Genomic DNA, 144,179 nt, shown 5'->3' with positions numbered 1-144,179 from the left:
ACTTGGTTATAGAAGAAAGCAATGAATGTATTAACAAGAGTTCGAGTGAGAATGATAATACTTGTGATGTGAGAATGGAAGTGTCCAGCAGTACCAAGGATCCGGTAATACATGAGGTTATGCAAGGTTTGTCTAACCTTTACATGAACCTCTATCTAATGATGATCCTCCCAAATTAATAGTAGTTTCAAAAAGAGTTGTTAATCCATCTTTTAGGAAGATACCGCATTTGGGGCTGGAATTATGTGCTTCAAAAAATGTATCCGAATTTCTCGCTTCTAAATATCCACCATATGTGTTGGAGTCTAACACCATGCAGGTTTGTGAAGAGGAGCCGATTGAAGTTCCTTCCACTTATGTTTTGTATACACTTCCGAGTGTAGAAACAACTAAGTGTGGGGGTGACTCTCGTGGGATGAGATTAGCTAACATTCTTGTGAATCTTTTGAAATATATGCAGATTGTTTTGTGGGTGGATCTTCAAATTTTCAGGTTGTTGATATATAAAGAGTCTATTTTGAATGTTACTTTTGAATGTTACTCGTATGCGTCAATCAGGTGAACAATTCAAATTCTTACTTCATTGTCTTTTTCAAGTATTCCTCTTATTCTTTTTGCAATGGTTTGAAACATTGAGGACAATGTTTGATTTAAGTGTGGGGGTAGGTTTCCATAAGACAAAAATTGACGTATACAAAAACTTTAACTTTTAGAGATATTTGAATAATTTAGAATAAACATTAGCCTTTCTAAGTACACGGAATTTTTTCTTGACAATGAGGTATATTTCAGCTGAGTCGGGATTAGATGCCAACTAAATAGCTAGTTTAGTGTTCATCCTCTATCGTTCAGAAGTAGCTACGAGTTCGAGTCTCTATTTTGTAGTTTGTAATTTGTATATAATTTGTAGATTTTGATGCCTTTAGTTAAAATAAATAAATAAATAAATAAATTATAAACTCTGAAATCTAAAAACTTGTGCCTTTAGGATGACACTACCAATATAAGTGGACGAAACCATCTTGGTTGCAGGAGTTGAGGAACTCACTAACTAAAAGGACATAGCTCAAGTGTTATAACATGATAGTTGTTACCATATCTCGGAATGTCACCATATCACTTTCTGTTTTTATTTTTGCAAACTTTTTGTTTCTCTAAGTGATTTGGTGGGTCACTAACATCGAATTGTTATTACTGTTAGGGTGAAATAGAGTGATTGAGTTACTAAAAAAAAAAAAAAAGACCAGACCAATTAGACCAATCAGAGTATATAAAAAATGAAAAAAAAAATGACACTTGGATAGCAATATGTGTGTGTTCTCCCTGTCTCCGTCGCCTAAACAAGCATGGAACGCAGGATCCACGGGAATTACCATATAATCTGCTGAAAAGAAGCATGCGCTTGGTTCCAAAAGATCTAATCATGTTGTCAATTCAAAAAGAAAAGAAAAAGAGAAAAGAAAAAGAGAAAAGAAAGAAAAAATGTGAAAAAAAGAAAAAGATTTTTTTTTTATTATTATTGTTCAATTAATAAATCGACCGTTGGTTCCCTTGTATTTTCCAATCGAGTTGATCTAGAATTGGGATTATCGACCACTGGTTCCCTTGTATATGCCAGCTGAGTTGATATTAGAATTCAGACCAGTCTCTCAATCCATTAGGTTATAGGTTCATCTTGGCGGTGACCTTCAGACAGATATGGGAAACACCGTTCACTTTAGTCAACATTCGCGAACATCTACTTCTATATCCATCTTCTAAATCTATTCATGTGTGATTGTGGTTAGTTAGATTCCGAGTATTTTGGTTTGTTCGACTTTCTGAGTAGAGCTTTGATTACTTATATATGAATTGGATTTGCATCAAGGTACCTCCTGTAATCATTTTGGATTCGTTCATAGATTCTTCACAGGTAGCTGGAATTTGGAGTAAAAGGTTTTGTGAGTATATCTCTCGTAAGCCCTCACGAGACTATAACTCGTCCACTGGGGACACCTAGGGGTTTAAAGGCTTGTTATTCATGCTAAGAGTAACCGTAGCCTCGACGACACGAAGTTGTTATATTTTAGTTTTGTTTTGTTTGCTCGAGGACTAGCAAAGATTAAGTATGGGAAAATTTGATAGGTGTCTAAAACACCTAATTCTAGTATCGGTTTCAAACACTTTTATTAGCTATCTTTCTCGTAAATTTGTATATTAGGGATGAGTTTTGTATTTTGAGGTACAATGGCTTGAAATAAAATATCATAAAGGAGGAAAATACACGGAAATGGACCACATTGGTATACACACCAAAAGCTCGTGACGAAGAATTCACTAATTCGAAGACCACGAGACACTGATGGTGCTGTTCTAGCAGAAGAGAATTCAATTCTCTTAGTAGTCAAGGAGCTGTGAAATTATGGGATCAATCTGAGCTGCTTATCATATATACCTGTTGGGATTATAGACCACAGAATATGTTAGTGGACTTCACCAACTAGGTACAGCCGGTGTAGCTATGAAGAAATGGGATTTAGGTCTCCTTATGGAACCAAATTAACGAGCAGAGAACAAGAGCTACTGCTGTCGTAGTTCCCTGCGATTGTGGCTAGTTCAAGAAGCAAGTCTGCCATCTGTAAATCCATGAATCTTGTGGTTGTTCACTAAGGGTCAAGGTTCCTATCTCAGACAGAGAAGCAAAGAAATGGAGCTGGTGTAATATGATGATTTTGGGTGACATTGTGACTGAAATCAGTGGAAGAAAAGGAGATTTGAAGCTGATGATTAAATGGATTTCTGATGGTTGTAATTGAAGAATCAAAATCTCAAGACGGACAAGGAAGTTGGGCTAGTGTCACTGAAGAAGTTTGGGTTGCATTTGAACTCGAGAGAACAGCTCTAATTCTGCTCTGTCCATACAGCTAGGTTGTGTTGTTGCTGGTGACTGAATGTGAAGATTTTGAGTGATTGAATGGTTTTTGAGTATGGGTTTGAGTTATATTTGTGATTGTTAGGAGATTAAATGGTCATAGAAAACAACAGTACTCTCATATATCCCCACCAGCAGAATGCGCATACAAGGGGTTTGAAGAATCGCCTAAACCAACAACAAGAAATGGGGAAGATGATGATGATATCATTGAGGTCTGTAGCTGATTTTGATTCATTCTGGAGGAGATATGGCTGTAAAACTCAGTAGGGGAACTGACTTTCTAGCCATAATTCTTGGCTGTAAGAAGAGAAGAAGCAAGTGTTGTTGCTTCCATAGAGATTGTGGACTACAAAGAAGATGAAATGGAGTTTGTGCGCATATGGGTTTGAAAAAATTGAACAGATGAGCATTGTTACCATTGTTTTATAGGGTTTGGGGCAGTTTTTGAAGTCAGTGAGGAAATAGCTTGCTTTTCAGGGTGTTGAACTGGATTTGTATGAACATCAGAAGTGGCTCAATTCTGTGGTAATTTGGTTGAGCTCTGGCGGTGAAAGATGCGTGTTGCTGCCATGGTTCGATGGATCTATATGAAGGATACTTGGCAAAGGCTAGGATCAGATATAAAAGGCAACAGAAGCTTACAGGGACAGAAAACTGGGGCACCAATCAGTCTCGGCATTGGATAGAGCTTTGGGCCGTGAAAACAGTTAAGCAAAGGGTGCTATTCAGGTCACTTGTTTACAGGAATAAGAAGCTATAAATGAAGAACCAAAACATCGAAGAAGGATGATCTCATACCCCTGCGACAGCCATTCACAACCAGAGAGGACCTCTGCTCCTCTCCATTCCATCACTATCTGCATAACATACCACCACTGCACTTGCCATCTGCATCCGTTCACCTACATCGACTGCGTACATCCGTCACCACCAGTTCGCAGTTCCATCATCACTTGCATATTACCTTTGCATCTCCACCAGTTCTGCACCACCATCAGTCCACGACATCACCAGCATACAGGCAGCAGGGAGCACAGACAATACAGTCCCAGGAAGCAGCAGTTCGCATACGACACCACCACTCCATTATCAACAGGCCATACCTTCTGCACCACCATCAGTCCACCATCACCTGCAGCTGCTGTTTGGTTTTGTATTCCTGTTTTCTATTTGCTTCTTTGTTGCCATGAACTCCAGTAGATAATTTCACATTGATTAGGGACGATTTCGATGTCCGGAACTTGAATTCAAGTTGATATTTAACTGTCTGTTTCCTTGCAATTATCTTATTATTGTTCATTCTCTACTGTGCCAATATTGCTTATGTGAATTGTTTGTGAATCGTTTAAATTAGATGGTAAGTTCATAATTCTCTAGCTAATTCGAGAACTCTTCGACCCGTAATTGTCTAGATGTTCCGAGTACAAGTAATAATTGACGGTGGGACTTTGTTAAGTATTGGTATGCATTGAATGACACTAGTAGGTAAATCATGCCTTTGGTTTTATCACTAGGAATAGCCTATTTCACGGAACTTAATGCACTTGTTTAAGTCACACCTAGAGAGCGTATTTCTAGGAAACTTGATAAGTAGAATCTGGTAGTCGAGTGCTTCCGTGTCCGGTGAAATTAGGAGATTGCGAGATATTTTAGCGTACTAAATATTCTAGGCTATTAGTAATGGATACTTTGTAGAAACTAGCTATATCAATAAGATTCAAGTTTCGTGGCTTAAAAAGAGTCTTTGATCATTCTCATCCTCATATTTTCATTTGTTTCATTGTCTTGCATTATTCATTCAGAAATTGAATTGACAACTTTAGCTCAACTCTCCCTTGGGACGATCCTGCTTATCCGTATACTACTAGTTAGTTTAAATAGAAGTAGAGAAATATTATTTTTGCGAGTTCGACGCCTCGTCATCCCTCAAATTTTAAAAGAAAAAGGAGGAATGTGAGAAAACCAAGGGTTGTCCCTTCAAATCTTCAGAAATTTTCTGGTGTTCTTGAAGAATTGAAGGTATTAAGAAAGGAAGTGCAGCAAATAAAGGCTTTTGTATTTAGGACTCGTGAAATTCAGAAGGCCCTGGTTCGGCATTAGTCAAGAAGGTTTGTTGATATCAACTCCTATCTTCATGAACCTTATGTCCCAATGGCTGTTGATGACAAGGAGTTCGGGGACGATAAAGAATTTTTCAAAAGTCTTAATGTCTAGGAAATTTCTTATGAGAATTTATTCTTATGTTTTAAGAAGGATAACTAGGGTTTGGAGTAGCAATTATTGTGAGTACACATAGCTATTTCCAACGATTTTCATCTTGCAATGTTTTTAGATTTATTTATTTAAATTCTAAAGTTTATTTGGAAGATGATTTTGCAGTATTAATCTTTATGGTTTTATATATTGCAACTTATTAGGGGATATGTGTGTTTGTGTCTGTGAACTATGATTGTCCCATACGTTATCAAAAGTTAACTCTATCATGTCGGTATGCAAGTATTGATAAAAGATATAATGAACTTTTTACAAACAAAAGTTAAGCCTATTATGTCATTATGCAAATATTGATGGAAGATAGGATGAACTTTTATTTACAAAGATTAAATCTATTATATGTCATTGTGCAAATAGTGATGAAAAATAGAATGAATCTTTGTTTATTTCGCAGTATTGATCTTCCCTGATCCATATCTTTATGTAAATACTGTGCGGCTCCGTAAGTTCTCTTATATGAGCATTTCTGATTAATTTAATCATGGTTTCTTTTGTGGTTAATTTAATTGAGATTTTTGGATACAAATTCATGTTTCATGTGATTTTTTAATGTCCAAAGAAATCCTTCTTTTCTTTTGAAAGTAAGGTCTCTCTTGTTGTTCTTTCGGGAATGACATTTTATGGGGAAGAGTTCTTAATTGAACTTGTGCTTAATTGCCAAATCATTGTGGGGAGTGCGGCTGTGGAATATTATATGGGTTATCTTGTATCTTTATAAACTCCTTGATGAATGCATTTAGTTTCGGATATATGATTGGATCTAAAAAGTTCATATGTGCTTTTCTTTAGGTCATGAAGTATCTCTATGGAAATTTCATTAGGATCCCACTAATTTTCGTACTTTTGCCAATTTTATTGACAAAAAGGGGGACACTTAATGTGTAGTTCACACTACAAATACATATGGTTTTCGGATCATTATGTGGGGAGTGGTTTTCATCTCAGATGAAGTATTGACTAAGGGGGAGTGATATATATCACCATAGTATTGTTTTCGAGGTTATGATATAATTGAACTTTGATGTTGTGTAATAATATTATGACATTGTATAACAATGATTGAGAGTTATTGTTTTCTCATTGTTATAGCTACGGATCTTCAACAACGATGATGCTGAGTTGAACACATTCAGAATTATTGGAGTACTTGGAAGTGACGGAGATTTCGAGTAATGTTGAAGAACCAAGGAGATCAAGCATTTGGATGAGAAGCTACAAAGTTTATTTATTTTGTATTACATATGTATTGATAGTTTTGTCAATAAATTGACAAAGGGGGAGATTTTTAGAGCATTGCTCGAATGAACTCGCAAGCATTGATATCTCAAGCTTGTTTGTCAAGTTTAGTTGCCAAAACTATAAGTCTTGATTTCTAATATACTTATAACTAAGTCTCGGATTAGGATAGCAGGTGTAGTTGAGATTTAGACTCCACGACGTTCATCGAACGAATACAAAGAACTACTCAAGGGAACTTGTGGAACTTCATCAACAAAAGGTATGTGGAGACTTGAACTTGTCTATCACTCAAAAGTCTATCTACTCTATCCCCTATTTGAGACAAAATTGGTATTGCTATATAAACTTCAATTATAAACATTTGTTATTTCGAGCAGAGTTTATCTCGCTTATCTATTTCTCGAAATATGTGTTTGTAAGCTTTCGCTTTATCCAAGTTCATCTTTACTCGTGACGAAAGTCATGTTGATTATTTCAATAACTTGAAAATCGCTTTGATGCTAATAGTTTGTGAATAACAACTATTTTAACATCCTCTAAGAAAGTTTCAATGATTGAAATGAGAGTTTAGAACAAGTAACCATATTTGGATATAAACATAGTGTGTTCTCACATTTGTGTAAAAGTCCAAAACCGGGAACGTAAAGTATGCGTACCCGTACGCGTACCGACAGTTGTTGGAAATCCGGGTAAGTATGCACACCCGTACGCATACTGACGGAAGTTTCACGTCCGTGAATTTCTGCTGGAGTTTGGAAGTTAAAAACAAACTCAATTCGGCTACTTAAGTATGCGTACCCGTTTGCATACTTAAGCAGGTTACTTTCTAAAATCGGTTTGTTCATGAACTAAAACTTTTATTTAGTAAGGAATGCAATCTTTGCAAACCGTGGCTATATTAATGTTCATGAATTGATTCGAGTGAATTAAAATCAATTTTTCTTCAATTGTGTCTTGTATACATCTATGAGATCTTGATGAACGTCGTTTACTCAACAAAATAATAAAATATTTCCCACTAATTAAATAATAATATAGTGGTAGTAAGGATCGTTCCCACAAAGAGTAATGCAATTGATATGTTATCTAAATCAGCGAAAATATAAAAGAAGGATAAAAAGGATAATAAGATAAAGATGATGAAGAAATCCTTCGTCGTTACTAACCGTTAGCTCAACGTTGTACCCATTTATCTCTTGTTAGAATCAATTGTCGCCAACCGTAGAATAGCAGGTACGCTTAGCTATCCTCAAAATTCCTTGTATCACCAGATACGGAAGCGGACGACTACCAGATTCTATTCAACTGAGCCGCCCTGAGGTACGCTTACAAGGTGTAACTCAACCGAATGTTTTAGGATTTGTGAATTTAGGTTTGATCCCAGCAGTTAAACTCGGTACGCTCGGTCCACTTACTGGTGTTGTCTTTACTCGCAATTGCTCCACAAAATCCCTCTGCAAGGTCTTGCGATTTATACTTGTGTAGGAGATAAGCGACAATTACGGATTGCCCAAATCTCTACTAGCATTAGAATGATTAATAGACTAATCTAGTTGCGCACCCAAATCAATCTAAGAATCAATTATAAACCTTTGATATAGTAAAAACAATCCATAATGATTAACTTTAAAACTTGAAACAAACTTGTAAATAATTGAGCTTCATAATTAGAACTTTGAATTCATCCTTAAAAATATAGAAAAGAGATAGTTCTCCCCCCTAAGAGGGAGAAAAACAGTGAGTACAAGGTATCTCAAACTGTATCTAAGCTTCCCTATGTATAAGGTTTTGTGACCTCTTCTTGAAAAAAACTAGGAAACCTAGCTAAGATGCACCTCCTTAAGAATTGTGTCCCGTGAATCACACACCCCGTCGAAATAGTTTGCCAAACTCTAGCCAAATTCACACGTCCAAGGCTTGGCCGGAAAAAGAATTGAGAGAAACAAATGGGCTTGCGTCAAAACTGGAGAAAACCAGCCCGTTATCAACATTAGACTATCAGTCCCGTGGAACTGACAAGGTATTTCTTATGCTTCCCAAATTTCTCTCTGGAATTCGCGGATATACAGGTCGCCATGAATTAATTTTTTCAGTTCTTCTGAGTTCAATAAAACCTCAGCCAAACTCTCTTTTTCAAACTCCGTTCACAGCTCCAACTTCATCTCGATCTTCAACCAACAACCATGAGCATCATCATCTCCTTTACTGCCATAATAAAACCATGACAACAACTGTTATCCTATCTTCCTTGTTGATTTATCTGAGCATGTTCTTCTTCTCGACTCCATTGCAGACCCTTAACTATCTATTTCTCCTCCGTCTGCCGCAACCAAACAGGCTTCGTAGTTGCTGCCATCAATCTGTCGTCCAGTTTCATCATCACTACCATTGGCAGAGAGGCATCCTCAGTATAATCTTTATGACCTACTCGAAGTTCTTCCATGCTTCACCATTGAACAACACCAACTGCCACAGCAACAACCTCCATTTCATCATCGATGCCATCGTGCAATGCAGCAAAACCCGAACCAAATACCGATTATGAACAACTCAAGCTCCATCAACACCACATACCCATTAATCTTCTCTGTCCATTTCACCGATCACCATATCACTGCCATGCTCGATCAACAATAACAACAACTCAACTTCTCTGCAGCTCAGCTCCATCCTCCCGGCTTCATTACGGACATCTCTGCCCATCAAGAACAGCTTCCTTCATCGTCGAGAAACAACAGCAGCAGCTGAACTCTCCCGTGCCTTGTCATCAGTGACCGATCAGCCACCATCACTGCCATCTTCATCGTTACTGTCAATGGTAGTGGATTCTCTTCATTCCCCTGACATTCAACAGCAACCCTTGATAATCTACCCTCCAGTTCCATTACAGAAACGATCACTACTGCCAGTTTTGTAAACCACAGAAACATTCGCTTCAACCCCCTTCACTTCCATCATCTTCTATGACTCATTATCATCCCTCACTACCATGAATATCATCATGCAGTCGCCGTCAGTCAACAATGAACATCATTCTCCTTTCCTCCACCGTTTCTGGAATTCCTTGCCAACACCATCGATCTCATCATACTACCGTAATGGCAGCATCTTGTCCATCGTCATTGTTTTGTAAGCTCAAGTTCGTCTCACAGATTCGAACTCCATTACCTATAAATTTCTTCCACCAGCACACATATGCGCTACCCTTGATGTGGAAGAAAATGTATGTGAACCATATAGCCCATTAAGCCCATGTTGCAGACAACCGACTCGATACCTCCAACCCATTAAGTTCATTGGCAGTTGTTGAAAATTATGAACTGATGAAATTTCATAGTTCCTTGGCTACTGGTTCCTACAGAATTTCTCTTTAGCTATAGGATGCCCGTAACAGTTTTCATGCAATGACAATTCTATCTCTTTTGTGATCAATTGGACGATTTATTTTTCTTTTCGGGAATAAACTCCAAAATTTCCATAAAATATTAAAAAAAACTAATAATACGATTTCGTAAGAAAACTAGCTAAGAAAGCATAACCAATCGATACTTAGAGAGGTGTTTTTAAACACCTATCAAATTCCCCCACACTTAGACTTTGCTAGTCCTCGAGCAAACAAAACAAAAATAAAATACAACTCCATATCGTCGCGGATACAGTTACTTTTAGCATGAAAAACAGGCCTTTAAACCCCTATGTGTCCCTAGTGGACGAGTTATAGTCTCGTGAGGGTTTACGAGAGATATACCCACAAAACCTTAAACCAAAAAGAATAACAAATCAATTAGCAATTACCCCCGGCAGCGGCGCCAATTTGATGAGCGTCATTTACTCAACAAAATAATAAGATATTTTCCACTAATTAAATAATAATATAGTGATAGTAAGGATCGTTTCGACGAAGAGTAATGCAATTGATATGTTATCTAAATCAGCGAAAATATAAAAGAAGGATAAAAAGGATAATAAGATAAAGATGATGAAGAAATCCTTCGTCGTTACTAACCGTTAGCTCAACGTTGTACCCATTTATCTCTTGTTAGAATCAATTGTCGCCAACCGTAGAATAGCAGGTACGCTTAGCTATCCTCAAAATTCCTTGTATCACCAGATACGGAAGCGGACGACTACCAGATTCTATTCAACTGAGCCGCCCTGAGGTACGCTTACAAGGTGTAACTCAACCGAATGTTTTAGGATTTGTGAATTTAGGTTTGATCCCAGCAGTTAAACTCGGTACGCTCGGTCCACTTACTGGTGTTGTCTTTACTCGCAATTGCTCCACAAAATCCCTCTGCAAGGTCTTGCGATTTATACTTGTGTAGGAGATAAGCGACAATTACGGATTGCCCAAATCTCTACTAGCATTAGAATGATTAATAGACTAATCTAGTTGCGCACCCAAATCAATCTAAGAATCAATTATAAACCTTTGATATAGTAAAAACAATCCATAATGATTAACTTTAAAACTTGAAACAAACTTGTAAATAATTGAGCTTCATAATTAGAACTTTGAATTCATCCTTAAAAATATAGAAAAGAGATAGTTCTCCCCCCTAAGAGGGAGAAAAACAGTGAGTACAAGGTATCTCAAACTGTATCTAAGCTTCCCTATGTATAAGGTTTTGTGACCTCTTCTTGAAAAAAACTAGGAAACCTAGCTAAGATGCACCTCCTTAAGAATTGTGTCCCGTGAATCACACACCCCGTCGAAATAGTTTGCCAAACTCTAGCCAAATTCACACGTCCAAGGCTTGGCCGGAAAAAGAATTGAGAGAAACAAATGGGCTTGCGTCAAAACTGGAGAAAACCAGCCCGTTATCAACATTAGACTATCAGTCCCGTGGAACTGACAAGGTATTTCTTATGCTTCCCAAATTTCTCTCTGGAATTCGCGGATATACAGGTCGCCATGAATTAATTTTTTCAGTTCTTCTGAGTTCAATAAAACCTCAGCCAAACTCTCTTTTTCAAACTCCGTTCACAGCTCCAACTTCATCTCGATCTTCAACCAACAACCATGAGCATCATCATCTCCTTTACTGCCATAATAAAACCATGACAACAACTGTTATCCTATCTTCCTTGTTGATTTATCTGAGCATGTTCTTCTTCTCGACTCCATTGCAGACCCTTAACTATCTATTTCTCCTCCGTCTGCCGCAACCAAACAGGCTTCGTAGTTGCTGCCATCAATCTGTCGTCCAGTTTCATCATCACTACCATTGGCAGAGAGGCATCCTCAGTATAATCTTTATGACCTACTCGAAGTTCTTCCATGCTTCACCATTGAACAACACCAACTGCCACAGCAACAACCTCCATTTCATCATCGATGCCATCGTGCAATGCAGCAAAACCCGAACCAAATACCGATTATGAACAACTCAAGCTCCATCAACACCACATACCCATTAATCTTCTCTGTCCATTTCACCGATCACCATATCACTGCCATGCTCGATCAACAATAACAACAACTCAACTTCTCTGCAGCTCAGCTCCATCCTCCCGGCTTCATTACGGACATCTCTGCCCATCAAGAACAGCTTCCTTCATCGTCGAGAAACAACAGCAGCAGCTGAACTCTCCCGTGCCTTGTCATCAGTGACCGATCAGCCACCATCACTGCCATCTTCATCGTTACTGTCAATGGTAGTGGATTCTCTTCATTCCCCTGACATTCAACAGCAACCCTTGATAATCTACCCTCCAGTTCCATTACAGAAACGATCACTACTGCCAGTTTTGTAAACCACAGAAACATTCGCTTCAACCCCCTTCACTTCCATCATCTTCTATGACTCATTATCATCCCTCACTACCATGAATATCATCATGCAGTCGCCGTCAGTCAACAATGAACATCATTCTCCTTTCCTCCACCGTTTCTGGAATTCCTTGCCAACACCATCGATCTCATCATACTACCGTAATGGCAGCATCTTGTCCATCGTCATTGTTTTGTAAGCTCAAGTTCGTCTCACAGATTCGAACTCCATTACCTATAAATTTCTTCCACCAGCACACATATGCGCTACCCTTGATGTGGAAGAAAATGTATGTGAACCATATAGCCCATTAAGCCCATGTTGCAGACAACCGACTCGATACCTCCAACCCATTAAGTTCATTGGCAGTTGTTGAAAATTATGAACTGATGAAATTTCATAGTTCCTTGGCTACTGGTTCCTACAGAATTTCTCTTTAGCTATAGGATGCCCGTAACAGTTTTCATGCAATGACAATTCTATCTCTTTTGTGATCAATTGGACGATTTATTTTTCTTTTCGGGAATAAACTCCAAAATTTCCATAAAATATTAAAAAAAACTAATAATACGATTTCGTAAGAAAACTAGCTAAGAAAGCATAACCAATCGATACTTAGAGAGGTGTTTTTAAACACCTATCAAATTCCCCCACACTTAGACTTTGCTAGTCCTCGAGCAAACAAAACAAAAATAAAATACAACTCCATATCGTCGCGGATACAGTTACTTTTAGCATGAAAAACAGGCCTTTAAACCCCTATGTGTCCCTAGTGGACGAGTTATAGTCTCGTGAGGGTTTACGAGAGATATACCCACAAAACCTTAAACCAAAAAGAATAACAAATCAATTAGCAATTACCCCCGGCAGCGGCGCCAATTTGATGAGCGTCATTTACTCAACAAAATAATAAGATATTTTCCACTAATTAAATAATAATATAGTGATAGTAAGGATCGTTTCGACGAAGAGTAATGCAATTGATATGTTATCTAAATCAGCGAAAATATAAAAGAAGGATAAAAAGGATAATAAGATAAAGATGATGAAGAAATCCTTCGTCGTTACTAACCGTTAGCTCAACGTTGTACCCATTTATCTCTTGTTAGAATCAATTGTCGCCAACCGTAGAATAGCAGGTACGCTTAGCTATCCTCAAAATTCCTTGTATCACCAGATACGGAAGCGGACGACTACCAGATTCTATTCAACTGAGCCGCCCTGAGGTACGCTTACAAGGTGTAACTCAACCGAATGTTTTAGGATTTGTGAATTTAGGTTTGATCCCAGCAGTTAAACTCGGTACGCTCGGTCCACTTACTGGTGTTGTCTTTACTCGCAATTGCTCCACAAAATCCCTCTGCAAGGTCTTGCGATTTATACTTGTGTAGGAGATAAGCGACAATTACGGATTGCCCAAATCTCTACTAGCATTAGAATGATTAATAGACTAATCTAGTTGCGCACCCAAATCAATCTAAGAATCAATTATAAACCTTTGATATAGTAAAAACAATCCATAATGATTAACTTTAAAACTTGAAACAAACTTGTAAATAATTGAGCTTCATAATTAGAACTTTGAATTCATCCTTAAAAATATAGAAAAGAGATAGTTCTCCCCCCTAAGAGGGAGAAAAACAGTGAGTACAAGGTATCTCAAACTGTATCTAAGCTTCCCTATGTATAAGGTTTTGTGACCTCTTCTTGAAAAAAACTAGGAAACCTAGCTAAGATGCACCTCCTTAAGAATTGTGTCCCGTGAATCACACACCCCGTCGAAATAGTTTGCCAAACTCTAGCCAAATTCACACGTCCAAGGCTTGGCCGGAAAAAGAATTGAGAGAAACAAATGGGCTTGCGTCAAAACTGGAGAAAACCAGCCCGTTATCAACATTAGACTATCAGTCCCGTGGAACTGACAAGGTATTTCTTATGCTTCCCAAATTTCTCTCTGGAATTCGCGGATATACAGGTCGCCATGAATTAATTTTTTCAGTTCTTCTGAGTTCAATAAAACCTCAGCCAAACTCTCTTTTTCAAACTCCGTTCACAGCTCCAACTTCATCTCGATCTTCAACCAACAACCATGAGCATCATCATCTCCTTTACTGCCATAATAAAACCATGACAACAACTGTTATCCTATCTTCCTTGTTGATTTATCTGAGCATGTTCTTCTTCTCGACTCCATTGCAGACCCTTAACTATCTATTTCTCCTCCGTCTGCCGCAACCAAACAGGCTTCGTAGTTGCTGCCATCAATCTGTCGTCCAGTTTCATCATCACTACCATTGGCAGAGAGGCATCCTCAGTATAATCTTTATGACCTACTCGAAGTTCTTCCATGCTTCACCATTGAACAACACCAACTGCCACAGCAACAACCTCCATTTCATCATCGATGCCATCGTGCAATGCAGCAAAACCCGAACCAAATACCGATTATGAACAACTCAAGCTCCATCAACACCACATACCCATTAATCTTCTCTGTCCATTTCACCGATCACCATATCACTGCCATGCTCGATCAACAATAACAACAACTCAACTTCTCTGCAGCTCAGCTCCATCCTCCCGGCTTCATTACGGACATCTCTGCCCATCAAGAACAGCTTCCTTCATCGTCGAGAAACAACAGCAGCAGCTGAACTCTCCCGTGCCTTGTCATCAGTGACCGATCAGCCACCATCACTGCCATCTTCATCGTTACTGTCAATGGTAGTGGATTCTCTTCATTCCCCTGACATTCAACAGCAACCCTTGATAATCTACCCTCCAGTTCCATTACAGAAACGATCACTACTGCCAGTTTTGTAAACCACAGAAACATTCGCTTCAACCCCCTTCACTTCCATCATCTTCTATGACTCATTATCATCCCTCACTACCATGAATATCATCATGCAGTCGCCGTCAGTCAACAATGAACATCATTCTCCTTTCCTCCACCGTTTCTGGAATTCCTTGCCAACACCATCGATCTCATCATACTACCGTAATGGCAGCATCTTGTCCATCGTCATTGTTTTGTAAGCTCAAGTTCGTCTCACAGATTCGAACTCCATTACCTATAAATTTCTTCCACCAGCACACATATGCGCTACCCTTGATGTGGAAGAAAATGTATGTGAACCATATAGCCCATTAAGCCCATGTTGCAGACAACCGACTCGATACCTCCAACCCATTAAGTTCATTGGCAGTTGTTGAAAATTATGAACTGATGAAATTTCATAGTTCCTTGGCTACTGGTTCCTACAGAATTTCTCTTTAGCTATAGGATGCCCGTAACAGTTTTCATGCAATGACAATTCTATCTCTTTTGTGATCAATTGGACGATTTATTTTTCTTTTCGAGAATAAACTCCAAAATTTCCATAAAATATTAAAAAAAACTAATAATACGATTTCGTAAGAAAACTAGCTAAGAAAGCATAACCAATCGATACTTAGAGAGGTGTTTTTAAACACCTATCAAATTCCCCCACACTTAGACTTTGCTAGTCCTCGAGTAAACAAAACAAAAATAAAATACAACTCCATATCGTCGCGGATATGGTTACTTTTAGCATGAAAAACAGGCCTTTAAACCCCTATGTGTCCCTAGTGGACGAGTTATAGTCTCGTGAGGGTTTACGAGAGATATACCCACAAAACCTTAAACCAAAAAGAATAACAAATCAATTAGCAATTACCCCCGGCAGCGGCGCCAATTTGATGAGCGTCATTTACTCAACAAAATAATAAGATATTTTCCACTAATTAAATAATAATATAGTGATAGTAAGGATCGTTTCGACGAAGAGTAATGCAATTGATATGTTATCTAAATCAGCGAAAATATAAAAGAAGGATAAAAAGGATAATAAGATAAAGATGATGAAGAAATCCTTCTCCGTTACTAACCGCTAACTCAATATTGTACCCGTTTATCTCTTATTAGAATCAATTGTCACCAACCGTAGAATAGCAGGAACGCTTCACTATCTCCAAAATTCCTTGTATCACCGGATACGGAAGCGTTCGACTACCAGATTCTATTTAACTGAGCCGCCCTGAGGTACGCTTACAAAGTGTAAACTCAACCAAATGCTTTAGGGTTTATGAATTTAGGTTTGATCCCAGCAGTTAAACTCGGTACGGTCGGTCCACTTACTGGTGTTGTCTTTACTCTCAATTGCTCCAAAGAATTCCTCCGCAAGGTCTTGCGATTTCTACTTGCGTAGGAGATAAGCGACAATTACGGATCGCCCAAATCTCAACTAGCGTTAGAATGATTAATAGAATAATCTAGTTGCGCACCAAAACCAATCTAAGAATCAATCATAAACCTTCGATGTAGTAAAACAATCCACAATGATTAACTTTAAAACTTGAAACAAACTTGTAAATAATTGAGCTTCACAATTAGAACTTTGAATTCATCCTTAACAATAAAAAGAATATAGAAAAGAGATAGTTCTCCCCCTAAGGGGGAGAAAAACGGTAAGTACAAGATATATCAAATTGTGTCTAAGCTTCCCTGTATATAAGGTTTTGTAACCTCTTCCTGAAGAAAACTAGGAAACCTCGCTAAGATGCACCTCCTTAAGAATTGTGTCACGTGCATCACACACCCCGTTGAAATAGTTTTCCAAACTCTGGTCAAATTGACACGTCCAAGGCTTGGCCGGAAAAGGAATTGAGTGAACCAAATGGGCTTGCGTCAAAACTGGAGAAAACCAGCCCGTTATCAACATTAGCATGTCAGTCCCGTGGAACTGACAAGGCATTTATTATGCTTCCCAAACTTCTCTCAGGAAATCGCGGATACACAGGTCGCCGTGAAATAATTTTTTCAGTTCTTCTGAGTTCAATAAAACCTCAGCCAAACTCTCTTTTTCAAACTCCGTTCACAGCTCCAACTCCATCTCGACCAACAACCACGAGCATCATCATCTCCTTCACTGCCATAATAAAACCATGACAACAACTGTTATCCTATCTTCCTCGTTGATTTAGATGAGCATGTTCTTCTTATCGACTCCATTGCAGACCCTTAACTATCTATTTCTCCTCCGTCTGCCGCAACCAAACAGGCTCCACAGTTGCTTCCATCAATTTGTCGTTCAGTCTCATCATCACTGCCATTGGCAGAGAGGCATCCGCTGTATAATCTTTATGACCTTCTCGAAGTTCTTCCATGCTTCACCGTTGAACAACACCAACTGCCACAACAGCCTCCATTTCATCATCGACGCAATCGTGCAATTCAGCAAAACCCGAACCAAATACCGATTATGAAGAACTCAAGATCCGTCAACACCACATACCCATTAATCTTCTCTGTCCATTTCATCGATCACCATATCACTGCCAATGTGGATCAACAATAGCAACAACCTAACTTCTCTGCAGCTTAGCTCCATCCTCCCGGATTCATCATGATCATCACGGACATCTCTGCTCATCAAGAACAGCTTCCTTCATCGTCGAGAATCAACAGCAGCAGCAGCTGAACTCTCCCGTGCCTTGTCATCAGTGACCGATCAGCCACCATCACTGCCATCTTCATCGTTACTGTCAATGGCAGTAGATTCTCTTCATTCCCCCGACATTCAACAGCAACCCTTGATAATCTACCCTCCAGTTCCATTACAGCAACGATCACTACTGCCAGTTTTGTAAACCACAGAAACATTCGCTTCAACCCCCTTCACTTCCATCATCTTCTCTGACTCATTATCATCCCTCACTACCATGAATATCATCATGCAGTCTCCATCAGTCAACAGTGAACATCATTCTCCTTTCCTCCATCGTTTCCGTAATTCCTTGCCAACACCATTTGTCTCATCATACTATCGTAATGGCAGCATCTTGTCCATCGTCACTGTTTTGTAAGCTCAAGTTCGTCTCACATATTCGAACTCCATTAACTATACATTTCTTTCACCAGCACACATATGCGCTACCCTTGATGTGAATTCCATTAGAGTTTACATTTTCTTCCAGAAAATGTATGTGAACCATATAGCCCATTAAGCCCATGTTGTAGACAACAGACTCGATACCTCCAACACTCATTAAGTTCATTAGCAGTTGTTGAAAATTATGAAATGATGAAATTTCATAGCTCCCTGGCTACTGGTTCCTACATAATTTCTCTTTAGATATAGGATGCCCGTAGTAGTTTTCATGCAATGACAATTCTATCTCTTTTGCGATCAATTGGACGATTTATTGTTCTTTTCGGGAATAAGCTCCAAAATTCCCATAAAATATAAAAGAAAGCTAATAATACGATTTCACAAGAAAACTAGCTAAGAAAGCAGAACCAATCGATACTTAGAGAGGTGTTTTTAAACACCTATCAGATCTAGGCAATTGAACAACTCTCTAACTAGTTTCATTTGAGTCATTTGAACTAGTTATGGTAAAGATGAATAAGGTTGATATGAAAGTGCTCATATGGCTAACCATTGGTTAACTATTGTTGAACAGACTAAGTGTACACGTTTAGGTACGGATACTCAAACCTAAATGAAGTTACATTTCATTTGTGTATAACAAGCTAAGTTCGATCTAACGGTTGAAAGATATTAGCTTGAATCTAATCAGGTTTTCATCTAACGATGTATTGAATGCTTTGTTACCAAGGTAACTTAGATTGCAAACCCTGATTTGAAATATATATATAAAGGAGAACTCTTGTAACTGGAAAGCGTAATCCCAACACCACATATGTGATACTAGTTGTATAAGCTAGAGTCGATTCTCCTTTAACCTTAGGTTTTTCATGAAACCCTGTAGGTGAACGACTTAAAGACTTCATTGGGATTGTGAAGCCAAACCCAACTATTTTCTCTGTAGTTGCTTGATCCGATCTTGCTGTTTTCTATCGTGATTGAGTATAATCGTAAGATTGAATTGAGATTTATATCTCCGATAGATAATATTGAAAAGTAGTCACAAACATATTCGTCTCATCGTTTGTGATTCCATAATATCTTGTTTCTTTAATTGATTAAGATTATTGTGAGGTGATTGATAATACTAGGTTGTTCTTCGGGAATATAAGTCCGGGTTATCAATTGGTTCCTGCTCACCTTGATTTATCAAAAGACGGAATAAAAACTCGTAGGTATAACTGTGGGAGACAGATTTATCTATTCATTGGACTTTTCTGTGTGAGACAGATTTTTTTATCAAGTCTTCGACTTTGGGTCGTAGCAACTCTTAGTTGTGGGTGAGTTCATCTAAGGGAATCAAGTGTGCAGAATCCGGCGTGGTTCAAGAGGCGTAAGGAACCTGAATGTACCTTGATCAGTGTGAGATTGATTAGGGCTCAACTACATTCCAGACCGAAGTTATCTCTGTAGTAGGCTAGTGTCTGTAGCGGTTTAATACAGTGTGGTGTTCAAATCTGTACTAGGTACCGGGGTTTTTCTGCTTTTGCGGTTTTCTCGTTAACAAAACTTCTGGTGTCTGTGTTATTTCTTTTCCTAATTATATTTTTTTATATAATTGAAATATCACAGGTTATGCGTTGAATCGATCAATTGGTAAATCCAACCTTTGGTTGTTGATTGAAATTTATTGATCCTTGAACATTATTGTTTGGTACCGTTCAAGTTATTTCTCTTATATTCAATCAGGCTCGCAAATTCTTATTTGTTTGATTGCGGATTGAATTGATAGATTGAGATATAACTCTTTGATATACTTTTCTCTAACTGTCTAGTTGATTCTCTTGAAAGTATATTGGAGTTAGTCCATACATATTGCTAAGCAAAATATTGAGTGAGGTTGTTAGACCCCCGCTTTTTCATCCACTATCAAAAGAATCAAGGATATCAGTGATACCTTTTATGATGGAGTCTTTCAAAGGTCTGAAGTTATCAAAGAAGGTTGATTTTTATTATTATCCAGAAAACTTCTTATGAGAATTTATTCTTGTGTTTTAAGAAGGATAACTAGGGTTTGGAATAACAAAATATTATGATTATACATAGCTATTGCCAGCGATTTTCATCTTGCAATGTTTTAGATTTATTTATTTAAATTCTAAGTTATTTGGAAGATGATTTTGCAGAATTAATCTATTGGTTTTATATATTGCAAAAATTATTATGGGATATGTGTGTTTACGTCCGTGAACTATGATTGTCCCATATATGTCAAAAGTTAAGTCTATTATGTCTTTATGCAAATATTGATAAAAGATAGAATAAACTTTTGAATATTCCGCCACCCTGATCCACTTCTATGTGAAAATACTGTATGGCTCCGTAAGTTTTCTTATGTTGAGCATTTCGAATTAAATTATTCATTAAGGTTCTCTCGTGATTAATTTATTCGAGTTTTCTGGATACAAGTTCATGTTTCATATGATTTGTTAATGTCCAAAGAAATCCTTCTTTTCTTGTAAAAGTAAGGTCGCTCTTATTATTCTTTCGAGAATGACATTTTATGGGGGAGAGTTCTTAACTAAACTCGTGCTTAATTGCCAAATCTTTGTGGGGAGTGCGGTTGTGGAATATTGTAGGAGTTATCTTGTATCTTTATAAAATCCTTGATGAATACACTAAGTTTCGACTATGTGAAATCATCGAAACAAAATTGATATGTTCTCTTTTAGTTTTCGTACCTTTGCCAATTTATATTGACAAAAAGGAGGAGAATTATTTTTTAGTTCACACTACATACATATGGTTTACGGATCATTATGTAAGAGGGAGTGGTTTTCATTGTGAGATGAAGTACTGACTAAGGGGGAGTGATGCATATCACCATATTATTATTTCCAAAGTTGTGATACAATTGAACTTGGATGTTGTGTAATAATATTATGACACTGTATAACAATAATTGAGAACATCTGTTTTCTTATTGTTATGGATACGGATCTTCAACAACTATGATGCTGAGTTGAACACGTTCAGAATCACTGGAGTACTTGGAGTGACGAAGAATTCAAGGAATGTTAAAGAACCAAGGAAATCATGCATTTGGATGAGAAGCTACAAAGTTTATTTATTTTGTAATCCATATGTATTGATAGTTTTGTCACTAAAATTGACAAAGGGGGAGATTGTTAGAGCACTACTCGGTCGAACTCGCAACCGTTGCTATCTCAAGCTTGTTTGTCAATTTTAGTTGTCAAAACTATAAGTCTTGATTTCTAATTTACTTATAGCTAGGTCTCGGATTAGAATAGAATGTGTAATTGAGATTTAAACTTCACGGAGTTCATCGATTGAAGACGAAGAACTACTAACGGGAGCTTGTGGAACTTCATCAACATAAGGTATGTGGAGACTTGAACTCATCTATCACTCATAAGTCTATTCTATTTTATCTCCTATTGATACAAAGTCGTATAGCTATATAGACTTTACATTATACACATTTGATATTTCGAGCTGAGTTTAACTCGCTTATATCTTTCTCGAAATATGTGTTGGAAAAATTTTTCTTTAACTACGTTCATCATTATTCTTAATGAAAGTCAAAAGATGATCATGTGAAAATTACCTGATAACATCTTACATGATTTGTGTGAGACAGTCATTTGATGTAGACTCGGGATGTTTCGTATTGATCATTCGATCACTTAAAAATTTCTTATAAGCTAATAGTTTGTGTGAGACAACTATTGTCGTCTTCTAAGAATGTTTCAATGATTGAATGGGAGTTTAGAACAATTAACCATTGTCTGGATATAGCACAGTATGCATACCTGTATGCAAACAGTTGTAAGAATGATTCAGGTAAGGGAATCAAGTATGCATACCTTTGTGCAATCGATTTTAACTGTCAAAGTCCGGGAACTAAGTTTGCGTACCCGTTTTAAAACTTATTCACCTGAGTTCGGTCCGGAACGACAGTATGCGCACCCGTTTTCGAACTGTCGGACATGACCAAAGTTCGGAACTTAAGTTTGCGTACCCGTTTGCAAAATTATGAGTTTAAGTTCTAAAATCGGCTAAGTATGATTTCATACTCATGAACCAATACATTTATAAATTAAGGAATGCAATCTTTGCAAACCGTGGCTAAAATGTTCATGAACTGATTCTTTTGAATCAATCTGATTTTGCTTCAATTTTGTCTTGTATACTTCTATGAGAATATAAACAATTGAAAAACTCTATGAGTAACACAATTAGATTCATTTGATTATCATTTGATCTAAAAGTGTTAAGATGAACATCGTTAACACAAAAGTGTTCATGTGGCTAACTTCGGTTAACTGTTATTGAGACAACTCAATATACACGTTTAGGCACGATTACCCGTATATAAATGAAAGTATATTTCATTTGTGCGTAAAAAGCTAAGACCATCTGAAGGTGGAAAGATATTAGCTTGAATCTTAAATTAGGTTTCATCTAACGGTGAATATTAATTGCTTTGTTATAAAGTTATCAAACTCTGATTTGAATACTATATAAGGGAGAACTCTAGCAACTGTGAAACCTAATCCCCACACCTCCTTGTGATGCTAGTTACGACTAGAGTCGATTCTCCTTTAACCTAGGTTTTTCCTAAAACCATTATAGCTTAACGACTTCAAGACTTCATTGGGATTCTGAAACCAGACCCAACTATTTTCTCTGTAGTTGCGTGTTTTGATATTACTTGTTCTATCATATTGAGTATTATCTTCTCTAATATTTGCTCGAATCCAATAGGTAAGATATAAAAAGTAATCACAAAGCTCTTCGTCTTATTCTTTGTGATTCCACAATAACTTGTTCCACCACCATATAGTTAAGTTATTGTGAGGTGATTGATATTTCTGCTGTTCTTCGGGAATATAAGACCGAATTATCAATTGGTTCATGTTCACCTTGATTTATCAAAAGACAGAACAAAAATTTCGTAGGTATTTATGTGGGAGACAAATTTGTTTGTTAAGTCTTCAACTTTGGGTCGTAGAAACTCTTAGTTGTGGATGAGATCAGCTAAGGGAATCAAGTGCGTAGATTTCTGCTGGGATTCAGAGACGTAAGGAACGCGACTGTACGTTCATCAGTGTAAGATTGGTTAGGGCTCAACTTCATTCTAGTCTGAAGTTAACTTGTAGTAGGCTAGAGTCTGTAGCGGCTTAATACACCGTGGTGTTCAAATCTGGACTAAATCCCGGGGGTTTTCTGCATTTGCGGTTTCCTCATTAACAAAACTTCTGGTGTCTGTGTTATTTCTTTTCCGCATTATATTTGTTTATGAAAAGACGAGGGTACCCAAATATACCTCAATCTACAAGTTTTCCACCTATAAGTCCTTTCTCCGAAAGTGATTGTCTATGGACTGAGTCGAGACAATACAACGAATCGGTTCATACTTCGTGTGATCGTCTATGGATACAAGATCGAAACAATACGACAACAAGATACTTGTGTGATTGACTATGGATTCAAGATCGAGACAACACAATAACGAAGTATGATTACTTGATAATAGGTTCGGACTTAACCAAATACTATAGGATTTCTATCAAGTAATTAGGAATTAATGTTTGTGTATTTTACTTCTAATTATAAAAACAATTATAATTGCGGAAATAGAAAAGTAAAAGACACAGCAAGATTTTGTTAACGAGGAAACTGCAAATGTAGAAAAACCCCGGAACCTTGTCCAGAACTAAATACTCTCAGAATTAATCCGCTATGCAAAATCTAAACCAACTTCATATAGTTGAGACCAAGCAACTAAACCTATAGTTCACCTAGTTCCCTCAATATCCCTGCGCCTCCAACTTGCAATAAGTCATGCACTTGGAACAATTCCTTTGGTTCGTATTCCAAATAGTAAAGGAACAACAAATATGTTCGGTAACAACTCTTTTCAATCAACGTGAAATGAGTTTGACAAAAGGCTCTTCCCGTTTACCCAATAAACTCCTTTATCGGATTCTTAGATCAATCTATTCAACAACTACAAAAGTAATTGTTTAGACTATGCAATCAATACTATGAATCACAAAGAAATGTATTGATGCCTATCTACGCAACTAATCAATTCAATCTATTAAAAGATGAACCGATTATAATTGGATCCCCGGTCGATCAAGTTTTGTTCACACCAAATATTATGAACTCAAATAAGAAATCTTCTTTGTCTTCAAATCCTCTTAGATCTTCAATAAACACCTGGACACAAACAACTTGAATCTCTTGTGATCAACTACACACATAACGGAGTCTGTTAATGATGGATTATCACAAGACGTATTTAGATCTACAAACAGTCTAAAGATCCCCGTCGATACTTCGATCTAGTTTGAGTGAATTTTATATCAGAAGATAAGACTCTCAAGCATAAACAAACTATGTGAACTCAAAGTTCAACAACCGTTAGTCAATCAAATCAATCGAAAACTAATAATAAACTGCAGTTATCTAGTTTCCCACCAACGGTACTCCACCAAGGAATTTCCAAAACCGAATATTCTCAAAGATTTGGAATAAAACCACAATAGGTTTTCATAATTCGTGGAAATGCTCTGTCCAAATATTGATCGAAATCTCAGTAGGAAATCTCCAATTAGTAAATGCACATTAGCAATTTTTATTTCTAAAGATATGCATTTAATTGCTGGAAATTAAAAGCATATAAAACTAAAAATCTTAATTAAAAGATTCTTAATTTATTTCGATCCGGGATTCTCCTTTAGTTATTAAGGAATATCTTTGAATAATAATAGATAAGAATTACTGCACATGTTCAAAGTATGTCGATATATTTACTTTGTAAATCCTTTTTCATATTTACAATCTTGGAACCGATTCTCCACACTTCCAAACGAGTTTAGAATTGGTTCATCTGATTTCCAAGAACTATGTGATTGATCAAAAACATCCAATCACCATTCATGGATGGGTTTAACGGTTCTACCAAACACAAAGTTCGGTTCTACCTCCAAGTGGCTACTAGGATCGGTCACAGTAGTTTCCATAAAATGGCTAACTAAGTACCAGGATCAATTACCACTAATGGTACTTACTTGTGATCGGTTGCACAAGTTATAGGATCGGTTACACCAATTACTAAAACTTGTTAACCTACTACAAGGATCAATTACACATCTTGTGATTAGTCCCACCAAGTTCTAGGATCGGTTACCCAATGACTAGGAATAGTCACACCAATTACAAATATCTATCATACCATCTCATGTGATTACTTAAGATTGGTTTCACTAATAAAAGTCATACTGATACATAAGTCAGGCATTGTGAATATTTTTACCAAGATACATAAACAAGTTATGAGCGGTTATACTAAACACACATATTGGTAATCCAAAGATTTGCAATGAATAAAAATACCAATAAGCCTAGCGATTTACCTTTCGATTCACAAAACAAGTTTATGAATTGTACTTCCTTAAATGAATGTAAAACATTGTTTCCTAAGACGAAATATTCACCCATACCCATACATAATCATAATAGCATTCATATGATTATGTCGATGTCTTACATACGAAGTTCAAAAGATAGGTGTTATACTTCGTATTATAATTCCTTAATACTACCTCTAACTAGAGTACAATCATTCTCAGCTTCGCAGTTATGTTTTCAATATAGCCCGACTTGTAAGATACATTAGAAATGAAACAGTTCAAGTCATAATATTACTACCTCAAGAGGAAGGATGATGGCATCGATGTGGCTCTTTACTTCTTCTCATTCTTCAAGTCTTCGAGTAATACTTGTAAGTCCCATATCCTAATAACTTTCTAGCTAACCTATATGAAGTTGACTCTAGTAAATAATCAAGCGACTCTTTAAATGAGTTTTGGTTCACTAAAATATGACAACCAAACTTGACATACCAACGCTTGGTGGGTTCAACCGAGCAATATTCTAACAGTTTATATAATTGAAATATCACAGGTTGTGCGTAGTTCAATCAATTGGTAAATCCAATCTTTGGTTGTTGATTGAAATTGATTGACACTTGAACATTGGTCTTTGGCACCGCTCAAGTTATTTCTCATAATAACCAGGCTAACGGATTTCTGTCTGTTTGATTTGCTGATTACATTGAGAAACAGAGATATAACTCTTGGATATATTTTCCTTGATTGAGTCTGAATATCAAGTTCATTCTCTTTGAATTATATCGGAGTTAGTCCATACAGATTGCCTAACGAAATATTGGGTGTGGTTGTTGTACCCCGCTTTTCACTAGGTTTTGAAGACTTGCTTCTTTCTATGCGGTATTCTTTTCAAATACGATCTACCAGATATCCCAAGCTTCTTTTGAAGTTTCACACATAGTCACATGATGTTGGAGATCTTGGCTTATGGCATGCATAATTGCATTCAACCCATCAGAATTATGTTATGCAACACTAATTTAAGTTTCGCTATATGTAGCTATGTCCTTAGTAACAATATTCTCGCATTCACAAATTGTTGGAGGAACATACCCCTTTACAACAAGTGTCCATGTGTGAAAGTTATGGGCTTGTAAGAAGGAGCACATAGCTATTTTCCACCATAAATAATTAGTGTCATCAAATCCTGGTGGTACATATATTGAACTTGGTTGATACAATTTCATATTCATGTCTATAGGTTCAAATCGCTACAAACACCAACTTATTAGGTCTTTACGGTGTTTGCCAGCTCTGATACTAATTTAAAACGCAAGGGGTACCAAATATGCCACCAACTTTCTCATTTGGGGACCTATATGAACAATCCTTGTACAATTTATATTGTCGATTATGAAACTGTATTTAAGATTGTTTTAACAAGGTAAATCTAGTATATACCCGAACTGTTCACGAATTGAATTCCAATAAGAACAAGTTTTGTAATCCATATTTCAAGATACGAATTCAACAAGAACTAGTCTTGTAGGTTATGTACATTTGAGTTAATACTATATAGGTTTAAACACTTACGACCTGTGATATTTCAATAGTAAAGATAAAATAATATAATGCAGAAAAGAAATAACACAAACACCAGAGATTTTTTGTTAACGAGGAAAACTACAATCTTGTAGAAAAACTCTGAGACCTAGTCCAGATTGAACACACACTGATTATAAGTTGTTACACCAACTACCTACTACCTCTTCAGACTAGATGTAATACCTACTTCATCTGTATTCGCGCACTTGTAGAACTCTTAGCAGAACACCAATTCTCTTTAAGAATTGTTCTCTTAAACCTTCTAGCAGAACACCAAATTCTCTTTAAAATATTCTCTTGAAAATCTTCTACCAAAACACCAATTCTCTTCAGAAGATACTCCTCAACAATTAGATTACGGAACCGTAACCCTAATAGAATCTTCCTTACAAGATCACCTAGAAAAGACTAGGGTTATCTTGCTCTATCAAATATAGGGTTTATGAAAAACACCTAGGAATAGGTTCCGTAACTATCAAAAAAATATAGCTTCTCTGTGCTTTACGATCTCCAAGTAAAGTCTTTTGAAATCTCACTCTTGTTCATGAAGAACAAAGATATGGAAAACAACCTTATACAACCACACACAATTTTTCAAGGGATAGGTTGTGTGGTTACATGAAACCTAGTCTAGTCCGAAACTGACTTTAGTGACTCAATCAAGAATGTGTTTTGTCATCTTAATCGGCAACTAACTTGACATACCAATGCTAGTGGGTTCAACCGAGCATTGCTTCAACACTTTTCTTTAAGAAGGAGAGGGCCAACTTTGTCTTCGACAAGAGTCAGAGCCCAATACTTGATCCATAATGGGAAGGACGCGCGCTTAGCAACTTTGATGACGTACTCGGTGGACTCGTCTTGAACAACTTCTTCCGAAGGAAAGAGAGCCTCAAAGACTTTTATGGAACTACCCAACAACTTCTCCCGCAACTCAGTCATGGGAAGAGATTTTGAAAAAGCTTCATCACCAGTTATGATGAATTTTCCTTTAGTCGAGGAAGGTAGAAGACTCATGCTTATCTGTTTTATCCCCTTCTATCTTGTCTCCCCCGGTGGCATCCTTACCTACGCTTGTTTCCCTTTAGACTTGTATCACTTTTTTCCTTTTGCCTCGCTTTCCTTAGGGATATCTTTCCTCGCTACTTTCTCTTCTTGAGACTTATCCTTGCAATCGAGCAAATATGCTCTCAAATCCTTGTGCGACTGGTTGATATCCCCATAGAGGACCTGCTCGTGATAAAGGTGAGTACCATGTATCGGCAACCTGGTAAGAGAAACAACATCTTACTAAACTAGGGTTGCCTCTCTCACGCAAACAAGCAAGTTTGGACATGAGGCATCGAACGCGCGTAAAGACGAAGAAGGTCGCTTTTTTCTTCGACGATTTCACTATATAATGACTCGTTTATCGCTTTGTCAATCCCCAAATATCGAAGCATGGCGACATGATCTGGATTATAACATATATACTCGATCCAATTCTTCCAACATGGAAGAAGTTTCGCCTGGCGACTGGAATTAAACATTGGGGACATACGGGTTGCAAAGGCGAGAGACGAGGTAATCGTCTATACGGGGTATCTTCTGCCCAGTTTCGAGGAGCGCAGGTCGTAACATACGCGCCTATTACCGGTGATCTTTTCTATATCGTATTCCACATCGTCCGCCGGTTCAGGAAGCGGCCCACTACTAGAGAAGTAGGTTGACTCCGCTTCTTGTTCATCTTTGCTGCTCATGTGGGAGTTTTTTGACATGAGAGAGTGAACGATAATGAGTGCAGTATAAGATGAAGGTGATAAACAGAATTATCGTCTAAATAGAAGAAATTTTGACAGTATCAGAGGGGCGTTTACTTACCTGAGGTTGTAACTGGAGGGAAGTGTAGCGCCCCCTAAGCTAGCAACTGACTAATCCAAGAGATTAACTAAATAAAGAGGCACTAAAAATCTAAATCATCTAGTTAGGAATTAATTTAAAAGTTCTAAACATAGTTTAACCCAAATATAAACCCTCTCTGAAATTAATACAAGAACTTCTCTCAAATGATACATATTTAATAGTGAGTTGGTTTAAAATTAGAATATAACACAAAATAAACACAGCGGAAGCTAAACAACACGAAACCAACTCCTCGAAGCTTTCATCGCCACAAACACATCTTGATCTGTCTCTGAAACTGAAAGTGGGAATTGAGTGAGCACATCATCCCGAAGGGTGCCCAGTAGAAATAACAACTAACTTTCGAGTAATCATTAGAATGATTTAAAGAAAATGCAGGCTTTACAGAAAACCGTTAAAACATGGAAAAAAGATAAAGCATATTAAAATAATATAAAGATCTACCAACCAATCTTGCGGCACACATTCACAACAGTAATAATAGTTAAGTGACGTAATCCTTCGGAGTAGCAAGGCATGATTGTTGCGGATTCTTCAATGATCATTAAAGCACCGTGAGGTTTCCGGCCTCGAAGTCATAAACGATATGTACCTTACTAGTACCTCATTCTACGCGCACTCTACATATCAAGTATCCAAAGAAACTAATGGTAATAACATTATGTCCGATAGAAGTGCTTACACAGTGAAGTGCCCAACCAGCCCACGCGTAAATCCAACATCATATATAAGATTCTCAACATCATTCTCTCTAAACACCAAAATATAATATAATAGCCTTTGAAAGTAACTTAAAAGAAACAATAAACATCCATGTATGAGACATGGGTTGCCCGTACAGAAATAGGGAAAATAATATTCAGTGACACGAGTACACACCTAATAGTTTATTAGTGGCAGCAATTTTCACTCCTTTAGCGCATAAATATAGATATAACTTTTGGGCACACATCTCACACCAATCAAAAGGAAACCTTCTCCCTTTATAAGTAAAGATTGTAACCACTTTCCAGTCAATGGAAAGAATCACTTTTTTTGAAAGTAAGTAAATACTCCCAAAACACAGATATTAGTTGTTTCTAAAGATCCAAGTCCATCCCAAAATGTAAAAGAAAACTAGTTTGCATTACACACATATATACATGCATACACGTATCATATATTAATAAAGATATGCATGCATTTCATAAGATATAGATTTGTAAAACAATAATGGATATAAGAGAGTTCGTTATCGATTCCCACCTCTTTTAATGACAAGCCTCGCATACCTTGAGATCTACCATCCATTGGGTTGTCTTTGAATCGATCGTTGTTAATAAAGATTATTGTTAATCACAGAAGCACTGTAAAGATTAGCCAAAAGGCTCATACAAGGCTCATAACATAATCTCATACAATTGTCTAGTTATAAACTAAGTGAACTATATGATGGTTCTAAGTCCATTTATGGTTCTACTTCGTATTATTCTATACCTTTAGTTTATCTAAAACTTTACTAATCCAATTAAATTGGTTATATAGTTCATTAGATATGTCTTAATAATATTTACAACTTTGTAGAAGGAACCAAAAGCTAGTTCGGACCATAAAGGGTCCAAAACATCAAATTAAAAATACGACCGTAAGCCCAAGCCCAACAAACTATCCCCTTAATCTTAGGCCTGGTCCATCTGGGTCAACTAAAGGTCAACAACGGTCAACGGGTAAACTAACAGTCCACATCAAGGAAAGTCCAAAGTCAAGGTCAAGTGGTCAAGGTCAAGTCAAAGACCAACAATTTGGTCACGCGAGTCAACTCAGTGAGTTGAATCTGGTTCAGTCTGAGTTAACTCAGTCAGATGGCTGAGTCAGGTAAAACAGCTTCAGTCAGGCATCTGACTGGACAGAAAGGTTTAAGGCCAAGCCTTTGCACAGGCCAGACTTCTAATGCACAAACAAAACCCAAATGCAAACACACAATCCCTATCAACCTATTTCCCAGGCTTGAATCAAACTCCAACCATTACAATCTATTCTAAGACATAACTTCTTCACATTCAACGTTATCTGCAATTTCATTCTCAGGCGATCACCACCGCTAAGTTCAGCTCCAACACCCAACTAACACACATCAGTAACTGCAATACTAACCCAATTCTATTTCTGCACAATGAACACAAACAGTTCATTCACCAACCTAAATCATTCATCTAATTCTTCTCAGAACAATGTTTCCTCCACATTAACTACAATCACATCCAGCTCCAATACTTCTCACTGAAGTTTCATTCTACATATCAATACAATCTAAACCAACTCTGACTATTCTTACATCTTAATAATATCACGGCCATCGTGTTACATTCGCACAATCATAACGCCACCATCACAATTATAGTCAGATCAATACTACTATCTCAACAACATTGAAGTATAACCCATTTCAGTTCCTCTTCATCCTTAACTAATCTCTCAACTCCACCAGGCACAATTATACTTTACATTCACTAAAACATTACATCTTGTCCAAGAGAACTTCATAATTTATTCACAAACATAAGCTCAGGTTGCTTGCAAATTCACTACAGCTGCAATTTAACACAACCTCGATCTGAAACTTCATTGCAGACGAACTGCTCATTCAATCTTGAATATCCATCATCCCAATTACTATATCTACAACTCAGATTAACTCCTCCACCAACAGTTCTAACTCTAGCTCGTACCAAAGACTCAAACCTTCATCACCACACATACATCACTTCATTACACAGACTAACACCAACACCTGTTCAGCTTGTTCTTCATCCGATCCATCATCTATTTAACTTCCCCCTGTAATTCTAACTAACAAAGAAACCCTAATTACACACAAACCCATAACCTGATTCCAATCTTATTTCTACCAAATCTCATACTCAACACTTGTTCTTATGTTTCATACACACATCACCTGCACTTCTTATAAACCAAATATTCTAAAAAACATCAACACACTTACAATCTGCATAAAGATCACCAACAGCTTCTTCATGTTTTCATCTGCTACTTGAATTTCATCTGCAACTTCCAACACAACTAGCAGCACCAGTTCAGTAGAATCAGTCTTCTTGTCACAAAACTATAATTCCAAACCACTAACAGCAAACCCATCTATACCTAATCCTTCATTGCATAACATCTGTAGCTCAACTACAACCCCCACTATTCTAACTTCAGATGCAACTTGTATTTCATCAACACTCATTCCATGAATTCCTTTGTTTTTCCCCAATTTCAGAACCCCATAGAAAACTCTAATTCTAATTTGACTTCTGCAAAAGTCTAAATCAACAACCCCAAATCAGTCACCAACCCTAGACTTAACAACATCTAATCTTCCACGAATCACCACCAATTAATTCATCTCCATCAGCTGAGATTCTACTTCAACAGCTCAATTCTATAACTCTAATTTATGATTCGATTAACAGAACAACTAATCTATACTTCAATCAAACACAAACACATATATAACCTATCCATTTATATCAAAAGCATAAACAAATTTCTATCAAACACGAAACCCTAATTAAACTTACCATTCTCTGAAATTGCAGAACTAGATCAGCTCCAGTAACATCACCTTCTTCATCTAATCATCTTGGATAACAAGGTATACAAGAATTCTCATACAACTAAACACTCAAATCTCTGAAACTGAGATCGACGGAGAGACGGAGAAGAAGAACAGAAAAGAAGAGGAAAGATGAAAGAAAGAGAAAAAGAAAAGAAAAATGGTTTCTCTTGGATCGGTCCAGGGAGATAAGGCTAACGAAAAATGATTAAGACACCCAGAAAAATGATACGGGCAATCAGGCGGTTGAGTTGATAAAATGACTATTCTGCCCTGCATGATAATCCAATGATAACTTCTTCGTCCGACACTCGATTGACACGCTCGAGCAGTCCATTTTTCCTAACTTTTCAAGATGTATCCGTTTTTACTAGTTAGGATTTCAATTTAGTATCTCATTATGACACGTATCTAGATTGTTTTTAGATTAGTTTCTATTAATAGAAATCTACGTTAACTAATTGAGTTAATATCGGTTAATTCGTCTCTTGACTGGTCTAATAGCGTTGACGAGTTTGAGGGTCATTACAGGAAGTCTAAAAGGTGATGAGACATGTCAGGTAAAGGGGAGTTGAAGGGGCCCATGTTGCAGTTCGTTTCGAGGAAAAAAAATTGTTGTAAACCGACGCGCGTGATTAGGGAGCACATCTTAGGGAGTTAGCTGGAAATGAAGTTGCTCTTGTGGCAATGGGTTGATTATTGAGCAATTTGATAATTTACCCCACTAGTTAAGTGATTAATGTTGACAAATAAAAATTGATAACCCATTGACAATAGGGGTTACATTCATATGGAAGGCCCAAGCCCATGCGACTCTTGGGGACTAAGTTTCTAAAGGGTGCCCATAAGGAAAACGTGTAAAAAATGAAAGCAAGGAGATAATTGAGGATAAAATAATGGGAAAATGGTAGTTTAGAAAATACGAGAATTAAAGGGACATGTATCATAATGAGATACGAAATTGAAATCTGTAAAAGGGAATGAAATAATATTATGCAAAAGATCTTCTGTCTTTTACTCTTCTCAGAAAGGTGCAGTAGTTGATGAGTCTTGGTCAGGTCTCCCATTTACCATTTTACCCCTAAAACAGTCATAAAATTTTAGAATATATTTCCAACTCGTGTATGAGAAATCTTGCTAGCATAACAACTGATATTGGCTAGCATATAATATATACTTTCTAAAAGATAAGCATATCAATTTCGATTCCAGAGATAAATTCAAAAGTATTTCTCATAATATTAGTGGAATCTTAGCTTCGAGTATCAAGAGAATACATTTGAAAAATAATACATTAGTGATAAAATAAGTGTTCAATATTCATACATAAAAATTTTCATTCTTTCAAAATCTTAAAGATATATAAATCAAGTTGGAGATTTCGAGAATACAAGTATAGGATCGTTCCTGAATCTATTAGACATTTGGAAGTTAACTCTTGTCTAAACAAAACTCATGCCAAAGAAAAAACTTTCTTAACGTGAATTCAAGGTCCGGATTCACCATTAGATAGATATTTTAATTTCCTGAAATTTCAAAATTAATCCATGACAAAAGTCATACTAATGTCATGTCGGAACTATGAAAGTATAGTAAATTATACTACACAACTCTAGATAATAAGTAGTAGAAACAACTAATGTGTATCCTTTTTTTGACACTTAGATCATAAAATGACAAAGTCATCTAAACAACTAAATCCATGTAAAACAAACTTCGCTGTGTTATGTTTCAATAAATATGAATTAAAGAACTATATAAAAATTGAACAAGTCAAAGTCAGTAGCTAATAACCTCAATCTGAAGAATGATGTCTTCGTTTATCTTCAATACGTCTTCAACTCTTCGACGAGTAACTTGAGACTGCCTCAATATTTATAATGTCCTAAATCTGACCAAACGAAGTTGGTTTTAGCAAACAATTGAGCGACTAAGTTTTGTAACTAAACTTAAATACCAAACTTGACATATCAATGCTTGGTTGGGCTTAGCCGAGTATTTTTCTAAAATACACGTATATTATATTAAAATTAAAAAAAACCTATAATAAGGGTACCAAAATTTGGTATGAATTAGAGAATTTTATGTTTATAATGTTGAATTTTTCTAGTTCATATAAAATATACAAGATTGGTTATTGATTCACTGATTTGTTTACTACTTGTTTTACTAAACCACAACGAGTCTGTGAACGATTTAGTACCTTTTCTTTGAAATGGGAAAAATCGATGTTCTTTCTTGATTCCATATGAAACTCGGTGATATAGCAACAAATCATCTTGGGTGATATAGCAGCAAATTATTTTTAAAATAATTAAATAAGCATATTGGATTGAATTTCAATTTTTAAAATTTAAGATCATGTTGATTTGATCAGTTTTATCTATAATACAAAACAGAATGGCTTTTTGATCCTTGGACGGTCGGATAACATTTTCAGAGACAAACACGTGATCCGACCATCCCAGTCTCATCTCAGCTAAAGACATCTAGCGGATGTGGTGTTTGTAACCTCCTTCCATTATGGATATATTAATAACCCTCTTAATTAGTTCTTCATCAATTAAATAAATAGATGTACCATAAAAAAAACTAAAAAAACTAAATGTTACAACCATGTTTCAACCGTAGAACAGTAAAAAGAAAAATTTAATAAAATAATAAGGAAAAAAACTCACACACAATTATTCTTTTTAAAAGTACTAAAAAAAATTTCATTATACTCAATGAATAATTTTCATAATCCTGCAAAAAAAAAAAAACCATTGGAGATACAATGTAGAACAATCATTTTCTAGCATCCATAAAAAATGACTCACCGATAATCTACTCTTGCTTCATAGGCCTGATTTTAATTTTAGCAATTGAATAAGCTTATTTTCATCAACCTGTGAAAATAAAATAAAATAAAAAAAATAGAGTTACAATGTAGAACAATCATTTTATAGCATCCATAACAAGTTTATTTTCGAATGAGACATTTAACCAATCAAAAAATGAACCCTGTTTTACTCTATATCATGAGTATCTTTTCATCAAATTATTCCTGGGAACATTTGAGCATTCTTGATCAAGATTATAACAATCCTCTCGTCAGATTTAAATGCCATGAATAGTTTAATCACAAACAAAAAGAAGATAAACTCAAACCAAAAGAAAAGCAAAAGAAAAAAAAATCTTGATCAAGTAATTGAAAAATAAGGTGTACACATATACATGTGTAGAAACTAAATGGTGAAAGGCATCGTCTACAAACATATACACAAGTTATTAGAAACCACCCCTATGATGATAATGGTATATGGAATCAAGTTATTTATTTTACCTTTGGAGCACATCTTCGGATGAAAAAACGCATGTCTTCTGATGGAATCAAATTCTTTTTTTTTTTGATCCACAACACAAACAAAAATAAAAGAAACATTACAGAAAGTTCCATTATAATTGGGGCTAAAATGCATCCCATGCATCGGGTAATTAAGGTTAAAGATTTATTTTGTTATGATATAACCATTTTTAGTGCTAACCCATGCTCAAAAAGGAAACATTAAATGAATGTCGTGCTCAAAAATGAACGTCGTGCCCAAAAAGGAAACGTAACAACTTACCTTTCACTTTTTTTTTTCTTTTTCTTTTGATTAGACCATAAACATATCTCCTCCTCTAAGACCGGAATTAAGGATGACTTTAATTTGTTCACTTACTTTCCTCCTCTATTTACTCTTTCTTACCCATAAATAAGATAAAACCGTCTTATTTTCACCAAGAAAATAAGTTGGGAATGAGTGAATGTGTGTGGTGGAAGAATTACGTTCCTCTATTTATACATGTTCATTGCTTAATTGTAATTAGTGATACATTCAAGTTTTTATCGTTTTCTTTTAATGGGTTACTAGGATATGACCCGTGCCATCACGGCACGGGATTGTTATTGTTCTTGCAAATTGTGACTTTATTCGATGTTTCTATAGTGCTTCAAGATATTCACCCCATGTATTTGGTTCAAGAATCAAGATCATAAACTTATATTATTGAATTTTGTAAGATTGTAAAAATAAGTTAATGATTGGAATATCAAACAAACCCCACCCACAAAAGCATGGGATCAGCAAGAGATTTTGGTACAATCACGCATGTTTTACAAATTAATGTGTGTTATTTTGTATTTTCCTCTTCACGGGCTTTGGTTAGTTTTTGCTACCGGCTTTCACTTATGCATCTTAAATAAATCAACATTTTATAACAAATTCGTCCATATTAGTAAGAGAAGGCGATTTTTAAAAATAATTACAAAAAGAAATTATTGTGTGTTAATTTGTATTCTGCTTGCAAGTTATCCATGAAGTTGAATGATATGGTCATAATCTCTAAAATATTGACATAATCACTAAATCTAACAACTTTTATAAGCCTAAAGCAGGGATGAGAAAAAATACTTGGTATGCATGCAAGAGACATAGGACTGAGCAGTATGTGGTGGTCACCCAGCTCCAGTTTTCTCAGTATATAAAATCCCGGGTTAAAAATAATTTTGGTATTCAGTTTCGTCTGTATTTGTTTAAAATTACCTTAAATGTCGTTGTACGAATCTCCCCAATCTCGTGTAACGGTTCTTTGAAGGTTCTTTAGAGCCTAAAATTCTTGGCAGCCCCATTACCTCCCCATTGTAGTCACTCTATAAGTGTAAAATTCCTTGAAAACTCTAATTGTATAGGTTAATTATCATGCTTTATCCCAGGGATCGATATGTTTGCAGTATTTGTGCAAAGGCTGGGTGACTCTTCAGTCCAACTAATTTCAACAAGAAAACTTTATATTTTAGAGGCATCAACACCGCTTTGATAATGGAAGTCCATGTTCACAGCTTTAAGCATACCACCCTTGGTGCTACATCTACAGTTTCAGCCTTATTTCAAACTTCATTCCCTTCAGACTATTGTCATAGTTGTCATTAACTCATCGTGTTATATTTTTTTTATCGGTAAATTGAAGTCATTATATTTTTATTATCTTTTATAGTATAGTATGAGATGTTATTTTTTCGAATGGTAAGATAAGCCAAGGAGACCAAATACTTCAATGAGTAATTCCTATCCTGTATAGATATTAAAAATAAAATCATGTTAAACATAAAATTCTTGTATAAAAAAAAAAGTAAATCTAATTCTTTCATAAGTTAAACATAAAATAAAATCATGTTATTTTTCTTGGACAATATTAAAAAAATATTTGGATATCGGCACTGGATAAACAACTAATACAATGAGAAAAAAGAAAGTGACAATTTGTTATGTCTTCTTTGTGTTGTCTTATTTTTGAATAGTTTTAATCATACATTAAACCAAGCCTTGTTCCTGGGTATCCTGGTGCACTATCGCTATCCATTGTCTGTCCATTACCAAAATACTCCTCATAAGGTACGGCAACCTGACACCTGCATTCAGAGTCACGACCATATAACAGTTAATGTAAACGGTACCACTTTTTTGGTAATTCAATGGATGCTCAAATATTACAATACCTCATCAAGAGTTCGAGGAACTCGCATATTTTTTTTGTATTTGGATCATTTTCTGCATTTCATGCAATAAAGGCCATTAATATAGACTGCAGGTTGATTTACATATATCACTTTCGTTCATTGAATTTAAAAGAACATACCTTCAAGTACTATCTTTGTTCTGTCGTGTCTCATGTGGATGTAGTTAAACAAATACCTTACAAATATGATTTTTTTGGCTAATAGTTGTAGTAATTTCTAATGGAACTTGCGGGAGATGTGGATTCTTATCACTTATATAGTCCTCCATATTACAGCGGGGCATTGATGTATTTTCCTGATTCACTGTAATTTTTTAATGCTTCCGTTATAAAATTCGATTTTCAATATTTCCTCTTTTTCAAAAGGGAGCATTTAGTTACTTCCCAGCAATTACGGATAATATGTTTTACCGTTTTTGTTAAGTGTTCAATGAGACTATAACAATTACGGATATCGGACGTTAGGTTCCTAATATCCTTTCACCTGTACAAAAAAGTGGGATTGAACTGTACAGTTCAGTGAGACTATATTATAAAGGAATTTTGAATGCATAACATCGACAATCCACTTTTAAGATTAATTCCTAATGGCACCTGTAAGGTTCAATGAGACTATAGCAATCAGATCTCATTTTTAGTCAGGGCTAAAAAATTCATTATTAGGTCTTTCCTTACCCTGGCTTGAGCCAAGGGTTGATAAATACTTTTTCTATGCCCTTGTTTCTTAGCCATTCGAATCAGAACGGAAATGGTAACATGATTTTCTGTTTTTTGAGTTGAATCACCTAATTTGTACAATGAGCATTCTTACAATTTTCGCATCTCAAGCTCTCGTTCTCATGCTCAAATGGATGTTGGTTGTAAGAATGTTGTAGTATCCAAATTTTATATTAAATCACAGACTGTTTTGATATATAACGTCTGTACCTTCCATTAAGCCAATTTCATGGACTAAAACTTCCATTCTCCATAGTAAATCGTAACCTGGATCTTCCAACGAACCAATTTCATAGACTAAAACTCCCCAAGTCATTGTGAAAGTTAGAAATGTACATTGCAACAATCCACTTTTAAGATTAATTCCTAGTGGCACCTGTAAGGTTCAATGAGACTATAGCAATCAGATCTCATTTTTAGTCAGGGCTAAAAAATTCATTATTAGGTCTTTCCTAACCCTGGCTTGAGCCAAGGGTTGATAAATACTTTTTCTATGCCCTTGTTTCTTAGCCATTCGAATCAGAACGGAAATGGTAACATGATTTTCCGTTTTTTGAGTTGAATCACCTAATTTGTACAATGAGCATTCTTACAATTTTCGCATCTCAAGCTCTCGTTCTCATGCTCAAATGGATGTTGGTTGTAAGAATGCTGTAGTGTCCAAATTTTATCTTAAATCACAGACTGTTTTGATATATAACGTTTGTACCTTCTATTAAGCCAATTTAAAACTTCCATTCTCCATAGTAAATCGTAACCTGGATCTTCCAACGAACCAATTTCATAGACTAAAACTCCCCAAGTCATTGTGAAAGTTAGAAATGTACATTGCAACCGGCATCCCATTTAGCACCAACTATTCAGAAATTATCTTCCTGTTTGTCAAACAACAAAAATGGAGCTGTCGAATTCCCTCAATTGGATGGCAGGGTTATTTGACGGGGTGGGGGTGGGGCTACATGTGATTTCCCCTTCCGCCATATCAGGAAACTGCTTGAAGCTCTTGTGGGTGCTTCTTGGAACAGTTTTGGAGGGGCTACATGTGATTTGGCCCGCCATTAGTGCATTCTGCATGGTTTGGATGAGAGAAAAGGATTAGCAATACATATTTTTCAAATCAAAACAGACTGAACCAAACAAAGTAATACCTGGTGTTTGAGCAAGAGACGTACAACAGTAGGAGTGCTCACCAAACAAAACAATGGTTTGGTACTTTTTAGTTTGCTCAAGATTTGAGAAACGAATGTGAACAAAGGGAAAATTACCATGAGCTTTATATAGGCCCCCTTGGTATCATAAATATCAATAGTTGTAATGGTTGTAGCATAATAGCATTAGTTGTATATCCCAAAAATAAGTCCCAAATAATAACGGTTGTAGAAAGAAAAAATTTAATTTGTTTACATTTTTCATGAAATTCCTAAATCGTAACCGTTCTTTAAATGCCTAAGTTGTATATCCCAAAACATATTGGTTGCTGGATCTGGACCGTCCTTAATGTGTCCAAACTATAGAGATCCGTCGATGGAGAAAAACACCATTATACATCCCAAAACACATTAGATGCTCGATCTAGACCATCCTTTATGTGTCCAAACTATAGAGAGTCGTCGATGTAGGAAAACACCATTGTCCCTTATAATATAGATTATGGGTTAATCATAAAGGAGCATTTGTTCCGTCCATACGGACCTTAGTATCAACAGATCAAACATAATTAGCTGCAGTCTCACAAAAATCATTGCGCAAAATGTGTTTGCTTTCTTTTCGAAAATGCATGATCGCAATGAAAACAAACCTGCAGTATTCATGTTTCGTGTTATGATAGTATGCGGTAATTATTAAGATTATTGTGATACAAAATTATACCTTATCATGTCGTGCCGTTACGACACGGGTTATTTCTAGTAAAGTAATAAACCGACAATGATATTTGTTTAACCTTGGAAAAAACTACTTTAAAATCATATTCACCTCCAAAATATCTCTAAAAAGAAGTGAAAAACTCTTTTGGAAAGCGGTAAATCCCGAACCGGTGGCGGAGCTAGGGGTTGACTAATCGAGAGTCTAACACCCACAAAAAACTTCATAATCATATAAGTATACTTCATTTAATTTTGTAATTAGTAATTTTTCCACCAAATAATATTTAGCTTTAATCCCTTATTTCTATAAAAAAAAATTTATCCCTTCTTTGATAGGGGTTTACGAGTTTTACACTTCTGTTTCTTTCCTTCTCAGTCAAATGGTGTAGTGAGACATCTCCTCTACACAACAGTGGCCGCAACAATAAGCAAATCGAGAGGAACATGGTCACGGATACTCCTAAAATCATCATCCTTAAAAAAACCTAGCACTCCTCACAAAAATCTATGCAGAAAAATCTCAAATTCTAGCCCCCAAATTCATCATTTCCAAATACCTAAATCAAATCTATCATTATCTCAATACAGATTCAGTTCATCTTTTGCCCCTTCTAGCGATAGAGTAATCCAAAAACTTCTAGAGGAGGCGGAGGCGGCGAAACAAAAAGAGAAAGATGAGAAGAGAAAAGCTGGTTTGCTTGATGATAATGATGATGTAGAAGAAGAAGAACATTATATGAGCGTTGGTCCAACGATTGAGAAACTTGAAAAGCAAAATGCTAAAGAGAAAGGACCACTCGGGCAACATGAAGAACCAACTGATTCAGAAAGTGAAGTTGATGAGAGATGGGAACCTGACGCTGTTCAGAAACGATCCGATGAATTTGAAATGAAATGTAACTGTCATGCTGAATTACACACCATCTTTGCTCATTCTAGTAAAATTTGTCTCTTTTCTAGCTACTTAGTCATATGTTATAGGATATTGCCTTAGATGAGGTATATTTAAATTGTTTTCTTATATTAGAGAGTTTGAGAATTGTATCAGTTTAGGATTGTTTTCCTTGTGTTAATTTTTCGGCTTGAGGAGAAGGTGTGAACCAACTCCTCGGTAGAGAGGCATGGCAAGGGGGATGTACTCCACTTGCCTCCCAGCTGAACTTGTTGGCTTCATGGATTACAGTGAAGTATTCATGGGTTACAGTTGAATATTTGTACTCGTTTTGGTTTGTTTTGGAAGAAATCGAATGGTTCTAATACATGAGTTCCTAGTATATTTATGGTGTGGAGAGTATCAGCATGTGAAGTATTTCATTATCAACCATTTATGCCTTTTCTTTTCTTTTTAGAAACCCTTGACGAAGCTAACAACTGGATGCATAAAATTGACCACTTTGAGCAAAAGCATCTCCAACTTCCATTTGAGTATAGGGTTATAGGAGAGCTGATGAACCGTTTGAAAGACGCTACTGGGAATGGGAGGTTTATGATTCTTCAGAAACTGAATAGAGCCATGAGAATGGTACAGTGGAAAGAGACTTATGATCCTAATAATCCTGCAAATTCTGGATTTATTCAGCACGATAAAGGACGAGGCAATGCATATGTTTCTGTAGAGCATTCAGGAGGATTTGAAAAAGAAAGGCAATTGATTAAAGGGTTTGGGGATGACGATGAGGATCAAGATTTCATTGATGATAAGGATGATATATTGATGGAGAAGTTCAATGCCATTGACAACAAGCTTGAAGAGAAGTTAGCGGCATTGGATCATACATTTGGAAAGAAGGGGATGGTTTTGGAGGAGGAGATTAAAGAACTCGCATATGAGAGAAATAGTTTAACTGAGGAGAAAAGAAGGCCACTTTACAAGAAAGTAAGTTTGTATGTCTCTGTATGTATTTCATGTAATGTTACTTTTAAATTCCATTTACAAAATCTGACAATGATTATTAGAATTAGATAAAGAATGCTCTAATATCTTATAGTTAATAGTGGTTAACTCATTTCTGAATTACTTTCGTTGTGCAATCGTTTGTTGCTTTGGCAAGTATTCAGATATTTTCATTTGACCGTAGGATGGAAAAGGATACACCTAGCCTTTCCCTTTCACGTTTCATCCATTTGATTTGATTAGTATGACAGAGTTGCATATGTATACACTAGACATTCAACCATAAGAGTTTTTTTTTTTTTTAAGAATAAGGTTATTCAACCATAAGAGTTAATAAGTTGTTTGAGTCACTTTCCATTTATGGAATTGAAGCTAAACAACGGTGGTAGGTTCTGTGGATTTTTCTTTAGAAGTCAAGAGTCTGCAACGTATCTGTTTCATTTAGATTTAGGGTCGTGGCTATCTTACTTCTACTCATTGGTTGTCTTTTGGAAGTATTTTGGCACTACAGATTTGGTTCATGTTTTGGCTAAAGTTTAAATTGAATGTTATATGCCTTTTTTAATCGATAAAGTATATATGGCGTTTGATGGAAGTCTGCTAAGTTGATATTGTGTCACTGTTGTTACCATAATTATGTTTTTCTTTTTGAAACCTGTAATGGGAACTTTATGCATATAGATTTTGCAGCACTTAATACTGCATTCCCAATTTCTTGATGTCTATCAGTACTTCTTCCCTGCTAATGTTTTTCTATTATATCAGGGTTTTGATACGCGATTAGTTGATATGAACCGAACATGTAAAGTAATGAAGGTACGAAATCTGTATTTTGTCAAATTACTCGCGTTCTGTATTGGTTATTTTGCTGATAATTGTTCTATCGTCATTTGTGTTCTAGGGTAGACAAATTTTCAAGTACACGGCTATGTTAGTTTGCAGGAACTATAATGGAGTCATTGGTTTTGCAAAGGGAAAAGGTCCAGCGGCTCCCATTGTACTTCAAAAGGTATTTAGTTCTCTAGTCTAGTAATACATCTGCTTTATATTCGTTTCCGTACCTAAAGTAGGGTCGATACCATCTGAGATAGGGTTAAACGTTTTCATGGCACGATTACTGCCCTATTACTCTTTCTGCTTAACTTCTAACACAGACACCTGTCACATTATCAGAACACTACTCTCATAAATTGCAGTTGAAAATAGCTGGATAAAGTTCAAGTACTTTTATGAGTTTATCAGGTTATTCACATTAGCAGAACAATGGTGAATCAATTCTAAGCCCACTAGGAAAAGAAACTAACTGATAAAAGATCCTTATCTTTCTTAATGGCTCGATTTATCTTTAGGAGTTGTTTTTCTCCTTAACATTGTCGTATGCATTTTTTATCAGGAGTTGTTTTTCTTTTTAATATTGTTGTATGCATTTTTTAACTCTTTTTTATATCTTCTGGTCATCTCATTATCTCAGTTTCTAACTGCATTTGTGATTCTCAGGCATACGAGAGATGCTTCCAGAATCTTCATTATGTAGAGCGACACGAGGAGCACACGATTACACATGCAATGCAAACCGAGTATAATAAAACAAAGGTTCGCGTACATGCGTATTTCTCCCTTCTACCTCTTTCCTCGCATTTCCTAACTTAGAAGTAACTTGTTTATTCTTCTCTCATTTCCTAAAATGCTGGACTTGGGCTTGTTTTTTTCCTAGATATACCTATGGCCCGCCCCTACCACAACAGGGATTAAAGCTGGCAAAACTGTTGAACTCGTCCTAAATCTAGCCGGTTTCAAAAATGTCAAGTCAAAGGTAAATAACCATCAAACATATGACTTTGTGCGACTTTTAACGCATATTTTTCACAATTTGGTGTTCATCCCTGATGTCCATTGTTTCATGTAAGTTGTGGGATCAAGAAACGCCCATAACACAGTTAAAGAACTTTTTAAAGCTCTAAATGCGGTAAGTGGTAGACTATAACGAAGTTGCAGTAAATGAGTTACATCACTGACAATTCTTTGACAAATTCATTTGCAATCGGTACTATGGAATTTGAATTTTCTGCTAAACTTTCTTTATTCAGATTGAAACTCCCAAAGATGTTCAAGAAAAGTTTGGCCGAGCTGTTGTTGAGTCACATCTTCTATAAGAAGAGGTATTTCTACCATTTTCTTTTTTACTTCCTCAGTGAACTGGAAGACATAATGGAGTCGAAACTAGAAATTTATTGATTTACATAAAGAATTTGCACATTATTTTTGTTGGTCATTGTTTCTCGTTATGTTTTCTGTTGGCATGATGCATACCGTAATAAAGATATGCTTTATAACTGAACTGGTTGCCAGATATATTTTGTCGGTAATGAACGAGATAATATACATACATTGATGAGAAAGTGAAAGGAAGAGCCAGGGAATGTTGAAGTTTTCATTAAATGTAATGATTTTTATTTCTTCTTGGTGAAATATTCTTTGCTGGAAACTGAATTAAAAAGGAAAGGAAAGAAAAAATTTGAGTTAAGCTGTTAGAGCTTTTATTATTTGGGTCCCAATGTTGTGTAGGTTTGGTTTTGGGGTTTGATGTTACAACTCAAGTACTGTTTCTCACCTTCAACTTTAAGGGTTTATTGTTTTGTTCTTTTAAATTTTTTGAATTTGTTTGGAGATAAAGCTTCACATGGTGATGCAGAGCTTGTGTTATTCTATTGTCTTACTTCTAAGAAACCCATTACATGGTGTTTCCTGTCCTTTTTTTTTGTTGTTGTTGATGGAAGGTGTTTGGTAGTATGCTATGTGGAACTGAGCTCCACAAATCAGGGTTAAGCAGAGGGTAAGAAATTAAGTTTCATAATCTACTCCATGAAAAATACTCCGTATTATCTCAATCCATGACAAATATTATCATTTATATAAACTATTTAAATTCTATCACGACCATTAAGGTAATAGTGTGTATGATTTTGTCTCGAGAATTTAAAGAGATGGACTTGATAATACGGACGTGTGCAGAGCGGTAACCGAAAAGTCCCATGCAATGAGTCCATTGGGTTTTAGTAGTTCATTTCTCCAGCTAAGATATCAACATTGCTTTTGGAAAAAGATGGCGTTTTAGTCTAGCTTTTGAGAAATCACTTCAGCTGTTCAAAGCAGTTCCACTTTTGTATGTAGAAGTACTGGAACATGATGTGTATACGACACAACTGAAAAAATGAATTTCGAAACTCACTGGCAATCCCAAACTAAGAGATCAAGTGGGTAACAAAGAAACTTCGCTTTTAAAACTTAATTCTTTGTGGATGCACTGGCACATGGACATTTACAGCAGATATATTGGACGCGTGTACTGTGTTTTTGGACAAGAAATTAGATGTCGTGTACTTGCTTGGTGGGAAGAGTAATATCAGGGGTGACACGTTGTACTTATAGTTTTCGAATCTCAACATACCATGATTTTGAATGATTATTTTAGCATTTATATCTAAATTTTGGTTGGTAATTGCAAGTTCAACTTCGTTGATTTTGCATGTAACTGAAACATCTTATCACATCCATTCCCAAGGGATCTTCATCTGATATGATGTGTCAACCATGCCCTGAATAAAGTAGTAGAATATTGCACTTATGTTCGATTGATCCAAAACTAGGGATGCTTTAGCAGCTGTCTCTTTCTTTCCCTCTCCTTTAAAAATTTTGTTCAGCTTAAGAAGCATGACTCTCTAGAAGGTTGGTAGAATTTTTATCTTTACATGAAAACACTCGTCCACCTAAGCAGATCTTGTTAGCTTGTATGATTACTAGGATATGACCCGTGCCGTAATGACACGGGTTTTGGTTGGGAATGTTTGCTTCACTTGTTCTATTAGTTATATAATTGTAGATGATATTCCTTTGGAGTTCAAAATGGAATAAGACGTCGTTAGTGTGACGATTTCACAATACTATGACTTTGTATCATGTATATTATTTTATATATATCATTAGTTGTTAGTATGATGGACCTGATGGTCGATCTATCATAAATGGAATTGGCAATGAAACCTTTTTCTGCCATTGTTTTTATGTTTCTGAAGTTGTAGAATGTGATAGTCCTATTGTTATACCGCCAAATTATCACTTACCGTTTTTCTATCCATTGCAATCATTCGATGAGGTCCGTGAATGCAGTTCAATTATTTCGATTTACTGTAATTTTTTTAGTATTCCTACTTATAATTAAAGTGAATCTCCAACAATATTATTAATTCGGTTAGAGAGCCAATTCATATACGTTAACCCATAAAACTCAATTACATTCGTGTCTCCTAGTAAAAAAATCCCGTGGTTGCTCATCTTTTCCCGTCATTCGATTTTAGGCTCCATTTGTCATTGCTTGAATAATTCTATCAGTTTTTCCATTCGGGTTTATTAGTGTAACCTTCGAAGAAAATTATTGCAGTATGTTAGATTTATTGGTATTGAACGGCTGTTAAACCTAAAACGTGTTCCAATTATGGTAGCCTTTTTTAAATTCCTATTACGTCGGCGGTAAACCTAGGAGGGAGGTAATGTATTTCCCGGGTATATTTTGGTCCTCTTTTATGCTCTTGGTGTATGGAAATTTTCAATAAACTCTCATTAATCATATATTTTGCAGGAGATACGTGAAAATCTGATTGATACCATCAGATTTCAACCAAAGATTGTGAAGTAACACATGAGAGGGTGCTTTGTGATCATTATATTTTAAAATCCTACATGAAGGATGTGCCAATCAAATCCTCATACGGGTCTCAGTAGGCATAAGCTGGTCAATCAATGGTTCTTCATGTTTTAATGCAGTTTGTTTCATCAAATATAATTCAAAACCAATCACATCCTCTTGGAGTCTTAGGATCTAGGGTGGGAAAGTATGGATCTTAAAAACGGCTTCCCTTCGGATTTCGTGTCATTAAAACTTTCGCTTATTGTCAGAGTCCTAGACAATAATGCTCTATAAATCTAACGCGAAGACTTCTAACGATCCACTCCATAAACAATATACCAAAAACCAAAATGGTTATTTCTCGGAAATGTATTTTTTTCTGACATTTCCCCAAAAAAGAAAACAAAAACATATAATCTTTAATATATGCCTGCACCATATGAAGAGATGTAATTTCAAGGTTCACATAATATATATATAAAAAATATTAATCAGGAGTCCCAATCCATTTGATACCAACATGTGCATGACATAGTCCAAATAAGAGGCTGAAACTCTCTAGCAGAAGTAGCAATACAGTTAAAAAAATATTTAATAATTCTAAGGGCAATAACAATGGAACCAGAGCTTTCTTCGTTAATTATTTTCACTCCATGAAAATCTTCTTGATTTTGGTGGCCAAAGAAGTCAAAGTTAAATTGGACAACATAAAAAAATAAAAGATTAAATGATATGGGTATTAAGAAACCTAATATAAGAGTAAAAATCAATAGAGAACAATCATATTTGAATATCTTTTAACTGCAAACGAAGAAACAAAATCCTGATCACAAAATACAACATTAATGAATAGAAACAAAAAGATATCAAATTGCATATATGACCAAAAAATTTAGGCACGAGGCACCACCATTCTTTATATGCTAAAAATGTACATTTTGATTATGAAATGGATTAAGTTAAAAGGGAATTTAATTTAGAATAAGAGAAATGGAATAAGGGAATTTAATTTAGAATATAATAAGGGAATTGAATTTAATTTAGAACCTTTAAGAGATGTAATTTCAAGGTTCACATAATATAAAAAAAATATTAATCAAGAATCCCAATCCATTTGATACCAACATGTGCATGACATAGTCCAAATAAGAGGCTGAAACTCTCTAGCAGAAGTAGCAATACAGTTAAAAAAATATTTAATAATTCTAAGGTCAATAACAATGGAACCAGAGCTTTCTTCGTTAATTATTTTCACTCCATGAAAATCTTCTTGATTTTGGTGGCCAAAGAAGTCAAAGTTAAAAGGGAATTTAATTTAGAATAAGAGAAATGGAATAAGGGAATTTAATTTAGAATAGAATAAGGGAATTGAATTTAATTTAGAACCTTGAAGAGATGTAATTTCAAGGTTCACATAATATAAAAAAAAATTAATCAGGAATCCCAATCCATTTGATACCAACATGTGCATGATATAGTCCAAATAAGAGGCCGAAACTCTCCAGCAGAAGTAGCAATACAGTTAAAAAAATATTTAACAATTCTAAGGGCAATAACAACGGAAACAGAGCTTTCTTCGTTAATTATTTTCACTCCATGAAAATCTTCTTGATTTTGGTGGCCAAAGAAGTCAAAGTTAAATTGGACAACATAAAAAAATAAAAGATTAAATGATATGGGTATTAAGAAACCTAATATAAAAGTAAAAATGAATATAGAACAATGAATATCTTTTAACTGCAAACGAAGAAACAAAATCCAGATCACAGAATACAACATTAATGAATAGAAACAAAAAGATATCAAATTGCATATATGACCAAAAACTTTATGCATGAGGCACCACCATTCTTTATATGCTAAAAATGTACATTTTGATTATCAAAGGGATTAAGTCAAAAGGGAATTTAATTTAGAATAAGAAAAATGGAGTAAGGGAATTTAATTTAGAATAGAATAAGGGAATTGAATTTAATTTAGAACCTTGAAGAGATGTAATTTCAAGGTTCACATAATATAAAAAAATTATTAATCAGGAATCCCAATCCATTTGACATCAACATGTGCATGACATAGTCCAAATAAGAGGCTGAAACTCTCCAGCAGTAGCAATACAATTAAAAAAATATTTAATAATTCTAAGGGCAATAACAATGGAAACAAATCTTTATTCGTTAATTATTTCCACTCCATGAAAATCTTCTTGATTTTGGTGGCCAAAGAAGTCAAAGTTAAATTGGACAACATAAAAAAACAAAAGATTAAATGATATGGGTATTAAGAAACCTAATATAAGAGTAAAAATGAATAGAGAACAATCATATTTGAATATCTTTTAACTGCAAACGAAGAAACAAAATCCAGATCACAGAATACAACATTAATGGATAGAAACAAAAAGATATCAAATTGCATATATGACCAAAAACTTTGGGCATGAGGCACCACTACAAGAACATGAGTCTATTGCTACACTATTTTGCCACATATCAACAAAGATTGAGGCAATAGGTAGGTTTTAGCCTCACTGCATAACAGGTGTGGCATTAGGTGAGATCTTTTTCCACACCTATAAATAGTCGAGGAAAAAGAATACCTTTTTGCCTCATGTAACTTTTAACTGTAGCAATAAATCTATTTTCTGCCACATCGGTGTGGAAATATGAGCAAAATAGAGTATTTAATAAAAGTTTGACTCCCTTTTGGTGCACCAATATCTATAAATAAATATAAGCGAATATAATGATATTTTTTTTAAAACAAAAAAAATTAAATCGTGTTACTTCACGTGATATCACACGCGCCCATGAACAAAACCAACATTATCTGTGAAGGTCGGATTTCCCTCTGAAAGCCCACAAAGCTCGCCCACACACCCAAAGTTTTTGGATACTCTCAAATAGAACACTTTCAGTTTTTTCTCTCCGAAATGAAAGAAAAAAGAAAATCTCTGTAAACCCTAAAAAATTCTAATCTTCTACTCGAATTATAACTCGTTCTCTCGAAATTTCGAAATCCTTATTATTTCAAGACTTGAAGTCTCTAATTTTCTATCGCAAACACTAAAAGGTATAAACCCTAGTTTTCCATTCCTCACCTTTTTAGTCTATTGCTCCATAGATCATCATAAATTATTCTTGGAATTTTATTTCATAAGTTTTTGTCTACAGATCTACATAGTACTTAGGATTTATTTGGTTTTTCTTGTTCTCGTCACTCTCCAGAAGCTCAAAGCAGGTATATTTTCTCTCCTTCTCTATCTGTAATTTCAATTCCAAAAGGGATTTTCTTTAATTTGGGTTTTTGATATGCTAATTTCTTTTTCTGGGGTTTTTTGGTTTCTGATGATGGAATTTGAGAAAGAGTAAGTTTTCAATCCTTATTATCTTTCCTTTTCTTGTAAGGTTTCTGTAATTTTGGCAAGATTTCTTTTGTGTTTAGTTTTCATATTTGATTGTTAGGGCTATTCAATTTGATTCTTGTTTTATTGATACATATGGTTTTGCATTTGTGATTCGTTTTTCTGATCTATGATTATAGAGGAAACCTTTTTGTTTTATGCAGAATGGAATATCATCAAAATGGGGAGCAAGGCCAGCATCCCAATTCCTTGGCTACTGGTGAAATAATAAATTTTTTGTTTAGTACTGTTATTTTTCTCTCTAAGCAGTTGCTGGACCGTATTGATGAGCCTTTTACTAATGAGGAGAATGCAAGAGTTCAGGAGGATCAGAAACATCACCAAAGTTGCCACCGCACCTTGAAAATTCCATTAATCTCTAACTATGAGCATCGCATAAAATGATTCATGTAAACTAATTCTGTACTGTTCCATTTTTCTTATTCAGCTGATAGAGACAACATCACCTTATTCGATCCTATGGATTCAAACCAGCCAGAGCAACATCTATTTAATCGCTTCGAGAGGAAAGGAAAAAAAATCTACTACCGCATTAGTCACCTACACTTTTGAAGAAAATTCACTTTGTAGATGCTCTATTTCACTGTCTACCTTAGTGGTGTTATTTTGCTAGGTTCTGAAAAAAATATGATTAACCATTTGTTTTGCTTGGTATGTTAGCTATGGTGCATTTTTACTAGTACTCACTCAATAAATCTGCTATCTTAACTCTCATATAGGTTTGGTATTGAAGGGGATGAAGACATGAATGCAAATTTCACTTCTCATGAGCACTCACAGATCTTACTATGATTATACCTTCCCCGCCACCAGAAATTCCTCAACCTGGTTAACTATTTAAACAATTGCATGTTTCATATTAGTCATCCATTGTTTTGAATGTATGACTGACAATTTCTCCCCAACTTACTTCTAGTACCTATGGAAACTGATGGCATGAGAGATGAACATCCTGATCAAAGGCCAGAACCACATACAATCAGCAGGCTGATGAACGTAGAGATGGCGTTCAACAGGTAAAAAGTATTGAGCTTAAGCACTTTAAACCATTCTAATTACTTGTATTATTTATGAAATAATTTTGTAACTGCATATCTAACTCTATAACTGGTAGAAGTGGATGAGGTTAAGCCAGTGATAATAAAGGGGAACACGAGAAGAAAAGAACGATCCAGCTTGCTATGGATTTTGAACCTATCATCAGGGACACTGTTTACCATAGCTGACTTCAGGATGCCTCCAAACTTGTAGGAAGAAAGAAGGTTCTAATATTACGCCACCTTCTATCAAAATCTATGACCGAGAATAAAAGTTAGTGACTCAGCGATCTTTTCATTGTAGCTAAAAATCCCTTTATACTCCATCCTTCTTGCAGAGAGCCAAATATAGCACTAGAATGAAGATAGCATAGCTCGTGGACATCCCTCCTGTGGCGCTTGTAACGGGGTTGAGAGGAAAGTATAGCAAAAAGATCTATTATCTGAAGCCTCTGCTAGACCTATATATGGGAAGCATCCAGATTCGTCCACCTCATGATTCCACTGCTGGTCAGTCATCAGTCATTTGCTTTCCCTAAATGCTCGCAAAGAATATGGAAATAACTGATGTTCTCTTACTCTGCAAGAAGTACTCCAGGGCTTCGACCACCTTATCACCATTTGATGGAAATACAGTGGAACTGGAAAGCTAACTCCACCCATTTGTGTGCTTGTTTCATAGTCAAAACTTACTCTGCGCCTGACATGCGAATTTTATGGATATGAAGCATGTTGAAGATCTGTGGATTGGTGTTAGGACTCGTTCAAAGCAACTATGCACTGAGAAGGAAATGCCCAACCATTCAGCCGTAAGTTAATTCCACCCTTTTCTAATCTTGATTTTTTTTTGCGGGTTGGTGTTAGGATCTTGGTGAAAACATTTATTTGTGCATTGACATGCAAAGCATCTTGAACGGTGTAGAGTATTGTTCCAAGCAACCATCCATTGGGAAGCAAATGCAAATGCCCAACTTAGACAACTTTGAGTTTCCTGTAAATGACCGATTCCGCTTTCATTATACCTGATGATTCTCTACATTTCTTGATGTTGGTTTTTATTTTGATTTTTTCACCAGGTGCGCGCATGGCCTAGTAACAAAGATCTGGAACCGGTTTCCCAAAAAAACTAGTAGTTTTAGTTAGTTTTACAATGCAAGGGCTCTCTAGTTTCCGGTGAGGTTAATATTAAAAGCATGTTATGTAAAATAATTTGTTTCTTTGTGATGATTTCAGTGTACTTTGTAACAAATGTTTTATTTTAATGATATTTAAATTATTTTTGTCAATTTAATTTTTATGTATGGATTTTAAATTTTTCTATTGCATGCTCTGTGCCTCATATAAACTACGCACATAAAATTATAATCAGTCAACGTGTATTTGTTAGGACCAGCAATGGTTTAGCTACAGTAATGGTGTGGCAACAGAATTTTGAAATTGAAAATAAATTAATATTGCACATTGTTGCCTCACCCGTGAAGATTTTTAAAATAAAATTTCAAATAAAATAAAGAAAAAGAAAATTAGAAAATACATTTTTGCCACATGCTTTTGCCTCACTGTTTGATGTGGCAAAAAGGCAAGCTATTGCTACCGTACATTTAAGGTGTGGAAACAAGTTTTTGCTACCCAAGTTGTTGCCACAGGTGTGGCAAAATATTTTTATGTGGCAATAGGATATAGCCACACGAAATATGGGTTAATGCCACATGAATGACGTGTAGCAATACACCAACTTTGTTGTAGTGCACTACCATTCTTTATATGCTAAAAATGTACATTTTGATTATCAAAGGGATTAAGTTAACAGGGAATTTAATTTAGAATAAGAGAAATGGAATAAGGGAATTTAATTTAGAATAGAATAAGGGAATTGAATTTAATTTAGAACCTTGAAGAGATGTAATTTCAAGGTTCACATAATATAAAAAAATATTAATCAGGAATCTCAATCCGTTTGATACCAACATGTGCATGACATAGTCCAAATAAGAGGCTCAAACTCTCCAGCAGAAGTAGCAATACAGTTAAAAAAATATTTAATAATTCTAAGGGCAATAACAGTGGAAACAGAGCTTTCTTCGTTAGTTATTTTCACTCCATGAAAATCTTCTTGATTTTGGTGGCCAAAGAAGTCAAAGTTAAATTGGACAACATAAAAAAATAAAAGATTAAATGATATGGGTATTAAGAAACCTAATATAAGAGTAAAAATGAATAGAGAACAATCATATTTGAATATCTTTTAACTGCAAATGAAGAAACAAAATCCAGATCACAAAATGCAAAATTAATGAATATAAACAAAAAGATATCATATTATGATGTACTTGTTCTTCTTGAAAACCATCATGTAAACGTTTCTATTTGGAATGAAATATTTATGGTTTGATGATCAAAAAAAAAAAAAACACAAAAAGATATCAAATTGCATATATGACCAAAAACTTTAGGCATGAGGCACCACCATTCATTATATGCTAAAAATGTTCATTTTAATTATCAAAGGAGTTAAGTTAAAAGTAGGCCTGTCAATGGATGCTAACGTAACGGAAATAGGCTCTGGCGCTGCCGTTTCCGTTAAAATTTAGCGGATATCCGTTACCGTTCATTTCCGGCGGAAATAAGAAATTCAAAAACGTTACCGTTACGTTTGACTTACCGGATAACGGATATTTTTCCGCTGCCATCCGGTAAGTCACAGGACAGCCACAAAATAGGCTAAAAACACAGAAGTTACAGAACAAGTACACATAACAGCTTTAAAATCCAACAAAACATGTTCTAAATCCATGCCACACCAAAAAAAGACATACAGATGTTCATGCCATTGCCACACAAGAAAACAAGTTCATAATCTTCATGTTTTTTTTGCAAATGCATTCCTCCTCCATCTCCAGATTCTCCTCTGCCAAGTGCCAAATGCATCTGCAAATGCATTTACCTTACTCCTTAGTCCTGAACTTCTGTATTTTGAAAGAAAAATCAAAAGTGTTAGACATTTTAAGCTGGCAATGTCATTTTCAGTGCAATAAGCCAATAAATTGCAAAAAAAAAAGAAAGATTAAGATGTACCTGTAACACAACTATCACTGTCACTGAGAGTGAGATCTGGCATCCAATCACCCAAACAAAGCAAAGCTTCAACAAGATCTGGAGCTAATGAACTCCTGTGAGATGTGAGAACTCTGCCACCAATACTAAACATAGATTCTGATGCTACACTTGTCACTGGAACTGCCAATACATCTCTTGCAATCCTTGAGAGAATTGGGTACTTAGGAGCATTATTCTTCCACCAACTTAAGATATCAAACCTCATTTCTTCAGTGGATGTGCCTTTAGGAAGAACTGGTTCTGCTAAGTATGTCTCCAATTCTGACTTCTCAACCTCAAACATATTGTTTTCCATAATGAAATCATCATAACCAAATTCATATGATGTTGTTGTACCTGCAGAGCTTTCAATTGCAGTTGACTGCATTCCAGTATCAAAGTAATCTGGAGCTGTAGTGTTAGTTTCATAAGCACAGAAAAGAGCATTGAGTTCAAGCTCAAATTTGTTATAGTGACTTTTATAGTGTTCCACACCATATACTCTCTTCATAACAAACTCCACACATTTAGATTTGTACCTAGGATCCAAAACAACTCCAATTCCCATCAAAGTGTTACTTTCTTTCCAGTAGCTATCAAATTTCATCCTCATATTCTTGGCCATGTCTCTGATATACTCATGCTCACTTGATTCCCATAGCTTAATGCATCTATTAACTTCTTGAACCCCATTATAATACAAATTTTCTGTGGGATACTTAATCCCAGCAAATTTGGTTGAAAGGACATCAAACAATTCCAAACATTCACATATGTGTACTCCTTGTTGCCACTCCTTAGAGGTTGGTAGTATCTTGAAGTCATCATCCAAATCAGCTAGCCTAGCAAAAGCTTGTCTAAAAAAAATTGCATCCTTTAGCATCTTAAAGGTGGAGTTCCACCTGGTATCCACATCTAAACCGACAGACTTTGAAACAGGAAGCTTAACTTGGGAAATTGCACATTCAAATCTCTCTTTTCTAGCCTGACTTGACTTGACATATTTTACACACTCTCTAACTGCATCTATAAATGGAGCAGCTACTCTCATTCCCCACCCAACAATTAAGTGCAATATATGATTACAACACCTCATTTGGAACATATTCCCATTAAGAACTAAACAGTCTTTGCAATCAAGCCATTTCTTCAGCTGTTCCATCATAACATTGTTGGAGCTAGCATTGTCAGCAGCTACAGCAAAAAGCTTATTGTCTATGTTCCATTCTAGACACACTGATTTCACTACAGATGCTAGAACCTCTACAGAGTATGGTGATGGCACTAAAGTATATGCTAGTGTTTTCTTAACCAGTTTCCACTCCTCATCTATGTAATGCAGTGTCACACAACAATAACCATCCTTTGTATGCTTACATGACCACATATCTGTTGTTAAACTACATTTAGATGTAATATTCTCAAATTGTTCTTGTAATTGCAGTTTGAACTCAGTTGTTAGTCTCATGATGTCTTCCCTAACTGTATTCCTAGTGTAAAGCTTAGCAGTAGGATTCAAAGACTTAACAAACTCTCTAAAATAAGGATGCTCAACTATAGTGATTGGATAACCATGTTTAGAAATCATTTTGGCAACTAGTGTCCTAGTAATAACAGGATCAAACTTCCAATTTTCTAACTTGGTTTGAGCATTACCTGTTTTGAGAGAAGTAATCTTGCTTTGTCCTTTCTTATTGTCAGGCTTTTCTTTGCAGATTTTGGCATGGTAATGCAAGCGGCTGGTTCCTTGGTTACTGGGAGCAGGTATTCTCTTGTGACAGTGTTTGGATTCATCTATCAGTACCCCAACCTCCTTCCCACCTTTTACTGTCTTCTTTCCAACCTTCCTTTCAAAATCAACCCATACATCAGACCTTACTGAGCGCATTTTTTTCTTCTCTTCAACTATAACTGGGTCTTCATCTACTTCTACATCTTCTTCTTCTTCTTCTCTAGGACGAATTGCAGGTGTAATAGAAGCAGGTGTTGAATTCACTCCAGAAGCTTGAACTTGGTTGGATGCAGCAGCAGGTAAATGTGATGCAACTGAAATAGAGAGATTTTGTGAAGACCCAACATGGTTTGATGCTCCTCTTTCGCTTTGGGACATGATTAATTTCACAAATCTGAAATTGTGAACCCTAATTTCAGAAACCCTAAATTGAAATTGAGTTTTGAAGATTGAAATTAAACTCAAAGGAAATTGAAGAAGAGAACCCTAGTTTCTAATCAGTAATCACACAGAGAAGATGATGATTTCTAAGGCAGAGAAGACAATGCTTGATTCAGCATCCGTAATTTCTCTCTTTTTCTCTCTGAGAACTTCTCTGTTGTGTCGAAACTCGAAGTGAAGAACAGAAGAATGAGATGAGATAAACCAAACAATACATAACGTATAAAAATTTACACGTGCAGTACGCACGTTAGCGGATAACAGAACTAAACCTAACGGAAATAGGCTCTGCCACTACCGTTACGTTAAGAAGGGATTATCCGTTAGCTTATCGGTATCAGATATCTGTTTACCGCTATGTCGGATGGTAGCAGTAACGGCTAACGGATTATCGGTATCGGATAACGGAAAATCGGTATCCATTGACAGGCCTAGTTAAAAGGGAATTTGGTTTAGAATAAGAGAAATGGTTTCACATTAAATGGGAAAAGTAACTCCCAAATAAATGATATTGAGAGGGTGGAGAGGAAACTAAAAAACTTATTAAATATGTGGCACAATCTAAATCATTCTTTGTATGCTAAAAATGTAGATTGAAAATCTTAACTCTAGGGTTCAATCTCAACCCTTCTTTATATGTTAAAAATGTAGATTGAAAAACTTACATCTAAACCGTCCTTTATGTATCTCAAATGTAAATAACCGTCCAAAACACCATTGTCCCTTATAATATAAGATTAGAATATGACAGCACCATTGTCCCTTATAATATAAGACTAGAATATGACGGCACGGGCTTTTGATTGTTATTGTTATATCGTATTCCTTAATATGGCCATAAATTATTACTCGAAGAATGTGGTCGTAAAATTAGTTACCATAGTTTTGAAACTACTGCATAACATGAAACATTTCCAAATGCTTAAAAAAGAAGAAAAAGAAACACTTCCAACTGCATGTTAGTCTTTTTAAGCAAAAAAAAAAAACTGCATGTTAGTAATATGTCGATGGATGATTCAGGACCAAATGACTGTTGTGTTTGGATGGAAATTACGGCGGGGAAAACGACACTATGCGTATGCTCCGATGATGTGTGGCCATTAAGTTTACCCTTTCTAACTACTGCGGTAGTACTGGCTATATTGGTGTGTTTGTGAATTTTAACATGAGGACCCAGTCGACCATGATGCCCTTACCAAGAACTCATTCGAATTTTCCATTCTGGTGAATTCTAATGCTCGTGAATTTTGTACAGTAAACCCGGTTGTCGTTTAATGCAGAAACAAAATTAGCAGACATGTGTTATAGGATCATTCATGTGGAACCAATTGTTAGACAGTGGTCAAATGATCAATACTAAGATCACATTCTCATCAAAGCGTGAGATCTATAGAAAGGTGGTTTATTATTAGATCACAAACATCAAAAGGTTAATGATCTTTAAGTTTTTGCTGTCAAAAGATAATAGATTTTCATCAAATGTGATGTATGGAATGTGATCTAAAGCATGTATTGTTGTAGTGATATACCCCAAATTTCTCCCAAGGAAAATGCACTGAATGACGTCCGGCAACGATTTTCTCTCTCACAGCTTGCAGAATTCCTATCTTTTTATTGTGCATATGGGTTGGCGGACGCCAATCTCTTGGTCTAAATTAGCTGCCATCTTCCATCGAAATTCCTATGTCATTCTCTCGTTCTCCTCTCTTAGTACTGCGACACCCTCCATGTGACATATGTTCTTCCGTTCTTCATGGCGTTCCCATCCGTTCTTTATCAGTTGGGTAATACTTGCATCCCATTCCTGTTTTGTCCTTCCAAGCGGGTGCCTAAATTTAAACTCTGGTAGTAGGATCCTTCTCTTCTCTTGTCCTCATTTCGATGTGTTACTTCGAGACACTTGAATGTATCCGAGTTCATTGCATATTAATTCCGCCCTCATATACCTGCTTCAGCGTGTTTTTTGTTCCTATTGAGATGACTCGCTTCTCGAATTAGCACGTGGCATTGTGTTAAGTGTTTGGTAGCCTGCCAAGAAGACAAAACGAAAGAAAGGTACCAATCTATGTCCTTAATGTTCGTTCCCGTACTTGCTTAATTAGCTAGTGTACTAACAGGCGTCTCAATGGATGCAACTTAACCTCCACTCTGGGTTTTATTATTTCCTAGGATGCCAGACATAAGTGGATATTCACGTTTGGAAGTTTTGATGCAAGACCGGTTATAGTCTTTGGTCTTCAATCAGCAGTGTATTAGAGTTTTTATCGGTACCTTCGAGCGTATGACTTGGAGTGGTGAATTTTTTGTCTTCCTGTAAGGTCAGATTGTAAACTAAATTTGCTTCTGTCATTGATAGAATACTTTGACAACATAATTTTTTTAATGAATTGCTAAAGCTTAATGACACCAAAATCAAAACAAAAGTCTTTGAAGTATAAGGAAGCCATAATAGTTAATCCAATACACAAATTTCGAATCCAACTAAAACAAAAGTAGACGTCCATACAATCCATTTTTGCCACCAAAATCCGCGTTGGTATTTTTTTTGTCCCCGTGATTGATTTGTTTATTGTCATTGTATATGCTAGCCTATCTGGGAACTGGGAACTGTCTCCTGGTTGATGACGATGAAGTCAATGATATCCGTGGAATGAAAAAAAATTCTTCCTGCTTGTCTCCCGTTAAGAGCTCAATCAATAAGCGAATTCTCCATGTAGTCAATGTTGCTTATAGTACATGAGGTGCACATCACTGTACCCTTATTCTGGTCTCGTTGCACATCCTATTCGTCGATGCGACATTCTGCAGAATCATCGCCGCACACTCTACTTTTGGGTCCGACTTTAACGGTGGAAATCCGGGTGGTTTCATGGCATTCAAACACTCAGTTGGACATCCTGTATTTCTTATCGGACCCTTTTCAAAGTTCTCTGCCATTTTATCTGCTGCTAGGTAAGAGTAGTTACGGTCTCTGTACATTTTGAGGATCATCCCATTCATTGCAGCAACGTATTAATTCCTCGAAGACAAAATAGTCCTTTCTGTCTATTAGTTGGTCGTCAACATTCTATTTTTCTCCGTTCCTGGATAGATTTGTGAAATCAAGTCCTTTAAATGGGTGCATCTCTATTCTCTGTATTGCACTTGGCAACTCAACATTATCCTTCGGGTCTGGCCCAACCTGCCAAATAGAAGTTTTTCACGTTAGCATGTTTATTCATCAAATTATGGGATATTATTTTCGTTCATTAAACTGTGAAAGCATGAAATCATGAGTATAACATCATCTATCATTATTGTAGTACGCACATATCTATTTTTTTTATATAAGAAAACGAAGCCAAAACAGCCTCAAGTTTACATACTACTAAAAGTTGTTTCAGATGTTATCGCTATTGGCAACTCAAAAGACTTATCCAAAAAATGAGAGTCCATGGACTCTTGCCAAGGTGGCCACACCCTTGGCAACTGTAAAGTAGAATGTTAAACTATACAAATGTAATAACTTGTGACAATCATATTTGCATAAAACTAAAAATAACATTACAGGTGACAACTGAATCTGCATAAAAATCGGGTAAAGAAGATTTAAGAGCAACAAAAATAAGATGCATGAAAAGTGAACAATCACTTGAAAAGCTTATGCCATTGCTACCAAAACAAAGCACACAAATGCAAATATCATGCTGACTTCCAAAACCTTCCTAACCATTGCATATTAGAGCACCCAAAAAGGAAGAAGAGCCTAACCATATTGCATATCGGTACACAAACTTACAAAATATTAACAACAACAATATTTGATCAAAATTTTACATAAAACTAATAAAAGATCTCCCTGACCTGTAGTTGCAGGTAGTCCTACAATTTAGAAACTTCAAATCAATCCCATATGCTCAGGTGGTGCATACTCCCTTTGCTGCTTAGGAGCATAATTTCCTCTGTCATCTAGAGAAAACGGGATATTTCCGATGTAATGTTCCTTTTATTAAGTCGTCCAAGCATGTACTTATGATTGTAAATCTAGATGGTACACACCAAAGCAAACCTTCAGTTTATATCGTGTGAGATATAGTTTTCGTGATTAGGTAATTTTATCCAACAAAACATTCTTAATGCGATCCAGTATGAGATTAGTTCACATAACTTAAGTCAAATGTCAATATTCAGGATAGACAGAAATATACAGTTGAACCACTTCCACAATTTGTACGGTCTTCCATTTGTTGGTAAACAAATGAAAGATTAAATGACACAAACAAAGACTTAAATCCATTTGTTCGGAATCTTAAACAGAAATATACAGAAAGATCCAATATATTAGTTCAAAGCCATTCCTCTTTCGAAAGCTTTAATTAGTAAACGCCTCAATACACAATCAAATGCAGGGAACTTTCATTAGCTAAACATGCAAGGCAGGGAACAATTACATATACGGAAAACCTTCCTCCATGACAATTATAAAAAGAAAAAAGATGTCTACTACATTAAATGGAAATCTAAGAGATCCCCATTTCATGAATCACCAAACAGTGTAAAATATGAAGAGATTTGCTGTAAAGGTTAATACAACATAATGAAGATCAGTTAAAACCCAATATTAGAAATGGATTTTACTTGGGAAAGATTTAAAAATTATCTCTTATAAAGAATCTTCTAAACATGTTACAGAACCAAAACTAACTAACTCTTCAAATGAAAATAATCAAAACTGATTGACAAAACTAACAGAAACTAAATTACTGATTGAACCCAGTGAGACAGAACAATAAGTCGGGGAAAAACAAAACAATATTCACAATCAACTAAATAAGAATGACTAATACCTGGGATTAACAGAGCTGCACAATAGAATGACAACCGGGATTTGTTTCGATTATGGAAGAGATTAGAGAAAAGGTGTTTCCATTATGATGAATGGAAAAAAAATGGTTTCACAGTGAAGTAGAAGAATAACTCTCCAATAAATGTAGATCATCTCCAATAAATCTCCGCCCAGTTGGAAAAACACATATTACTATATTAGTAACTCAATCTGGACCGTGTTTTATGCATCTAAAATGTAGATTATCGTACATACTAATGGTTCAATCTGGACCGTCTTTTATGTGTCCAAACTGTAGATAACCGTCCATTAGAAAGAAAACACCATTGTCCTTTATACGAGAGATTAACTATTTAAAAACAGACTATCATCCAAGGGTTTCCAACCCGCTAGCTTATTTAACTTTCCCGCAGTGTCGGGCGGGAGAGCATTACCCAGAAAAAAAAAAAAAAAAAAACCTTCAAGACAAGAAAAAAAAGAAAAAAAGAAAAGCAATTTTTAAAACAACTAGACCTAAACTTGTATTGATGGAGTATAAGTCGAACAACTCCGATTATTTTGCTAATCAGGGTTTTAGTTAGTTTGGATAACCAACTAAAACTTGACACATGTTCGTATATAGTGGTGTATGGTTTGCGGTAGCTGTGCAGTTGGAAGTTTACTTTTGTCATTAGTACACTTTAAAATGTTCTACCAAAATTCGGTCTCATTTGTTCACATATTAAAAAATAAAAATAAAGAACTAGCAGCAGCGCATTAAAATGCACCAATTTCCCTACCTGTTTTTGCGATTGTGCTGTGCTCATTAATGAACATCTCTCACCCTCAAAATACAGCAAAAAGAGTTCAACAAACTTCAACTCAGTTTTTATCGATTCTCCATCCTCTAATTTTTGGATTTTCCTCATTTGAAATGTATAAATCTTCCCATGTTACTATTGGTAGGATGGTCAAGAACTAGATTAGGAAATCTACTTAGTTAAGAAAATCAAGTACTTGTGTCCTAAGTTTAGAAGCTTAAGAGGTTTGTCTCTTAGAGCTAAGTTAGAAACCATATACTTGTAGGAAAGTAATCCTTGTTAAGGAATGTGTCCACTCCTATTGATGTGTATAAATAGCCATAGAGAGAACAAGAGAAAACACACCAGAACTAGAAAGAGTTCTCTTCTTCTCTGCTTGAGCTTTGTATATTCCAACCTATACGGTGATCTATAAAATTGCTATTCCTTTCCGAGAATTTGACCTCGTTAAATATTTGTTCTTCTTGTGTGTGTGATTGTGTTCTTGGCGATATTGAGCTACCTCGTAGTAGTGTAAACCTAAACGCTTCTGCAGGCTTTGGCGCAACAATTGGTATCAGAGCAAGGAGATGCTCTTGGATACGGGTACTCGAGTTGCAGTTGAAGTGAAGGTATTTTTTTGAAGATTTCTTGAGGTAATACAAATCTCAAAGGATCTATTTTTATCTATATTTGGTTATTTGTGAACAATGGTTGACGGGGACGAAGATCCGAAAAATCCTTTAGTAGAACATTCGGATTCCACAAATAAAGAAAAAGAAACAAAAGAAGAAATACATCATTCACATAGATCACAACTCAAGGTAGAAAAGTTTACATGAACCAATAACTTTGGTTTATGGAGAACGGACATAATGGATGCTCTTGTTCATCTTGACCTAGAAGAAGCTCTAGAAGGTCAGCCAGTGGAGATGTCTGAAAAGCAGTGGAACAAGATGAATAAATTATGTCTTGCTTCGATACGAGGGTGTTTAGCAACTACAGTAAGAGTTAATTATCAGCACGAGACTTTAGCTAAGGATCTCTGGGAAAAGCTAGAGAAGGAATACCCTGTGAAGAACGTGGCCAATAGGATACATCTTAAAAGGAATTTGTATCGCTATAAAATAAAGAGAGGTGCAACCCTAACCGAGCACCTAGATTCATATAATAAACTTGTTGCTGAGTTGGTTAACTACGATGAGATAATCGACGACGAGGAACAAGCTTTGTGTCTGATAAACTCTCTTCCTAAAAAGTATGAACCCGTGATTAAAGCATTAATGCATGGCAAGGATAAGATAACACACGCTGAGGTCACTACAACATTGCGTAGTAAGGAGTTCAGGAAGATGGACCGTGAAGACCTTGCAAGTGAATTAAATAATGATGTGCTTCTTGCAAGAGGTCGTTCAACAGACAGGAGAAGGAAGACTGGTGGTTATGGTAAAGGTAGAGGACATTCTAAGAGTAGAACGCAACTGCGGAAAGATAAGTGTGCTTGGTGCCGTGACTTTGGTCATTGGGCTAAGGATTGTACCAAGCGTAAGGTGAGAGAAGGAGATAACGGTAATACCGAGGTGAACATTGCTAAAGGTAATGAAGAATCAGAGGATGCTTCTGATTTCTCACTAACTGTGACACCATCAGCTTGTGCTATTACAGATGGTACGTGGGTATTAGATACTGGAGCAACATATCATATATGTCCATATCGGGACTGGTTCTCAAGTTTTGAAGAGCTTGATGGACAAGTACGTATGGGAAACAATCATACCTGCAGGGTGATTGCGATTGGTAATGTTCGTATCAAGATGCATGATGGTATGGTTAGAGAGCTGGAGGAGGTAAGATTTGTACCTGCCATAAAGAAGAATATGATTTCACTCGGAACTTTATAAGCTAAGGGCTATAAGATAGTCGCTGAAAATGGTGTTCTAAAGGTAATATCTGGATCTATGGTAATCATGAAGGGCACACGTCATCATAACTTGTATTACTTGATTGGGAGTACAACAACAGGGGATGTGTCTATTTCTGAACACATCGAGAGAGCAGCTACCGAGAAGACGAAGCAATGGCACATGAGACTTGCACATCCATGTGAGAAGTTGTTGCATAGGTTGATGCAACAAGGATTGTTGAAAGGTGTTATTGCCTGCAAGTTAGCATTTTGTGAACATTGTGTTAAGGGAAAGAAAACAAGAACAAGCTTTGGCACAGCTATCCACAATACTAGTGGAGTTATTGACTATGTTCACTCATATGTTTGGGGTCCTTCCAAGAATGTATCATTGGGAGGGAAACATTGGTTTGTGTCGTTCATTGATGATTATTCTAGGCGCGTATGGGTGTACACCATGAGGCATAAGGATGAAGTCCTAGAAATCTTTGTGAGGTGGGAAAAGGCAACTGAGACTCAAACTGACAGAAAGATCAAAGTACTACGTTCGGAAAATGGTAGAGAGTACAAGAGTGATCCGTTCTTGCAAGTATGTCAGGATGAGGGGATAAAGAGGCACTTCACAGTTAAGAAGACACCGCAACAAAATGGGATAGCTGAACGCATGAATCGTACTTTGCTGGAGAAGGTACGATGTATGTTATCTAATGCTGGATTAGGTAAGGCGTGTTAGGCTGAGGCAGTTACGTATACGTGCTTCCTCATTAATAGGTTGTCATCAGCTGCATTAGAAGGTAAAACTCTTATGGAGAAGTGGTTTGGTAAACCATCTTATGATTATGACTCAATCATATCTTTGGTTGTCCTGTGTGGTATCATGTTAGTGAAAACAAGCTTGATAGCCGTGCCGTAAAAGGAATCTTTGTGGGTATGAAGAGTTGAGTAAAAGGGTTCAAGATTTGGAATCCAGTTGAGAAGAAGATAGTCATGAGTAGAGATGTCACATTTGATGAGATGTCTATGGTAAAGTCTTGGGGTTCTCGGCAGGTAGAGAACAGAAGCACCAGTACTAATGAGCCTTTGCATCAGGTGGAGATTGATGCAACTCCACCAATTCCATTTAAGTATGTATCTGTTCAGAATACATCTGAAGACAGTGGGTCTGCAAGAGAAGTAGCTACTGAAGTTCCAAATGATAGTGACACTATTGAGGAAGAGGAACAAGAGTTAGTAGAAGATACAGAAGCTACGGTCACGGAGACCATAGCAACCAGCAAACCGAGATGATCAACCAGGAAGCCTGGTTGGATGAATGATTACATTGCTTATGCATTACCAGTTGTTGAAGATGGTACTCCTACTTCCTATTTAGAAGTTGTATGCAGTGTAGAGTGTAAAGAATGGGAAGGTGCTATGCAGGACGAGATGGAGTCTCTTTACAAGAATGGCACATGGATTCTTATGAAGCTTCAGAACGGTAAGAAGGCCATAGGGTGCAAGTGGGTATATGCTAAGAAAGAAGGATCTTCAGTGAATCAAGTACGCTACAAGGCAAGGCTAGTTGCAAAAGGTTATGCCCAAAGAGAAGGGATTGACTACAATGAGGTGTTCTCTTTGGTTGTAAAACACTCATCAATCCGTATGTTGTTGGCCTTGGTAGCACAATATGATTTAGACCTAGTTCAGCTAGATGTTAAGACGGCGTTCTTACATGGTGATCTAGAAGAGGAGATCTATATGACTCAGCCGAGTGGGTTCAAGGTTGCTGGAAAAGAAGATTGTGTATGCAAGCTGAAAAATCGTTGTATGGGCTGAAGCAGTCTCCAAGACAGTGGTACAAGCGATTTGATCAGTTTATGATTAGCCAGACATACACAAGAAGTCACTATGACCATTGTGTATACTTCAAGAAGCTACGTGATGGATCTTTCATATATTTTCTCTTGTGTATCGATGATATGCTGATTGCATCGAATAACAAGAAAGAGATCGATAATTTGAAGTGCAAGTTGTCATCTGAGTTTAAGATGAAAGATCTGGGAGAGGCTAAGAAGATTCTTGGTATGGAGATTCAACGTGACATAGAGAAGGGTAAGGTTTGTTTGTCTCAGAAGGCATATTTGAAGAAAGTGTTACAGAAGTTTGGTGTCTACGAAGGAACTAAATCTGTAAGTACTCCTCTTGCAGCTCATTTTAAGTTGAATGCTCGTATGTCTCCCACAACTGAAGAAGAGAGAAAGTATATGGCCCAAGTCCCATATGTTGAGGCTGTCGGTAGCTTGATGTATACGATGGTATGTACAAGGCCGTACATTTCACATGCAGTTAGTATGGTCAGCCATTATATGCATTGTCCTGGTAAGGGACATTGGCATGCTGTGAAATGGATTTTGAGGTATCTTTATGGTACAGTTGATGTTGGCTTGGAGTTTGTGAAGGATAGAAGTAACAATCAGTTGTGTGTTGGGTATGTGGATTCTGACTATGCTGGTGATTTAGACAAGAGACGTTCAACTACAGGGTATGTATTTACCGTAGCAGGGGCACCAGTTAGTTGGAGATCAATCTTGCAGTCTACTGTGGCGCTTTCAACTACGGAGGCAGAGTATATGGCAGTGACTGAGGCATTTAAGGAGGCTATATGGTTACAAGGTTTGCTAGATGACTTAGGAGTTGTGCAAGACCAACCGCCTGTGCATTGTGATAGTCTAAGTGCAATTTATTTGGCTAAGAATCAAGTGCACCATGCTAGAACCAAACATATAGACGTACGATTTCACTTTGTGAGAGAAATTCTTGAAGAAGAAGACATTCTACTTGTGAAGATCGATACCAAAGACAATCCAGCTGATATGTTGACTAAAGTAGTATCTGGGATCAAGTTTTGACATTGTTTGAAATTGATCCACATCCTTCAGTTTGGTGAAAGACCCTTTTGGGGGTAAGGTTCCTAGGAATCTGGTGGAGGTCTTCTAGCAAGGCCATTTGAGAGAAATACGGTCGGGTTTGATTCCTATTGAGGACACGTAGGCAGCCAGTGATGGTTCAATCGACGTTGGAAGATGGAGGTGATTTTATCTATTGATCGTCTCATGCATGAATGCATGATCCGAGGTGGAGAATTGTTGGTAGGATGGTCAAGGACTAGATTAGGAAATCTAGTTGGTTAAGGAAACCAAGTACTTGTGTCCTAAGTATAGAAGCTTAAGAGGTTTGTTTCTTAGAGCTAATTTAAGAAACCATATACTTGTAGGAAAGTAATCCTTGTTAAGGAATGTGTCCACTCCTATTGATGTGTATAAATAGCTATAGAGAGAACTAGAGAAAACACATCAGAACTAGAAAGAGTTCTCTTCTTCTCTGCTTGAGCTTTGTATATTCCAACCTATACGGTGATATATAAAATTGTTATTCCTTCCCGAGGATTCAACCTTGTTAAATACTTGTTCTTCTTATGTCTGTGATTGTGTTCTTGGCGATATTGAGCTACCTCGTAGTAGTGCAAACCTAAACGCTTCCGCAGGCTTTGCACAATAGTTACAAACAAGGTTTTGAGAAATTTCTGTAGATCAAAATTACTGCTAAATATATTCTCCCTTGGATTTTTTTTACAGAAATTCACTTTTGTTCAATGTACTGCTATTTATACAATTCAGTAGCACATGTTTCTTTGCCTAAGATATCATCATATTGCATAATTAAGAAGTTTCAGGTGTATGACACATTACTGAACGAATGAACACATATGGCATCAAAACTCAAAAAGATTTTGTGCACCCAATCTAATATCGTAAAGACACTAAAATCCTTTGGCAGAGATTTCAGTATATATATATATTTAGGATTCTTTTCCTTGTCTATCTTATAATTTTGTGCTACTAGTCCTTCATACTTTTCTTTTTATTGTTAAGAAGTAAGATACTTTGTATACCTTTGTACCACTGTTCGTAATTACTCTTAAATTTAGAACATGAGATTGCATGCAATTGAACGGTCTCGATTAAGCGCCACACACCCAACAAATCAACTAACTACATGCACCATCATACTCATAAACGATTTATATAGTAGTCTTTCATTTGGAGTTTCGGAGAGGGAGAAGAACACAACGTCTGATCATACAAAGAGTCTCTCCATGCATCTAGAGCTTTGTTAGTAGATAGAAGAGATATTGGTAGCGACATGGAAATAAACAACAATAATCTCATCCACAGGGGATAGTGAGAGTGGCTTTTGCTCATTAACAGGTATTTACTACAGCAAATGGGAGTCACCAAACATTCCTAAAACTCCGTCTGTTTCCCTCCCTTCATTTCTTCTCTCCCAACTCTCCCCTCGACACTTGAAAAAACCGGCTTATATAGACTCCGTCTCTGGTAAGTCCCTCACTTACCAAGAGCTTCGATCACTGTCAATTCGCATAGCCAGCACTCTACATTCTTCTTTCGGTATAAAAAAAGGCGATGTTGTTCTTGTGGTTTCTTCAAATTCCATTCATTTTCCTCTACTAATTCTTTCCATAATGTCAATGGGAGCAATTTTTAGCACAGCTAATCCATTATACAGCACACAAGAATTACAATGTCAAATTCAAGATTCGAATCCTGTACTAGTATTTAAAACCCACGAGTTTAAGTCGAAATTTGACGGTATAATTAATATTAAAGAACCGTGTCCTGTTAGTTGAAGAATTCATGTACAACTTGTTAGTAAGCTCATCTAACACACCTAATAAATCATCTACCAATATCAAATTAGATGATGTTGCTGCTTTAATGTACTCTTCGGGAACAACAGGGAAAAGCAAAGCAGTGGTCTGTTCCCATGGGAACTTGGTTTTCATGGGTGGTTTACTAAGAGCAAGTCTTATGGTGGAATCCAAACTATTCCAAGTGTGGAAAAATCATGAAATGTCAAGTCTAGTGGTTAGGGTCTTCCACGGAAAATCCAAGCAAGGTTCCACGGTTTTGTGGAAGGGTTCGTGAAATCCATCTGAACGCCAATAAGAATAGCGTTAAACGCAATTAAGAATTGCGTTTTTTTTATCCGTAGATTTAAAATGAGTTGTTGAAATCTAACGGCTGGAAAAAAAAGCTTCATTCTTAATAGTGTTTTTTTAGCTCCATTCTTAATTACATTTTTTTTTATCCGTAGATTTGAAATGAGTTGTTGAAATCTAACGGCTGAAAAAAAAACTCCATTTTTAATTGCGTTTTTTTAGCTCCACTAAAATTAGCGTTTTTGTTGTTCCACCATTACACTTGTGCTTCCATCCACAATTCTAAATGATGAGGTGGCGTGGAAGATGGATGGATTCCACCATAAAACTTGCTCTAAGACACGTTTGGAATATTGAAGGAGGTGGTGATGACGACGTTTACACGTGTGTTGTACTGTTGTTTCACATGTTTGTGGGGGTACTAGCAGCTAGATCAACAGCTGTGCTTGTTACAAAGTATTCCGTCGAGGAGATGCTCAGCGGTATTGAGAGGTATAACGTAACGAGGCTTCCGGTGGCTCCACCAATGGTGGTTCAGTTTCAACACAAGATGAATAAGTATAACTTGAAATCTCTTAAAAGAGGTGATCTGTTCAGGGACACCCTTAGGGAACGACATTGAAAGATTTTGCAAGATCTATCCCCAGATAAACCTAACTCAGGTACTTGCTATTTAGTTTTCCTTCACCGGCCCATACTGAGCATTAAACTCTAAAGTCATTCTAGTACGTATTCTACTACAACTTGTCAAAGATGTGCAGCATATTATTAATTGTGAGATTATCCCCCAACATATTATATATGTTGCGATCATATGAGTGGATGTAGCAGTAATACAGTAGGTACTTTAACGTTCAAACCGTAACTATACAACTCAAAATGAAATGATGCGATCGATTTGGATTGATATGCAACAGTGTTACGGGTTAACCGAAACAAATGGACCCATCACTCTCTGCGATGGCAGGAGCAGGACCACTACTAAAGCATCATCATCATCAGTTGGAAGGCTTATTCCATCTATGGAAGCTAAGACCATCCACGTCAAGACTGGTAAACCCTTGCCACCTTTCAGCTCCGGAGAACTTTGTGTCAGAGGTGTCCCTGTAACCCAAGGTAATCCCAAGTTCCCAACTACTTCTTTAACCTTTAGATTACCTTGGAATGTATAGTGCAACCTACATGAGTTCTGGCAATTTTTAGGTTACTTTAAAAATGCTGAGGCAACATTATTGGCAATAGACAAAGATGGATGGTTACATACTGGAGATTTATGTTTCGTAGACAAGTTTGGTTTCGTCCATATTGTTGATAGAATTAAAGAACTCATTAAGTACAAAGCCTATCAAGTAATATCTTCTGTCATTTTCCCTTGTATATATATTTTTAAGATTTGTATTTTATTTGGCTAGTCTTAAGATGCTCAATTTTGAATATGGTTTAATCGTATTTCTCTTTTTGTGCGTGCTGTACAGGTTGCACCGGCAGAACTTGAGGAAATCCTATCGGGTCACCCTGAGATTACTGATGCAGCTGTGATATCGTAAGTAGTTAAACAGTTGCTTCCCCATTTTCTTCTTGCACATATTTTTGATATTCTAAATAGCTTCCTTCTGAAAATGTGTAAAAATACTTTTATTTGGTTGGAAACTGGGTAATTTAATATTATATGTTTTTTTTTGTTTTTTGATCGGTCAAAAGGAAAAAATTCATTGAAAGAGAGGTATTTAAAGGGGTACCTCAACCCAATAAATACCACCGACCCAAAAAAAAAGAGATCGAATTTGGAAACAATCACTCAAAGAAGAGAACAAAAAAACAAAGAGCCAAAAGGATTTACCAAGCAAACCATACATCAAACGTCTCGTGTCCAAATCAAAACGGCCGATGGAAATACGAATCCCATAAAACTATCACCATGTTAGCCGTTAAACCCAACATGCTAGTGTTTGATTCCGCCCAAAAGTAAGCTTGGATCTTAATATCTCGAATTATACTTCCCAAGTTTCTCCCTTTGTGATTGAAAGTTCTAGAATTCCTTTCTTTCCAAATGCACCACCATATTGCAACCGGTAAGTTGTTCCATATACGATCAATTCTTTCATCCCCCGATCATGACTCCAAATTTTTATAGTCGTGGAAATATTACGATCGTAATTCCAATTAAAATTGCATCCTTCGACAAAATAGTCCCAAATTCTCTTTATTCCACAACAATCATAGAAGCAATTTTGTCGAACAATATCAAATGTGAATAAATCAACATACGTTTGAGCTAATTTAATAATTACAGGTACCCCGATGAAGAAGCAGGAGAAATCCCAATGGCATATGTGGTGAGAAATAAGAAGAGTAAAATTGTGGAGCGTATATCTAGGTCCCCTTCCGGCAAGATTTTAAGGAAGAACCTCGAAGCACTCGCCAAAATTTCTCCAAAGCTGTGAAGATTTAAGATTCATCACAATAACTAACTAGAAATTTCGTGATTTTTTCATACGGATTCTCTCTATTTATTTATTTTTTTTGGGTGTTTTCGGCGATACATATAACTGTTTTGCTTCAAATGAAAATCAGAACAAAAATTTCAGAAGGAACAAGACTACCAACAAAAACAAAAGATTGGCTTCCTAATGAGAAGCAAGTGATCTATATTCCTTGCCATTTAAGAAGGTTAAGAAGTGAAAGGAAAAGGAAGAAAAGAACCAAAAGCAGGACCATGGTCTTGATCTGAACTACTGCAGCTAGAAAGCTGTTTTTTAATATAATCATAGCATATTCATCAGTGGACATACTACTTTTTTCCCAGTAATAATTTGCAGAATGCAGTCATGGAGTCGGTGACGTAAAATTACTAACTGCAATATTGCATGAACCCAAACCATAGTTGGCTCAAATTTAAATCATAAGTCTATACATTTAAAATCGATTCTGTGTTTGCTCAATATCTAAGACCAAGTAAAGTTTAATCGACATCTTTTAAGTTACTATTCCTGACAAATCTTATGCTTTTGCTGGGATTCACAACACAAGGAAAAACGAAGAAAGCTTTCCCCAATCTACATTTGCATTGCAGGTTCAAAAAGGTAACAACAAAATAAAGAATCAAGCAGCATTATCCTTGAGAACAAAAATTATATATTCTTAACTTTTTAGAAAGAAAGAATTATATTGAAAATTTGAAAGAGATTATCTATTCCTGTATTTAGGTTAAACAAGGTTGTACAAATGGGATTCCGATGACTAGATTCTCTGGATGAGTACATCATACATGGTCTTATCAGAATTCATACCTGCATCCAATTACTGAAGACTCCCCACTAGCCTTGCTTGAAGCTCCAGAATCAGAGTACTAGACATTTTGACAGATTCCTGCTTCCTACGAATAAAGTTTTTGTGCTACTCATGATCCATCCCTTTGTTCATTCTTCCATGAGTTTTTGGCGGCTTCAGCTTCTGCAGTAATTTCCGATTTTGGTTTGGAGAAGAAAGGATCCCACTCATGAGCTCCTACTTCGTGCTGTCCCTCCTCTAATAATTCATATTTCCAACTGTTCTCCTCTATAAAATCATCGTTTGTGCGTCCTGCAATGATATCCCTCCTCAAGTTTGTAACTTTGTCAACTATTGCCTGAACTGCTACATCAAAGGCATCTTTGAAGGTTTCCAACCTAGACCGGGGATCTGCATAGATCAGACCCGGTATAAGGTTAATAACCTCCTCCCTCATTGTCTTAACATCCTCCGCGGAAAATTGAAGAAGCCTTTGCTCTATACTAATGTTATTACGAACATCATCCTCAGGAATGAAAACCGAATACTTAGAGAAATTCCTCGGAAGATGCCATGTGTATTGTGTATAAGCTGAACCAGGGTGGAAAAACACAGGTATACAACCTGCCAACATTGAATCAAAAGCGGATCTCCGAGTATATGAATCACCCTGAGGCTGCAGGCAAAATATGGAACTCTGGAACATCTGCATTATACTGCTCGGAGAGTGACACTTACTCTCCCCAAAATCACATTCGAGCAACTTTCCAAGCTTGGATTTCCTACATTGATCAATAAGTTGTCCTCTGATTGATTTTGGGTTATCAGGCCGTGGAGCTCCAGCAAACGAGAAGAGAATCGGACGCTCCAACTTCCTCATCCGATCTTGCCAAGTGAACACTTCAGCATCCTTTGCAGGGTGGAAGTAAGTAGGATAAGGTATAGCAAAATCATTTGCATTCCACGGACTTGATTCTACAACAAACATTGACATGTTTTTTGCAGCAGGAAGAAACAAAAGCTTGTTACCCCAATCTGATTCAGATTCACTTAATCTCCTGAAATCCCACGTTATCCTTCCAGCAACTAAAAAATGGTCCTTTCCCCCCATAACATTCCACTCAGGTCTTTTTGTAAGCCAATCAACCAAAGCCAGAGATGCTGCATCCCTGGTCGAAATATTATGACCCCACAGATATCTAGAGATATCCAACCCTGCATAAAAGGGAACGAATACTGCAGCAGCAATAGAAGAATCTTTTGTTAAGCACTCATATTGCTTCATCCGGTTACTAAAGATGACATCAACTGCAAACTGATTTGTCGCATACCACCCAGTATTAGAAAAGACACCTTCGATATTCTCTATTGGAGGACCAAGGCCTGCATTACTAGTAAATTTACACATATTGGTCCAAAGACTTAAACTCTTACATTCTTTCAGCATATCTTCATTGAATTGAGGAGGAAGGTCATGAACATAGATATATCTTCCACCACATGGATCACTCTTATTCTCAATGGTTTTCAGAGCCGGTGTAAATAAATACTCAACTGGCTTGATGATCTCTTTCTTTGGTTCTATATGAATAGGATAGTGTCTTGGTGGTTGTTGTTGATTTATAGGTTGGTGTTGTGGTTGTTGAGGTTCTACATCTAATGACTTTTCAACAACATTTCCATTATTAAGAACACTAAAATGAAAGTAAAATAAAATGAACCAAAAGGCAGCACACAAGGATGCTAATGCACAGATTCTTGTTTGTTGATTCTTCCCGACCAATTTCTCCATCTGATCGGCCGGATTAGTTGGCAATGAACGACGTCTCATCAGATATCACAGAAACCCAATGTAAAGTAATAATATGATCAAACTCTAACTAAGCTAAAGTACTGGCATTACAAAATTAACTTTAAAAAAACCCTTAAACTGATACCCTAACCCCTAATTCTCTGAATTCAGAGGCAATGAAACAGAGATATATCAACCAATAACTTAATTCAATACATAAAATGAATAAGCGAACTCCAGATTGATCTGAAAGAGAAATTGCAAATCTAATCAGTTTGGGATCACTTACAAATAATAGCTCGGATCTACACTCAGAAATGATCCAAGAAGAATCGATGGAATAAGATGAATTGGAAGATGTTGCAAAGGAAAAGGTAATAAGAAACCCTAATTGGAAAATTTCTAGGGTTTCCTCCTAAAATTTATTTAATGTGTGTCTGTGTTCATCGGAACCAATGAGGCTCTAGATGGGTGATGTCGTGATGATGAGTGTGTGTCTACGAAATGGAAAATAACAACCTGGCGCATCTTAGAGTCGGCCGCGCATGCCAGAAATTTTTCTCTCTCTCTTTCCAACTGTCGGTGGTCGGTGATTTTTAAGCCACGTAGGACGAATTCTGCTTTCTTGCTGTTGGATCTTCTGAGAGTAGGACGCCATCTTAGCACGTGGCAATCATGTATTGGGAAGGAAGTTAGAAGCCTGGAGTCTCGAGGAGTTTAAAAAGAAGTAGAAGTTGACGTTTAGTCCAAAAATTATTGGGATTGGGACGTTTTAGTCCTCTCATCTCAGGCCTAGTATTCTCTAGTCCAAAAAAAGTTCTATCTCAAACAATTTAATCCAAATATGGACGAGTTAGTCCAAAATTGTGACCGATCCCGATTTTCATGTATTTCCAATATCCTGTAACTACCCTTGAGACGATTCCATAAATAAAACGAGGATTTGAAATCGAAAATTTCAGATCTCAAACATGAGTTCAAAACAGGGAGCCGGACAGAGAAGAAATTCGTATGCGATTTAACAGTTTCAGAGAGAAATTTGGTTGTGATTCAACTTCATGTTGCTGGTAAAGTGTAGTTACGGGATTATTTTTGATCTCAGATTTGAATTCATGTCAGATTTCAGAGATAGATCGATCCAGAATTCAACTTCAGTTTCATTGATTTAACAGTTTCAGACAGATTCATAGAGGTTAGGTTAGATTTCATCGTTTCTGATATTTAACGAAATTCAAATTCAGGTTAGTTCTGTTTTTGCTTCATCGTTGAATCTTTTTTCTGATATTTAATTTTTTTTTTTGATTTTATCAGTTGATGATATGAATTCAATCTGTTATATCTTATTGTTTATATGTTATTGATTTGATTTTTGGTGTATTTTAGCTTTTGATTTTCGTTAAATGATTTTGATTACTGTTTTTTGGTGTTATGATGCATGATATGAAATCGAACTGATATTAAATCATATGCTTTTGGTTTATTCAATTATGTGTTCTAGTAAGATTCTGAAGCTTATATCTTCGATTAATCGATGGAGTAGTTTTGATTTGAAGTTTACTGTTATTTGATTTTTGCCTTCGATTAAATGTGTACTTTCCTGTACACTCTTCAAGTTTTAGGTTATGCGAATCTGAAAATGTTATTATATCTTTTGTTATATGTAGGTGTATCAAATATGTCTGAGAAGTTTGTTCATGCTGTTTTGAATCATGGTGAACATTCTTCTGCGTTTCGTGTTAATATTTTTATCACCGTTGATGAATTGAAGCATTTTGCATGTAAGCAGTGGAGGTTTTTTTCCCCTTTGAGTATACGTTTTTCCTATATGGATACTAATCAAGTAGTTTTATACAAGGTGATATACAACTTCAAAGTTTAGTTGCTCTTGTTATTCAGATGAACAATGAAGATTTCTATTTGAATGTTGATGTGATTCCGAAGCATACTGGTTGTAGCACTAGTTCAAGGTCTTTTTCTCGTTCTAATTCTGGTTGTAGCAGTAGTTCTGGCGCTAGTACTTCAAACTCTTGTGTAATTGAAAGTCCTAAGCTTGTAAGGGTGGTCGATCATGAAGCGGACAAGGCCAAGCCTCTCATTATCGATGAATGGCTTTATGTTTTTGACAATATTGGTAGAGAATTTGTGGGTGGTGTTAAAGCTGTAAGGATTGTTGTTGATCAGTACAAGATGTGTACTGATTATAAGATTCTTATTCTTAAAAACGACAAGACTCGTTTTACTGCGAAGTGCGAAGAAGATGGTTATGGTTGGAGGATTCACTTTGGGCCTGTGAATGGTGACATTTCTCGGTTTGTGCTGAAAGATTCTAACGTTATTCACAGGTTAGTGGTGTTCACTTGGTTTTTTGATCCATGTTATTGATTTTTAGGTTTTAATATGTAGACTTGTTTTAGGTGTATATTGTGGTGCACATTACTTGTTGTAGGCTTTTTGGGTGGCACTTGTGGTGTAAATTTCATATTCTTGCTTGGTCTGTGCTTTCTTTTTGCATGTGTGTTGTTGTTTTTGAGATTTTTATTAAGTGTACAATGTGGTGCACATTACTTATTCCAGATTTTTTTTTTTAGTTGTGTTGTTGGTTTGAGGTTGAAGAGTCCTATGGTGACAACCAAGTTAGTTAAGCATTTGATCGCTAATAGTATACAGGGTGATCCCATTTTAAAACCCAAACATATCATGTCACTACTTAAGAAGACTTATGGGTCCAATATTAAGTATCACCATGCCCGTAGAGGGAAAGAAGCTGTATTTGAAGATCAATATGGTGACGACGAGAAGTCGTATAGCGATTTAAATTGGTATGTGAAAGCCATTGAGCAAACTAGTCCTGATAGCTTTGTGAAACTTGAAGTTGATGAAGAAACTGGAAGATTTAAGCGGATTTTCATCTGTTTCGGTGCTTGCAAGCATAGCTATAAGTATCTCAGGCCCATGATTTACTTGGACGCTACTTTCCTCATTGGTAGATTCAGGGGTACTTTGATGGCTGCAACATGTGTCAATGGAAATGATGGTTTTTACCCATATGCCTTTGCCATTGTTTTATCTGAAAACAAAGACAATTAGTTTTGGTTTCTGGATAATCTTAAAAAAGTGGTCGATGATCGTCCGATTGATTTCTTTAGTGATCGTCACGAAGGACTTCTGCAGGGCATTCCAAGAGCATTTCCTGGTTCATATCACAGCTATTGCTTTTACCACATCAAGTGCAATCTCCCTATTGTAAAAGGTGATGCGAATTACAATGCCGTTATTGACTTGTTTTACAAAGCTGCTTACTCTTACACAACATCGAACTTTGAAGAAGCTTTGCGGGGCATGCATGCAATTGGTTGTGGACATGTTGCTAATTATCTCAGGACCATTCCGAAGGAGAAATGGGCAAATGCATTTTTCCCTGTATGCAGATATGCTTCTCGCTCTTCATCTATTGCCGAGTCATTGAATAACTGGATTCTTGAGTTCAAAAAGCTGCCTGCTTTTGATCTTCTCGATGCGATACAGTAAGTTTTATGTTTAGTGTTTCATTCATTTATTTTTTATTGTCGCACACATGGATTTGCTTGATGTGTATATACTTGTACACATGTTATATCTGTGATTGTGTATATTGTTGTACACATGTTTTATCTGTATTTATTCTATATCATGTTTTGATTTTATGTTTTGTGTTTTTATTATCTTAGTTTGAAGGTTATGCAGATGAATTCTAAGATAAGGGTAGAAGGTCTTGAAAATTTTAATACTAGGCTCACTCCCGTATACGAGGATTTACTAAACGAGAACATCAACATTGGTCGTACTTGGACTGTTGTTGAGTCTATGGAAAGATTGTATGAAGTCAGGTCTCCCCGCACTCATTCTGTAGATCTGTTGGAGAGAACTTGTACGTGTCACAGGTGGCAAGTAAATGGTTTTCCCTGTGCACATGCTTGTGCTGCCATTCAATCTACCAGGGAAGACATCTATTCATTTGTGGAGCCATACTTCAACTACTGAATGGTACAACTGGACATACCAAGAGATCATCTTTCCAATCCCCAATTATGACAAGCCGCAGTCTTATGATCCTAGTGATAGGATTATTGTTCCTATTACTGTGCCTCCACCCGGTAGACGAATAAAACAGCGTTTCAAGAAGGCTTGGGAGAAGCAAAAGAGGCCTATGATTTACACAAAGTGCTTCACTCTTGGTCACCACAATAGAGCTACCTGTCCCATGCCTTGATGCTTTTTATTATGTTTGATTTGTTTGAAAGAATCTATGTTTTTTGGTTTTTACTTTTGGTAATGTCTTTTCATTTTTCTATTCATGGATAATTAGTGTCAAGATCTGTGTACCATTATGTACACCTTTCTGTGCACTTCACTTTTCTTACCTGTCTTTTTACATGTGTAGCATTATGTACACTTTGTTGTACAATGGATGCTACTAGTTTATTTTGTTTAGTAATATTCTATCTTTTCGGTTCTAATGCCAGTAATTAGTTTTTATGTTTTCCGTTTAATGATTGATACTAGGTTATTACTTTTTCTATTTTATGTTTCTGTTAGTACATGTGTACCATTATGTACACCTTCCTGTACCATTGCCTGTCAGAAACTGTGCACAATCATGAGCAACTAAATATTTCCTAACCTGTAATACATACTTTAGTACTGACACAAGTCTATTTTCAAAACATCAATAACGAAACTAATAAAAAACATTAATTCAAGGTCTTTATAAAGTGATAAGTCTTAAACAGAAAGTTGAAAACCTAAATTTGTCTGAAGATTAAAAATGTTTAGAAGAAATTCAGAAAGTGATCTTGAATGAAAATTAAAAACTCTTCTTCCTCTTCAATGGTTGCTTTCCTGTAGTCTTGCGCCACTGATTATGCTCCTCGTCCTTCGCTATATACCACACCTTTTCATCCCATCCGACTTTTATCAACATCTTGGCCACCAATTTTGATCTCATTTGCTGACAAATGTCTTCGGCCTTTTGCTGACCTTTTTCCATACCTTTTGTTGTCTTCATACTTCGTTTCATAAAGTAACAAGTATATATTAGACAGTCCGGGTTGATTCCTTGTGAAGGGAATTTCATGATGTTTAATTCGTGCTCTTCTATAGGTGGGTGACCCTTCAATGATCTCTTCTTATTGAGTGCCACTTGTACCACATCTGCTAGTTTCTTTGCATCGTCTTTATATGACTGCTAATTTTCTGAGTGTAACGAGTTACACCATTTCCATTCCTTAGCTTAGAAATCAAAATTCAAAAGCGACCAGTGCAATCCCATCCTCGTTTGATCTGTAGAGTGATTGATAGGGATTAAAAGAACTTCCAGATTCTTAGGCATGCCCCGTATGAAATCAACCACAAACTTTTGCACCTCACTGGTGAAATTATACTTGACATAGTACTGCAATTAATAATTTTTTAGAAGACAAAATTAATTAGGCTCACCTTAATCAGAAAACTAACAAGCATGTACACTACTACAGAAAACTAACAAATCAAACATTGTAGGCCTGAAAACAGACCGTATATCCATGTATGATATACAGGTGTACACCTATGTACACACCTATATAAATCTAACAATCAAGAATTAGCAGACCATGTGTCAATCATAGATGTATATTGGTGTACATCTATGTACATAGCTAAATAAATCTAACAATTAACACTTAACAGACCATGTGTCAATCATATATGCATATCGGTGTATATCAATGTACACAGCTAAAGAAATCTAAAAACAATAGAACACGCCATATAAATTAGGTGTACAACTATGTACACAATATTAAAGTAACTATATATGACATTTCTTATTTGTTTTGAGAAACTTACACATGCAGTAGGACTCATAATTTCACAGTTCAGGTACTTTTTGTCATCTGGATGACGAATGCTATCTCTGACAAGTGCTCTTCTACGTCGATGGATGTATAACTGGAGTACCTCTTGGTCCATATATTTGTTGAACATCAGTTCACGAAGTACTCTTCCAACAATCAAAATATCTTCCTTGACTGTTGGATCATCCAGTCTTGTTAGTTGCCAAGCTACAGAGTTGCGGAAACATAAAGGAAATGTTAACATGGTGTACAAAGTTGTGCAAATAATTTTTTTTATAAGATTCAATCATGGTGTTTTTTGAACTTACACCATGCTTGCATAGTCGAAGAATTTTTGTACCATTTTTTTGTCCTGTCCTGGTTGCATAGCATGGTATAGTGGTGATAGAAGAACATCTGGCAATGGATTGTGAGGAAGATATACATCTCCCTTTCTCTTTATTGGGGAAGGATAGCCTGGTTCTTGTCCCTCTTTGATCCCCTTGCCTTTTGGATATGCTTTTATCACAACTCGTTTGGTTTTACCCTCGGCAGCGAATTCAGGATCTAGATTTCTTTTTGCATTTCTCTTTTGTGGTGTCTTGGATAACTTTCCAGCGGCTTGTGTCTTCAACATCTCTGCTTCCTTCATCCTCCCTGCTCTTGTCCTCACTGGAGTCGTCTTCTCTTCTTCTACCTCTTGGCTGCTAAAAAATTCACTAGGATTTTGTTTAATGAACTGCACTGCTTCTTCAATGATCCTTTCTCGTACATCTTCATTGGATAATGATTTTTGCGACGATTCTTCTTTTGGATCTTCTTGGCTCAATAATGCAAAGCTTGGACAATCGTGGAGGATCAGGGTTGCCATCTTTTCCTTCACTTCAGATGGTGTCGTTCTGTAACAACCTTTTTCAAGCTTTACGAATACAGTTTCATACAAGTTATCTAGAAGGTCCTCAATTGATGTATAAGTATCATTCTGTGATTCTTCTCCTTGTGTGAGTAAAAGGACTTCTTTAGGATCCAATTGACATATGGCTTCGGCTGCAATTATAGTAGCTTCATCAATTTCAGTTGTTCGAGTGACATCCATCACATTATGGTCATCAAGGTTCACTTGGTCTTGTTTATCTTCATTGATTACACTTGTCTTTGGCATAAAAGTACTGAAAAATGAAATTTTTATGAGAATTTTCAATGGTGTACAGAGTTTTACACCAATGTACAGGTATGTACACAAATTCAGAAGAAGTCATAAAGGTGTAAATCCTTGTACACACATACTGAAAAAAATAAATAAATATATATATATATAAGCTGAGATCATTTTCTTTATACCTTTGCTTGTTAGCAGCTTCACACCCAGCTACTTTGTCAATTTCATCAGTTTGAGCAGTATCCTGGTCATTAAGGTTCATATGCTCTTCTTGACCTTCAGGGATTTCAACTTCCTTTGGCAGAAGAGTGCTGAAAAAAATGCAATTTTTTTAGAAAATGAGAAATCACTAAGGCGTACATCTTGATACACACACAGAAGAAATCACTAAGGTGTACATATTGGTACACATATATAGAAAATGAGAAGAAATGCGAGTTATATACCTCGGCTTGTTACCAGTTTCAGACTCAACTCCTTGGCTTGTTCCATCCTTGACATCCTCTTCTTCATTTGCCTCATTGGTCTTTGGTGAAGGAGTGCTAAAAAGATTCAAGTTTTGAGAAAAGGTATTAGATTTCACACACTGGTGTACGACTATGTACACACATAAAAAAAGAAATGACTTGCAAATTTAAAAAAAGTGATGTTGTACCTTTGCTTTTCAGGAGTTTCAGACGGAACTTCATTCCTTTCAGATTCAATTCCATGCTCGTCATCACCACCTTTGCTACCCTCTTTGTCATTGTCATGATCATGCATATCACCACCCTTAATACCCTCCTTGTCATTGTCATCACCATCATCATCATCAGTATGATCATGCATATCACCATCTTCATTTTTCTCCTCCTTGTCATTGTCATCACCATCATCATCATCTTCCTTGTGCTCCTCCTCAACCTTGTCATCCTCCTCATCCTCATCCTCCTCCTCCTCATCCTCCTCAATCTCATCATCTTCCTTGTGCTCCTCCCCATCATCCTCATCATCCTCCTCCTCCTCATCCTCAATCTCCTCAGTTTCAAGCCGTATTTCCTTTGCACATTTAAAGATTTCATTCCAAAGTGTAATTACGGAAATCATTAGCTTCTCTTTCTGTCAAGATCATTAGACCAACTTCATTAACTTTTAGTCTTTTCTCTTCAATGAAACTAAGAAGCCTTTCTTGCCTATCCAGAACTTTAGTAAGCTCCTTATCCAACTCCATATCTAAAATGCGCAGCGTTTCCTTCACGACATCTATGTTATTTTCTTGTTTCTGCCTCCGGTACCCATCCAAAAGCAATCGCTCTTCATCAGTATAAGCCTCCACCCATCCTGGTTGCATCTGAAAACATGCCAAAGTATCAACATTTATCACAGGTGTACAATTTTTTACACATGTCGTAAGAGTGTACATTGTTGTACACAAGACAAATTTCTTAAAATATATCAACAATGTACAATCCTGTACACCTCATTAAAGGTGTATATCAATGTACATATACTATTCTAAGAAATTTTTTTGAGATACCTTTTTCATGGCATCATTCAGGTCTTTCTCGATTGTATTACTGACGTCGCTGATGATCCACCTAAGAAGCCTTGGCACACCTTCCTCATTGCTTGGCTTCATGATTTTGTTGTGTTCAGCAAACCAATGCTGCATTAACAAATAGGTGAATAGTTGGAAATGTAAGAGAAAGGAACAAACACAACAAACATAATTATTTAAAATGGTGAATGGATATATCAGGTGTACAACTGTGAACTCACCAACAGATAAATCACACAACCATTAACTTTAAGTGGTGAATCCTGATGTTTTTTAATGCTCGCCATGAGATACTCATGTATATGAACTGGCTAGCAAGTTCTCTTCATCCTATCCAAAGACTCAAAAAAGTGTGCAAACTGGTTCTTGCTAATCATACTTCCGTTTCCCTGGGTAAAAAAGACTGTGATACACAAGTACATAGTAAACAACACCACTAAGTCTTCAGCATTTCTTTCAATCTCCATTTTCGATTTTGGTTTTAGCTTCATGATACGTACGATTTCCTCCTCCACATCTTTTTTTCCCAGCTCAGTTCGTTTCTTAAGAGTCAATATGTTTATCAACGGACCGTTTTTTTTTCAGCTGCAGTTTTTACATATTCCCTTTTTCAACTTCCATTGGCACCATCTTAATCCCATAAAATAGAAAAAAATCCTCAGGTTCACTCTTTACTGCCACTTGCTTGTTCTTCTTGGTAGTATCAAACATGAAATAATGTCCCCCTGAGTCACAAATTTCATGGCAGTACTGTCTCACAATTTTCAGAATTGAGTTTGGGTTCTTAGTCCATATATCATCTCTCTTTTTCCTTGTATCTTTATCATCTTTCCGGCCTGCTTTTTTGTGGACAAAGATATCTACAACAGGTCAGAATGGTCCTTCTTTTTGCTTCTTTAGTTGATAATTGGTGAACCATACTTTTTCTCCTCTTTTTGTTTCATCTTCCTCAAGGTTTTTATTCACAAAGTCACTGAAGGCATGGAAACTTGACCTATATGGTTTGTTGGTATCTACAAAAATGAACCAAGAAGAATAATACATTCATTATACTCATATAAGTACAAATCATATCACTGTACGCATAAATAGGACCATATCATACAGGTGTATAGCTGTGTACACTCCTACAGAAAACTAACTAAAGCAACATTTGTTCCCACGCAACATGCCATAAATCAATGTGCAAGTACAAATCTTTACACTCATAAAGAAATCTATGAAAAACAGCTTTAAAACACACACAACAGGTAAAATAAAGGTGAAATAACATGATGGTCCAAAGATGTGTACACCAGCACCAAAAACGATGGGATAATATGTTGAGAACATACACATTAGTACATATGAATATGAAATAGCATGTTGGTGCAAAGATATGTACACCAGTAAACACAAGTGACGACACAACAGGTTGACAACACACACAACATGCCATATGAAGGTGAAATAGCATGTTGGTGCAAAGGTGTGTACACCGGTAAACACAAGGGACGACACAACACACACATTAGTCCATATGAATTTGAAATAGCATGCTGGTGTACAAACCAGTACACTGCTACACAAACATCTTTAAAACAGACAGAACATGACATGAATCACTGCAACAACATTGTGGTATACTAGTATGTACACACCAGCAATAATTCCAATAAAAATTACTAAAAAAACAGAACTGGACGTGAATCATTGCAACAACATGGAGGTGTATAGATCTGTACACACCAACAACAATTTCTACAAAAATTGCTCAAAAACAAGATAGAACTAGACATGAATCACTCCATCAACATGGCGGTGTACAGATCTGTACACATGTACAAGAAATTGAATAAAAATTGCTCAAAAATAGACTGAACTGGACTTGAATTGTTACCTTTTTTTTTTGAGATAACAGATGTTGAAGGCTTTGAAGACTTTGGAGGCTTTGGAGGATTTGAAGGCTTTGAAGGCTTTGATTTCTTCTTAGCTGGTGTTGTTTTTGAAGTTTCTGGTACTGAAATTGATGTTGAATCTCCTAATGATCTCTTCAATCTCGTTTTTGGTCCTGTTGATTTCCGAATCTCTTCTGCAGCAACTGATGGAGTTGGGGATGAAATTGGTGTTGAATCTTTTAATGCTGACTTTGATCTCGTTCTTGGTGATGTTGATTTTTGAATTTCTTCTACCGCAACTGATGAAATTTCTTCTTCAATTGATGTTGAATCTTCCATTGTTGGTGGTGCGTTTTTCTTTGAAGCTACTTTTTTTCCTTTCAACATGATGTTACTGATTGTTCAACCATCTAGTTGTTTTGATTAGTAAGATGTTAGAGTTTTTGGTTGAAAGTTTCTGTGAATCGAAAATTTTCTAGGGTTCAAAATGTTGAGGTATGAGTAGTTTTGATTTTTTTCTTCTGCTTTTCAGTCTTCAAAAGAAAAAGAAGGAATAAATGATGTGTTCGTTACGCCGCTTAATTCAGTTTTTTTTCCAAGCTACGTGTCACAATTACGTTTATGGTGTGAATTACAAAACTGTATCCATTCACTGCACGTGTGCTTTATTAAAAGCGTGCGAAGGATAGCAGCGTCTTTATACATTTTTTGGACTAATCTGTTCCTAGTTGGATCGGAGTTGACTAATCTGTTCTTTTTTGTGCGGTTTTGGACTGAACCATTTTTTACCCTTCATGGAATTTGTAAGGAGGTAGTCAGGGACCTAGTTAGCATCTCGGGAAACGTCAGGAATGGGACACTGTTTGAGATAAAAAAAACTGATTCTGCTCGAAAATTCGGGTGTGCCGCCGAGAAACGAATCTAAACCAATCCTGGCCTAAACCAAAAAAGCTACTTAACTTTATATTCGAGAGATGAATCTGTACAATCCTGGCCTAAACCAAGAAATGGCCGTTCCAGTCTTACTTCGACCACAAAATGAAGGAGAAGGGTTGATCTTAGGGAGGGAAGCAAAGAAGGTGTTGAGATCAGAATGGTCAACTCTGAAAATATCTTGAAACTACCTTTTCCGTCAATCCTCCTTCCCGTTTTTTCCTACCAAAAAAACGTCTTTCTTGTCCACGTTTTAGAAAGTGCTTGGAAGAAAAAGACCACAGAACCCCAAACTCCAATTTATAAAGTTAACAAGGTTTAATATGTTCTTACTCGTCGTCGTCTTCTTCCCCTCAGTTCAGAAATCTGTTAAGAACCTTAGAACTGTCTAATGAATGAAACTCAGTTTAAATCTTAAAATAAAAGTAAAAAGAAAAATAGATAAACACATTTTGAAACAAGCAGTTTTCAGTATAAATTTATTAAGTCATGAGATAATAAAAATACAAAACTTAATTCCTAAAAGAGGACTTGATCGAGAAAAAGCGGAAAAAAAAAAACTCCTCAAGGCCCTCTAATAGAAAGCTTAAAACAACCAAGCAAAACATGAAAGCAAACAGAAGTCCTACGAGTTTCCTACTAAAATAAAAAACTGAAACTAATGACAACTACTGAAGTTAAGTAGCTTTTTTGGCCTTTTTGGTCTTTGGTTGCGATCCTCCAGCTTGTGAAGATTCAGCAAGATTAATGTTGTTGTTGCCAATCTTCTTGCGTTTTCCAGTGCTGCTTTGACCACGAACATAGTTAATGCTTGTGAAGGTCTGACCATCTACCTCAGTTCTAAGTCGCTTTGCCTTCGGGTTAGAACCAACTGCGCCACCCCCACGAGTAGTTTTGTTGTGTCCAGTCTGCTTACACTTGCTACAAGCTCTAGGTTTCTTCTCAGTTTGTGGTTCGTCGTAGCTCCTCCTCCTATTCACTCTAGGCCTTCCTGGTTTCCTCATGAGTATTGGAGGATTGATCTCAATGGTTGGCTTCAGAAAAGAAGAACACTATATGTTAAACAGAGATTTTTTAATGCACATGAACAAACAATAGACAAAAACAGAAAAGCTAGAGCTCAGAATACAGACACTGAATAATGCATAAATTTTGTATAAGCCAATAAAGGAGGGAATTTGAAAAACATACCTCTTCCCAGTCATCAGGACCCAGTAAAGGTGCAATTGAAGGTGCATAAGTGGTTCTGATGTTGTCAACAGTGTAGAAATTACTACAATATCTGTCCAACAAAAAATATTAATGAATAACTACAAACATAGAAAAATATGAAGAACTGTTAGTGATGTAGTAGACTTACTCTGCCCAGTTGGGTCTTATCATCTTAAGAGCACAAACGGCATGTTGACAAGGGAATCCCCTCATCTGCCATTGGATACAAGTACATGTTTTCTGAACAATATCCACAGTAAACACTGTGTTGCGGGTACTTGTTACTTCATACAATTTACCGGAAATAGAGCCTTCTACTTGTACTCACCAGTCAGCTTTAACATCTTTCCAATCAACTTTTTACCTGTAGGCACTAAATCTCCATCTTCCCAACCTAAACATGCATTCCTCCTCTTATAAAACATAACCATAACTAACTGTCCATACATTAATTCCATCTTGCACACTGGTTTCTCCCTAATCCTTTGTATCATATTGTTAAAACTCTCAGAAAAGTTATTGTTCAAATGCTCACAGCAGCTGTTACGATCAAAAAAGGGCGTTTCCCAACAGTTAGGGTCTGCTTCAGTCTGATACAAAAAAGCATCAGCATTCTCTGCAAGCAAACTGTCCATATGAGCCTGAAAAACACACTGAATGGTTAAAACATCTTCAAAGAAAATTCAGAACTAAGTTGGTAGAAGGTAAATTCAAATAAAATAAAATTATACCTTGAAATGTTTCACTTTATAAGCTCTAGCGGCATTCCAGAGATGATTGTGCAACTTAGGCCCCTTGTAATGTGTTTTGAAGTTCTTAGATAAATGCCTGCAATGAAGTCAGTGATTTAGGAAAACACACACCATGGGCCAAAATTAGCATATTAATTTCCTTGGTTAATAAATTACCTAATGCAAAACCTATGTGGGGAACCAGGAAATAGTAGAGCCACTGCTTCTAACAGACCCTTTTGTTTGTCAGAGATGAAGTTCAGTTGCAACCTATGGTCAACTAATCTTGGTTTCAGATCTTTCAAAAAGAAATACCAATTCTCAAAACATTCATTCCTATAGATCATTATGCCTAAAGGCACCAAACCATTCTGAGCATCTAGAGAGGTAGCCGAAAGTAAACAACCTCCATACTTTCCCTTGAGGTGGCAGCCATCCAAGCCTACAATTGGTCTACACCCATTTATAAAACCCCTCATAGGTGCATCGAAGGATATCGTAACAGAATCAAAGCAATTATCATTCCTGCGGAAAGACAAAATAATAGTTTAAGGAATGTTTATCCATATAAGGTAAAGCAAAACTTCAAATTTCTAATTCAGAAAATTACCTTCCATATGTGAATTTTTCTATGGAGCCGGGGTTAGTCCTTCTAATCATCTCACACAAACCTGGAACAAGTTTGTAACTCTCATCATAGCTTCCATTGATCTTCTCCAACACAATGTTTCTGGCTTTCCAAGCAACATGATATGGAATTATAGTGTGTGGCTTGTCCAAAAGTCATTTGCGATCTCAGCAGGCTTATGTAAAACAGATGCAGTTGAAGTCTTCAACTTCTCGATAACACATTGAGCTACAAATTCAGGATTAGCGGAAGAATTTCTCCCTAGTGGGTCTCCAATACATGTGTGCTCCAAACAGAAACCTTTAATGCTGAATGTAGGTTCATTAGGAAGCTTTCTGGCGTACATAAATCATTGACAATTGACAGGTCGTCTAGAGAACTTGCATACAACTCTGATTCTCAAGTTGTCACTCTTCTTCAACTTATACTGAGTTCCATGCTGCACACAGTAAGCTCTGAGGTGGCTTTTAAATGCCAACTTATCACTAAATTGTGTGCCCAACTCAACTAAACCTGGTTCTACAACTTGTTCAACCCCTGCATCTTCAGGAAATAACTCTCCATTATCTAACGAGTCTTCACCAAAAACATCTTCATAGTCATTAAACCACTGTCGACGCCCATTATGAATTTTTAAGAGATTGACCAACCGGAGAACCATTAACTACTTCAAAACCATTATCCTCTTCTGGTGCATTTGTAAAAAAAAATCAGGTCCAAGGTCAATGACTGGTCCATCAATTTTTAGTTTATCTGCTATTTTATGACTTGTATTAGAATATGGAATTGGCTTGCGGAATGTAAGATATAAGTTCTTGGTGTGTTTCTGGATACTTATGTTGTTAACCAAAACTCTGTTGTTGGTTGAAATAGGTTGAAAACCAATTTATATAAGTCATAGTTGAACACACCCTGATCTCATAAGAAGCGGGAGTAGTTGAGTGATGGAGAAGTGGGGTCGTGTAAAAATGTTGAAAATCACGTCTTGCCATGAGAGAAGACCGGTTGATTTACACCCACTACTTCTCTACCACTACTAATTGTCCGCCTTTCCTAACACTTTCTTATAATAGGCGTGTTGCACGCCGCACGCTGTAAACCGCCAGACCAATACCCTTATGAACATCCCCCAGTTTGTGACATGATGTCTCGAGTATTTTCGTGGAAAATATGTAACAAGTTGCTAAGTGGGTCTTGTTTGCAAGACCTAGCTATTTTGACCAATCACGCCCAAGCTAGGCGGCGGGTGGTCATATTTGAGCAGCCGCCAGGAGCTATCCATGTACATTAAATATGTGGTGGTCGGTTCCTATACGAGAATGATGGTTGATAGCCATTTTGACATCCTATTGGTTGGCCCAAATTAAATCTACACCGGTTAAATTGGCTAGCCAAGTTGGATGGCTGAGATGATTTGCAGAAGTTTGTGTTGATTCATGAAATTTCGTAATCAGAAAATTCAGATGTGATACCCTCACTAAAACTATTGTAGCATTCTCATACGAACTAGGATTTTGATGATCCGCCCCTCCATTCTTATCAGAAAAGAATTTTCTATCTTCCTACACGAGAATATTTGGGTTTTGATCTCGTTTAGGTGGTGAAAACATCCCGAAGGTAAAAAATCAGGTAGAATTCAGGAGGAATTCTGTCAGTTTTCATCCATGACTTATCTCTCCTTTTAAGCTATATCTTTTAGCTCGTTAATCCGATTGATGTGATTTTTTAGTATGTTATACTAGACATCATACGAAACTTTTGGCATGTAGCTCATACTCAAATTATTTACCTAATGCTCCCATCTGTTCGTCCAATATTTGGTGACGTTTGGATATCGTCCGACCAAGTTGAAGAGATATGATTGGTCAAAATCAAAGACGGGCCGCCGGCCACCTTTAATTAGAAGTGTAGGCTATGTCTCTCGAGCGATTTGATTGGATGATGGGAAAGAAGAGACCGCGGGTGTGTACCACGGAGCTTGTCCGGTCGTGTTAAGAAGTGGCTGGACTTGATAAATCAACTTGCCAAAACGTACGATCGTGATCGTTTTAAGACTGACATCGCAGCCTATATTAGATTCCTTAAGTAATTAGGTGCGTCGACCAACCAACTTCCAATTTTATTTAAAAGTGTGTGGCGCATTTAAAGCGATATGATTGGTCGATGGAAAGGGGGCCGGCAAGCGGCAACATGGAGTGTGGCCGATCGGCCACGGGTGGCGCTTGCTGGAGCAGATCGGTCGGCCAAGTGGCATGGTCACGCCTCCCTTTGTTGTTGCTTTTACTTTCTGCAGTTCCTCTTTATTTCTTGTTTTCTGATTTTTAATAGGATCTTGCTCCTACTATCTCTATAATGGATCAATTTTCTAGTTTACCTAGGTTTAATTTCGACCAATAGGGTTCAAAATATCGCGCAGGGCGCAGAAAACGTGACCTTTTGCAAATAGGTAAATTTAGGTTAGAAAATTGAATTTCGTGATCTGACACAAAATTAAACAATTTTCGATAAATTATCTGTGCGTTGGCACAAGAAACCTCTTTATCAGAGAGCGGTGCAAATTGCGTGTTCCTGAGTATTTTCATGCAGATCTTAATACTGACACTTCGGGAAATTCATACTACTCCGCTGAGAGTGAACAGTAATTGTCATGTCATGCCAATATTAAGAGTTCAACTGGGGAACATAGCATAGGAAAATACTCGACAGGTTGTACATTAGTGAATAATGTAAGCGGAAGTTTAATAAAATTTATAGAATATTTGGGATTGTTGCTACATGCACCATTCTGGATAAGTTTCATATAAATACACTGAGTTGCTCATATTTTAAGTGAAGAGACCTGGGCTCTAGTCACTTTTAAGTGGCTCTGCTTCTCACATAATGAAAGCACATTAAGCACAGGGTTTCACAATTTTAACCCTGAACTAAAAACCACCATCAACATTAAGTCCCCTGTTTAGCACGTAACAGTGACATTGATGCGAGGTAAGCACTAGATGGTGATAGATGATATAAAATTCATAAGAATAGTAAACATACGTTACCAGTAGAGAGAGGCCGGCTTGGCCTTTGAGCATAACATGTTTAATGAAACTTCGGATGCCGAGAACACTAAAATGATGTATTTAAGTAGTGGAGCCTCAATTGATGAGTGTTAAGGCAGTTGATCTTTGAATACAAAGATGAGTGTTCAGGTGGTGGAGCCGTCAGCACTATGATGTGTTGAGGCAGTGATGCCTGACAACACGAGTGAGTGATGAGGAGATTGCACGTCCCAAAACTAAGATGAAGATGTGTCAAGGCAGTGATGCCTGAAAACACAGTAGTGAGTGTTGAGGAACTACTTCGTCTCAACACTAAGGTGAGGATCTGTTGAGGCAGTATGCCTGACAACACAATAGTGAGTGTTGAGAAATTTGCACGTCTCCACACTAAGGGGAGGATGTGTTGAGGCAGTATGCCTGACAACACGGTAGCAAGTGTTGAGGAATTTGCACGTCTCAACACTTAGAGAAAGGATGTGTTGAGGCAGTATGCCTGGAAACACAGTAGTGAGTGTTGAGGAATTTGCATATCTCAACACTAAGAGGAGGATGTGTTGGGAAGTATTCCTGGTGACACAGTAATGAGTGTTGAGGAATTTGCACATCTCAACACTAAGAGGAAAACGTGTTGAGGAAGTATGTCTGACAACACAATAGTGAGTGTTGAAGAATTTGCACGTCTCAACACTAAGAGGAAGGATGTGTTGAGGCAGTATGCCTGGCAACACAGTAGTGAGTATTGAGGAATTTGCACGTCTCAACACTAAGAGAAAAACGTGTTGAGGCAGTATGCGTGACAATACAACAGTGAATGTTGAGGAATTTTCACATCTCAACACTAAGAGGAAATATGTGTTGAGGCAGTATGCCAGGAAACACAGTAGTGAGTGTTGAGAAATTTGCACGTCTCAACACTAAGAGGAAGGATATGTTGAGGCTTCCTGGCAACACAGTAGTAAGTGTTGAGGAATTTGAACGTCTCAACACTAAGAGGAGGATGTGTGGCAGTATGACTCGCAACACGGTAGTGAGTGTTGAGGAATTTACACGTCTCAACACTAAGAGGAAAACGTGTTGAGGCAGTATGCCTGACAACACAATAGTGAGTGTTGAGGAATTTTCACGTCTCAACACTAAGAGGAAAACGTGTTGAGGAAGTATGCTTGACAACACAATAGTGAGTGTTGAGAAATTTGCACGTCTTAAGACTAAGAGGAAGGATGTGTTCAGGCAGTATGCCTGGCAACACAGTAGTGAGTGTTGGGGAATTAGCACGTCTTAACACTATGAGGAAACGTGTTGAGGAAGTATGCCTGACAACAAAATAGTGAATGTTGAGGAATTTGCACGTCACAGCACTAAGAGGAAGGATGTGTTTAGGAAGTATGCCTGGAAACACAATAGTGAGTGTTGAGGAATTTGCACGTCTCAACACTAAGATGGAAATGTGTTGAGGCAGTATGCCTGACAATACAATAGTGAGTATTGAGGAATTTGAACGTCTCAACACTAAGAGGAAGGATGTGTTGAGGAAGTATGCATGTCAACATATTAGTGAGTGTTAAGGAATTTGCACGTCTCAACACTAAGTGGAAAACGTGTTGAGACAGTATGCATGACAACACAATAGTGAGTGTTGAGGAATTTGAACGTCTCAACACTAAGAGGAAGGATGTGTTGAGGAAGTATGCCTGGCAACACACTAGTGAGTGTTGAGGAATTTGCACGTCTCAACACTAAGTAGAAGGATGTGTTGAGGCGTTATGCCTGGCAACACAGTAGTGAGCGTTGAGGAATTTGAATGTCTTAACACTAAGAGGAAGGATGTGTTGAGGCAGTATGCCTGGAAACACAGTAGTGAGTGTTGAGGAATTTGCACGTCTCAACATTAAGAGGAAAACGTGTTGAGGAAGTATGCCTGACAACACAATAATGAGTGTTGAGGAATTAACACGTCTCAACATTAGGATATTTAAAATTTATTTGATATGCCTAATAGATATAAAACATTTAGTTTAAGGATAATTACTTAGCTCTGTTTCCGTTAGGCATGTCCTTCGCGCATGATTGGGCTTTAGGTATATCAGGCTCTCCCGTGAGTAAACATCAGGCGTTAGTGACGACATCAGGATGACGACGGATTGATATACGGACAAAAGTCCCTAGGTCTTGATGGGACGAAAAATAGCTGGTTGTATAGAGAGTTGTTTAACAAGACTTACTCGTGGAACCTGCGAAGCTACACTCTCTCTAGGAAATTACGTCACATTTGCGAGTTGTCCATACGACAACAAATAATCTTCAGGATTGGACAGCTTGTTGGATACCCTATCAGGTATAGACATTGGCAGGGAACATACTCCTAGTTTTGCTTTGTTTCTATGTATCCATGAGTGCCCCAGAACCATATCATAATTCGGGTATTCCTTGAAAATATGAAACTTGGCGTGTGTTAGGGCGTCTCCTATCTTGATTTCGATATTAATGTACCCGTAGGTAGCTATCGACCTTCCTTATGAGTTTTCGATCATAGTTGGGCAGTGAGCAGCTTCTTGCTTCGAAAATCCTGTAGCTCTCAGAGTCTTGACGGTGACAATGTTGATGTCAGAGGTTACGCCAATCAGTGTGCTTTCAAACTCGACACCTTTCAGGTGAGTAGTGGTTATGAATCTCCAGTTACATTTACCAGCCGTACCTTCCAAGAGAGACTGTGATTTCGGGGTAGCTTCTCCAATTGAAAACAATCGCCTGCCCGATACAACACGGTTGAGGGCTGAAAATATATCTCGGTGTTGCACCTTGGAGAAATAGAGAATCTCACACACATGTTCCATCATAGATTGTACGGTTTTGTGAACAGAGTCCCCAGAAAGCATTGATGCTCAACTCCACCAATTGATGTTCAGTCACATTTGGATTGTGACAATCTAACGCCTGAATTCTGAATCCCTTGACATAATCATTTGGATGTTCGTTGTTTCGCTCCTTTTGAGTTGTGGCCATGTCCGTCTGAGTTTTGGCAAGAACTTCTTGTCTCTCCATTAAATCGATAATGGTAATGGGAGGTCGGTTTCCTATGGCTCCTGGTTTCCTCTGGCTCCTCTAGTCTCTCGTCCTGGCGAAGAAGTGGTAGCATCCCTGGTGATGATTGGAGGCGCCATGCTCGATGAAATATTAGAAGTAGCGACGGCTCTGGCTCTGGTAATAGGAGGCTTCACGCCAGAGGCGATGCTTCCGGTGCTGCTGGTGTTGGTGCTAGAGGATGTAACGCCGTGGGATATGTTGACTGCGCTTGTGGAAGGTACATTGGTGTTGGTCATTCCCTTTTTCTCTCATTCGCTACGGCCACATACTCTGTCTACATCGTCGTTGGCGGAGGCACAGACCTCGGACAAGGATTCAACATTTTTTGTATCATCTCTGAAATTGGTGGCGTTCTCCGAGCGAATGTTTGATGGCTCTTGCTACAACTGGTTTTCCATACTCTTTAAGAGACGAAACGTCTCATTTGCAGCTTGACAATATCAGCTTGATTTGCGACAACAACTTCTAATATTTTTGCCATACTTACCATGGTGATTGGATTTCGAGCATTGGCGGCTTTGGAAGTGTTTGGGATGGCCGGGTGTAGATGGTGGATTTTCGACAAAGGCTAAAATCGTAAAACCATAGTTGTAGTACCCCTGATCCAACAATCAGATGAGTATTGAGGCTCATGTCTCTTATTGAAGCATGAAAGCTCGTTCCATGAAATCTCTGACTGAGAATACTGTCTCCCAGAGTATATGTAGATGTATAGTCTCTCAGCTGAGGCAATGACACATCTCATGAATATTGGACGACTCTTAGACAGCTTGCCTGCTAGTATAGATCAATAACGTCTTCAGGATGCAACAAGGTTTTCCCTGACTATATAAAGGAGATATGACGTTTCAACAAGCTCATATTTCTCAGTTCTCAAATAATTAATGCTCCTAGGCAGCATGCCTGCTAGTATAGAGCCATCAATTAATTATCTTTAATCGTTAATTGAATATTCAGCAATATTCTACGATTCTTCGTAATATTTCGTCACTTCAATTTGTGGTTCTTCCCAGCAGAATTTCATGGGTTAGTGATAAATATTCAACGTGCGAGCATCTGAGCAGCTCTCGAGTAAGCCCCGACCAAAATGGTGCAAGTGTACTCAACAATAATGCACAAACAAGCACCTGAATGCACAAACGAGCATTCCAAAACACGAAGGAATGATGAACCTATGCAAAATAGGAAGAAAATAATAAATAATAAAATATTAATCGAGGCGCTAGGAGACTGGGCCCACCGGACGGCCGGTCGTGTCGTGGCCAGTCCCACGCCTAATTTTATATTTTATCATATTTTTATTATTTTCCCTGATCTCATGAAAATCCCTTCATTTGAGCAAATCTCCTTCGTCTCAAGGAAACTCCCCAGACTCATGGTGTTTCCTCGTATCAAAGAAATAATAATAAATTAGGAAAGATGTCGTGGGACCGGACTCACTAGCCGTGGCCAGTCCCACACTCATGACTCCTTATTATTTTATTATTATTTCGCTCATCCCATGAAAATTCCTTGAATTCATGAAATTTCCCTCAAGTCATGAAATAATGTAAAACTAGGGAAACTCGTGGGACCGGGCCCTAGCCGGCCGGTCATGCCCTAGCCAGTCCCACACGCCCCTTATTTTATTATTATTATTATCATATTTTATGTTTTCCTCATCTTATGGAAACTCCCTGATTTCAACAAATTCCTTGGTTTCAACAAACCTCTTGATTTTATGATATTTCCCTAAAATCATGAAAAATATAATAAAATTGGGAAAAGTGCTTTGGGACGGGGTCTTTGGTCTGCCGGCCATGCCTTGGCCGTAGCCGGTCCCACACTTCATGACTCCCTATTTTATTATTGTTATTTCTATAATCTCATGGAAATTCCTTAACTTCATGAAATTCCTCAGTTTCATGATATTTCCCTCACATCAGGGAAAATACATAAAATTGGGAAAGGTGTTGCGAGACCGAGCTTGCTAGCTGGACGGTCATGCCCTATCCATGGTCGGTCCCACACCTTGCAATTCCCTATTTTATTAATTATTTTTCATCATCTCATGAAGATTCCCCAGTTTCAGCAAAACCCTGAATCCTTCATATTTTCTCAAAATGTCGCTCAAACGCGCATCAGAAAATATTGAAACTCTCAGGACTAAGACACGGACATTATGGTGACACGGGCATGTCTCCTTGACCGACCAAGGCTGGCCTTGAGGCTTGCAAAAAGCCGGTCCCACGTGTTTTAACAATTTTGACTTAATTTGCTCAATTCCTCATATTGAGTCCAAACTCTTCCCAAACAACTTGGAGTTTGCTAAAACGACCATCAGTTGGTCCCATGATCACCAAGGGATGGTCTCATGCCCCTTGGTCAGTCCCTCATCTCTCCATAATCAGGTTTGACTACCTGATGCTCATACGAGCACTATTTTAATAAATGATTAAACCAGCATTTAATCATCTTTTCACCAACTGGTCCTCAGGAGACTTTGGTATTTTGCTCACTTGAGCATCTGGGAGCTACACGGTCGATTCATCATCCCATGTAGCCGGTTCCTCCTTCACATCATGAACGGTTTTCAATAAATCATCAATTCAGCAATTGATCAAAATTAGGGTTTCGAATCCAGAGCTCTGCAAAAAACATAATTCTGAGCAGATTCAAACACTAACAATTTTACGTTGATCCCGTGGTCAACACTTTAATAATTATGCTCGTCTTAGATGACAGCATCTTAAATCAACATTTGCTCAGACGAGTAACATTTGTTCAAATGAGGAACATCTGCTCACACCAAAGAATATTGGTTCAATTATTAATATTCAACAATGCATCAAATGAGCAATATATGCTAAGATGAGCAATATTTGCTCAGATCAAGGGATATTGGTTCATTTATCAATATTCAAATACTCAGAACAATATTTATTCATTTTAGCTATCAACATTTATTTGACAATGTACTTTTGCCTCAGCAGACATGTTCAATTCATGAGTCTCAGAATAACTGCAAATCACGTTCGACTCAGCAATACAAGGACTCATCGTCCCATAAAGTCATCAACTGACTCCACGAGATGTCAATTATGTCACATGGTGGGATATTAACTAGGGTTTTGGTCTGGAGGTTTACGACACGTGTGTTCATGCACAGGATGAGAATGTGAGCAAGTCGTGCAATCAGTTGAAGGAGTTAGCAAAGTAGTGGATGGAAAATCAACCAAGTCTCCGCACGATGAGCAACTGGTTTTGACACGATTTCCCACTCCCCCACTCTTTGACTTCAATAATTGTCACACTTCATGGGATCAAGGTGTTCACAATTCCAGCAATATAAATAAGTGTCTGAATTCTGATTGAAACAGACAAGAATTTCTCGACAAGTTCACACAGACAATCTTTCGTCTACACGAACTCATCGTCTGAAGCAATCACTCTCAACTGAGTAAAATTCAATCATACAGAACTTTTTTACGCAGAATACACAACATACCTACAATCTCGATCACCATTGATCTCACACGTTTCTTAGCTTCCCTCCTACAGATCAGCCCATCCTCTCTTGTAATGGAATTGACTCTGGAACGACCATTGTCTTGGTTTAGGCCGGAGTCCTACAGATTGATCTCTCGAACTTAAAGCACTCCCTTCTTGCAGTGCATCTGTGTGAGGTTGAGAATTTTCTCGGTTCAAGGAGTCTCCATACGTTCATCTCCTCAATTCCGTAAAAACCAGCAAATCATTTTCCCCCATCTACAGATTGGCGACCACAGTGGGAGATCATTCTCTCGTTTTCAATCTCACAATTCACAAAGATGGCTGGTCTTAGGTCGGGGTTAGTTACAGGATCCAAAACAAACAACGCTAACAACAATAACAATGAGGATATCCCGGAAACCATTTCGGCCTCTAACACTGACGGTGGTGATGTTATTCCTCCTCACGCTAACATGGAAGGTCATCCCCTGTTCGGCCGACACTCTGAGGAAGTCACCACCTACCATGACTGATCTCATCAAGGTGTAAGAGATTCTTGCAAAGAATCAAACTGACATGGCTGCAACACAAAAGGAGCTATTCAATTATCTCAAGACTCTCACTGACAAGATGTCAGAGAAGACTCAATAAAATGGAAAAGAAAAGGAAACATCCTCAGATGCTGATCCGGAAGTAATTCCAATTCATACAGTGGATGACAGCAAAGTCTGCAAAGCTGCAGACGATCCATCAGCGAAGGAATCATCAAATTTCATTACTCGGGAATATTTGAAACGCCTCTTGGATAACCATGGAAAAGACAAGACATCACATGTCTATCGTCACTAGCCTCCATACCCTGCTGCTACACAAAGGATTCCTCTTCCGAAAGGTTATATCTCTCCAACCTTCACTTTGTATGACGTAACAGGAAATGCTCGGGAGCATGTTTCTCGGTTCCTGGAAGCCTTGGGTGAACATGAGCATAACCATGTTGTTCGTCTCAAAGAATTTTCAAAGTTCTTGAAAGACAGGGCATACACCTGGTACAACAACATCGCATCAGGAACCATCAAAAATTGGGGAGAAATGATTAACGCCTTCTATAGAAAGTATTTCTTTTTGTCAGAGCAAGTTACTCTCTCTGATCTTGGAAGAATGTTTCAGAAGAACAGCGAACATCCCAATGACTATGTGAAAAGATTCAGGGTCCAGGCCCTGGACTGTCATGATCCAAATGTCACGGAGCAACAACTTGTAGACTTATGTATCAATGGAATGATCCTGGTCTACAGATCTTTGTTAGAAAATCTTCATTTCCATAATTTTTCAAAGCTTCATGAAGCGGCAAAGAGATCGGCAACTACTGCACCCGCTTTACTGGAAAGAACAAAGGCTACAAAGGCTGAAAAACCGCGAGGCGCTCGAGGTATCAGACGTCTGATCAACAAGCAGTACAACCTCCAGCCTTCCAAAAACGGTGTCGCAGAAGGGAGTAAACGGAAATCCGAAACACCGCGTAAGCATACCTCAGCTCCTTCAAAAGCACAAAGGAAGAATAAGCAAGATGCACAACGCTTAACCAGCGCACAGTGGCTCCTGATCAAGACGCACCTGACTTTTCCCTTTTCATTAAAGAGGTGATCGAACTCTTGGATGCTTGGATCCAAGATGGTGCTATCAAGTTTCCATATGTTAAGAATGAACCGACTGAAGAAGACATGGAAAGTCCTCATTACTGCCGCTTCCACAGGTTCGTCAATCTTCCCACTAGCGACTGTAGAGTCTTAAAGCGTATATTCAGGGAAAAGGTTGAATCTGGAGAGCTTAACTTGGGAACTGAAGGAGTACATAGAGATCCTCTCTCAGTCAGGACATTCTCCATCTCTGAACAACCAGTCAAAGAAGCAGTTCAGTCGTTGATCGAACATGTCTGCGAATTGCTCTATATGTTGAAGGCGCAGAGGGGAAACATGTTCATGTCTCTGAACCACATAGTGTCTGGAAAACGTCTACCGATTCCAGAAGTACCTCCTGAACCTTCAGCCACTGACAAGGAAATGTATGACTGGGGACTGCTTACCACAGTGCATATTAAAGGGAACGGATTTAAGAGAGCTTTGTTGATATTGGCACTGCCATCAACATCATTCCTTTGAAAACTATCAGATCCGCTGGCATTACTCGACAAGAATCTATACATGCTCCCATATCAATCAGAGATCACGAAGGGACACTCAGAGATGCATACGGCCACATCACCCTCAAAGTCATAGAAAATTCGGTCTGCACTGAGACTAAGTTTTATATAATCCGGGAAGATCCATGATATGACATGATTCTCGAACGACCTTGGATTTATACCGGAAAGGCGAGTCTAATGCCTTCAATGGAAGAAAGCTCCGACTCAGAAGAAATAGAAGATACTCCATCATTCGAACATCTGGAGGAAATTAAAGCCTTGGTGGAATTAGCACAGAAACCTGGAGAAATTGCACACTGTTTCATCAAAAGGTTCCGTATCCAGGAAAATCTGATTCCTCTTCATGCGCCTATACTACCAATGTTTAATTATGTTTCTCTGGTTCGAGGACTTCTTCCCACTGACAACTTAGTTGTCACAAAGTGTTATGAATGGATAGCCTCGCCACGACAATATTACACCAAGTGGTTGAATACAGAGTTTCTTCGAACTGAGCATTCTATCAAACGATTTATTGCTGAAGACATGGCAAAGTATGACAGACAGTACGCTAGATACTCCCCTCTGCACGAGTGTCCATATGTGCCGCAACCATGGAATCCCATCACACGAGGAATTCCGAATTAGCAGAAGATATTCAAGGCGCGGACGACCAAGCCTAACAAATTCAAGGAAGGAGATTTAGTTCTTAAGGCAACTAAGCGTGATCTTCATTCTGCAAGGAGCTCTAATTGGGAAGGACCTTTCATGGTTGCAGGATCCATAACTGGAGTCTACTATAACTTGATCAACACAGATGGCAGGACCCTGCCAGTGATCCACGAGAATTGGCTTAAGGCATTTGACGCCTGAAATTATTGGGCATTTGAGGTACTGGGAGTTTGAGCATTCATGACGCCTGGGATTTGGCATTTAGGATTTTCTTTCACTGTATTTCAATTTCTCCAAAACGTTTGCCATACTTTCATTCAGTATTTGAATTCAGCAATTTATCAAAATTCAATTCATTTTACTTAAACAAAATCTCTATCAAATCCAAAACAAAATCCTCAATCATCTACCAATCCAAAACTAATCAATATCAAAACCAAAACCAAAATAAAACCTCACATCTCTCAGAGGTTCAGAAGTTCAAGAGATTATGAAAAGAGATCAAAGAAAGTCAGCAAAGAAAGACTTTTGCTCCTCTGCATCCTTCAAGATTTGCAATGCTGCCTTCTCCAGGTTCAGCGCCTCAGTCAACTTAGAAATCTTTTCCTCCTTCTCCATCACATCATTATTGGGAAAGGGTATGTTATTCTCACATGAGTCCTTTATAGCATTTATTTTCTTACGAAGCCACTTCACGTTGAAGCCAAGTCTTTCAGAATTCTCCAAGTGAACTCCCAATCAAAGAGTACATCTGGAGTCACAGTATTTATGGCCCTAGCGCATATATCATTTACAACACGCAAGATAACACTTACTTGCATTGTTAAATCATAAGCGCGTCCAGGGTCTCTGGTAACAATGATGTGACCAAACTTTCTCCATATCTTCTCGTACAAGCCTGCATATCCAATAGGAATGCTAAATCCACCAACTAGCTCATGATATGGGAGTGATACATCAAATGGAGGATCAAAAAAAACTCCTGCACTTTGGTATTTGTGCACCACTATGCGATTCTCAATTAATGGAGCAACTTCTACGGTCATGGAAACAGTTTCTTCAGTTTCCTCTACTTGTGGCTCGGTTTCTTCTACTACTGGAGTAGCAACAATCGAGGTTTCCATAACTTCAGTGACAACCCTCTCATGGACTTGAAGTGTAGGGATGGTTGTCTCTTCATCAATAACTCCAGGGCTGCTCGCGTTATCATTATTGATTTCAGTATCCTCAACTTCGGTATTTGGTACCTAATACGAAGATTACATGAGGTTAGAGCAATCTAGACATGGAAACCAAATAGGATCATAAACTACAGCATACATGTAGTCCAACATCATCAAGGTTCATCATTATGCACTCAAGACGCGAGAAAATAGCGTGAAAGTCGTAAACACACGTTTTGCGGAAAGCTCATCTGAAGAGATTTAACCCTGCCCTGTACAAGATGACGAACTGGGAGCAATCTAGAAGGAATCTGAGGATGAGTTATATACCATTCTTTTTGCATGTATGTTCTCTACAACATATTAAAATTTTGATAGCAATCCAATAAGCGGTCAAGGAGATGCGGTCAAAACATTGGATAACGTACAGTCTGAAAAAGTTCTGAAAATCTCCTGGAAGTTTACTGTTTCGCCTTTTTCAGGCCCTGAACGTGCTCAAGACTTAAAAAGATTCTGAGTTATATCTTGGAAATTCTCCGGGCTTAAAGATACATATGCATACCATGAAAATCCGACTTCAGATGAAGGTTTTATGGTGTTTTTGATAAAAGACTGAGTTCTGAATTTTCTGACGATGAATTTTGACAAAGTTTTTCGTATATGCACGTGGATTATCATTCACTCATTCATAAATCAACAAGTTTATACTTCTATAGTAAAGGTCAAGGGAAATACTTACTTGGGGGGTCTCTGAAACGTTCAAGGAATCGGAATTGCCCGTGTCAGCATTAAGAGGCTCATTACTTCCATCCGGTTTCGAACCTTGGGAATTTTATTTATCTCTATTCTCCGAGGATGAACGGGAATCAACAGTCTCCACTTCCGCAACGAAATTCTCCTGGACATATTCTCAAACCATTAGTATTTTATATATGAAGTATCATATTTGACTATGTGGAAGAATACTCACATCATTTTCTTCTTCAACGCTCAAATCAAAAATTGTCTGCCCAACAGCAGATAATTGAAGACCGTCAGTACTTGACGGAGCAAAGTTCTATAACCAAATAACCAATATTGGTTTTACGATCCTAATAATACGGATAGAAGAATTCATGGAGGAAAAGTTTTGACAACTCACCAAAGAAACAACCGGGGACTTTATGGTGTTAGGCAGCAGCTTACAATTCTTGTTCCAACCTTCTCCACCGTGAATGATTGTTTCTGCTTCCGAGAAATTCACTTCAAGAAGAGGTCTCACAGCACGACCGTCCTGCAAAAAGAAATTGAGGTGATAATCAAAGGCAATTATTTTAATTTTACGAAGAATGTGCAAAAAGATACATACTGGTGAACATCCTGGAGATGTCTTTCGCTTATCGCCGCCGGAGATGTGTTTCAATCTTGGTCGATAAGCGATCATATCGACAGAAGGAGGCTCTTTCACTAAATGTTGGCCAACCATTACGAAGTCGTGTAAACGCTCAATCTGCTGATCCCAGAAGTCTATGTAACCTGGAGTTACATATGTAATTCGTTCAGAACCAGGGAACCAGTAAGAACCTCCTTCCACACGTGTGTGATATAAACAGGTTTTAAGCTGTTCCACTGGTGGTTTCTTCCTTCGAAAAGTTGGAACGCATTGATCCATGCCCATCTGACGAGCCGCTCTATCAACGTTGTATTCTTCTACCGAAAAGTCTCCATATATTTTTGATATAAAGTGACACGGAGTACAACTCAACATAAAAGATCTCTCGCCATCGCTTAAGTCAACGCCAGATTTCAAAGTCATACTTTCTCTGGTGTTGAAAGTTTGCAACTGAGAAACATAAAGAGGAATCATCACCCAGGGGCGGAAATTAAACTCAGATTCATTGTCTAACACATCAATGAAGTGTGTCTTGGATTGAGGCTGCTTCGTAGACCAACGCATAATCCTGGCATTATCCCTCTCAGGAAAAATGCGGCGAGAATCAGCAATATTCAGACCTTGCAGGATGCTTCGGGGAATAGGTGCATAACTCTTGAAGCGTTCCCACATCAAGGCCTGGAGAAATATCATATTGGCGTAGCATTCAATATTCATAAAGCCATTCGAAACGCTGGAGTCTATAACCAAAGTGTCCAGGTTAGAGTACAAAGAACCCAAGAATAGACTACCTATGGGAAGTTGTTCACCTTGAGCCATCTTAGTGGAAAAATGGATTACAAATGGCTTTAGCAAAGTTTCAATATCTTCAAACACGTCCCTGGACAGCAATAAACACAAGAAAGCAGCAATATATAACATACCATCAGGTTCGTCAAGAGGGGTATCTCGTGGACACCAGTGTGTTAACCAGTGGGCATAAAAACCTTTGCCAGACGCCTTATTAATTCTCTCCATCTCAACTGTCAAGATGTTGGAAACTGATGTCTCCTATGTTGAAAGCTCTTCAGGAAAGTTACCCGTGATAGGGAGATGCAGCAAAGAAACTACATCCTCTAAAGTAATGGTAAACTCTCTCCATATGCATATGAAGGTATGAGTTGCAATGCACCAGCGAGCAAGTAGAGCCACAATACCTCGCGCATCATGGAAAATGAACAAATATTCAGATGCTTGGATAGCCCTGGTTACCTGTGCTCTATCCAACATGGCTCTAACACGAGGAAAACCCATCACAGGTCTCGCCCACCCAGAGAATTTTTCTAAAGGTCGTCGAGAAAGCTTGAATTATATAATCAACGCAAGAAAAAGTCCTCGTTCAAGACAAAATCGAATGGCTGCTCGAGGAGTCACCAGTTTCTTCTGAACAACCTCTCTAGGATTTATCAAAAGGCGAAATGCTGGAGATTGAAGACGTTTTCAGATCCCTGCTGAACCTCGAAAAATGCATCATCTATATTTGGAACGTTTTTGAGCCCAGGAGTTTCTTCTTCTTCGTCACCAGCAGAAGTCTCATCCATACATGTATCGTCTTTGGAGGAATCATTTTCCTGGGAGTCAGACATCCTTGCGAAGTAGCTATAATGTGCATAAAGCATTCTACTTCAGTATATCATCATACAAGGTGCAAACTTCGACAATATGATGGATTTATATAATATGAAAACAGAATACTTACGCAGACATCTACAAAAATGGTAATTCTTAACTCTTACCTCTTTACAATTTCACTAACACAGTAATTGTGATATAAGAGTTGACACTCCAAATTAGTTCGTTCTTTGAGACCTACAATAACGAACAAAGCATTATCATTTGAAAATCGGAACTGATTTTTCATAAACTCATGAACATAATTTTCATAGTATTAACACCCACAACTGAGCTATGAAACCTACACCGAGACAATATTTCATAAATAAATTGTCTAAGTTCAAGGGTTACTCAAAATCCATGTTTTGATTTTGCGAAACAATGATTAACGTGAATAATTCACGAAATTTTTTCAAAAACTTTTATTTACTCAAGTAAATAAATATATGGCATTATATATGTAACGGTTTTCACATAAAAAAAAATCTCTCTTTTCCTTCGTACGAGCATTTTTCTTTGAAACGAAGGTTTATTTCGGTCTTATGAAAAGATCATGCCTTCAAGATAAAGTTTTGGTTTTCATGAAAGCTCATAAAAAAAATTATCACTGGACACAGGTCTATATATAAAAAAAAAATCTCTCCTAAGTCAGGAATCATTACTAGTTTCTTAAACTAACGATCGAACGAACATACATTTTCTAAAACAAGGGTTTTCAACAAAACTCACACTCATATGTACACATGTATAAAATTTTAACATGATCAAAACATGAAAAACTCATGAAATTAGCAAAAAAAAAAGAAAAAAAATGTCACGAACCTGATCGGCGCCGACCGGAAGTTGGCCGGATGGTGGTCGCTGGACGGTGCAAAGCTCCGGCAAAAAAAAATTCTTTTCTCTCAGGCGTGAAGATGATGAAGGGAGGAAGAAAGTGGTGGTCGTGTGAGGTGCAATAAAAAAAAAGGATTAATTCCCTTTTATATCAAATTTTATTTCCAAAACCTAATTTCACAAGGATTTCCTTTTCGGACCGGGCCCGTGAATCCTAAACCGATCAAGGTTCCATCACCAAGTCAGCGGTTCAACACCAATTTATGCCCACTAGACGATGCTCTGTCATCCACTGGGATCTTCGTTCAAGCCGTGGTCCCCTCGCGCAATCGAAAATCCGGTAACGTCTTATCTTACGGCTAAGTTCAATTACTTGTTTCGCTCATAACTGGAAAATCACCATTTAGTGCCGATTGAGGAACATAACTGTCCCTCGCTAAGCAGGGGACTTAATGTAGATGATGGATTTTCGACAAAGGCTAAAATCGTAAAACCATAATTGTAGTACCCCTGATCCGGCAATCAGATGAGTATTGAGGCTCATGTCTCTTATTGAAGCATGAAAGCTCGTGCCCTGAAATCTCTGACTGAAAATATTGTCTCTCAGAGTATATGTAAATGTGTAGTCTCTCAGCGGAGGAAACGGCACATATCATGAATACTGAGCGGTTTCATAGCAACTTGCCTGCTAGTGTAGAGCAATAATGTCTGCAGGATGCAACAAGATTTTCCCTGACTATATAAAGGAGATATAACGTTTCAACAAGCTCATATTTCTCAGTTCTCATATAATTAATGCTCCTAGATAGCATGCCTTCTAGTATAGAGCCATCAATTAATTATCTATAATCGTTAACTGAATATTCAGCAATATTCTAAGATTCTTCGTAATATTTCGTCACTTCAATTCGTGGTTCTTCCCAGCAGAATTCCACGGGTTAATGATAAATATTCAACGTGCGGGCATCTGAGCATCTCTCGAGTAAGCCCCGACCAAAATGGTGCAAGTGTACTCAGCAATAATGCACAAACGAGCACCTGAATGCACAAACGAGCATTCCAAAACACGAAGGAACGATGAACCTATGCGAAATAGGAAGTAAATAATAAATAATAAAATATTAATCGAGGCGCTGGGAGACTGGGCCCATCGGCCGGCCGGTCGTGTCGCGGCCAGTCCCACGCCCAATTTTATATTTTATCATATTTTTATTATTTTCCTTGATCTCATGAAAATCCCTTCATTTGAGCAAATCTCCTTCGTCTCAAGGAAACTCCCCAGTCTCATGGTGTTTTCTCGTATCAAAGAAATAATAATAAATTAAGAAAGATGTCGTGGGACCGGACTCACTAGCCGGCAGACCATTCCCTAGCCGTGGTCGGTCCCACACCTCATGACTCCTTATTATTTCCCCCATCCCATGAAAATTCCTTGAATTCATGAAATTTCTCTCAAGTCATGAAAATAATGTAAAATTAGGGAAACTCGTGGGATCGGGCCCTAGCCGGCCGGTCATGCCCTAGCCGGTCCCACATGCACCTTATTTTATTGTTATTATTTTTATATTTCCCTCATCTTATGGAAACTCCCTGATTTCAACAAATTCCTTGGTTTCAACAAACCTCTTGATTTTATGATATTTCCCTAAAATCATGAAAAATATAATAAAATTGGGAAAAGTGCCTTTAGACGGGCCCTTTGGCCGGTCGGCCATGCCTTGTCCATAGCCGGTCCCACACTTCATGAATCCCTATTTTATTATTATTATTTCCATAATCTCATGGAAATTCCTTAACTTCATGAAATTCCTCAGTTTCATGATATTTCCCTCACATCAGGGAAAATACGTAAAATTGGGAAAGGTGTTACGGGACCGAGCTTGCTAGATGGATGGTCATGCCCTAGCCGTGGCCCGTTCCACACCTTGCAGTTCCCTATTTTATTAATTATTTTTCATCATCTAAGGAAGATTCCCCAGTTTCAGCAAAACCATGAATCCTTCATATTTTCTCAAAATGTTGCTCAAACGCGCATCAGAAAATATCGAAACTCTCAGGACTGAGACGCAGACATTATGGTTACACGGGAATATCTCCTTGACCGACCAAGGCTGGCCTTGAGGCTTGCAAAGAGCCGGTCCCACGTGTTTTAACAATTTTGACCTAATTTGCTCAATTGCTCATATTGGGTCCAAACTCTTCCCAAACAACTTGGAGTTTGCTAAAACGACCATCATCTGGTCCCATGATCACCAAGGGCCGGTCTCATGCCCCTTGGTCGGTCCCTCATCTCTCCATAATCAGGTTTTACTACCTGATGCTCACGCAAGCACTATTTTAATAAATGATTAAACCAGCATTTAATCATCTTTTCACCAACTGGTCTTCAGGGGACTTTGGTATTTTGCTCACTTGAGCATCTAGGAGCTACACGGTCGATTCATCATCCCATGTAGCCGGTCCCTCCTTCACATCATGAACGGTTTTCAATAAATCATCAACTAATCATCAATTCAGCAATTGATCAAAATTAGGGTTTCGAATCCAGAGTTCTACAAAAAAACATAATTCTGAGTAGATTCAAACACTAAAATTTTTACGTTGATCCCGTGGTCAACACTTTAATAATTATGCTCGGCTCAGATGCCAGCATCTTAAATCAACATTTGCTCAGACGAGTAACATTTGTTCAAATGAGCAACATCTGCTCACACCAAAGAACATTGGTTCAATTATTAATATTCAACAATACATCAAATGAGCAATATATGCTCAGATCAAGGGATATTGGTTCAACTATCAATATTCAACGACTCAGAACAATATTTGTCCATTAGCTATCAACATTTATTCGACAATGTATTTTTTTTCTCAGCAGACATGTTCAATTTATGAGTCTCAGAATAAATGCAAATCACATTCGACTCAGCAATACAAGGACTCATCCCATAAAGTCAGCAACTGACTCCTCGAGATGTCAATCATGTCACATGGGGGGATATTAACTAGGGTTTTGGTATGGAGGTCTACGACACGTGTGTTCATGCACACGATGAGAATGTGAGCAAGTCGTGCAATCAGTTGAAGGATTTAGCAAAGTAGTGGATGGAATATCAACCAAGTCTCCGCACAATAAGCAACTGGTTTTGACACGATTTCCCACTTCCCCACTCTTTTACTTCAACAACTGTCACACTTCATGGGATCAAGGTGTTCACAATTCCAGCAATATAAATAAGTTTCTGAATTCTGATTGAAACAGACAAGAATTTCTCGACAAGTTCACATAGACAATCTTTCGTCTACACGAAATCATCGTCTGAAGCAATCACTCTCAACTGAGTAAAACTCAATCATCCAGAACTTTTTTATGCAGAATACACAACCCACCTACAATCTCGATCACCATTGATCTCACACATTTCTCAGCTTCCCTCCTACAGATCAGCCCATCCTCTCTTGTGACCGAATTGACTCTGGAACGACCATTGTCTTGGTTTAGGTCGGAGTCCTACAAATTGATCTCTCGAACTTAAAGCACTCCCTTCTTGCAGTGCATCTGTGTGAGGTTGATCATCTACACCGGTCATATCCCCAATTCCGTAAAAACCAGCAAATCGTTTTTCCCCATCTACACCGGGGTAACTCATGAAGCGGAAAGTTTGGATTGGTGATTGAAGTGAATTCTGGTTAATGATTGAATTTAGACCTAAGATCCACCATCTTGAGTTTGGGAAGATTGGATTGAAAATTGAGAAATTAGCTTCGCAACCGAGAGATTAATCTCCCACTGTGGTCGCCAGTTGTTTTGGGGTAAAAACTGATTCTGTTGGAAATGGTAAATTCGGGTGTGCCGCCGAGAAACGAATCTAAACCCTAAACAAATGCATTGCACGGGAGTACTTTAGATTCGAGAGATCAATCTATACAATCTTGGCCTAAACCAAGAAATGGACATTCCAGTCTTGCTTCGGTCACAAAATGAAGGAAAATGGTTGATCTTAGGGAGGGAAGCGAAGAAGGTGTTGAGATCAGAATGGTTAACTCTGAACGTCTGTCTATTTTATGACTTGTATCATAATATGGAACTGGATTTCGGAATGTAAGCTATCAGTTCTTGGTATTTTTATGGATACTTATGTTGTTAACCAAAACTCTGTTGTTGGTTGAAATAGGTTGAAAACCTATTTATATAAGTCATAGCTGAACGCACCCTGATCTCATAAGAAGTGGGAGTAGTTAAGTGATGGAGAAGTGGGGTCGTGTAAAAATGTTGAAAACCACGTCTTGCTATGAGAGAAGACCGGTTGATTTACACCTACTACTTCTCTGCCGCCACTAACTGTCCGCCTTTCCTAACGCTTTCTTATAATGGGCTTCTTGCACGCCGCACGCTGTAAACCGCCAGACCAATAACCTGATGAACATCCCCCAGTTTTTGACATTATGTCTCGAGTATTTTCGTGGAAAATATGTAACAATTTGCTAAGTGGATCTTGTTTGCAAGACCTATCTATTTTGACCAATCATGCGCAATCTAGGCGGCGGGCGGTCATATTTGAGCAGCTGTCAGGAGCTATCCATGTACATTAAAGATGTGGTGGTCGGTCCCTATAGGAGAATGATGGTTGGTAGCCATTTTGACATCCTATTGGTTGGACCAAATTAAATCTAAACCGATTTAATTGGCTAGCCAAGTTGTATGGCTGAGATGATTTGCAGAAGTTTGTGTTGATTCATGAAATTTCGTAATAAGAAAATTCAGATGTGATACCCTCACTAAAACTGCTGTAGCATTCTCATACGAACTAGGATTTTGATGATCCGCCCCTCCATTCTTATCAGAAAAGAATTTTCTATCTTCCTGCACGAGAATATTTGGGTTTTGAGCTCGTTTAGGTGGTGAAAACATCCCGACAGTAAAAAATCAGGAAGAATTCAGGAGGAATTCTGTCAGTTTTCAGCCATGACCTAGCTCTTCTTTTAAGTTGTATCCTTTAGCTCGTTAATCCGATTGATGTGATTTTTTAGTATGTTATAGACATCCATACAAAACTTTTGGCATGTAGCTCATACACAAATTATTTACCAAATGCTTCCAACTGTTCGCCCAATATTTGGTGACCTTTTGGATATCGTCCGACCAAGTTGAAGAGATATGATTAGTCAAAATCAAAGACGAGACGCCGGCCACCTTTAATTAGAAGTGTAGGTTGCGTCTTTGGAGCAATTTGATTGGCTGATGGGAAAGAAGAGCCCGCGCGTGTGTACCATGGAGCTTGTCCGGTCGTGTTAAGAAGTGGCTAGACTTGATAAATCAACTTGCCAAAACGTACTACCGCGATCGTTTTAAGACTGACATGGCATCCTATATTAGATTCCTTAAGGAATTAGGTACGTCGACCAACCAACTTCCAATTTTATTTATTAGCGTGTGTGGTGCATTTAAAGCAATCTGATTGGTCGATGGAAAAGGGACCGGCAAGCGGCAACATGGAGTGTGGCCGATCGGCCATGGGTGGCGCCTGATGGAGGAGATCGGTCGGCCAAGTGGCATGGCCACGCCTCCCTTTGCTGCTACTTTTACTTGCTGCAATTCCTCTTTATTTCTTGTTTTCTGATTTTTAATAGGATCTTCCTCTTACTAGCTCCATAATGGATCAATTTCCTAGTTTGCCTAGGTTTAGTTTTGACCAATAGGGTTCGAAATATCGCGCAGGGCGCAGAAAAGCTATTTTTTTGCAAATAGGTAAATTTAGGTTAGAAAATTGAATTTCGTGATCTGACACAAAATTAAACAATTTTCGATAAATTATCTGTGCGTTGGCATAAGAAACCTCTTTATCAGAGAGCGGTGCAACTTGCGTGTTCCTGAGTATTTTCATGCAGATCTTAATACTGACACTTCGGGAAATTCATGTTACTCCGCTGCAAGTGAACAGTAATTGTCATGTTTTGCCAATATTAAGAGTTCAGCTGGGGAACATAGCATAGGAAAGTACTCGACAGACTATACATTAGTGAATAATGTAAGCGGGAATTTAATAAAATTTATAGAATATTTGGGATTGTTGATACATGAACCATTTTGGATAAATTTCATATAAATATACTGTGTTGCTCATATTGTAAGTGAAGAGACCCGGGCTCTAGTCACTTTTAAATGGCTCTGCGTCTCACAGAATGAAAGCACATTAAGCACAGGGTTTTACAATTTTAACCCCAACTAAAAACCACCTTAAACAAACATGTACATGTATTATTCATTTTGATGGAATGTAAATTCGGTCCACTATTCGGTCAAATAATTTTATTCGGGAATAGTTCGAAATGGCTTACGTATGTGTATAATTCATTTTTGTGATCTCAGTTCGGTACTAAAAATTCTTCAAAGATAAAATACATGATTTTGAAGTTTAAATAATATATATGTATAATATATAGGATATTATCAGCAAAAACAGTGTAGCCTAGTTGATTTATCTGGCAAACGCAAATGAACATGTGGTTGTAGGTTCGAATCATCATAAAGTAATTTTTGGGAAATTTCTTTAAATGCAATCAAATGAGAGGGTGAGCTTGAAGAGAGGTTTAGTAGATAGGCTTGCGTATCCAGTCCTGTGTTTTAGTTGGACTTCCGAATAAATAGTTCATGATTGGGACACTTTTTTTTTTAGATACTACAACTTTCCAAATGCTTGTTACACTAATAAGAGCATATCCGATGTTTGGGGATAATTCATCTTAGTGCAGGTCTTATTAACACCTTCTATTAGTGGGTTATTGGTAAAAGATAAAAAAAATATTAAAAATAAATAATTTCATTTCAAGTTCATCTCTAATCTTCGAGGTCCTATCTAACAGACTTTGTTTAAACTTAAAAACAAATGATGATGTGGGTTTAAAAGAAAGTCTAATCTAGACTTTCTCCTTTACCCCCATTTAGCCACAGGGACGGATTTGAGCCAAAGTTAACGAAATTCAACTTTGGCCATCAAGACAAAAAGGGCAGCAAAATTGTACCTCACTATGGGGAGTTCTCTACAAAACATGTTTTCTTATGGGCATCGTATCGAAAATGTAAGAGGAAACCACTAATTTAACGCGTGGTCCATGTAAAATCTATTCCCCTAAATTTGCATAATCAAAATTTTCTTTCTCTCAAGATTCTTTGTCGTGGTTTTCAAGAACTCGCTGGAGAGATATTTAAGATATTTACGATGCTATCAATTTTGATCACACTTTTAGAGAAGCGAATTTTGCTGCAGATAACATGACAAAGGGGATGTAATCAAGCTAATGTATTTGGCATGGATTATCAAGGTCGTCCTCATTTTCTAGTATTGAATTACCAAATGTTTCTTATTTTCGTTTTCAATAGTTTGTAAGTTTTTGGGGTTGTTGTGACCTCTTTTCTTATAAATTATCTTGTAATTATTCATATCGATTAATATATTTATTGACTTATCAAAAAAAACATAAAAAATTAATAATTACAACCATACCAAACTAGGAAGTAAGTTGTACCTATGACTATAATTGTAAAATACTTATTTACAAGTCAGATTAGGATAACGAAATTATTGATATCATGTTGTACTTTATCTTCAGCATCAACCGGACAAATTCCAACCCAAAATATGTTGACTAGATCAAATACATTAGAAACAATGCTACATGGGTAACATTTATAAAATTTACTTTAGGCGTTATCAGAATCGACGCCGACCCTATTTAGCCATGTCATCATTTTTTACGAACTTCACCTTTGCATTGAGGGTGAAAACAGTTTCTGCTGGTTTTGGTAATTTCGTGTGTTATGAGTGAGAAACGAGTCTAAACCCTAAGCAATGTACCGCAAGGGAGTACTTTAGATTCGAGAGATCAATCTGTACAAATCCGGCCTAAACCAAGAAATGGTCGTTCCAGACTTGCTTCGGTCACAAAGTGAAGGAGAAGGGTTGGTCTTGGGGAGGGAAGCGAAGAGAGTGTTGAGACCAGAATAGTTGATTCTGGAAGAGTAGTTGTTTGACTTGTATCAGAAAGTGAAAGCTAACATACGGGAAAGCTAACAAGTGATTTATGAGTGTTGTATGCTCCTGACCAAAAACTTGTCCTTTGATGGAAATAGGTGAAACCTATTTATACAAGTCGTAATAAAACGTACCCTGGCCTCGTAAGAAGTGGAAACGGTTGAGTGATGGAAGAAAGCGGTAACGAGTAATGCCTGGAATTGATGTTTCCATAATGAAGAAAATGTTTCACCATTACTTCTTGTATTTACTAACCGCCTCACTATTATGACACTTTCTTGTAACGGGCGTATCGAACGCCGCGTGATGTAAACCGCCAGACCAATACCCTGATGAGTATCCCCCAGTTTGTGACATGTTTTGATGTCTCGAGCGTTTTCATGGAAAACGTGTAGCAGGTTGCTATGTGTGGCACGGTGGCATGCCAGTAGCAGTCGCATAGCGACGTGCTAGTAGTTGTGGCATGGTGGCATGCCAGTACCCGTGGCATAGCGACGTGCTAGTAGTTGTGGCATGGTGGCATGCCAGTAGCCGTGGCATAGCAACGTGCTAGTAGTTGTGGCATGGTGGCATGCCAGTAGCCGTGGAATAGCGACGTGCTAGTAGATGTGGCATGGTGGCGTGCCAGTAGTCGTGGCATAACGACGTGCTAGTAGATGTGGCATGGTGGCGTGCCAGTAGCCGTGGCATAGCGACGTGCTAGTAGCTGTGGCATGGTGGCATGCCAGTAGACGTGGCATAGCGACGTGCCAGGAGATGTGGCATGGTGGTATGCCAGGAGATGTGGCATAGCGACGTGCTAGTAGCTGTGGCATGGTGTCATGCCAGTAGCCGTGGCATAGCGACGTGCTATGGGTGAGAAACGAGTCTAAACCCTAAATAATGTACTGCAAGGGAGTACTTTAGATTCGAGAAATGAATCTGTACAAATCCGGCCTAAACTAAGAAATGGCCGTTCCAGACTTGCTTCGGTCACAAAGTGAAGGAGAAGGGTTGGTCTTGGGGAGGGAAGCGAAGAGAGTGTTGAGACCAGAATAGTTGATTCTGGAAGAGTAGTTGTTTCACTTGTATCAGAAAGTGAAAGCTAACAGATGGGAAAGCTAACAAGTAATTTCTGAGTGTTGTATGCTCCTGACCAAAAACTTGTCCTTTGGTGGAAATAGGTGAAACCTATTTATACAAGTCGTAATAAAACGTACCCTGGCCTCGTAAGAAGTGGAAACAGTTGAGTGATGGAAGAAAGCGGTAAAGGGTAATGCCTGGAATTGATGTTTCCATAATGAAGAAAACGTTTCACCATCACTTCTTGTACTTACTAACCGCCTCACTCTTATGACACTTTCTTGTAACGGGCGTATCGAACGCCGCGTGCTGTAAACCGCCAGACCAATACCCTGATGAGTATCCCCCAGTTTGTGACATGTTTTGATGTCTCGAGCGTTTTCGTGGAAAACGTGTAGCAGGTTGCTATGTGTGGCATGGTGACATGCCAGTAGCCGTGGCATAGCGACGTGCTAGTAGCTGTGGCATGGTGGCATGCCAGTAGCCGTGGCATAGCGACGTGCTAGTAGATGTGGCATGGTGGCATGCCAGTAGCCGTGGAATAGAGACGTTCTAATAGATGTGGCACGATGGCATGCCAGTAGCCGTGGCATAGCGACGTGCTAGTAGCTGTGGCATGGTGGCATGCCAGTAGCCGTGGCATGGCGACGTGCTAGTAGCTGTGGCATGGTGGCGTGCTAGCAGCTGTGGAATAGCGACGTGCTAGTAGCTGTGGCATGGTGTCATTCCAGCAGCCGTGGCATAGCGACATGCTAGCAGCTGTGGCATAACGACGTGCTAACATCTGTGGCATAGCGACGTGCTAGCAGCTGTGGCATAGCGACGTGCTAGTAGTTGTGGCATGGTGTCATGCCAGTAGTTGTGGCATAGCGACGTGCTAGTAGCTGTGACATTGTGTCATGCCATTATCCGTGGCATAGCGACGTGCTAGCAGCTTTGGCATGGTGGCATGGCCAACATGCTCGTGCATATTTTAGGCGCGGCCAAATTAGGGGTTTTGGCATAAACCATGGAATTTGTCATTGCGACCAAAAGTTTCCATAAGTTTGGTGGCAAACTTGTACGGCTGAGATTTGCATCTCAGGAGGAAGGGTAGTCGTTGATTGTTTCAACCTTCCGTTTGGCAGCCAGTGTCATGGAGGCATGGGCGGCATGGCTTAGGCATGAAGTGGGGCCGCTGGAAGTATGCGTCTTAGAAGGGAATCGCTTGCGTCTTGGAAGGGAAACGCTTGCGGATTTGTCTAAATTAGGGATTTGTATGATGAAATCCTAATTAGCGCCTTTTACTAGAATCGCTGTAGAATTCTCGTAAGGACTCGGATTTTGATGGTCCGCCCCTCCATTATGCACGCAAAAGAATTTCATATATCCCCACTCGAGAATATTTAGGGTTTGAGCTCGTTCGGGAGGTGAAAACATCCCGAAAGTAAAACTCAGGAAAAATTCAAGAGGGATGTTGGTAGCAACTTTCCCAAATTAGGGTTTGGCTTGTTGAAACCCTAATTAGTGCATGTAGTATGCGCGTGCGGCATGTTTGGCGCGTTGGCGCGTTTTTGGGAAGCTAGCATGTATAGCGACCTCTTTTGAGACCGTGGAAGGTTTGGAGCAACCTGATTGGTGAATAAAAGTGGGGGGCCGGCAATCTTAGGACACGACCACACTTTTAACGCGCGGTGGCGGATTCGAAGCGACCTGATTGGTCGATGGAAAGAGGGCCGCCATGCTAGGGTGCGGCCGTACTTTTAGTGCACTGTGGCGGATTTGGTTGCCTAGCTTGACTAAGCATGGTTTCGACCAACGGGGTCTAATATGCTACGCCGAGCGCGAAACCTTAATTTTGTAATTTAGTCGGATTTATGAATTCTTTGTGAGTTATCACAATAATTGGCTAGATTTTGTATGTTTCCACATAAAATTTTATCTACAGAATGCAGTGTGCTTTCTGTCTGAGCATTTCGTGCAATGACCTTAACTTTGGTACTTGGAGGTTTCATGCTACTCCGCTGCGAGTGAACATAAATCCGTCATGCCATACCGATTTAAGGGTTCTGTTGGGGAACATACCACAGGAAAGTACTCAGTGAGTCTAGTATGGGCGAGGCGCCAGAAAAGATATATTGAGCGACTCAATAAATGTGTCGGTGGAGAGGTTAGTACTCGCAGCACCGTTTCCTTGCAGAGTGACGTCACATCTGATGCAAGGTTTTACGATTTTAACCCTAAGCTAAAAACCACCATCGCCACGCAATTGTAATGACCCCTTTCATTGGAGATGCTCTAATAACTAATAAGTTTAACATAAGCAAGGTGGATTAAAATGACTCGTTTATGCTCTGGACTATAAAAAGTTAGGGTAATTAAAATGGAGGAGGATCCACTCGCATGAATTTTAACCGTGATGAATTTGAAGCTAATATTCTGGGAATATATTTCTCTTACAAAACTCTACATATCTACCAAGAACAACCTAGTATGTACAGAAAAAATACACGAACCGAGTTCCAACAAGACATGTTTTCTAATCAATATTTCAAGATACGAATTCTCAAGAACAGGTCTTGGAGGTTCTATACAGTTTTAGTTAAATAAATGCCCAGGTTGATTGTCTAACCATTTTCTTTTTAATTTAATTATATTGAACATAAATATGATTTGGAAGTAAAAAGTAAAAATAAATACAAAAAAAAAATTCGTTAACGAGGAAATCGCAATAGCAGAAAAATCCCGGGACCTCGTCCAGGTTTGAACACTAGACCGTATTAAGCCGCTACAAGCACTAGCCTACTATCATAATTTGTATTGAAATATAGTTAAGACCGAATCCAACCTCCAAACAATTCAGTTACAACCGCGCTCCTTACGTCTCTTGAACCTCCCAAGGCTCCACGCACTTGATTCCCGTAGCTGGCGTCCTTTACAGCCAAAGAGTTGCTTCAAGCTAAGTTGTTGATGGTGGATTTTTGATGAGGGATAAAACTGTAAAATGTCAGGTTTTGTATATTTCTGGCCCTGCTTCAGACGAATATATGAAATTCATATTTTATAATTTGGACATGAAAGCTCATGTTATAACGATCTCCGAATGATCATGTAATAACCTCATCAAAACATAAATATGTGATGACAATTTTGGGACCTCCCCGGCTGAGCTTTAGATATTTCATGTATACTTCCCGTCTCAGTATTAACTTCTATATAAAATCGAAAATGATTGGGCGGCTCTTAGACAGATTTCCTGCTAGTATAGAGCGATAACGTCTTCACGATGTCGCAATGTTCCCTGACTATATAGAATACATATGTATAAAATCTTAATGATTGGACGACTCCTAGACAGATTGCCTGCTAGTATAGAGCGATAGCGTCTTCAGGATGTCGCAACGTTCCCTGACTATACAGAATAAATGTTCAGAACGAGAATGATGCTTCCACCATCTCATACCTCAATTCTCGAATAAATATAATGCTCCTAGACATATTGCCTGCTAGTTTAGAGACATCAATTAATCATTTCTAGTGTAGTATTCATAAATTGAATTGCTAGAAAATATTCTATTTTCATAACTACATTTTATTACTTCAATTCACGGGTTTTCTCAGCTGAATTCCATGAATTAGTAATAAGTATATACCTTTCGGGCATATGGGCCACCACCGAGTAAGCCCCGAGAAAATGGTTCGAGTGTACATAGTAATAATGCACGAACGAACACCCAAAAATATGGAAGAATGTGGATGTACGATGAGCTATGAAAAATAGGAAAAGAAAATAAAAAGAAAAGTGTACACGGGACCGGGCCCACTAGCCGGCCATGCCGTGGCCTATTCCATGCCTTCTCACTTTTCCTTATTTTATTATTATTCCACAACTCTTTATTTCCCACATTTGTGCAATCTCTTAGTTTTCCATATTTCTTCAAATATTGCTCAATTCTCCAAAAGGCCTATAAAACCAAATGGACCGACGACCGTCAGGCCTTCTCACCAATAAATATTAAAATATTATTATTTCAATACTCTAAAATATTGAGAGTTTCATTCAAGATCAAAATCTTCTGAAAATACAAAATATTGCACAAACGTCCAACAAAAAATACCAAAATTCTCAGGAATGGACGGTCGTCGACATGGTGGCCCGTGCGCCGCCATGGCCGGAATTTGCTTGGACACCATGGAAGCCGTCCCATATTCCTTAGTTTATATTTTGGATAATCCTCCAATATTTTGGTGGATCCTCTTCTACCAGTTGGACAATTCTCCATGCACCGCCTAGCCGGTCTCTCCACCACCAATGGTCGGTTCTCATACCCATTGGTTGGTCGATAACTCTACGCACATTGGACAACTCCCCATCTCCAGGATCTAAAGCTTCCTAAAATTAGGGTTTCAGACTTATGATAATTCTGATAAACATCAATAATTTCCATATTGATCCAGCTATCAGTATTTTAATTAATATTTAAATGTACGGTCCCGTTACCAACATTTTTGTTGCTCGACTGTCCAAGAAGCAACATGATATTGGACATCCATCCGCTTGTCCGACCATCCAATATTTTATTGAACGACTATTGAGTCCAATACTTACCAATACTCCAATTTCTACTTTGTCATTCGACAATTCATGGAATAGTAGATCAGGAATTAGTACTCTATATAACTTAACAATATCCGATTTTCTGTCAAATACTCGACATATCGTAATAAGTCCATGACCGAGTAATTTTATTAGACGATGTTCGTTGATTCAAATCATCAGAGCATCATTAATACCTCATCTGGTGGAATGATATATCACAATTCATTAGACTCGATGTATATGCATTATTGATGTCTCAGCAGACACCTTATGCTGATTCATAGAGCATATCATATTCGTCAATTATGCTCGAATCATCAAGGTCAAGACTCATGGTCTATCCAAGTCAACAATTGACCAATCAAATACACGTCTGCCTTGCAGACTCCACATACATGAGACATCATGTCACATGGGGGAATATTCATTAGGGTTTTGGTCTGGCGGCCTACAGCACGTCCGATGTAACAGTACATCCACGATGAGAAATGTGAGTAAGTCATGCTAGTAGTTGAAGGAGTTAGGAAAGTAGTGGATATACAATTAACCAAGTCTTCCGCGTAACATGGAATTGCTTCAACCATGATTTACCACTTCCCCACTCTTTGACTCCTCTGCAACCTTCACACTTACTGGAGATCAATGTGTTAACTACTTCTGCAATATAAATAGGTTCATCAACCTATGATTGGATAACTTATTTGAACACAACTTAACTTAATTTAACGAATCTCAGTCGAACACTACTGAACAAAACTCAATCAATCTGATCAGAATTCACTGACGGTTCATCGAACTTGCAGAAGTCTCCAACACATCCACAATCCTTCAATCGTCATTGATCTCACACACTTGTTAGCTTCCCTCCTACTCTGGAACGACCATTGTCTTGGTTTAGGATGGAGTTATACATACTTATCTCTTAAATTCAAAGCACTCCCGTGCAGTGCATCTGTTAAAGGTTTAGGAAATTTGGTCAATCGAGGATCCACTTGTTGCACAGCCCTATACTTTTCCTCAAAAACCAGCAAATCTTTTTTACCCATTAACATAAGTAAAGACTTTTTTATATTTTTCTTTCATAAAACAATGATTTGATTCCCCTTTAGATGTGAATCAAGAATTTGGAAATCTTATGTTTGTTCTAAATAATTACTAGGTAAAAGTAATATCAAATTTGTTTTTGTAGAAATAGGGTTTATGTTAGATCACTGCTCGGTCGAACTCGCAAGCGTTGATATCTCAGTCTTGTTTGTCAAGGTTTGTGATCAAAATTATAAGTATTGATTTCTAGTCTACTTATAGCCATGTCTTGGACTAGGATAGATTGTGTAGTTGAGCTTTAGACTTCACGATGTTCATCAATTGAAGACGAAGAACTACTAAGGAGAGCTTGTGGAACTTCATTATGATGTATGTGGAGACTGAAACTCATCTATCACTCGAAAATTCTATTTCTACTCTATCTCCTATTTGAGACAAAAGTCGTATAGCTATATAGTATTCGATTTATACGCATTTGATATTTCGAGTTGAGTTTAACTCGCTTACATATTTCTCGAAATATGTGTTGGTAAGCTTTCGCTTTAACCAAGTTTATCTTATATTCTTGACGAAAGTCAAAAGATGATCATATGAAAATCGCCTGGTAGTACATCTTAGATGATTTTTGTGAGACAATCATTTGATGTAGACTCGGAATGTTTCAAATTTATCATTCGATCACTTGAAAATTGGTTTGAAGCTAATAGTTTGTGTGAGACAACTATTGTCATCTTCTAAGAATGTCTCAATAATTGAAATGGTGATAGAACATTTAACCATGATTAGATTATAAACATAGTATGCGTACTTGCATATATGTTGATCCAAGACCGGTGTAGTATGCATACCCGTATGCATACTGGAAAGGGTCAGGTGAAGTCCGGGAGATAGAGTATGCGTACCCGTACGCGTACTGGCTGATAGACGCATTTATGTGTCTATTTTGTTCTCAATATTCTGTATTGTTAGACTCGATTAAGTACTTATTGTGTTATTTTGTGTTTTTGTAGATGTTTTTAGAGAAATAATCCCTTGCGGCGAAATGGGCTCAAAAAGTGGTGTTTTACACCCCGGAGAAAATTACTAAAGGCACCCCAGAAATGCACCGGAAACGCCCCAGAAATGTGATTGAGGAACCTAGAAAAATTACTATTTCCACCCCAATTTCTTTTCGCACCCCAGCTCTGGTTAAGGGGCACCCTTCTTCTCAAAATCAAAAATAAATTTTGGCGGGAAATTTTCTTTATACACTGGTAGATTTTCCAATCGATTTTTGAAGGTGTTATAAGGAGATTAAATCGCTGAAACTTAATGGGTATATGTGATATGGATATAAGAAGATATTGTGGTGGTTGGGATAGATCAAATTTTGCCAGATAATTGATTCTCGATTAAAGCAGGAAAGAAGAGATATCGGTTAAACTTGGAAAGAAAATTACGTAAAGATGTTGCATGGGTTGTGGAAGTTAAGTGCAGATATTCTCCTAGGTTGCATATCAACAGATTTTGGAAATTATCAAGACAATTAACGCATGCAGAGAAGGAAAATAAGAAATTATTCCCAAGAATAATTTTCCTTTACTGTGAAAATTTTGAGGAATTAATGGCGAGATTTGATGCGCCTGGAATGTATAAATAGGAGATACATGAGTCCTAGAAGGGTGGTCGAGAGTTTGGGGAGTCGATAGGAGGGCCAGAGAAGCAGAAATCAAGAGTTGATGAAACTTTGTTGCTGCTGCTGCTGATGATGAAGAACACCAAGAACACGAAGAACGGACCTGCCAGAGCAGTCGTTCTTCAACAGTGACAGCGACAGTGGCTCGTGGGTCGTAGGTGTGGGTCTTAGAACCATAGCGACAACAGCAGTTAGATTTTATCGTTCATTCTGGACGCCTTTTGTGCATCGCAGATTACAGTTTCACACCATTTTCCATTCTTCTCTTTATTGTAAACACCAATTGAGCTTAATAAAATATTTTGAGAGGTATTTCACCATGATGAGATAAACCCAACATTGGGACAACGGAGGAGGCGATTTTCATCATTCTGGTAAATTTAATTTATTCCTTTTATGACTTTTGCATTGATTTAAAATTGAAAAATGATTTTGATTAATTAGTTATCATTTTATTTGATGCGGCATGCTTGCTTAAATGTTTGATGTCCCATGCTTACGATTTATAACTAATATTCTGAGAATCTATATTGGCATAATAAGAGTCCTTACATTTTATGTTTTGAGCGATAATTGTTAAGGATAAATAAAATGTACCATATGCATGAGAATTGGCCAAGTCCTTAGTCCCAGTAACTCTCTACCAATTTGTCAATATTTGTATATATATTTATTTTCTAAAAAAATTAATCTTTACAAGTCCGAGCAACGAACTTTTACTACCACTTTCAAAACTACAACAAAATTTATGTGTCTATCACTGGCGAACTCATTTGAATCCCGGGAACTTTGGTATGTGTACTCGTACGCGTAATGATGTCAAATGATGTTTGGATGTGTGATAGTATGCGTACCCGTTTGCAAACTGTCGAACACAGTCGAAGTCCAGCTACTTAGGTATGCGTATCGGTATGTCATGAACCAATACATTAATGTAATAAGGAATGCAATCTTTTGCAAACCGTGGCTATAATGTTCATGAATCGATTCGAGTGAATCAAACCAATTTTGCTTCAATTGTGTATTATATACCTCTATGAGATTATAAACAATTGAACAACTCTAGAACTAGTTTCATTTGAGTCATTTTAACTAGTTGTGGTTAAGATGAATAAGGTTGATATGAAAGTTGTTAGAGCATTGCTCAGTCCAACTCGCATGCGTTGCTATCTCAAGCATGTTTTCAATGTTAGTGATCAAAACTATAAGTCTTGATTTCTAGCCTATTTAGATATCTCACACTAGGACATAGATTGTGTATGTGATGCTTAGACTTCACGGCGTTCAACATTTGAAGACGAAGAACTACTAAGGGGAGCTTGTGGAACTTCATCGACAAAAGGTATGTGGATACTCAAACTCATCTATAACTTGGAAAGTTTATTTCTACTCTATCTCCTATATTGAGACATAAGTCGTGTTACGATATAGTTTTATATTATACACATTTAAGATTTCGAGCTGAGTTTAATTCGCTTACATATTTTTCGGAATATGTGTTAGCAAGCTTTCGCTTCGACCAAGTTCATCTTACATTCTTGACGAAAGTCAGAATATGATCGAGTAACATCTTACATGGTTTGTGTGATACAATCATTTGGTGAAGACTTGGAATGTTTCATTATGATAATTTCAATAATTTGAAAATCGCTTTGATGCTAATAATATTGTGAAACTACTATTGTCATCCTCTAAGAAAGTTTCAATGATTGAAATAAAGAGTTTAGAATCAAGTAACCATGTTTGGATATAAATATAGTGTGTTAATCACATTAGTGCACAAGTCCAAAACCGGGATCCTGAAGTATGCGTACCCATACGCGTACTGGCGGTTGCTGATATCTGGCAAGTATGCGTACTCGTACGCATACTGGCGGAAATTTCACCTCCGTGAAATTCTGCCGGGGTTTGGAAGAGTGTTGTAGTATGCACACTCGTACACGTACTGGCGTAACCAAACTCGGTCCGGCTACTTAAGTATGCGTACCCGTTTGCATACTTGAGTGGGTTACTTTTTAAAATCGGTTTTGTACATGAACTTAAACATTTATAAAATAAGGAATGCAATCTTTGCAAACCGTGGCTATAATGTTCATGAATTGATTCGAGTGAATGAAACCGATTTTGTTTCGATTGTGTTCTTGTATACCTCTATGAGAATATATCAATTGAACGACTCTTTAACTAGTTTCATTTGAGTCATTTGAACTAGTTATGGTTAAGATGAATATGGTTTATATGAGAGTTAATCATATGGCTAACTTCGGTTAACTATTGTTAAGCCAACATGGTGTACACGTTTGGGTATGGTTACATAAACCTAAATGAGGGTACATTTCATTTGTGTGAAACAAGCTAAGTTAGATCTAACGGTTGAAAGATATTAGCTTGGTTGAATCAAGTTTTTCATCTCGATGAATAATGAATGCTTTGTTACCAAGGTAACTTGGATTACAAACCCTGATTTGAAAACTTTATAAAGGAGAACTCTAGAAACTGGGAAACTTAATCCCACACCTCATGTGTGTTACTAGTTGCATCAACTAAAGTCGATCCTTTAACCTTAGGTTTCTTTCGAGACCCTGGAGGTTAACGACTTAAAAGACTTCATTGGTATTGTGAAGCCAGACCCAACTATTTCTCTTAGAGTTGCGTGTTCTGATCTTTCCCGATTCTATCGTTTGGGTACTATATTCTCTAAGATTTGCTCGAGATTAATTTCTCTGATAGGCAAGATAAAATGTGATCATAAACATCTTCGTCTCATCGTTTGTGATTCCACAATATCTAGTTTCGCCATCATACGATTTAGATTATTGTGAGGTGATTGAAAATACTAGGCTGATCTTCGGGAATATAATTTCGGTTTATCAATTGGTTCATGTTCACCTTGATTTATCAAAAGGCGGAACAAAAACTCTTGGGTATTTCTGTGGAAGACATATTTATTCAATCTATAGACTTTTCTGTGTGAGACAGATTTGTTTATCAAGTCTTCGACTTTGGGTCGTAGCAAGTCTTAGTTGTGGGTGAGATCAGCTAAGGGAATCAAGTGCGTAGTATCCTGCTGGGATTAGAGACGTAAGGAGCATAACTGTACCTTGAATCAGTGTGAGATTGATTAGGGTTCAACTACAGTCCAGTCTGAAGTTCATTAGTAGTAGGTTGGTGTCTGAAGTTCAGTGTGGTGTTCAATCTGGACTAGGTCCCGGGGTTTTTCTGCATTTGTGGTTTCCTCGTTAACAAAACTTCGGGTGTCTTTGTTATTTCTTTTACGCATTATATTTTGTTATATATTTGAAATATCACAGGTTGTGATGAATTGATCAATTGGAAAATCCAACCTTTGGTTGTTGATTGAAATTGATTGATCCTTGAACATTGGTTTTTTGTACCGTTCAAGTTACTCCTCTTATACTCAATCAGGCTCGCAGATTTATTTTTGATGATTGCGGATTGAATTAAGAGTTAGAGATATAAAACTCTTTGATATACTTTTCTCTAGATTGAGTCTGACTGTCTAGTTGATTCTCTAGAAAGTATATTGGAGTAAGTCCTCTCAGATTTCCAAAGGAATTGTTGGGTGTGGTTATTAGACCCCTGCATTTTCAATTGGTATCAGAGCAGGCAAACACGTTAAAGACCTTACAAGTCTGTGTTTTTAGCGATCTGATATGGACATAAGTGCTATCTTTATAAACGTACCACCAGTCTGGATGGCTTTAATTACTTGTGGTGGAAAATTGTATGCGCGCCTTTCTTCAAGCGCATGATTTTCAGTCATGGGTTTATGTTGTTAATGGATATGATGCTCCCGTTGTTGCAGTAGGAGAAGCGACCGTTCCAAAGGATATTGGTGTATATGACGCTGCTGAGATACTTGATGTAAAGAAAAATTCTGAAGGTTTGAATGCTATCATGCATGCCATTAACCCGGATCTTTAGCACCATGTGACGACGTGCACTCGGTATAAAGATGCTTGGGATATCTTAGAAACCGTATTTGAAGGTAATATCAGTGAGAAGGAAGCTAGGATTCAAAACCTAAATTCCGATTGGGAAAACCTTCGTATGGCATATGAAGATTCATTTGATGAGTTTAATCACAAAGTGTCTTAAATTGTTAACCGTATTTGAAGGTAATATCAGTGACTATTCCTGAAAAGGACATTGTGATGAAAATTCTCAGATCGATGCCATCTAGATACGATTCTAAGAAGCATGCCATCGTTGAGGGAAAATAACCTTGATGCTCTTTCCATAAATACACTGGTTGGAAAGCTAAAGATATTTGATCATGAGCATACATCCAAAATCGGAAAGGATGTTGCCTTTAAAGCACAAAAGAACACTAAATTACTTGATAAAAGTAAAAGTGTTTGTGTCTCTGAGGAGGATCTTTCTGAGGCTGATTAATCAATTGAAGACCTTCATAAGTCAGTCTCTCTGATTACAAGGCAGTTTAGAGATCTTATTTTGAAGAGAAGTAAACGGTTTTCCAGAGACATACTCGGGTCATCAGTTAAACCTCACAATCGCGTTCCTCCTGAAAACAGGGATGTTGACGAAACTGATGACGAGGATATTCCTCAGTGCTTTAAGTGTAAAGGTTTTAGTCATTTTGCAAATGATTGTCCTAACCGCAGGAAATACACTGGGAACAAAGGTCTTACTGCAACTCTTGATGAAATGTCTGATCACTATGATTCCAATGAAGATGAAAAATCAAGTGTTGCACTGCTTTTTGAAAATATTTATTTTGATAATTGTAGCAATACATACATCAATCTTGATATTCTTTCAGAAGAAGACTCAACCAATCTGGAAGAAAAAATTGACCTGTCTATTGTAAACTCTCTTTCTGATTTTTCAGGTCCCACCATGTGTCTTGCAGCTTGCACATCCCAGGCGTCTGAATCATCATATGCGTTGACATGCTCTTTGGTCACTCAAGGGTCATGAATTTTCTAAGTGTTTTAAGTACAAACACAAGATGAGATATGTCAAAAAAAAAATCAACGAAGAGCAAATCGACTAGCAAACAATCTTAAACTCGCTCAAAAAACTGCTGAGGTATGTAAGTTTTTGTCTTCTTCAAAGAAGTTAGTTTCCAAAGATAAGATAAGATCATTAGAAAAGAAAGTATGGTCTAAACGTTTTTATTGACATGGTTCTATGAATTTCTTCCAAAAGGGATATGGTGGACAGATTATTGTTCACCGCAGTACAACTTGATTGTGTTGTTTAGTGTATCTTGTCTCATAAGCCTGTTCAAAAGAGACAAGATTGTGCACACCTCAGGCTTTAGGAAAAGTTTTTTTTCTTCTTTTCTTAGATTTGCTGTGTTTTGCGAAATTGGAATTCCTTGTTAATCAATAAAGAAGGTTATTCTCGACAATTCTACTCTTTTTAGGGTGGTGAGTTGTGCGTGTACGAACCTGTTTAAAGGTTGTGTAACCCTACATTCCTTTTTCCTTCTCTGGAACTATTTCTATCCTAAGACTGCTTGTTGACTTTAAATTGTGATTTCCTCCCACAAACCCGTACTCTTATGGATATTCCAAGCATCATGTCTTTTGATGGAAAAGATGTTAATATGATTATAAAGCCATCAATCATGAAGGAAAAAGAGAGATCTCCGTTACCTCCAACTTTGTAAAGAAAAACAAGGAATGTGAGGAAGCCAAGAGTTGTTCCTTCAAATTCTCAAAAACATTCTGGTGTTCTTGAAGAGTTGAAGGAAACAAGGAAGGAGATTCAACAAATAAAGGCTATTGTTATGAGAACTCTTGAAATTCAGAAGGCCCTGGTTCGACATCATCAGCCTAGAAGGTTTATTGGAATTGACTCCTTTATTCATGAACCATATGTTCCCATGGCTGTTGACGACAAGGAGTTCTGGGAACTTGTGCTTAATCACCATATCTTTGTGGGGAGTGCAGCTCTGGAATGTCTAGGAAACTTCTTATGAGAATTTATTATTGTTGTTTTTGTTTAGAAGGATTACTAGGGTTTGGAATAACCATTATTGTGATTATACATAGCTATTTCCAACGGTTTCATCTTCAATGTTTTTAGATTTATTTATTTAAATTCTAAGTTATTTGGAAGATGATTTTTGCAGTATTAATCTTTATGGTTTTATATATTGCAAATTGTTATGGGATATGTTGTTTACGTCCGTGAACTTTGACTGTCCCATATTTGTTAAAAATTTATCTCTATTATATATCGGTACGAAATTATTGATAAAAGATAGAATGAACTTTTGACTAACAAAAGTTAAGCCTATTATGTCTTTATGCAAATATTGATGGAGATATGATTAATTATTGTTTACAAGGATTAAGTCTATTATATGTCATTGTGCAAATAGTGATGAAAAGTAGAATGAATCCTTGTTTATTGAGCAGTATTGATCTTCCCTGATCCACATTTTTGTGAATGTACTGTGTTTCTCCGTAAGTTTTCTTATGTTGAGCATGACCAATTGAATTAATCATTTTTGTGGTTGATTCATTTGAAAGATTTTTGGATATAAATTCATGTTTTCATGTGATTTGGTTATATCCAAAGAAATCCTTATTTTCTTGTAAAAGCAAGGTCGCCTTTGTTGTTCTTTCGGGAATGACATTTTATGGGGGAGAGTTCGTTTTTGAACTTGTGCTTAATCACCATATCTTTGTGGGGAGTGCAGCTCTGGAATATTATAGGGGTTATCTTGTATCTTTATAAACTCCTTGATGCATGCATTTAGCTTCGGCTTTATGGTTGCATCTAAATTTGTTGGTATGGTATTCTCTTTTGGTCATGGAGAATCTCTATGGAAATTTCATGAGGATCCCACTAGTTTTCGTACCTTTGCCAATTTATATTGACAAAAAGGGGAAGAATTAATGTGTAATTTCATACTACAAATACATATGGTTTACGGATCATTATGTAAGGAGGAGTGGTTTCCATATTGAGATGATGTATTGACTAAGGGGGAGTGATACATACCACCATAGTATGGTTGTCAAAGTTGTGATACAATTGAACTTTGATGCTGTGTAATAATACTATGAAACTGTATAACAATAATCAAGAGCACTTGTTTTCTCATTGTTATTGCTAAGGATCTTCAACAACTATGATTCTGAGTTGAATACGTCTAGAATCATGGAGTACTTGGAAGTGATGATGATTTCGAGTCGTGTTGAAGATGCCAAGGAGATCAAGCACTTGTATGAGAAGCTACAAAGTTTTTATTTATTTTTTAATCCATATGTATTGATAGTTTTGTCACTAAATTTGACAAAGAGGGAGATTGTTAGAGCATTGCTCGATCGAACTCGCATGGGTTGCTATCTCAAGCATGTTTGTCAATGTTAGTGATCAAAACTATAAGTCTTGGTTTCTAGCCTATTTAGATGTCTCAGACTAGGACATAGATTGTGTAGTTGAGCCTTAGACTTCACGGAGTTCATCGAAGAAATACTAAGGGGAGCTTGTAGAACTTTATCGGCAAAAGGTATGTGAAGACTGAAACTCATCTATCATTTGGAAAGTCTATTTTTACTCTATATCCTATATTGAAACATAAGTCGTGTTACGATATAGTTTTCTATTATACACATTTGAGATTTCGAAATGAGTTTTACTCGCTTACATATTTCTCGGAGTATGTGTTGGAAAGCTTTCGCTTCGACCAAGTTCATCTTACATTCTTGACGAAAGTCAGAATATGATCATATGAAAATTTCCGAGTAACATCTTACATGGTTTGTGTGATACAATCATTTGGTGAAGACTTGGAATGTTTCATTATAATAATTTCAATAATTTGAAAATCGATTTGATACTAATAATATTTTGAAAACAACTATTGACATCCTCTAAGAAAGTTTCAATGATTGAAATAAAGAGTTTAGAATCAAGTAACCATGTTTGGATATAAACATAGGGTTAATTACATTAGTGTGCAAGTCCAAAACCGGGAGCCTGAAGTATGCGTACCCGTACGCGTACTGGCGGTTGCTGACGTCTGGGAATGTATGCGTACCTGTACGCATACTGTAGGAAAGTTCACCTCCGTGAAATTCTGCTGGAGTTTGGAAGAATGTTGTAATATGCGCACTCGTACACGTACTGGCGTAACCAAACTCGGTCCGGATACTTAAGTATGCGTACCCATTTGCATACTTGAGTGGGTTACTTTCTAAAATCGGTTATGTACATGAACTTAAAAATTTATAAAATAAGGAATGCAATCTTTGCAAACCGTGGCTATAATGTTCATGAATTGATTCGAGTGAATCAAACTGATTTTGTTTCGATTGTATTATTGTATACTTCTATGAGAATATAACAATTGAACGACTCTTTAACTAGTTTCATTTGAGTCATTTGAACTAGTTATGGTTAAGATGAATATGGTTGATATGAGAGTTAATCATATGGCTAACTTTGGTTAACTATTTTTAAGCCAACATGGTGTACACGTTTGGGTACGGTTACATAAACCTAAATGAGGGTACATTTCATTTGTGTGAAACAAGCTAAGTTCGATCTAACGGTTGAAAGATATTAGCTTGGTTGAATCAGGTTTTTCATCTAACGGTGAATAATTAAAGCTTTGTTAGCAAGGTAACTTGGATTGCAAACCCTGATTTGAAAACTATATAAAGGAGAACTCTACCAACTGGGAAGCCTAATCCCCACACTTTCTGTGTGTTACTAGTTGCATCAACTAGAGTCGATTCTCCTTTAACTTTAGGTTTCTATCCAGACCCTGTAGGTTAGCGACTTGAAAGACTTCATTGGGATTGTGAATCCAGACCCAACTATTTCTCTTGTAGTTGTGCGTTCTGATCTTTCCCGATTCTATCGTTTGAGTACTATCTTGTATACAGTTTGTTTGAGATTAATTTCTCCGATAGGAAAGATAAACGTGATCACAAACATCTTCGTCTCATCATTTGTGATTCCAAAATATCTAGTTTCGCCATTATACGATTTAGATTATTGTAGTGTGATTGATAATACTAGGCTGTACTTCGAGAATATAAGTCTGGTTTATCAATTGGTTCATGTTCACCATGATTTATCCAAAGCGGAACAAAAACTCTTGGGTATTTCTGTGGGAGACAGATTTATTCAATCTATAGACTTTTCCGTATGAGGCAGATTTGTTTATCAAGTCTTCGACTTTGGGTCATATCAACTCTTAGTTGTGGGTGAGATCAGCTAAGGACATCAAGTGCGTAGTATCCTGCTGGGATCAGAGACGTAAGGAGCACAACTGTACCTTGAATCAGTGTGAGATTGATTAGGGTTCAACTACAGTCCAGTACGAAGTTCATTTGTAGTAGGCTAGTGTCTGTAGCGGCTTAATACAGTGTGGTGTTCAATTTGGACTATATCCCGGGGTTTTTCTGCATTTGCGGTTTCCTCATTAACAAAACTTCTAGTGTCTGTGTTATTTCTTTTCCGCAATATATTTTGTTATATAATTGAAATATCAGAGGTTGTGCGTTGAATCGATCAATTGGGAAATCCAACCTTTGTTTGTTGATTGAAATTGATTGATCCTTGAACATTGGTCTTTGGTACCGTTCAAGTTACTCCTCTTATACTCAATCGGGCTCTCAGATTTATGTATGTTGATTGAATTAAGAGTTAAAGATATAAAACTCTTTGATATACTTTTCTCTAGATTGAGTCTGACTGTCTAGTTGATTCTCTAGAAAGTATATTGGAGTAAGTCCTCTCAGATTTCCAAACGAATTGTTGGGTGTGGTTGTTAGACCCCCCGCATTTTCAAAAGTGTTCATTTGGCTAACTTCGGTTAACTATTGTTGAGCCAATCTAGTGTACATGTTTAGGTACGGTTACTCATATCTAAATGAAGGTACATTTCATTTGTGTATACGTAACAAGCTAAGTTCGATTTAACGGTTGAAAGATATTAGCTTGAGTCTAATCAGGTTTTCTTCTAACGTTGAATATTGAATGCTTCGTTACCAAGATAATATTGATTGCAAACTATGATTTTAAGACTATATAAGGGAGAACTCTAGCAAATGGGAAACCTAATCCCCACACCTCCTGTGTGATACTAGTTGCGACTAGAGTCGATTCTCCTTTAACCTTAGATTTTTTTCCAAAACCCTATAGGTTAATGACTTGAAGACTTCATTGGGATTGTGAAGCCATACCCAACTATTTTCTCTGTAGTTGCGTGTTCTGATCTTGTTGTTTTCTATCGTGATTGAGTATTATCTTCTCTAAGATTTTTGCTCGAGATTTAATCTCCGATAGGCAAGATAAAAAAGTAGTCACAAACATCTTCGTCTCATCATTTTTGATTCCACAATATCTTGTTTCGCTACCATACAATTAAGATTATTGTGAGGTGATTGATAATACTAGGCTCTTCTTGGGGAATATAAGTCTGGTTTATCAATTGGTTCCTATGCACCTTGATTTATCATAAGACAGAACAAAACTCATAGGTGTTTCTGTGGGAAACAGATTTATCTATCTCAATAGACTTTTCGTTGTGAGACATATTTGTTTATCAAGTCTTCGACTTTGGGTCGTAGCAACTCTTAGTTGTGGGTGAGATCAGCTAAGGGAATAAAGTGCATAGAATCCTGTTGGGGTTCAGAGACGTAAGGAGCACAACTGTACCTTGATCAATGTGAAATTGGTTAGGGCTCAACTGCATTCCAGTCCAAAGTTCATTGGTAGTAGGCTAGTGTCTGTAGTGGTATAATACAGTGTGGTGTTCAAAGCTGGGCTAGGTCCCGTGGTTTTTTTGCATTTTCGGTTTTCTCGTTAACAAAATTTCTTGCGTATGTGTTATTTATTTTCCGCATTATATTTGTTTATATAATTGAAATATCACAGGTTGTGCGTTAAGTTCAATCAGTTCTTGAATCCGGCCTTTGGGTATTTTATTGAATTGATTGACACTTGGATATTGGTTTGTGATACCGTCCAAGTTATTTCTCTTATTTAATCGGGATCGCAAATTCCTATATGTTTGATTGCGGATTGAATTGAGAAATTGAGATATAACTATTTGATATACTTTTATAAAGATTGAGTCTGACTATCTAGTTGACTCTATTGAAAGTATTGGAGTTAGTCCATACATAATGCTAAGCGAAATATTGGGTGTGGTTGTTAGACCCCCTCTTTTTCAATTGGTATCAGAGAAGGAAAACACGTTTAAGACCTCATAAGTCTGTGTTTGTAGAGATCTGGATATGGATGATAATATCTCAGATAATGCACCACCAGGTCAGAAACATTCTTATTTGGTTCAAAGACTTGTTTTCCCGGAGAAGTCTCTCACATCTTCTCAATTGTCTGAAATTGTGTATAACTGGGAAGCACGCCTAGATGAGTAGTTGGATGATCTTTCTGATGAAAGTGATTCAGAAGAGGGACAAGGTAATTTGATGGGGAAGTCTCACAATATATCAATATTTTTGATCAACTAATGAAGAAGAAAGGGTCAACATCTTGCTTGACTGAGTTTCTGACTCCCCTCTGTCTAGAAAACAGGAAAATGAGAAAACTCTTCAAGGGATACGACTGTGGTTATAATATTTTACAATATATACTTAAAAATCGTGAAGAAGATGTGCGTTCAAAGAAGTCTGAATGTGAAAATATTCGTCGAAATCTCTTTAAGTTGAAAGAAGAACTTACTGAATCTGAAGCAATGATTAACTCTCAACAGAGCTATTTCAAAGATATAGAAAGTGTTTTTCTTTCTCGAGAAAAGCAATTTGAGGTTTATTTAACTGCTGCTCTTGATAAAATCAAGATGTTGGAAGATGACTTGAAAAAGTTCAATACTAGTTCAAGCAAATTAACCACAATGCTAGGAGCAAGTAAAAATCATCGTGATACACGATGATTGGGATATAAAGGAAAATATGCTCCAAGTATTAGCAAAGAGGTAAAATTTGTCAAGGATAGTGATTCTTCTCAAAAAAACGTTTTCCATTAATAACGCAAGTGAAATACCTTCACCAGCAGTTAAGGTTCGAAAGAGCAAAGTATATCAACCTCCAAAGTCAGCACATTCGGATCGATGTAAGAACCTTCCTTATGTTTGCCACTATTGAGGAAATAAAGGTCGTCTGGAAAGGAGATGTCATTTCCGTATAAGAAATGAGAAACTTAATGATGTTCTTGTTTGGGCAACACAAGAAGTTGTGAAACCAAGATCATATTAGAGCTAATCCCCTTAACGCTACAGGTTGTAACTGTCCAACCTTTAGGCAAAGGAATCAGTGTTGTGATAAACCTAGATTTGCCTATAAACGTCATAGAAGCCTTTTCACAATCGTAATGATTATCAAAAGGATAACTTTGTAAATACGAATACAAGATCCGATGCTCCCAATTGGATAAAGACTAACTTTCAAAAGAATAGTCAATCCAATTCTCTTCTGAGAATCCCAGAAGAGAGTAATGGGAAGAAGAGTCAGGTTGTCTCTAAACACACTCAGAAGTGGTGACCAAAGAAAGTTAATCATGGTTTGAGTGTGAAAAGGAATGATCTCCCAGAAAATTCCATGATTATGGAGAAGGCAGTATCCATGATATTGGAACTTAAAAAGTTGTTTGAAAATATGGATTTGGATGTGAAAGGTTCTAAAAGCGATCTCTTTCATGATAATCCAAAAGTGAAACGGAATAAGCCAAAATCTATAGATGGTGAAAATCTATAGTTGCGGAAAAGTCTGTTTCAGTCACTTGTGGTGAGCAAGACCTTGTTCACCTCAACACAACTTGATTGTGTTGTAAAGTCCATCCTCACCAAGGAATGCCCAGCTATGTATACGGTGAGGGAAGCACGAGAACTGGGGCGCACGAATTATGTTCGGTAAGGCTATAGAATTCGATTGGATTCTTCTAAAAAGGTATGTCTATAAACTTGAAAAAGTTTTGTGTTTTCATTTATTTACTTAGAGTACTTATAATGATCCATGTACCTTGCTTATCGTTCATTTCTACCTAAATTGATCTGTGTTTAAGGTTCTTAAATGTTTAGGTATGAAAATAATAGTTCGGGATGTTTGGACTTCATGGTACACATACCAGGTATGCATACCACCTTTTAAAATCAAAATCCAGGGATATTAGTACGCATACCCGTTTGCATACTGCTCCAGGTCATGAAAATTCGTTTGCAAACCCGTATGCATACTTGCCCGTAGACGTCTATATTCGGTAAACTTGTGTTGGCCGTAACTTCTTTGTCCGAACTCGGAATGACCTCATTCGTTTTGCATTATCTTCCTCTTTGAATTATCCTCAAAATGGAGATGAGAATTCTTGAATTTGGATGAGTTAAGATTGGTCTTTGTCCCATATCTTGTTTTTGAGTGTTTTGCTCCGTTTCGTCGCACTTGTTCCACTTCTGTTGGACTTGGGAACTTGGATTCTTGGAGTAATACTCTTCTAATCTCATTTGTAGATTTTAGAATAATATTGTTGGTGAATCACAAAGAAGGAAGTTCAAGAATGGGCAGTAGTACGTATTGCTATGGGATTCTTGAATGTTCACAATCATCTTATGTGAACTATGGTGCATGGTCGTTAATGACTTTGTATGTTCTTCTTTGTTAAGAAAATATTTTTATACGCCTTTGGTAGCTATTCTTGGTGTAAATCCGTGCGAAAAAGATTGATTCTACCCTGTAAGGAGAAGTCATCTTGTATATGCATTACGAGTTTGTCTAGGAAACTTCTTACGAGAATTATTCTTGTGTTTTAAGAAGGATAACTAGAGTTTAGAAGATGATTATGCAGTATTAATCTTTATTGGTTTTACATATTGCAGATTGTTATGGGATACGTGTGTTTATGTCCGTGAACTATGATTGTCCTATATATGCTCAAAAGTTAAGTTTATCATATGTCTTTATGCAAATATTGATGAAAGATAGAATGAACTTTTGGCACCAAAGATTAAGTCTATTATATGTCGTTGTGCAAATAGTGATGAAAAATAGAATGAATCTTTGATTATTCCGCAATATTGGTCTTTCCCTGATCCACATCTTTGTGAAAGTAATGTGTTGCTCCGTAAGTTTTCTTATGTTTAGCATGGCCAATTGTATTAATCATTTCCTTATGGTTAATTCAATTGATATTTTTGGATACAAATTCATGTTTCATGTGATTTGATTATGTCCAAAGAAATCCTTCTTTTCTTGTAAAAGTAAAGTCGCTCTTTTTGTTCTTTCGGGAATGACACTCTATGGGGAGAGTTCTAATAAGATATTCTTTTATATCTTTATCTTTTAACATGGTATTAGAGCAGGCTATTTGTGCTGAGTCATTGACCGAGCCTTTACTCCGCGTCACCCGATTTAATTGTCTACGTGTTATACCCAACGAGGCTACACGTGAGGGGGAGTGTTGAGATTATTAGTCCCATATTTTCTGGGAAATCTAAGATCCCGCGGTTTATAATCCTATGGGCCACTCAACTCATTGCCAATTGGTTTTGAGTATGATTCCCATATTCTAACATGGTATCTCAGAGCTAGGGTTCTTGAATCATGGGCAGTGATTCAGAACTATATGAGAGATCTGACAAACTAAAACATAAAGAGAAGATTGTAACATCTAACAAATCTGCCCCCGTTATTGTTCAATCTGAAGGTCCAGCATTCAAGACAGGAATTATTCTTGATGAAACCAACTACGATTTGTGGTCACAAATCATGGAGATGCATATCGCTGAGAACGAAAAAAGGTCTTTTATTCTAGGAAAGACAAAAAAACCTACTGAAGAAGACGAGGGATATGAAAAGTGGTACATAGATAATCAAAAATTCAAGAAATGGTTGTTGATGTCCATGTCACCAGAAATCATGAAGAGATATATTCGATTACCTACTGCTCGAGATATTTGGGAAGCACTATCTAAAGCCTTTTATGATGAAGATGATGAACTACAGGTATTTACTCTCAATTAAAGAGCGTTTTCTGCAAAACAAAATGGCAGAGCACTCTCTATTTATTATGGAGAGCTAACTGAAATCTTTGGAGAGTTGGATCATCGTGATAAAGTGTGAAAAAGTGGGGGTCTAACAACCACACCCAATATTTCGCTTAGGAATCTGTATGGACTAACTCCAATATACTTTTAAGAGAATCAACTAGACAGACAGAATCAATCTTAATAAAAGTATATCAAAGAGTTATATCTCACTTTCTCGATTCAATACTTACTCAAGTAAATAGAAATCTGCTAGTCTAATTGAATACAAGAGAAATCACTTGAACGGTACCAAAGACCAATGTTAAAGGATCAATCAATTTCAATCAACAACCAAAGGTTGGATTTCCCAATTGATCGATCCAACACATAACCTGTGATATTTCAATTATATAACAAAATATAATGCGGAAAAGAAATAACACAGACACCAGAAATTTTGTTAACGAGGAAACCACAAATGCAGGAAAACCCCGGGACCTAGTCCAGATTGAATACACACTGTATTAAGCCGCTATAGACACTAGCTTACTACAAACTAACTTCGGTCTGGACTGTAGTTGAACCCCAATCAATCTCACACCGATCCAAGGTATAGTTGCGCTCCTTACGTCTCTGATCCCAGCAGGATACTAGGCACTTGATTCCCTTAGCTGGTCTCACCCACAACTAAGAGTTGCTACGACCCAAAGTCGAAGATTTTAATAAAAAAAATATGTATCACACAGAAAAGTCTATGGTAATAGATAAATCTGTCTCCTACAGAAATACCTACGATTTTTTGTTCCGTCTTTTGATAAATCAAGGTGAACATGAACCAATTGATAACCCAGACTTATATTTCCGAAGAACAACCTATAATTATCAATCACCTCACAATAATATTAATCGACTAGCGAAAGAAGATATTGCGGAATCACAAACGATGAGACGGAGATGTTTGTGACTTCTTTTATATCTTGCCTATCGTAGAAATCAATCTCAAGACAATCTTACGATTATACTTAGTACGATAGAAACAACAAGATTAGATCACACAACTACAAGAAAAGTAGTATTCACAATCCCAATGAAGTATTTAAGTCGTTAACCTACAGGGTCTCTATAGAAACCTAAGGTTAAAGGAGAATCGACTCTAGATAATACAACTAATATCACACAGGAGGTGTGGGGATTAGGTTTCCCAGTTGCTCGAGTTCTCCTTAATATAGTCTTTCAAATCAGGGTTTGCAATCAATGTTAGCTTAGTAACAAAGCATTCAATATTCACCGTTAGATGAAAACCTGATTAGATTCAAGATAATATCTTTCAACCGTTAGATTGAAACTTAGCTTGTTACACACAATTGAAATGCACGTTTATTTAGGTTTGTGTAACCGTACCCAAACATGTACATTTAGTTGGTTCAAAAGTAGTTAACCAAGTGGTTAGCCATATAAGCACTTTCATATCAACCATATTCTTCTTTACCACAACTAGTTCAAATGACTCAAATGAACTAGTTAGAGAGTTGTTCAATTGCTCAGATCTTATAGAAGTATACAATACACAAACGAAGCAAAAACGATTTGATTCACTCGAATCGATTCATGAACTTTATAGCCACGGTTTGCAAATATGCATTCCTTGGTTTATATAAGTTTAAATTCACGAATAATCGTTTTTAGAAAATAACCAACTTAAGTACGCATACTGGTACGCAGACTTAAGTACCCGGAATAAGTTTTTTTTTAGTTCACAAACTCCAGCAGAAATTCACGGGATGTGAACTTCCGACAGTACGCATACTGGTACGCGGACTTTAGTTCTGGTTTTCCTGAGCAGCAAAATACGCATACTTTGGTTCAAGGAATAAGGACTTACACACGTATGAGTTACCACATAATGTTTATATCCAACGATGGTTATATATTCTAAACTCTCATTTCAATCAATGAAACATTCTTAGAGGACGTTTATTGATGGTGGTTTTAGCTTAGGGTTAAAATCGTAAAACATTGCATCTGATGTGACGTCACTCTGAAAGGAAACAGTGCTGTGAGTGCTAATCTCTCCACCGGCATATTTATTGATCCACTCTATATATTTACATGAAATATTATCCAGACTGGCGAATGTAGCAACCATCCCAAACACTCTGTAAATTTCGGCACCTCGCCGATACAAGACTCACTGACTACTTTTCTGTGCTATGTTCCCCGGCAGAGCCCTTAATATTGGTATGGCATGACTGATTTATGTTCACTCGCAGCGGAGCAGCATGAACCTCCAAGTAGCAAAGTTAAGGTCATCGCACGAAATGCTCAGACGGAAAGCACACTGCATTCTGTAGATAAGGATTTTTGTGGATGCATACAAAATCCATCCAATTATTGTGATAACTCACAAAGAACTCATAAACCGACTAATTTGTAAAACGGAAAATGGGTCATTTGTCCAAATATTTTTAAAACATGGTTCAAATGGACGAGTAAAAATTAGTATAGGTGAAATGGACAAAAAAAATTTAGCAAGGATGAAACTGGATTCATCCTGGCTTAAACTTAAAAAATAGTGAGGATGAAACTGGATACATCCTGTATAAATTAAAAAATAAGAAAAAGTATTTGAAAATTGGCAAGATGAAACTGTTTACATCCTGGCTATTTTTATATTTTTTTCCATTTAAACAGTATCAAAATCTAAGTGTCCTTTTCACCCAGGAATTATTGGTTTTGGTCTTTTTAACCAATTTTGTGTTTCTAAAATCAGGGTTTCGCGCCCCGCGCAATACACTGGACCCCGTTGGTTGAAAAACTATGCTTAGTCAAACTAGGCGATTAAATCCTCCACAGTGCACTGGAAGTGTGCCAACGTCCTAGCTTGTCGGCCCCACTTCCCATCGACCAATCAGGTCGCTTTAAATCCGCCACAGCGCACTGGAAGTGTGGCCATGCCCTAGCTTGTCGGCCCCACTTCCTATCGACCAATCAGGTCGCTCTAAACCATCCACGCTCACACAGCAGTGTAGCAACGCCCATGCCTGGACGGACCTCTTACATTAACCAACCAGGTTGCTTTAAACTCGACACAGTGTTGAAAAGAAAGAAACTACGCCAGATGGCCACAAAGCCAATTGGCTTCCCAAAAAACGCGCTAACATGCCAAACGGCATGCCAAACGCGCATGCCAAACGAGCACATATCCAAACGCGCACATGCCAAACGCACATACCAGGCACACATGCCAAACGCGCATACCAGACACACATGCCAAATGCGCCAAACATGTCCACCCACCACAGGCGACATGCCATATATACTAATTAGGGTTTCCACAAGACAAACCCTAATTTAGGCAAGATTCCCACACCAACGTGCCAAAATTTCAGTGGCCACAGCCACGCCAGGCGCCACCGTGCCAATGGAATGCACGAACCGTGCCAGCCATGCCGCAATACGCTGGCACGCATTAAAGGCGCCACTGCCTACGGAAGGTAGCCATAATCGACGACTATCCTTCCTCCTAAGATGCAATCTCATCCATCCAAGTTCGCCACCGAACTGATAGACTTGTGGCAACTTTTATGCAACCAGCCGCCTAAATTCAGCGGCCATGGCTACGCCAGGCGCCACTTGCACCACTGCGCCACTAGCATGCACGAGCCATGCCAACCATGCCGCCAAAACTTTGGCCACAACACCAAAATCCCAATTTGGAAACGTCACTAGACCCTAATTTCGGCCACAATGCCAAACCCTAATTTGGTCACGGCACTAAATCCAACTTTGGCCATGCCGCCATGCCACAGATGCGGTTATGCCACATATGCAACCGTGCCAATGGCATGCACGAGCCATGCCGTAACATCGCCAGTGCGCGTTAAAGGTGCCACTACCTACAAAAGGTAGCCGCGATCGACGGCTACCCTTCCTCCTGAGATGCAATCTCAGCCATCCAAGTTTTCCACCGAACTGATAGACTTGTGGAAACTTTTAGGCGACCGACCGCCTAAATCCAGTGGCCATGGCTACGCCAGGCGCCACTGGCATGCACGAGTCATGCCGCAATGCCACTGGCGTACACCAAAACGCCATTACGTTATTTTCAGGTGCCAACACAAGGTAGGCACAATCAACGGATACCCTTATTCATAAGATGCGATCTCGGCCATCAAAGTTCGCCACCGAGCCGGCAAGCTCGTGGAAAGTTTTAGGTGACCAACCAAGACGATCCTAATAGCATCACATGCTATTTACCTGCGGCAAGCCTCTCAATTTTAACTTGCCACACGTAGAAAAGTGCTACATTTTTTCCACGAAAACACTCGAGACATCAAAACATGTCACAAACTGGGTGATACTCATCAGGGTATTGGTCTGGCTTTTTACAGCGTGCGACATGCAATACGCACGTTACAGGAAAGTGTCATAAAAAGGGGCGGTTAGTAATGGCAAGAAGTAATGGTGTAAACGTATCCTTCATTATGGAAACATAAATTCCAGGCATTACCTGTTACTCCCTTCTTCCACTACTCAATCGTTTCCACTTCCTATGAGACCAGGGTACGTTTTGTTGCGACTTGTATAAATAGGTCTCACCTATTTCCACCAAACAAGAGGTTTTGGTCAGAGGAACAATATAACATCCAGAAATCATCTGATAGCTTCTCATTCAGCTAGCCAATTCAACTTTATGATGCAAGTCCCGAAACACTCTCACTTCCGGAACCAACTATTCTGGTCTCAACACTTTCTTCGCTTCCCTCCCTAAGACCAACCATTCTCCTTCACTTTGTAACCGAAGCAATCCTGGAACGGCCATTTCTTGGTTTAGGCTAGGATTGTACAGATTGATTTCTCGAATCAAAAATACTCCCTGCAGTACATTGTTTAGAGTTTAGACTAGTTTCTCTTCCACACACACGAAATTACCAAAATCAGCAGAAACGGTTTTCACCCATAAACAATTGGCGACCACTGTGGGAGATTAATCTCTCGGTCACAATATCAATTTCTCAATTCTTGATTTTATCTTTCAACCCCGATTTCAAGATGGTATAACTCAGGTCGGGATCAACAACAAACCCTGAGAACGCTGGCGCTGAAATTATTCTCGGCGTTGGTGTTCCTTCCAGTAGTGTTAGTACGCCACCTGTCAACACCAGCAACATGGAGAACATATATCTTCCTCAAAAATATCCGGCTTCATATATCACCTGACGCTCCTCTGTTTTTCGGGATGTGTGACAACGATGCTGCTACAAGAGAGAGACAAGAAACAGGCCGTCGAACCTTTAACCATTGTTGTTATTTCCCTTGTTTTGAGTTACTATGGGTGATGTCGGTGTTCGGAAGCATTGGCTACGAAAACAGCAGGATGGCTAGTACCTGTGGCAAATTCCATCCACACTATTTATGTACGACGTCTGTCCATCTATTGGATGTCCAGGAGGGGAGAGAAACTTATTTTCGCATAAAGGGTTTTTGGATATTTTCAATATGAAGGCTTTATTAATTCACTCAGAGATGTGAAACCATAAAATCTGAATAACGGAATATTACTTGGCGAAACCCTAACTCCGCCATGAAAACAAGAAACTGAAAATAAATCCTTGAAATATCAAAAGCGGCTACACACCGAGGAGAAATAGAAAAATTGAAAAAAAAAAATTGGTCGTCAATGGCAGACGCCTGGATCAATAACGCCTCAGTCAGAGATTTTTCAAGCACTTTCCCCAGCACCCTATCTGGGAGAAAATATTCCAGCTAGAGGCCGCCTCGACGGCAGCAACTTCAGCATTCCATCCAGAAGCCGACTCAGCTGCAGCGACCTCATCATCCCATCCAGAAGCCGCCTCAGTAGCAGCTTCCGCATCCTGTCCGGCATTTGCTTCAACAACAGTCTCAGCGTATGTTTCCATGGATTCTCCAATGGCTCCAACATATGTTGCCTCCGCCTCCTCGTCCTCCTTGACGGCATCCTCAGTGGTCGCTTCAACGTCCCTGACAGCAGTTTCGGAATCCACTCCAGAAGCTGCTTTAGTTTCGTAAACCGTGTCGACATCTTCCTCAGGAGCTTTTCCAGCAGCTTCTTGAGGATGTCCCGGTTCGTCCGCGTCAAAGTCAAGGATTACGATACCATCATGGACACGGTAATTAAACTGGTTCTCACCTAAAAGTTTCTTGGACTCAGTCTTCCGTCGTTTTAACCGAGAGGCGAATCGTTCAGCCCTAGCACTGGGTTGTAGAGAAGCTTCATTATTCTGAGATCTCCCGATGCGATGAGATGCTTCATCATGTCTCCACTTTTCCTCCATGTCCATCGAAGCCATGAGAGTCAGAACACACATCCGCACTTTGCATAGATGGGAGAGATACATGCCGCGTATAATCTCGTTAGCCTCACGAAACAGAGAATCAATTATGTCTAATACCTCATCATAAGAAGAAAACTGGGTTTTGTCGACTTCAAAATTTCTCTCCGAAGAGTCAGAGGTACGATCGTCACTGGAAGATCCCATTATGTGCTACACAAAAAAAAAAAATTTACCATGTCTGCATCGACAATCTACATGATGAAAAAAACAAAATGGGGACTAGGAGAAGAAACACAAGAGAATACCTGTGAAGAGGGTGGACGCGATTTTATGATGATCTGTATGAACGAAGGATTCAAGATCACCTCTTATATTCAGCGAATTTATGAAGCCTGAGAAGGAAAACCCTTTTACCTGCCGTGAATTAAGGCTTCAAACGCGTGATAC

At 37.5% G+C, this 144,179-nt stretch overlaps 4 protein-coding genes, 2 long non-coding RNA genes and 1 pseudogene across 6 annotated transcripts; 3 read left to right on the top strand and 4 right to left on the bottom strand.

The window, feature by feature from the left end:
- Positions 1 to 29,067: 29,067 nt before the first annotated feature.
- On the bottom strand, positions 29,068 to 32,785 carry LOC113333773. The gene is made up of 2 exons (XR_003352338.1): positions 32,590 to 32,785; positions 29,068 to 29,303 (listed from the first exon to the last, which is right to left on the bottom strand). It is a non-coding gene; the product is annotated as an uncharacterized LOC113333773 (long non-coding RNA).
- A 6,992-nt stretch (positions 32,786 to 39,777) lies between these two features.
- LOC113333577 lies at positions 39,778 to 44,794 on the top strand. Its single transcript, XM_026580007.1, has 9 exons — positions 39,778 to 39,924; positions 41,124 to 41,685; positions 42,097 to 42,623; positions 43,407 to 43,457; positions 43,543 to 43,650; positions 44,139 to 44,234; positions 44,356 to 44,452; positions 44,546 to 44,607; positions 44,729 to 44,794. The coding sequence occupies exons 1-9, from the start codon at positions 39,778 to 39,780 to the stop codon at positions 44,792 to 44,794; spliced, it is 1,716 nt and encodes a 571-aa protein (XP_026435792.1).
- A 14,624-nt stretch (positions 44,795 to 59,418) lies between these two features.
- LOC113333769 lies at positions 59,419 to 62,280 on the bottom strand. Its single transcript, XR_003352336.1, has 3 exons — positions 61,879 to 62,280; positions 60,896 to 61,075; positions 59,419 to 60,233 (listed from the first exon to the last, which is right to left on the bottom strand). It is a non-coding gene; the product is annotated as an uncharacterized LOC113333769 (long non-coding RNA).
- A 1,659-nt stretch (positions 62,281 to 63,939) lies between these two features.
- LOC113333576 lies at positions 63,940 to 72,002 on the top strand (annotated as a pseudogene).
- A 590-nt stretch (positions 72,003 to 72,592) lies between these two features.
- LOC113333673 (xyloglucan galactosyltransferase MUR3-like) lies at positions 72,593 to 75,104 on the bottom strand. Its single transcript, XM_026580098.1, has one exon. The coding sequence runs from the start codon at positions 74,657 to 74,659 to the stop codon at positions 72,959 to 72,961; it is 1,701 nt and encodes a 566-aa protein (XP_026435883.1). The 5' UTR covers positions 74,660 to 75,104; the 3' UTR covers positions 72,593 to 72,958.
- A 1,191-nt stretch (positions 75,105 to 76,295) lies between these two features.
- Positions 76,296 to 78,869, top strand: LOC113333575. Its single transcript, XM_026580006.1, has 6 exons — positions 76,296 to 76,398; positions 76,500 to 76,962; positions 77,281 to 77,654; positions 77,736 to 78,144; positions 78,328 to 78,527; positions 78,598 to 78,869. The coding sequence occupies exons 1-6, from the start codon at positions 76,296 to 76,298 to the stop codon at positions 78,867 to 78,869; spliced, it is 1,821 nt and encodes a 606-aa protein (XP_026435791.1).
- Positions 78,870 to 86,655: 7,786 nt separating this feature from the next.
- Positions 86,656 to 89,210, bottom strand: LOC113333574. Its single transcript, XM_026580004.1, has 9 exons — positions 88,978 to 89,210; positions 88,737 to 88,884; positions 88,532 to 88,632; positions 88,099 to 88,446; positions 87,922 to 88,018; positions 87,519 to 87,831; positions 87,373 to 87,430; positions 87,170 to 87,260; positions 86,656 to 87,012 (listed from the first exon to the last, which is right to left on the bottom strand). Exons 1-9 carry the CDS (start codon positions 89,208 to 89,210, stop codon positions 86,656 to 86,658), a joined length of 1,746 nt encoding a protein of 581 aa, XP_026435789.1.
- Between the last annotated feature and the right edge of the window lie 54,969 nt (positions 89,211 to 144,179).

The sequence above is a fragment of the Papaver somniferum genome, unplaced genomic scaffold (assembly GCF_003573695.1).
Source record: "Papaver somniferum cultivar HN1 unplaced genomic scaffold, ASM357369v1 unplaced-scaffold_133, whole genome shotgun sequence".
Taxonomy (NCBI): domain Eukaryota; kingdom Viridiplantae; phylum Streptophyta; class Magnoliopsida; order Ranunculales; family Papaveraceae; genus Papaver; species Papaver somniferum.
The sequence above is the reverse complement of the archived record's forward strand: the minus strand, read 5'-3'. Positions and strand labels throughout refer to the sequence as shown.

What these genes read in the sequence shown, in the direction of transcription:
- LOC113333577 (XM_026580007.1), top strand. Translation starts at nt 39,778, where the DNA reads ATGGAGCTGTCGAATTCCCTCAATTGGATGGCAGGGTTATTTGACGGG. An exon ending in CAGTTTTGGAGGGGCTACAT is followed by an intron (nt 39,925 to 41,123) that starts GTGATTTGGCCC and finishes TTTCCTTCTCAG; the next exon opens with TCAAATGGTGTAGTGAGACA. An exon ending in GAACATGTAAAGTAATGAAG is followed by an intron (nt 43,458 to 43,542) that starts GTACGAAATCTG and finishes TTTGTGTTCTAG; the next exon opens with GGTAGACAAATTTTCAAGTA.
- LOC113333574 (XM_026580004.1), bottom strand. Translation starts at nt 89,210, where the DNA reads ATGGTTCTCCGGTTGGTCAATCTCTTAAAAATTCATAATGGGCGTCGA. An exon ending in CCACATAGGTTTTGCATTAG is followed by an intron (nt 88,019 to 88,098) that starts GTAATTTATTAA and finishes ACTTCATTGCAG; the next exon opens with GCATTTATCTAAGAACTTCA. An exon ending in GTCCTGATGACTGGGAAGAG is followed by an intron (nt 87,013 to 87,169) that starts GTATGTTTTTCA and finishes TCTTTTCTGAAG; the next exon opens with CCAACCATTGAGATCAATCC.
- LOC113333673 (XM_026580098.1), bottom strand. Translation starts at nt 74,659, where the DNA reads ATGAGACGTCGTTCATTGCCAACTAATCCGGCCGATCAGATGGAGAAA.
- LOC113333575 (XM_026580006.1), top strand. Translation starts at nt 76,296, where the DNA reads ATGTCTGAGAAGTTTGTTCATGCTGTTTTGAATCATGGTGAACATTCT. An exon ending in GATTCTAACGTTATTCACAG is followed by an intron (nt 76,963 to 77,280) that starts GTTAGTGGTGTT and finishes GATCGCTAATAG; the next exon opens with TATACAGGGTGATCCCATTT. An exon ending in ATGTGTCAATGGAAATGATG is followed by an intron (nt 77,655 to 77,735) that starts GTTTTTACCCAT and finishes ATCTTAAAAAAG; the next exon opens with TGGTCGATGATCGTCCGATT.